The sequence below is a fragment of the Acanthopagrus latus genome, chromosome 17 (assembly GCF_904848185.1).
Source record: "Acanthopagrus latus isolate v.2019 chromosome 17, fAcaLat1.1, whole genome shotgun sequence".
Taxonomy (NCBI): domain Eukaryota; kingdom Metazoa; phylum Chordata; class Actinopteri; order Spariformes; family Sparidae; genus Acanthopagrus; species Acanthopagrus latus.
The window spans coordinates 31,617,781-31,736,545 of NC_051055.1; the positions used below are offsets into that span (position 1 = coordinate 31,617,781).

Genomic DNA, 118,765 nt, shown 5'->3' on the forward strand with positions numbered 1-118,765 from the left:
GCTACTGGTCTGAAGTCACCTGGCTCCTTGGGGTGTTTAATCTTAGGAACCGGGATGAGACATTGGATGAGACTTGCAGTTCTTACACATTGCCAGAGGGACAAAGCATTCTGGGGGCACTGACTATTTACATGAGAAAGGAATTTAGTTTTGACACATGTGTGAACTGTTTTGGGAGAGATATGAGCTTTTGCAGGTGAACTATAGTGTTGTGCTGAACTGTAAAACTGTTTTGCCAAATGATCTTAGAGTTTTGAGAATGTAATTTCTGTTTCAAGAAATGAGCCAAACCAATGGAGGAAAACTGTAATGAACCTGTTCAGCTGCTAATGACTCCAAAAACGAGAACTATAAGGTTAGGGGTCACAATCACAATGACCTCAGTGAGAGAAACATATCAGACGCCTAGAGTTTAATGACAACCAAGAAGTAAATCCTCCTACAAACAATACAAACACATACATGACATCAATTCAAATATACATGATGTAATATGATAGGTAACTAATAACTAATATTTCTTCATCATTAACATTATAATATGTTGATATCAGTGATTAATACATATAAATTGTCCTAAAGAAATGCAGTAACTGAGGTACAAAGTGCTCCTGACAGTAATCTGATTCCTTTACAGTCCAGCAGGTGGCGGGGTTACACCGGAAACTGACCGGGAACCGCAGAAGAAGAAGAAGGGGCGGGCGCGGGCGCCCCCTGGTGGATGTTCGCTGTTGTTGACATGGCAGTAAGAGAGTTTCAATGGAGACAAAGTGGGAATAAAAAATCTCTTCAGAGCCGCTAAACGGTCACCAGGTAAGACCGACTCACCTGAGAACACACACGTCACTGCACCTGAGGAACCGACATGTGACGGTAACGGAGCTAGTGTTAGCTTAGCATCCAGCTTTACAAACAGCCGAGAGGAGCTGGCAACAGTTGGCCTGATGTCTGCCGGCTGATGCTAATGCTAATGCTAACGTTAACGTTCAGCAGTCGGGATGTTCCTGTTAAAACACAGAAACTCGAGCTAATAGCGCGGAGCTAACAGAGGTTTCATTTAGCTTGTAGCCCGTTAGCATCACAGTGTGCAGGTTAATGCGTGAGCTAACAGCTACAAGACGATGCTAATTAATAATTTATTTAGCCGGTTAACGGTAACTGCGTATGAACTCAGTCGCATAAGTTTACATGAATGCTATGCTAAGCTAACAATGTGAACTTTACACCGCCTGAGCTAATGCTAAAGCTACAGCCGCTTCTCCGCAACATGCTCACATTAACGCTAGGCTAACTGCAGTGGTGAGAGTCAGAGGGTTTATTCTCCGTCCGGTCTGACTGAGTTAGCTTCATGCTAACATCAGCTGACTGAAGACCAACATCCGAGTCATCAGCTGAGGGTCCATTTAAAGGACACATCCACAGTTTTATTAAAGAGAGACAGACAGAAGATGGAGGAGACTAAACAACCAGTCAGTTATCAATACGAGTGAAGATACAGGCCCAGCTGTAGTTAAAGTATTAATAGGATTGATAAACTTTAATTTTGTGCCATCATTTGCAGCTTTGAAATATAAAGAGTGTGTGTGTGTGTGTGTGTGTGTGTGTGTGTGTGTGTGTGTGTCAGTCATTATATTCATACTGCTGCTGATCAATAATGTGATCACAGCCATAAAACATGAATTGAATCTGTGTTGATAACTCCAGTCTGATTGGTGTCAGTGAAGTGACTGTGAGACAGTCTGATAGTGAACATCAGTCTGTCTTTTCTCCCTCCTCCCTCTGATTGTAATCTGTAATCTGCTGGAGGGATTACAGCCCGGCTGAGGGCCCGGTTGCTCCGCACCTCCTCCCCCGCTGGCTGGCACTAACATAGCTCTGGGCTCAACCGGGCCTGATCCAGTCGCCACTTTTATTATTTATACTCTTATTTTGTGTCATTACAGCCCCCTTATACACACACACACACACACACACTCACAGCAGCTGTAACACACCCTGGGTCATCATCCTCCCACCAACAGTGTAAAATATTAGTTATATACAATGTATATGAGCGTTGTGTTTTGTACTTTTTCTTCCTTTTTTATTGTATTGTTTATTGTTATTATTATTGTTTATTACAATAGCCTGTCCTTTGGCAGCTGTCGATAAAGAAATTTCCCTGTTTGCGGGACAACTAAAGGAACCTCTGATTCTGATCAACCAGACTAACCTCTGTATCAGACTGAATCTGATTTGATCTCTGACAGACAGCATGTTGTCGCTGCTCAACCAATCACAGAGCCGACAGGTCTGTTGTCTGTGAACAGTTCAGCATGTGTTGCTGCTCCGTCTCTGACCTGTGACTTCTGTTTCAGTGGAGGAGGGCGGAGCTTCATGATGGAGGACACAGAACTAGAGGCTTCCCCCGTCCCCTCTGATCAGAACAGCCCCTGCCCCTCCCCCTCCCTGTCCATCTCATCCTCCCCCTCGCTGTCCCTCCCCTCAACGCCCTCGTCCTCCTGCGGGGCCCCCCCAGCGGTCACTCCCCCGCTGGGCGTCATCAGTGAAGGTCTGGGAGAGCTCAGCCTGGTGATCAACGCTGAGGTGGCCCACCGGGCGTGTCAGGAGGTGCTGCAGAAGGTGAAGCTGAAGCAGGACGACTGTGAAGTCACTGGCATGCAGAATGGCGACGGGGTGGATCCTCAGCTGCCCTCTGTTACTCTGAACTCTGTGGTGAAACCGCTGAAGATCCGAGAGGACGACGACCCCGACGGCCTCGCCCCCGGCTCGGTGAAGAGTGCCCGGCGGCGACAGAGGCACAATCCCTCCAAACAGTCGTGGCTGCTGCGCCTGTTTGAGTCCAAGCTGTTTGACGTTTCCATGGCGATCTCCTACCTGCACAAGTCCAAGGAGCCCGGCGTCCAGGCGTACATCGGGAACCGCCTCTTCAGCTTCCCCCACGAGGATGTGGACTTCTACCTGCCGCAGCTGCTCAACATGTACATCCACATGGACGAGGACGTAGGGGACGCCATCAAGCCATACGTGGTGGGTGTGGTCAGGAGAGGGGGTGGGGCTTAACAGCATGTCATCATACAGTTGTCCAGCTTTTTATCTGCTTGATCGACCGATCGATCATTGAATATCCAGTCAGCAGCGTTAACTCTGTGTGTGGTCTTGTAGGTTCACCGCTGCAGACAGAGTATCTCCTTCAGCCTGACGTGTGCCTGGCTGCTGGGAGCGTACTCCTCAGACATGCACATCTCCACCCAGCGCCACTCCAGAGGAACCAAACTGAGGAAGCTCATCCTGTCTGATGAACTCAAACCTGCAGGGCCTCGAGCTCGCAGGGACCCTCTGACCCTGACGCCTTTCTGTCCTGTGGCGGCTCCGAACGCCGGCCCCGGGCCCCTTGGAGGAGAGCACAGCCTGTCGCCCTCCAAGCGCACACATCAGCGCTCCAAATCAGACGCCACAGTCAGCATCAGTCTGAGCAGCAACCTGAAGAGGACGGCGAGTAACCCGAAGGTGGAGAGCAGCCAGGACGAGGTAACACCAGCTACACCACAAACACCAGCTACACCAACTACACCAGCAACACCAGCAACACCATAAACACCACAAACACCAGCAACACCAGCTACACCACAAACACCAGCAACACCACAAACACCAGCAACACCAGCAACACCAGCAACACCACAAACACCAGCAACACCAGCAACACCAGCAACACCAGCAACACCAGCAACACCACAAACACCAGCAACACCAGCAACACCAGCAACACCACAAACACCAGCAACACCAGCAACACCAGCAACACCACAAACACCAGCAACACCAGCAACACCAGCAACACCACAAACACCAGCAACACCACAAACACCACAAACACCAGCAACACCAGCAACACCACAAACACCAGCAACACCACAAACACCACAAACACCAGCAACACCACAAACACCAGCAACACCACAAACACCAGCAGCACCGGCTAAACAATAATAAAAGTTCTGTTTGTGTGAAGCGGACTCTAACTACGGCTCCATGAGAGGGACACACTTTGCGTCTATCAAATAAAACATTAAGACTGGAACATAAATGTTTGGGTCTCATAAAGCATGTTTCTGTTGTGAATCATTTAAACTACAGTTCCTGAATGTAACATGGTTGACCTCTGACCTCCTCAGGACAGCAGCTCCAGCTCTGACAGTCTGGAGTTTGAGACTGGTCCCGTAAGTTCCTGTCCTCCCCGCAGGGTGCATTGTGGGAAATGAAGTGTGTTGGAGGCTATGGGTTGTGGTTCTGGTTCTGGTTCAGTCTCTGATGGTCCAGCTCAAACTGAGAAGCTGCTCGTCTGTAGACTCAACTGTCACTTGCTCGTTCTGTTTCTGTTGGAGCCAATCAGCTGCTGATGTTGTGGGAGAACCAATTAAGACTCAAAGTGATCTGTCGTCATGTTTCCTCTCTGACGGTCGTCCTGAAGAGACATCAGCCACAAGCATTGAGTCTTCTAATAACATCCTGTCTCTCTGTCTGTGTGTCTGTCAGCCGGTGCGTCTGGCCCCTCAGAGGGAGTTCATCAAGTCTCTGATGGGCATCGGGAAGCGTTTGGCAACTCTGCCGACTAAAGAGCAGAAGACTCAGCGGCTGATCTCAGAGCTGTCGCTACTCAACCACAAACTGCCGGCTCGAGTCTGGCTGCCGACGGCCGCCTTCGACCACCACGTGGTCCGAGTGCCGCACACACAGGCCGTGGTGTTAAACTCCAAAGACAAGGTGACAGCACACACACACACACACACACACTAACCCTTTAGTTTAGTTGATCTCGTGACATCACACTGTGAGACAATGACCTCAGCTGGTCATGTGACCTGTTTTGACCTCTGACCGCTCAGGCTCCGTACCTCATCTACGTGGAAGTTCTGGAATGTGAGAACTTTGAGACCTCGAGCGTTCCAATCCGAATTCCAGAGAACCGTATTAGGAGCACGCGTTCTGTGGAGAACCTGCCAGACTGTGGCATGACTGCAGAGCAGCGAGCCGGCAGCTTCTCCACCGTCCCCAACTACGACAACGACGACGAGGCCTGGTCAGTGGACGACATCGGAGAGCTGCAGGTGGAGGTGAGATGATGCTCACAGGATGTGATGTCGGCATTATTATCACAGGATGTACATTAAATCTACTTGAACAATGTACTTTGTCTCCTTCTGTCCTCGTCTCCTTCTGTCCTTGTCTCCTTCCCTCCCTGCAGCTGCCAGAGATCCACACCAACAGCTGTGACAACATCAGTCAGTTCTCAGTGGACAGCATCACCAGTCTGGAGAGTAAAGAGCCGGTGTTCATCGCAGCCGGAGACATCAGGTCTGTAACACACAGTACATGTACACACAGTACATGTACACACTGTACACACTGTACACACAGTACATGTACACACTGTACACACTGTACACACTGTACACACAGTACATGTACACACTGTACATGTACACACAGTACATGTACACACAGTACGTGTACACACAGTACACACAGTACGTGTACACACAGTACACACAGTACATGTACACACAGTAGGTACAGTGTGTGTGTCTGTGTGATGTTTCAGGCGCCGTCTGTCGGAGCAGCTGGCTCAGGCGCCCACCACCTTCAAGCGGGACCCAGAGGACCCGTCAGCTGTGGCCCTGAAGGAGCCCTGGGAGGAGAAGGTTCGGTAGGTGGAGTCACTGTAGTTTATGGTTCTGACCGTAGTTAATGGTTCTGACCGGGTTCACATTCCCGCCTGTTCCGTGTCCTGCAGGAGGATCAGAGAAGGATCTCCGTACGGTCACCTTCCTCACTGGCGGCTGCTGTCGGTCATCGTTAAATGTGGAGACGACCTGAGGCAGGAGCTGCTCGCTTTCCAGGTGCTGCAGCAGCTCAAGGTACCGCTCTGACATCAGCACCATCACATGATCAGAACCCACTGAGATGGTCTGTATTGATGGGGGCCAGTCTAACGTATGAACCCTGTGCTGTCAGTCCATCTGGGAGCAGGAGCGTGTCCCCCTCTGGATCAAGCCCTATAAGATCCTGGTGCTGTCGTCGGACTCTGGGATGATCGAGCCGGTGGTGAACGCCGTCTCCCTCCACCAGGTGAAGAAACAGAGTCAGCTGTCTCTGCTCGACTACTTCCTGCAGGAACACGGCGCTCCGACCACCGAGGCCTTCCTGTCGGCTCAGAGAAACTTCGTCCAGAGCTGTGCCGGGTACAGCCTCATCTGTTACCTGCTGCAGGTCAAAGACAGGTGAGACCGGCAGGTCCTAGTCAGACCATCGCTGCTGTCCTTCAGAAAGTTCTAAACCTATGTTCTGACCCCCCAGACACAACGGGAACATCCTCCTGGACTCCGAAGGTCACATCATCCACATAGACTTCGGTTTCATCCTGTCCAGTTCTCCCAAGAACCTCGGCTTCGAGACGTCGGCCTTCAAACTCACCACAGAGTTTGTGGATGTGAGTTCATCTCGTTATCTGCCGCAGGTTCTATCAGTCAGACGATCAATTCTGGAAGTTCTTTAACAGGTTCTGTTCGTCAACAATGGGCTTCCAAAGGCCCACACAGTGAAGGAATATGTTGTTCTAGTGGTCACTAACAGGGTTCTAGTGGGTCGATGAGGGAGTTCTTGTGGTCGTGTAGATGAATGAAGAGTGACATTTATTGATTTATTATATTGTAATCTGTGTGTGTGTGTGTGTGTGTGTGTGTGTGTGTGTGTGTGTGTGTGTCAGGTGATGGGCGGTCCAGACGGCGACATGTTCAACTACTATAAGATGTTGATGCTTCAGGGTCTGATCGCAGCCAGAAAACACATGGACAGAGTTCTGCAGATAGTGGAGATCATGCAGCAGGGTGAGCATGCACACGCACGCGCACATGCACCCTCTCTCTCTCTCTCACACACACACACACTGTACTGATGGTCCCGCCCCCTGCAGGCTCCCAGCTGCCATGTTTCCATGGATCCAGCACCATGCGAGGGCTGAAGGAGCGTTTCCACATGAGCCTGACGGAGGAGCAGCTGCAGCTGCTGGTCGACCAGCTGGTGGACGGATCCATGAGGTCACTGACCACCAAACTGTACGACGGCTTCCAGTACCTCACCAACGGCATCATGTGACCTGTGTGTGTGTGTGTGTGGGTGTGTGGGTGTGTGGGTGTGTGTGTGTGTGTGTGTGCATGCGTGAGAGCAGCAATGAACAAAGACTGTCTACAGACTGAGGAGGACGATGATCCTCCTGCTTTTATAAGTCAACAGCAGAGACGATGAGCCTTTCTCTGTCTGTCCTCCTCTTCCTCTTTTTATTCTATGATTCCACTGTCCTCATTTTCTTCTTCATCTTCTTCTTTGTCTTCTTCTTCTCTTGGTTTGTTGAATGTTTTTGTTTTCTCATCTTTTCATTGGAAAAATTCTGTATTCTGTTCACCTTGTTTGGTTCCAGCGTGCTCCCTCTTCTCCCTCTTCTCCCTCTTCTTCCTCCTCTTTTTTCTTTTTCCATATTTGGGCACATTTCCGTGATTGGCTCCTCAGCTGGACTCTAAGCCAATCAGAGTGTGGCCCAGTTTTAGTTTGAAATGTGAACACTCAGCAGGTGGGCAGTGTTTTGCAGGTAGGAAGCAGGAAACAGAGACTGTTGCCATAGAAACTGAAGCTGCTGATGCTTTAAAGGACCATCCCAGTGTTTTTTTCATGTTTTAACTGACTGTTAACCAGTTTGTCCACTTTGACCCATTAAAACAAACCAGTGTCGACCTGCAGCGCTTCGTCACAGCTTCATGTCTGCCATCAAACTAACAGTTAAGTTTCATTTGTTCTGGAGGTTCAGATCACAGTCTGCTGATGAGACTGTGACACTGTTCAGCAGGTAAACATCAGGAACAGATCGAAATATTCTCAACTTCTGTTTCGTCACATGCGTCCTGAGCTGAACTCATGTCAGTAATAACAGCTTTACCAATTGAATTATGAATATTAGTAACACTAAAATGATGATGATGATGATGATGAAGATGGTAGAAGTGGAGCAGGACTGCAGCAGCTGAGAGACCTGGAAGACGCCAGTCAGTAACAATTAATGAGTTAATGAGACATCATGGGAAATCTCCTGGCATTCTAATGTTACGGCAGCACAGCTCAGAGCCGGTGCAGACGCCAACTAGGTTAATCAACAAGGAAACCTTTGAATTATTGGTGCAGCCTCATTAAAGGAATTATAATAATCCAGCCGGGTTCACTGCAGCTCTTCAAGACAGGATGTTCCTGATGTTTGGAAATGTCCGAAGCTGGATGAAGGCATTCTTTGATGTGGGTCTTGCATTTCTATAGCACTTTTCCAGTCTACCCCTCAATGCGCTTTACAATACTTACAACATCCACACGCTGATGGCGGAGGCTGCCAAGGTGCTACTGGGGTTCAGCAGGACACTTCAGGGACTCGGGATTCGAACCAGTGACCTTTTGATTACTAGACAATCTGCTCTACCTACTGAGCTACCGACGCCCCGCCTGACTTCACATCATCATCATCATCATCATCATCATCATCATCATCATCATCATCATCATCATCATCATCATCATCATCATCATCATCATTCCGTTCGTCGTTCCTGCTGCTGAAGTCCTTCAGAGAGCAGCTGCAGGATCAAAGTAATCTTCTGTTGATGGGATTTAAAGTCTTTCAGCACTTCAGTGAAAATCATCTCAGAAGATTGAAAAGTAAAAAACAAAAAGTGATCAGAACGAGTCTCCCATAAACGGGTCACATCAGAAACAGTCAGAATAAAACCATGAAGACAAAGTTCAGAAACTGGCATAACGAGCTGTGAGATTTATCTTCACTGAGATGACTGAAGAAGATCCGTTTGTGTCATTTATGGAAATATCTTCATTTCACAGCTTATATAATGTCTACACAAAGAAACCTGCCGGCTGAGGATGGAACCTCCAGACTTTACAGACGGATGAGACGGCATCGCTGGGAGGATGTGGAAGGAAACGACTGGGTCCTGGTGTCAGACATGAAGGGAGGTACAGGTCCAGTTGATTACTTATTGGATCAGTCATTGGACTGACTGGACCCTGTGAGGTGGTGAGAAGGAAACTATGGGACGCTGGAGATGTGAGACGAGCAGAGGAAGGCTGTGTGAGACCGAGGAAAGAGTAATAACTGTCCTCAAAGTGTTCGAGACAGAACGCAGCACTTTGTGTCTGAAGACTCACAGCAGAACAAGAAACCACCAAACTAGAAGAAACTGCGCACGTGTGTGTGTGTGTGCGTGTGTGTGTGTGTGTGTGTGTGTGTGGTGTTTGATTCCCTGTTGGTCATCAAATTAAAGCTCTATTTAATGAAATATTCTGTAAAATAAAAGCATGATGAAAAATAACTGGAGGAACTTTTTGATGAAACTTCGACAACAGTCATTTTAATTTCCTGTCTGCGGAGGAAACTGATCAAAATTCATCGATATTTCACTGACAAAGATCAAATCACGGTTTTCATTTCTGTCTCACTTCACATTTATTATTAACTTTAATTTGATAATCAACCAAAAACCTTCGACAGACGACAGAGTGGCTCTGACCGTTAGACCTGAAGTGTCAAACTCAAACTCCCATCATGCACTCTGAGCTCAGCAGGAGGCGTTCAGGAACAACACGATCAACATGTTGTGACGTCATTATGTTCTGATTATTGATCTTTTCTGGGCTGATCTGAAAGAATTCAACATGTTCTTAAACTGAATCAGATTAAAGAAACAAATCTTGAGTTTCAGCTCCAAATATCCTATCTATGTCTTTGTTTATTGTTTAATCTTTTACAAAAATAAAAAATGATAGCCATCAATAATCAATCAATAAATCAGTTTAAACATTTATGATGTCAGTATATCATACATATTAACAGTTCAACATGTTTATACACAAAAAGAATTTAAATGAAAACTGAAAAAATATAAAACAAGAAGAGGAAACATTTAATATTTGATGGTTTCTCACGTTATTGTCATTTTAACTTTAAGTCAGTAAACAAATGAATGAGTTTGAAAAAATTAAACTAAATAACTTCCAAAAAATGTTAAAATGTTCCAACATCAACAGAATAAATCTGTTTATTTCTATTTTCCATCCAACAGAAAATGTTTCAGGTTTCAATCTTTGATATAATCCACCTCACTGTGACCTGGCTGGTCTGTGCTGGTTGTCAGGACTACATTACCCAGAGTTCCAACAGCTGAAGGAGGAGGGGGAGGGGGAGGGGCGGGGCTTTACCTGCCCACACCTGCAGACAGTTCAGAGACTGAAGACTGAAGGAAGGAACAGACAGAAAAACACAGTGAGAAGAAAATGTCGAAAACGACTGAAACCGCCTGATTCTCTGACCTGAACCACCTGATCCGGACCCACCCGATCCAGGTTCAGTCTGAGCGCACCTGGATCCTGGATCCACCCAAGACTGACTCAAGATTTCTCAACTTTTACCTGAAGCAGGAAGTGAGAGCAGGAGGAGCCACAGCAGACAGCAGCCATGGTGAGTTTACTCTGATTACTTTAAACTGCAGAAACTCTGGTCCTGGTTCTGATCAGAGTCCTGGTCCTGGTCCTGGTCCTGATCAGAGTCCTGGTCCTGGTCCTGGTTCTGATCAGAGTCCTGGTCCTGGTCCTGATCAGAGTCCTGGTCCTGGTTCTGGTTCTGATCAGAGTCCTGGTCCTGGTCCTGATCCTGCATTTAAACAAACATAAATTCTGAAGACATTTCATCAAACAAGTCGAATACAGAGAATATGAAATGTTAATTTTATTATTATTATTATTATTATTATTATTATTATTATTATTATTATTATTATTATTATTATTATTATTGTTGTTGTTGTTGTTGTTGTTGTTGTTGTTGTTGTTGTTACAGAAAACATCCATCCATCCATTATCTGTACATTATATGTACGCCGCTTAATCCTCTGCAGGGTCGCGGGGTACAGAAAACATAATAACTGTAATTAAAATAAGGAAAACGTCATGAATAGAAATGACAGTTATTAGAATTACATGAAAATAATACAATAAATATGAATGAATGAATGAACGTAACTGTTATATAATTACAAAAATAAAATATTAATTAAAGATATGCACCCCTGTTGTTGCCATGGTAACACTGTAGTTTCTGCAGGATGTAAATGAGCTTTAGACAAACAAATAAACAAACAAACAAACAGGAAGTATGGACACTCACCTGACCCATCAGAACCCGCACAGAGGAGTGAGCCCCTCAGCCGGATCATTAAACTCCTCTGGACTTTTTTCTTCCAGCACAATGCATGATGGGATATCATGTTTACTTAGTGATGTCAGTTGTAAGCTCCTTTTCACAATGCATTGTGGGATACTTTGAGTCAACCAATAGGGTTTGATAATGAGCCCATACATCCAGACAGAGTAACTCACACTGACTCAGGCTGAGAACAGAAAGTCAGCAGGGACAAAAACCTTCTCGTGTTTTTAATTTTGGATTTTGACGTCACAATTATTTTAGTTTCTGGTCACATAAATTCTGAAGTCAGTACTGCAGTAGTTTCATTATCAATACATGTATTGATTGTTTCCTTGATGAATTATTTGAGTAATAAAATATCAGAAAATATCTTCTGATGTTTTTATCTGGAAGTTTAAACATCATGACATGACATCAGTTTTATATTGATTGATTTATTGATGACTTGTTACACAGAGTTTTTCTTTCACTGTAAACTGTCTTCACTCACACACACACACACACACACACGCACACACACACACACACACACACACACACACACACACTGCAGCACTGTGTTTCGACATGTCGAGGCGTCGCCTCTCCAACATGATCCCACATGAAGGAAGGAATTCTGGGAATTCAGGAGATCAGAGAGGACGACCTGTGGAGACACAATCAGACATCTCATCTCACTGTGTGTGTGTGTGTGTGTGTGTGTGTGTGTGTGTGTGTGTGTGTGTGTGTGTGTGTGTGTGTGTGTGTGTGTGTGTGTGTGGTATTAATACCACCCTCATCATGCAGAATAATGAATATTATTGTTTTAATGTTTATCTGTAATGTTACGTCATCACAGATTATTGATTACATTTTCATCATAATCAGAGTCTCTAAAGTAGATTAGTATAAAGAGCTGGTCATGTGATTGGCTGATATGTTGCTATGGTTACAGAAAATATGTTATTGTGATCAACATGTTAATGAGCTGTTGACCAATCCTGACTCTGTGTGTATGTCCCGCCCCCTCAGGGTAGCAAGGAACGTTACCATTGGCAGGCTCAGAATGTGAAGGTGAGCGGCGTGGACGACATGGTGCTGCTGTCCAAGATCAACGAGGACGCCATCACAGACAACCTGAAGAAGAGATACATGGACGACTACATCTTTGTATCCTTACACAGTACAAATACTCCATTACAAGTACATCACCACACAGTACAAGTACTCTGTAGTTCAGGTTGTGTTTCTGGTCCTTAACCTGGTTCTTCCTGTCAGACATACATCGGTTCAGTTCTGATCTCTGTGAATCCATTTAAACAGCTTCCATACTTTACTGACAGAGAGGTGGAGCTCTACCAAGGAGCGGTGAGACACACACACACACACACACACACACACACACACACACACACACACACACACACACACACACACACACACACACACACACACACACACACATCGATTTGAATTGATAACTTTATTGATCTGTCCTCCTCCAGGCTCAGTACGAGAACCCTCCTCACATCTATGCTCTGGCTGACAACATGTACAGAAACATGATGATCGACAGTGAGAACCAGTGTGTCATCATCAGGTGGGCAGGACTTCGATGCTCCCACATTAAATATTCATGAGCAACAAGTGAAAAGACTCAGCAGACAGTGACGGTCTCATAATGTTCCCCATTTCCTGTCTGTCAGCGGTGAGAGCGGAGCAGGAAAAACTGTTGCCGCCAAATATATCATGAGCTACGTTTCCAAAGTGTCCGGAGGAGGAGACAAAGTCCAGGTCAGTACACACAGAACATAAGTTCTGTATCGTAGTCAAGTTTGTTCAATTTATTGAAGACGGTTCACCTCTCATCCCAGAGCCTTCTTCACTTCTAACTAACTGCAGGTGCTGCAGGCTTTTAATCTCTGTGTGGGAGTATCCTTACAGAGTGTGGGAGTATCCTTACAGAGTGTGGGAGTATCCTTACAGAGTGTGAGAGTGTCCCCACAGAGTGTGAGAGTATCCTTACAGAGTGTGGGAGTGTCCTCACATAGTGTGGGAGTATCCCCACAGGGTGTGGGAGTGTCCTCACATAGTCAATAAGGGCACATGGTAAGAAGTCTATTACTGGAGATGCACATCTCCATAGTTCTGCCTGTAGGACTGAAATTCTGTTTTAATGTGTGTGTGTGTGTGTGTGTGTGTGTGTGTGTGTGTGTGTGTGTGTGTGTGTGTGTGTGTGTGTGTGTGTGTGTGTGTGTGTGTGCAGCATGTTAAAGACATCATCTTGCAGTCCAACCCGCTGCTGGAGGCCTTCGGTAACGCCAAGACCGTCCGCAACAACAACTCCAGTCGATTTGTGAGTTCTACAAAGAATGACACCACATATGAAATGTAAACAACACATATACAAATATACACAACACATATATAAATATATTCTGACAGGCGTACAAACACTTTTCTCCTCTCGTCAGGGTAAATACTTTGAGATCCAGTTCAGTCATGGAGGAGCTCCTGATGGAGGGAAGATCTCGAACTTCCTGCTGGAGAAAACTCGAGTTGTCTCACAAAATCCTGGAGAGAGAAACTTCCACATCTACTACCAGGTACTGCAATATGTACCACCAAGTACTGTGATATGTACTGCAATATTTAGTACCTTTGACTCTGTCCTCAGCTGTTGGAGGGCGCCAGTGGGGAGCAGAGGGAGAATCTCGGGGTCACGACCCCCGACTACTACCACTACCTCAACCAGTCAGGAACCTACACAGTGGAGGACGTCAACGACAAGAAGGAGTTCTCCGATACCATGGTCTGTACCTGTCAGTCTGTCAGGGGCGATGTCAGTGGTCTGTCTGTCTGTTAAACTGGCTGTCTGTCTCTCTATCTGTCTGTTAGGCTGCAATGTCAGTGGTCGGTCTGTCTGTGGAGGATCAGGATTCGGTTCTTCAACTGGTTGCAGGAATTCTTCACCTGGGAAACATCAGCTTCAGAGAGGAGAACAACTACGCTGTGGTGGAGAGTCAAGACTGTAAGAGAGTACACACAGTACACACAGTACTACACAGTACACACAGTTCGTGTAATGGGGTTCAGATGAAGGTCAGGTGCAGCAGGTGTTCTTCTCTGAGAGAGGTTCTTCGTGTTCAGTGTTGGTCTGTTAGCTTCGGAGGGTTGGCACTCTGTCAGATGATGATCATCTCTGTCTGTCTGTGTCTTCCTCTCAGTCCTGGCGTTCCCGTCCTTCCTGTTGGGGATCTCTCAGGACGGTCTGTGCAGTAAACTGACCAGCAGGATCATGGACAGTAAGTGGGGCGGCAAGACCGAGTCCATCTCCGTCACCCTGAACACCGAGCAGGCCTGTTTCTCCAGAGACGCCCTGTCCAAAGCACTCTACACCCGCCTGTTCGACTTCCTCGTCGACGTCAGTACACAGACACAGACACAGACACACACACACACACACACACACACACACACTCACACTCTAACTGTGTGTGTGTGTGTGTGTGTGTGTGTGTGTGTGTGTGTGTGTGTGTGTGTGTATGTGTGACAGTGTATTAATAAAGCCATGCAGAAGGACCAGGAGGAACTCAACATCGGTGTCCTCGACATCTACGGCTTTGAGATCTTCCAGGTAATTTTATCTCATTCAAAGTAATTGAGCTATTCAATATTTTATCAGTTTTAATAATGTATGTATGTATTGATTGATTGACTACATTAATTTTGGTCTCATTTCCAGAGAAACGGTTTTGAGCAGTTCTGCATCAACTTTGTCAACGAGAAGCTGCAGCAGATTTTCATTGAGCTCACACTGAAGGCAGAACAGGTGACACATCACGACATCATCATGACATCATCGTTACATCACCATGACAGTGTCAGAGTTACGAGTTGTCTCTGGCTATTGATGTATTAATTTTGTAAACTGTAGGATTGTTTCCACTTCCTGTCTGTTTCTGTTCTGATTGTTCATGAAGCTGAACTTGTCGTCGTTCTCTGCAGGACGAATATGTTCTGGAGGGGATCCACTGGACGCCCATTGAGTACTTCAACAACAAGGTGGTCTGTGACCTCATCGAGTCCAAACTGGTGAGTCAGCTAATCTGTGAAAAAGACAGACAGTAAAGTCGTAGATCTATGGAACTAAAATCTGTATCATAAGAACTCTCCCACTTAAATAAACAAACAACATGTGAACGTATCATAATGGAACAAACTGAATCTGTTAATTTTGAACGAGACCAAACTAACGTGTGAAGCAGAAGCTGCAGGCGGTGATCCGGTTGTTTTTACTGGTTTCTGACCCCAAAGAAACGTCACATGCACTTCAAGTCATCAAGAACAGCAACAACAACAAAACAAACAGAAATACAGCTGTGTGTGTCTCTTAACATCCTGTCTGTCCTATCCTGTGGTCCTTTCCCAGAATCCTCCAGGGCTCATGAGCATCCTGGACGACGTGTGCGCAACGATGCACGCTAAAGGTGAAGGAGCCGATCAGACACTGCTGCAGAAGCTTCAGGGACAGATCGGATCACACGAACACTTCAGCAGCTGGAACAAAGGATTCATCATCCACCACTATGCTGGGAAGGTACACATCTGTTCACACCTGTTCACACCTGTGAATTCCAGTTGACACCTGACCACCTGTCCGTCTGTGTGTCCAGGTATCATATGATGTCAGCGGGTTCTGTGAGAGGAACAGAGACGTGTTGTTTAATGACATCATCGAGCTGATGCAGAGCAGCGAGTTGTAAGAACTGTGTGTGTGTGTGTGCATGTGTGTGCGTGCGTGGGTGTGTGATGACTTCACAGTGACCTTTGTTTGTGGTGTGTTTGTGGTCAGTCCGTTCATCAGAGCACTGTTCCCTGAGAACCTTGAGGTTGAGAAGAGAGGGCGTCCGAGCACCGCTAGCAGTAAGATCAAGGTGAGAAAAACAGTTGGAGACCGACCACATCATCTTTCCTGCCCTTCTCCTCTCCTCCCTAAACAGTAGCAAGAAAGCTAGCAGAGTGAGCTACTTTTGCTGGCTAATGCTAGCAGTGTTTCCAGCTAGATAGCATGTTAGCAGTTAGCTTACTAAACAGTCGACAAACAGTCTCTCAGCTACATCACCAGCACCACCTGTTCATGATCAATGCCACAACATTCAGAACCTGAGACCAGTTAACACATCTGATCTCTGACTGTGTTTTGGTATAAACAGACTTTATTTCAGCCTCAACAAATAAAATAATTGTAATGATTTATAGAGTTCTCAGCCCAAACACGGTGGTCCAGTTTAACAGGTAACACCAGGTGACACTGCTCCCTCCCTCCCTTCAGAAACAAGCCAACAGCCTTGTCCAGACTCTTATGAAGTGCACCCCCCACTACATCCGCTGCATCAAACCCAACGAGACCAAGCGGCCCCGGGACTGGGAGGACAACCGGGTCAGACACCAGGTGGAGTACTTGGGTCTCCGAGAGAACATTAGAGTCCGCCGGGCTGGATACGCCTTCAGACGGGTCTTCAACAAGTTCCTGCAGAGGTCAGGGGTCAAACACAGCAAAATTATGTTATCTATGTTGCTGCTTCAAACGTGCTGACAGAGAATTGTTTCCTGCAGGTACGCCATCCTGACAAAAGAAACCTGGCCTCGATGGAGGGGCGAGGAGCGCCAGGGAGTCCTACACCTCCTCAACTCCGTCCACATGGACCAGGACCAGTTCCAGCTTGGCAAGACCAAAATCTTCATCAAAGCTCCAGAGTCGGTACAGGACCCTCACACACAGGAAGGACTGCTCAGGAAGTGGTTTATCTGTAAACTTTCAAATTAAAATTCCCTGTTGACAGTAACTTTTTTCAGTTACTGAGGCTCCTCAGGAGAACCGCTGGATCATGTGACATGACTGTAGGGTTCTATTCTAGTCCTCAGGTAGATCTGGTCCGGGCTTTATCTCTCAGGTTTGGTGGAATGAATCTAAATTCTGCAGTACCCATGGGCCTGGAAACGACTGGTTCTAGAACTGTGATTTCACCTACATTATTTAGACTACAAGTACTATACTGATCCAAAATCTAGAGAGGAATTCATTCAAAGTTGTGTTTCTGTCACAGTGACAGTCTTTTGTTTGTTGTTCCCTCTCTGCAGCTCTTCCTGTTGGAGGAGATGAGGGAGAGGAAGTATAATGGTTATGCTCGGGTCATCCAGAAGGCGTGGCGTAAACACATCGCTGTCCGCAAGTACGTCAAGATGAGGGAGGAAGGTAAGGTCATCAGTAAGTGGGTTAATGAAGCATCACTTTCAGCTCAAGTTTATCTTCTTGAGTTGAGTGATTTTCTGTTTGCAGCCTCGGACGTCCTGCTGAACAAGAAGGAGCGCCGCAGAAACAGCATCAACCGGAACTTCATGGGCGATTACATCGGGACGGACAACCACCCAGAGATTAGACAGTTTGTCGGACGCAGAGAGAGGATCGACTTTGCCGATGTCGTGGTGAAATTTGACCGAAGATTCAAGGTAAAAACTAAAAACAGTACCACAGCCCATCAGTTTGGAGCAAGTCGGGCAAATTTAAATACCAGATGTACCAACATGGCTTCATCTGGTTCTTGTGGCACCAAAGACAACTGCTGCATTGATTGAGAGTAAAATCGGGACATGCCAACTCTGGTGCCTTGGTCTCCTTTGAAGCTTTAGTAGTTTAGGAGCATAATGCTTCCCCCTATGGTGTCTCCAGAGAGTATCTCCATGAAGTTTTCATGCAGAATCTGGGTTACAACAACTCAAAAGAATTGTCTATAGTCCAACAAGTCTTGGTTTAGACAATGGGCTCTGATCGGATGGTAGTAAACAGTCAGGTAGCATTCAGCAGTTTTACCACTGCTCAGTAAGACAACTTCCTGGGAGCTGAATCACAAGTCTTCCCTGGCCTCCCGCCTCTCACTGGTGGGTACTCATTTCCTTTGTTGATTGGGTTGGTTAGAGTTAGGCATGATCAGAGATGATTGTTCAGGTCAGGAAAGAATTTCAGGATAAGCCAGCTAGAGGCCGAACTGGGCTCCCTTGGTAGGAATTGTTACCCATTTCGGCAGGGACAAATCAGGAGGCGGCGTGGGGAAACTTCAATGAGGCTTCAACCACCAGAATGGTTTGTAGGCTGTGTGGGACAGTGGAGGATTTCATGGTTTGACATCTAGCAGGATGAATCCAGGCAATCAGGTCAAAGATTCAGATTGTGCTCCTGCGTCTGAGCCACCTCAACACCATGAGCAAGGCACTGTGGTCTCTGTTCTGCTGTCAGTTTCCCATCATCATCTGACTGGAGGACTGCTTCTGAACACATACTGAGGGGAAGGGTTTAGGAGAAAGACTGATGACTTCTTGATATGTCACTTCCTGTCTGAGTTGTTTCTGTTGTCCCACAGACCGTGAAGCGTGACCTCATCCTGACCTCAAAGTTCCTGTACCTGATTGGTCGAGAGAAGGTGAAACAGGGTCCTGATAAAGGCCAGATCCAGGAGGTTCTCAAGAGGAAGATTGAGCTCAACAAGATCCAGTCTGTTTCCCTGAGGTGCATCAAACACAAGATCCAGAGCAACAACAGAAACAGAATTAGATTTGGATTTAGCACCAGGACCAGTCTGACTTCCTGTCTGTCTGTCTCTCTGTCAGCACTCTGCAGGATGATATCTTCATCATTCATGAGGAAGAGTACGACAGCGTTCTTCAGAGCATCTTTAAAACCGAGTTCCTCAGTCTGCTGGTTAAACGCTATCAGGAGAAAACTCAGAAGAAGCTGCCGCTCAAATTCAACAACCTGTCAGTAATCTGTCTATATGCTTTAGTCAAATATAAAACATGCATCCAGGTCATCGTTTCCACCGATGTTTGTAAATTAATTTAACTGTTGTAGATGAAGTCAGTCGAAGTTCATGTACATCAGTGGTGTCTCTCTCTGTCCCCCAGTCTGGAGTTTAAGGTGAAGAAGGGCGGCTGGGGTCCGTTCAGCTCCTCAGGGTCCAGACAGATCCAGTTTCAAGGGGGTCAGGGAGATGAGGCCATCCTGAAGCCCAGCGGGAAGGTCCTGCAGGTCTCAATCGGACCGGGTCTACCCAAGAACTCAAGTAAGTTCTGAATGGACACAATACAGATGAACTCTCCTCGCTTCATGTGAACTCCCCGTCACTTCCTGTGTGTTTTGATCTGTAGGGCCGACGAGGAGGGACAACCGCAAGAGTCGTTATATGAGCAACCAGGCTCCGCCCACCAGCCAGTATAATTCAGGTGCCAGAACCAAATAAACTTCTTGGTGTGACAGTGTTAACGTCAGAGACTGCTGGTTTTTCATCTGTCTTTTATCTCCAGCTCCTCGCTCCAGAGGGGGCGGAGCTCCCAGAGGAGGCCCCTCCTCCAGAGGCTCTCTGCTGAGGCAGCAGTCCAGCATGGAGCAACCCAGTCTGCCCCGCCTCCAGAGCCAGCATCGGCATGACAACCGGGCCCACGAGCACTACGACATGGGCTTCATGGATGTCCCGGAGCAGGGCGCCGCAGGGTGAGACTACCAACAACCCAGTATATCAAACCAGAATACCAGTAACAGCAATCGCATGACCAGCAGGCATTCAGATAAGGGACGCCATTGCCCTTTTAAGCTGTCATCCATCTCCTGGGTCATGGCTGCCTGGGTCTGGTTCTGGTCCTGGTTCTCTACATTGTTCTCTGGTTCACTAAAGGGTTCTGTATTCCTGTGTGTTGCCTGCAGGCTGCAGCGGCGGCGATCAAAGGAGGTGAAACCGGTTCCTGGAGCGGGTCGTCCAAAACCAGCCCCCAGACCGAAGCCCCGGTCTCCACAGTGCAGAGCGCTGTACGCCTACGACGCCCAGGACACAGATGAGCTCAGCTTCAACGCTGATGATGTCATCGAGATACTCACTGAAGGTACTGCTAGTTCAAGTACAACTATTAATACTACTGCTAATGAGTTCTGTAATAAATCGACTGAACAGATCATTTACTGACTGTTGTGTCTCTGTGTTTCAGATCCGTCTGGTTGGTGGTTCGGTCGGCTGCGGGGCAGAGAGGGGATGTTCCCCGGAAACTACGTTGAGAAGATCTAGACCTCTTGACCCCAGAGTTCACCGACGGGCTGCTGCAGCTGGGTCAGAGGCCATGGAGCACATCAGCTGAGGAAACAGGAAGCTGATTTACACCATAAACATCCCGTGTTTAAGTCAGAGTGATGACAGAGGTCAGAGGTCAAGGTGAGGAGCTCCAACCTGCTGACGTCATCCTAACGCTGTTTACAGTCAACGACCCCATGTGACTCCACTCTGATCATCTCTGAAGGGCTGAAAGCAGTTTGACATCAGTGTTAACATTGTAATGTCACGCCCCCTACAGGTGACAGAACAAACATGACGCTTCTCTTCATCACTGGAACTTTAGAATATAAAGTAAAATCTTTTTATCTTCTCAACATGTAAAATGTGACTGAACGTCACTCCAGATTTTAGCTCTCTGATTGAAAGAATAAAAATCAAATAGAAACATAAAATGAACTTTCTTTGTGATTAAACAGTTAAACAGTGGAATCATGTTCTGTATTCTTTGAGAACAGATGATCTCTCACATCAGACGGTTTGTGTGTTGAACGTCTGTTTGGGTTTTGAAGTTGCTTGTGAACGAACACGTGTCTGAGCAACAAGTGACGGTTTTCATCAGCCGCAAATTACTGACGAAACAAGTGATCATTACATCATTGTTCAGACAGAAATGACAAAACAAGATGTTAAAGGATTTTTCATTATTTCAGGACATTTAATGAACCAAAAATTCATCACCCAAAATATAATCCGATATATTGAAGATAATCATCACTTCGTGGCCCAGTCTCTGATGCAGTAAAGTAACTGATCCATATACTGACATGCCTGCATTAACTGTGAGTCGATTGATGATGTCATGTCATGTCACGTCATTGTCCGAACCACTTATCCCTTTCCATGGGGTCACGGGGTGTTGCTGCTGGAGCCAATCCCAGCCTTGTCTCAGGGCGAGGGCAGGGTGCTCCCTGTATAAGTCGCCAGCTCATCGCAGGGCCCTCACTAGTGAGCAATGTGGGGTTCAGTATCTCGCTCAAGGACACTTCGACATGCGGTGCAGCACTGCCCAAAGTTGGGATTTGAACCGGCGACCTTCCGATCACTAGTCGACCTGCTCTACCCGCTGAGCTACAGCCGCCCCTGTACTGAGTTCAATAACTACGTATACAATAACTGCATATACATACACTCCTCTTTGAACTGGCACCTGAACCTGCAATGAAAGAAACAAACTGAATGTGATCTGAAAATGGAGGTATGGCACAGATGACAGGCAACTACATTACCCAGAGTTCCATTCCCCTAGAGGGCCGTGCTGCCTTCAGATGCTGTGGTATTTTTAATGCAGTGTGTGATCCAATGAGCAGCATAATATATTATTTTACTGTCACTGTACACAATGACACTGTGAACAGCTTTCTTCTCAGCTGAGTCGAAACAAATAGTGCAAAGTAAGAAAGGGAAAATATACCAAATCTATAGTTCAATCTATCGTAAGAATTATACATATATACAGTGCTCAGCGTAAATGAGTACACCCATTAAGATCAGCAAAGCTTTACTTATCAGTCAGAATACTGTTGCAATGATGGTACAAAAACTTAAAAAAAGATGGAACTGCAACCATCTCAGAGAGACGTCCAGATTGGCCACGGAAGTTAACACCTCGACAGGAGCGTCTTCTGATCAGAAGGGTCGAAGAAAATCAGCATGCAGGTTCACTGTAGTTATCCAAGGAAGTAGAAATCCAAACTGGGGTGACTATTTCCCGTGACACGGCGTACACTGCAGAGGAATGGCATGCATGGGTGTCGTCCCTGACAGAAGCCTCTCCTAAAGCCCAGGCACAAAAAAAGCCCGCCTAGAGTTTGCCAGGGCCCATGCTGACAAAGATGAAGACTACTGGGACTGTATACTTTGGAGTGATGAGACCAAGATAAATGTTTTTGGAGCTGATGGCTTCAAAACTGTATGGCATCACAACGGTGAGGAATACAAAGAAAAATGCAGAGAGCTGCGTTTCATTGATGGCATCATGAATCCACAGATGTATTGCTTTATACTGAAAGAAAAGATGCCACCATCACTCCGTGCCCTTGGTCGTCGTGCACTTTTCCAACATGACACTGATCCTAAACACACATCTAAGGCCACTGTTGGATCTCTGAAGAAGAACAGGGTGAAAGTGACTCAGTGGCCGAGTATGTCTCCTGATCTGAACACCTATGGGGATTTCTGAAGAGACAAGTTGAGCATCACTCTCCATCCAGCATCCAGTCTCTAAAAGAGATCATTCTTAAAGAATGGAAAAAGATTGAGAGAGCAAAATGTTTCCAACTTGTTCATTCCATGCCTAGAAGACTTGGTGCTGTCATTAAAAATCATGGAGGCCATACAAAGTACTAGATTTAGTAGTTTTTGTTGTGGGGTGTACTCATTTTTGCATCGCCCTTATTTGAGTAAAACTGAAAAATGTGTAATCTAAGTTATGTTATTGAACTTACTTTCATGTTATAAGTTTAAGAGATGTTATATAAATAAGTTATTTATTCAACATTTTGGAAATTGTTTTTGTGTTCATTGAGATATTGTTTAAAATGGTACTTTTCAAAGTAGGTGTTTTCATTTACGCTGAGCATTGTATACATACAGGCAACAAATAAGACACAGTGTAAACATGTCAGACGTAGCAGCTTTAACTGTGTCAATGTGCAGAACAGATGGTGGATGTTCATCATGGGGCTGATGGAGGTCACAGCTCTGAGGTAGAAGCTGGTTCTCCGTCTGCTGGTGGATTTAATGTCCTGATCCATCTGCCTGAAGCAGCGGGTCCAGTAGGGAGTGACCAGCTGTGTTCAGTCCTTACAGACGCTGCTGTTGGTTTTCTGCAGCCTGGCAACATAAACAGTGTCCAGTGCTGGAAGCTCCGCCCCCATGATGCGCCAGGCTGCTTTAACCACACGGTGCAGGTCGTTACATTTGGCAGCTGTGCAACCACACCGCTGCTCAGCTGGTCAGGATGCTCTCCATGGTTCTCCTGTAAAGGTTGACCAGCAGGTTCTGAGGGAGCCAGGCCTGTTTCAGCTTCCTGAGGAAAAACAGTCTCTGTTGGGCCTTTTCGACACGCTGAGAAGTGTCAGAGCTCCATGGCAGCTGCCGCCACTCGCTGACTCCAAGGAACTTGAGGTTGTTGACACATACACATTATCGTGTATGTGGAGGGAGAAGTGGTCTTAAGTTCTCCTGAGGTCAATGATCAGCTCCTTTGTCCTGGAAGTGTTGGGTTAGGGTTACTAACCAACTCGCAAGATGGTTCACCTCGAGCCTGTATGCTGTCTCCTCAGTGTCTGCAGTCAGGCCCACCACAGTTGTCATCAGCAAATGTTTGGATGGAGTTGGCGGTGTAGATGGGTGCAGTCATGTGTGGAGGCTCTGGACTGCACACAGCCTGGTGGGGTGCCTGTGTTCAGGAGGAGGCTGGAGGAGGAGCTGTGGTCAATGTGAGAGAGTCCATGACCCATGAACACAGCCCAGGGTCTGGAGTTTACTGCCCAGCTTCTTGTGAAGGAAACACAGCTGACGGGTTGACATTGAAGCCGGCAGACTGGCCAATATAATTCAATAATCAGTGCAGAACTCCCAAAGGACTGTTTGACTCTGTTATAGTGAATGTTACAACTTTTACAGCTAAATGATCATCAAATGTTACCTAATATCAGCCTTTCTCTATCCTGCACGCTGTTTTGTTTTGTTTTTTATTTAAGGAATATGTTTATTTCTGTCGCTGACCCGTTTCAATCTCTGTGGTTCAGACTGAGGTCACGAGTAGTGAAAGCGCTTATTTACGAGCTTTTTCGTGCACAATGAATGCGTCTTGACCTTTCACCCAGCACATTACCGACACACAGTCATGCGGTTGTTGCCGGTGTGTGTGTGAGTGAGTGAGTGTGTGTGTGGCTGGCTGACTGACTGACAGCCCGCTGCTCGGTGAACTGCCCGGTTACCGGAGACGTTAACGGGTCTGAGGAGTAGTTAGCGGGTTAGCTAGAGGTCAGAGTGGAGGAGTTAGCGGCTAACGGCTAACAAACGATGGAGGAGTTTCTGTCGAGCTGCCGCCGAGCCGTGCAGGTAACACACACACACACACACACACACACACACACACACACACACACACACACACACACACACACACACACAGCTGGATGTGTGTATACGCTCCAGATGTTAGCCTGTTAGCTCAGACAGTTATTTCAGTTATTGCTAGCAGATGGACGATGTGACGTTAACTGTATGACTTCCGGTCCGTCACAACTTTCAAAGTAAACTTCCGGTCAACAGAACAAGTAACAATATTGTCACTTATATTTTAATGTTTCTGAATATTGTCTACACTTAAGTTCTACATTTCCGGAGCCCTGGAGGTGACATGCAGTGTTGGGGAAACTTAAACTACATGTAGTTGAACTACATAGTTTAACTACAATTTGCTGTAATTTGCTGGTAGTTAAACTACATTCATATTTTGTGCTGTGTCAAGTATTTCAACTACTTTTTGGGTCATTTTTTGAAGTATAACTACTTAATTTATAAACTACAATTCTGGCTACTAACACATTTTTTATTTAAAAAAAATTAAATGTATACATTTTATTTTTCTTGAATGACAAAGTGGATGAGGTGGAAACCTTTGTGAAGTCACCTGATGAGTCCCCACAAAATGCTTTCAAATCTCTACCAAAAAAGTGTTTGTGAAGTTCGACACTGGTGTCCCAGCCAGTGCAGCATGTGAGCAGCTTTTTAGTGTTGCATAGATTTTGTTAAGTGCCAAACAGAACCGGCTGTCTGATAAGAACTTTGAGAGACTGCTCATGTGTCGTGTCAACAAACGATTCTGCCACGGCATCTAGTTCTAGTGCCTCAGTGTTGGTGCCTCTGAAGTTCCTGTGCTGTTGACCAAAAATATCAGCTCTTGTTCTTTAAAAATAGAACTTGAGTTGAGAGGCATATTTCTGCTGGCATGTGAATTTTTTGTAGACTATTATATTTGGTTTCATATACACTATATGTTGATTTAATTAACGCTGAGTTAAATGAGTATAATGAGTATAAGTAGTTGCTAAAGCTAATTTTTTTTAGGCTGAACTACATGTAATTTTATGAGCTACACTTGCAAAGTAGCTTCCCCAACTCTGCTGACATGGACCCTAACCCATCCATGTCACCTCCAGGGCTCCACATACATTTGTTCAATATGTTATCGTTTCAGTTTCTACAGAGAGAGTTGTCGTAAATAACTGTCTTATATTAATATATCGTACAGTTTGTATAGTATATTATTCTCTGAGCTTGTCATGCTGGTGGAGGTGGTGGAGGACAGGATGCTGGTGAATCTGCTGGCGATCATGAACAAAGACTCTCAGACTTCACAACCTCACATCACATCATATCACCAGCTTTATGTCATCATCACTGTAAACACTGCACCTTATGTTCACCTAGCTTTTCTCTTCGACTTCATTATTTTATTTCATTTACGTCAATATTATATTTTATTTTATAGCCACTTAAGCATTTTATTGTATAAAGTACTTTACTGTTTCTATTTCTGCCCTTATATTTGATATACAATTTCATTTAACTTACCTGTATAAAATATGTTTATTAAATACTTCATTCATATTTCTGATGACACAGCAAATTTATAGAACATCAGTGTCAGAGTTCAGATTACATTATGATATCAGTATTATGATATGAAGTGTGATGCAGAGGGACGCAGTGAGTGTGTGTGTTCAGGATGACACTGGAGAATCGGATGTTTGTCGTTGTGACTTCAGTTTTTAGTATCTGTAGTTTTTAGTTTGGTGGCGATGATGTATGATGATGGTTGTTGGACAAACAGTTTGAACTGGATCAGAGTGAAACGATTGTAGATTTGCTGAGTTGTGATGTTTGATTATTATGTCAAGTGAAGAACTGGAGGTTCAGGTGACGTGTTGTCGTCCTGAGCTTCTCAGGTAAATGTTTCGTATTGAACAGAATAATTGTGACTTTTGTTTAAATGTTTTTTGTTTTTTTTTGTTTTTTTTTACAGTGAACTCACATGTTTTATTGTCTTTGGACTAAAGTCTTTTTCCTTCTTTTAGCTCAGATGAAGATGATGTCTTTGGTGGCAGTTGTCATATTTTCTTCTGTGATATTTTATCATATGATGTTCTAAAAGAACACCTGTCCTCCAGGCGAACTCAGGTGAGGCTGGTTCAGGGTTCCACGTTGTTCTGGGGAATGAAGCCTGTGACGTGGACTCGATGGTCTGTGCTCTGACCTACGCCTACTTCCTGTCCAAGGTGAGACTCTGACCAGTCAATGCTGGTGTGTGTCTACGGCGCTGGCTTCTGATTGGCTGTCTCTCTGTCAGACTGTACAGAGTGAGATGCTCACCGTCCCTCTGCTCAACATTCGTCAGTCTGACCTGGTGCTGCGCTCAGACAACGTCTTCCTGCTGCGACAGATCGGTTTGTCTCCAGACCTGCTGCTGTTCAGAGACCAGCTCGACTTGCGAGCACTGCAGCGTGCCAGACGCCTGCAGCTGACGCTTGTTGACCATAATGTCCTGCCCAGGTAGGAACAAACACCTGACAGGTGTCCCATGTATTTACCTCTAGTGACCAAAAAAAAAGGGCTCCAGAAACACCTTTCTCATCAGATTAGCTCTCAAACCTGTCAGTCTGTTTACATGCACATCTTAGTCAGATTACAGCCATAGTTGACTGTGCTGTTCAGTCAGACAACTGCAATTATCCAAGTATACATGCCGGTGAGAAAATCGAATTACTGGCTGGAGCATGTCATACCCCGGTATGATAGGTGGCGCTGTACCCATTTCAACTAGCGGAAACGGAGAGCCACCTCCGGCTGACTTCTTTACGTCACCAGCTGCCTCGGCATTCGGGAAAGATGGTGTACGAAGAGCGAGACGAAGCTACATCGTTATACACTTCGTATATGGTGTACATGATAATTACACAAACTAGATGCACAATGGCGCTCTTGCTCGTGGTTATTTCAGAGGAAAGACGCCGCTGCCGTCCTTCTACTTCCGGCTCACGGCCCCAGGAAAAAAATCTTGAGTATGTGCAGAATGCTAAATCTGATCAGATCCGCTGGAACATAAACATGCAGGAATAATGAGACCATCAATCGAATAATCTAGGTGTTTTAATACGACTATGAGAAATCAGATCCGGTCCGATTTTAGTCAGACTAATGTGTATACATGCATCTTAAAGATCCGATCATAGTCGGACTAACCCAGTAATTTGGTTTTCTCGAGTGTCATGTAAACGCACTGTGTGTTACCGCCTGTACCTGTCCTGCAGTTCAGACCGTAACCTGGAGGGGGCAGTGGTGGAGGTGATCGACCATCACCTGCAGGAGAGAGAGTCCTCCCATTCCTGTCCTGTTACCGTGGAGATGGTGGGATCCTGTGCTACACTGGTAACAGAACGCATCATCCAAAAAGCCCCAGAAATCCTGAACCAGGATGTCGCCCAGCTGCTCTACGGTAAACACCTGAACTCACCTGAACTCACCTGAATTCATCTTCACAGAGGATTTATTAGATTTTTGTTTGTTTGTTTTATCACCTGTTTCTTGTGTTTACACTTACTGTGTACTGTGTGTACCTTGCGTAGCGGCCGTGGTGCTGGACTGTGTCAACATGGCGCCCTCAGCAGGCAAAGTGACCCCTAAAGACGCTGAGTTTGTGGCGGCGTTGGAGAGTCGTTTCCCTTCTCTGCCACCGAGAGGCGCTCTGTTCCAGAACCTGAACCATGCCAAGTTTGACGTCTCAGGTCAGTCACACAGAACTGTGTTTTTCCGCAGTAGTGGTGTAGTGGTACTGCACTGTGTGGTCCAGAGTCTCTGTCAACACGTGTCATTTCTGCTTCTTCCAGCATTCTGACTGTTTTGTCTCCTCAGGTCTGAACACTGAACAGATGTTGTTGAAGGACATGAAGTCTCTTTCAGGAAGTCTCAACATCGCTGTCTCCGTCCTCTACATCCAGCTGCAGGTCAGTACTACACTCAGTACACACAGTACTACACTCAGTACTACAGTGACAGTAAAGTTACCTGCTCTGAGCTGTTGGAGGCTGTTGACCAATCAGCTGCAGGGGCATCAGTCTGACAGCAGGTGTAGCCAGAGAGCTGCCCAGAACTCTGACTGACAGGTACAACTGTACTAACTGTGTGTGTGTGTGTGTCAGGACTTCCTGCAGAGAGCGGACTTGGAAGCGGAGCTCTCAGCCTTCTGTCTGAAGTTTGGATTCGACCTGCTGCTGCTGATGACCATCTCCTTCACTGAGAGCAAAGAGCCAATCAGAGAGCTCGCTGTGTTCAGCCACAGCACCACCTGCAGGGAGGAGGTACACACTGCAGATACACACAAACCAAGTACTGCGAGCACTCTGTGTACTACTTATACTACATGTTCTGGTTATTGGTCACAGTTTTAGTTGCCATGACAACTCAGGTGTCCTCCCTTCTCAGGTGAGCCTCTACCTGGAACAGGCACATAACCCCGCCCTCAACCTCTGTCCAATCAGCAACCCCCATCCTCACATCAGTGCCTATCGGCAAGGTAAGCTCCGCCTCCTCTGAAGCTCACCAGGTGATACTGACCTATGTGATGAAATCGTAGGAATCATCAGGTTAGAGTTCTCAACAGGCCTGAAAATTACAACCAAACCCAACCCGGCCCGCGGGTTTTTAAACCCGAACCCGACGCAGCCCGACACATCAGCGTGAATTGTCTGCCCGAACCCGACCCGAACCCGACCCCCCGCGTCCCTGCATTGTTTTCCTCATACGCTTGTTATCATGATCAGACAGACAGCAGACCTCCTCACTCTTCACCACACATGAACAGCGATGATTCACAACAAACAATATATAATTTACAACCTGCAAGAAATGTGTTTTATAAAAAAGGAAGCCCGAGGCCCAACCTGACCGGCTCATTTGCGTACTGACCCGTTGAGAACTCTACATCAGGTAAACATCAGGGTCATTGAACACATAACAAATCACTTCAGTCAGACAATGAGATCATGATGACGTCCTTACAGGAAGATGAAAAGAGTTAACAGAGTTTATGACATCAGCGCCATTGACCAATAGGAGCACAGCGAGATTGTTTATGGATAAAAATAAACAAAGAAACAAACAGGATGTGCAGCAGCAGAGTTGGAATAAAGTTTTATTTTGAAGTAATGAAGCTTCAGAGTCATCAGCTGAAACATTTCACCTTCGTCTCTTTCAGGAAACTCTCTGGCGTCCCGTAAGAAGCTCCTCCCCATCATTAAGGACTGCCTGAAGGAGCGCGACGCAGGCGGTTGCCTGGGAGACAGTCGCCTTGGAGACGCTGAGGAGGAAGAGGAGGAGTCTCAGGTCCCTCCGACCCCAATGAACAGTCTGGTGGACGGCTGTCCTCTGGACGGCGGCCTGCCGCACATTAGTGCTCAGGACCTGGAGGACAAGTTCAACAAGATGGCCGACAGAGGAGGAGACTGACCTCTGACCTCTGAGCTGTCCGTCATCAGGACGCTGTCCCTCCGTCTGTCAGACGTGTGAGGACGAGGAAGGTACCACAGACATGGAGAGGACTGTTTCAACTGGCTGCAGCCCAGCCCACCAAAATAAAATACTGTTTCCTCTCTGACACACCAAAACCTGTGATGTCACTACAGGCTGCTGTGATGTCACTACAGACTGCTTTGATGATATCACAACAGTCAGTGACGTCACCTGAGTTAGACAATCAAAACTGTGATCACTGATTAAATAAAGTTGATGTCAGAGCAGTTTTGTACTTCACAGATTAATGTTTGATTTAAAAGTTGTTTTTATTGTTAAAAGTTTATCAGTGATGTCATCATCGCTCAGTGAGCGTGTCGAAACATCTGATGGCGAGAGACAGAGACAGAGAGAGACAGAGAGAGAGAGCGAGAGAGAGAGAGACAGAGAGAGAGACAGAGAGAGAGAGAGAGAGACAGAGAGACAGAGAGAGAGACAGAGAGAGAGACAGAGAGAGAGACAGAGAGAGAGACAGAGAGAGAGAGAGACAGAGAGAGAGACAGAGAGAGAGACAGAGAGAGAGAGAGAGAGACAGAGAGAGACAGAGAGACAGAGAGAGAGACAGAGAGAGAGACAGAGAGAGAGAGAGAGAGACAGAGAGACAGAGAGACAGAGAGACAGAGAGAGAGAAGGTCACCTGACATGTCATCAACATCAACACTTCCTATTTGTTTTTGAACCAACTGAAGGGATTTAATTGTGAAACAGACAGGAAGTGATGTGTTTGCAGCAACAGGAAGTCACCAGAGGAACAGACGTTTTTCTTTGAGATCTTCAGGTATTTTTTAAAACAAACGATCAGACTTAATCTGACACACCCACACTTACACACTTAACAAAAATTGAAGTCCAACTTAAAATCCTGAGACATTTAAATATGTTTATGTCTGAATTAAGAAAGTGATGATAGTGACGTGAAGTGTTTGACTCAAAGACTTTATGAGATCATAAAAGATCAGTTTTGGGATTTGGGTTAGGGTTAGAGCAGAATTCAGAGAAATCAAGTGAAATTCTTTTGATTTTCAGTTTGGAGTCAATAAGCAAATGTTTTATTTTGTAGAATCTTGAGAAGGAAGTGACATGCTGAGATAGTTTTTAACTCAGAATAAAAACTTTAATAAAAGTTTAATCCAAAGTAAATTCGAGAATGAAACAAGTTTGTTTTGTTTTTGTTTATATTTAATCTGTTGTGAACTTGTTAATAAAACAACATGAATTCCTGGCGGGCAGCAGGACCCTGAGGACACCGAGACATCTGCCTACCTCAAACAGCCTCAGCAGCTGATTGGTTCATTGCAATGAAGTCGGAAGGATGCTGACCTGCTGCCTCACCTGTTGGCACAAAGGAGGTGAGCATCGACCAATCAGACGGCCGCTCTGCTGTGAAATGCAGCCAAACCTGTCAGAGAGAGAGAGAGACAGAGAGACAGAGAGAGTCACATTGAGTCAAAGTAGGAACTTCCTCAGAGAGAGAGAGGACGGTCCTCACACTCGTCCAGGCGCTTACACATGCTGGTCAGAACACACTGTGACATCACTGTGACATCATGAGCTCCCCTGCCAGGAACACAGATGAGGACAGGTATGTTTAATACTTAAACACACACACATGCAAACAGCGAAGCGTGTGTGTGTGTGTGTGTGTGTGTGTGTGTGTGTGTGTGTGTGTTTCCTGTTCCAGTAGAAGGAGGAAGTTGACTTGACATCGTTGGTGTTTGTGGTTTTTGGTGTTCATTCTTCCAGATGGTCAGTGAAGGGGTTGTCTCAGTGTTTGTGGTCAGCAGGAAGTGATGTCACCTGACTTCCTGTGTCCTGTTACTACCCAGGTGTCTCCACTGGAAACTTGTCCGTCTGTCTCCAGGTGTAGAGACGCTCGGCTGTCACTGTCTCCTCGGTAACTTTTTGATCTTGACTTCCCGTCCATCTCTTCGTCTCTTAAGGTGTTTCATCAGTTCAGCTGCTCAGACAGGAAGCTGCTGTCCGTTACCATGACAACTACACAACCCAGAGTAGGCGGTGTGTTCATGCTCTGTGGGATTTTATTCATGATATTCTTTCTGTCTGCTCAACCACGTGAGCAGTCAGCAGTCCTGAACTCTCCTTTGTCACTGATCACCTTCTTCAAGCACCTGGACGTCCTCCGGTGCTCTCGTGTATCTTCCCGCTTCACTGTTTGGAAAGTGAAATGTTTTGTCCCTTCGTTTGTTGACTTGTTGAGATTTGTCTTGTTTTTCTTGGCTCGTGTTTGTTGTTGCTGTACGATCAGGCATCTCTGCAGCCCGACTGGCTTTCATTAAAAACTGAAGTGTGTGCTCTCCTCATGAACTTCCACTGGAACGAGTCTGACGGACTAGGCTGTGACTTGAGACCGGTCGGTCCACAGTTAGAACATCACGCTGCCTGTCTATGGTTGATGGAATGATCCAGAACCATCCGCCTGGTAAACCCTGGAACTGGGTCAGACTCTCCTGGAACCTCTTCAAGTACCCTGTTATCCCATGTGATGAACCCCTGACACCTCCACATTCACTTGAAGAACCTCCTTTAACACATTCTTGATCTCCTAAGCACTCCTGGAACCCCTAATGGACCATTTCTCTCTAGAAACACAGGTACACAGGTGTGGTTACCGGGTGGGTGTGTCAGATAAAGCGTCTCAACATTCTGCTTCAGTAACAACAAACAGAGGAACAGTAGAGCCCCGCCCCTCACCTTCTCAGGTGTGTCTGTGTGAACAGGCAGAATCAGAGCAGTCAGGCAGGTCCGTTCACTCTGATCAGATCCAGATTGTATTAGAACGACGAGCTGCTGGTGGATCGACTGCACGCTGAACTGAAACGGATACCTGCTGACAGGTGGGAGTCACATGACCACATCTCTTTGTTTAACAGGAAAAGCAGGAAGAAGCTTAAGATTACAGAAAAATGAATGGAGTCTGGCTTCAGAGTGTGTATGTGTGCTTGTGTGTATGTGTGTGTGTGTCTACACCGATCAGGCATCACTTCATGACCTCTGACAGGTGAAGTGAATCACACTGATTGTCTCTTCATCACCTGTTAGTCGGATTTATCAGGCAGCAAGTGAACATGTCGTCCTCAAAGTTGATGTGTTAGCAGCAGTAAAAATGTGCGAGCGTGAGGGTTTGAGCTTTGACAAACTCAGATAGTAGATGACTGAGTCAGAACATCTCCAGAACTGCGGTTCTTGTGGGGTGTTCCAGGTCTGCAGTGGTCAGTATCTATCTATCTATCAGTGGTCCAAGGAAGGAACAAGGGTGAACCGGCAACAGGGTCATGGGCGGCCAAGACTCACTGATGCACAAGAGGAGTGAGCGCTGGCCCATGTGGTCCGATCCAAAAGACGAGCTACTGTTGCTCAAATTGCTGTAGAAGTTAATGCTGGTTCTGATAGAAAGGTGTCCAAACACACAGTGCATTGCAGTTTGTTGGGTGCAAAGCCACAGACCAGTCAGGGTGCCCATGATGTAGCGCTGTACTGGCAGCAAAAGGGACCAACACAATATTAGACAGGTGGTCATAATATGTGTGTGCGTGTGTGTTAGACATGTCGAAGCTCAGGTGAGTCTCTCAGGTGTTGTACTTTCTGTGTGCTGAGTCAGCAGCTGTGTGTGTCTACTCATGTTGTCCAGCTGGCTGCTGAAGATGAAAACGGAACCCATTCAGTACTATTTAGTCCTCTTCCTCTTCCTCATCCTCCTCGTCTTCTTCTTCATCCTCGTCATCCTCTTCATCCTCCTGTCAGCTTGTTGTCAGCCTGCCTCTGTTGATCAGCTGCTGATGATCTTCATCTGTTTGTCCCTGCAGGGCTCCTGTAACAGACTCAGGCCACCCAAACATCCAGGACATGGAGCTGAGGGAGGAGTGGCAGGATGACGGCTTCCCCAGGTGTCACCTCTGACCTCTGACCTCATACACGTCTGATATGTTTCTGTGTTATTTTACAAGTTCTAACATAGATGGGTGGATAGATGGGTGGATAGATGGGTGGATAGATGGGTGGGTGGATGGATGGATAGATAGCTCGCTTTATAATCCCCAAAGAGAAACTAGGTCATCACAGCAGCAGGTACATGCAGTACAATACAATCAAAATATGAGGGCAGATATAGAAACAGTCAAAGCTGAAGGTGAACAGGCCCTCGCAGTCCACGCACGTCGGGCTGCAGCTCCGCTGGATTTTTGCACTTGTTACTGCATGTGATGTTGTAGAGGATGATGTGGAGAAAATGGGCAGTGAATGTCAAATCAGATGATGTTTTCTGACTTGCTGTATGAAATGAGTAGTGTTACGGATATGACTCAGTATTGATGCATAGATGTATTCAGGGTGATAACCTCTACATATGTGAGCATTTTGGTGTAGATGGGAAATTGTATGTTGAAGTTGTAAGGTCTTCATGCTTATGGTGAAGCATTGAAATGGACCACACCACCACGGTCATCAGGTTCGATGGACGCAAAAGACAACTTTACATGTTCAAGGTCTGAGGATGAAACTGAGCAAATTTGTAGACTGTGGTGTTAAAACTGTAGGAGGAGTTTGTTAAAGTTCGAGGCATGGAAATGAGTGAAAATGGCAAGGAAAATCAAAATGGCCGACTTCCTGTTGGCGTGACAGTTTGGTATGATGGATGTTTTACAAAAGTGAGTTTTCCATAATATTGTTATTAACATATCATAACATAACAAAACAAGTAGTACATGAATGCAGAAAAGAATACAACCTGGTTTTTAAAATAAAATTTCAGGTTTATTAATATAAATCTTAATTATTCACTGCTGAGAGTAAACAATACTCAAATAAGTCCTCAACAAACAAATACTCATAAATGACGTTGATGTAAATACTAAAGTGACGTTGGCCAGTTGTTTAATTTTACCAGCTGTGCTAATGCTAGCACTGGTGCTGCTAAGTGCACCAAACACACGGCATTGCTGGAGTATGATGCCGTGCTGTGTGGACTTATTAGTTGGGTTACCGCCTTTGGCGCACAGATCCCTCTTACAGGTATTACAGGTGACGATCCCGATGTGTTATGTGATCCCGAGGCCCCTGAACTCGGGAGGCCCCTGAACTCGGGAGGCCCCTGAACTCGGGAGGCCCTTGAACTCGGGAGGCCCCTGAACTCGGGAGGCCCCTGGGCTTCAGCCCAGATAAGCCCGTGCATTAAAGCGGCCAGAGGGCCTCAGGGCCACTGAGTCTGTTGATGCTGTTGACTCTCCTTTTTAATTTAGCTTTTAACTGAGTCCCCTTTTACTCATTTAGTATTACTCATTTATGCTGTCCTGTCATTTTTCTTTGTCCTTTTTTCTTAAAGGTATTATTATTTATTTACTTATTTATTTACTCATTTATTTTTAATGCTGCTTTCACGGGTTTAGTGCTTAAAAGTTATGTTTTGCTCTTAGTAATTTATATTAACATTCATTTAAGTTGTTTTAGGAGGTTTTTCATTGTTTTTAGTACTTATGTTATTTATTGTCTCTTAGTTTCCAGCTCCAGTGTTCTCCTGATGGGGGCCCTCCACTCCGGGAGCTCTGTCTGGCCTGCCTGCGGGGGTGCCACCCTGGGGGGTGCCCAGGCCTCGATAGTTGGGGAGTCCTGCCCCAGGGCTTTACGGCCGTGGTATGGGCCCCTATCTGTCTGGGTCGGGGTGGTCTCTGTGGTGGCGTCCCCTGTAGTCGTGGGCTTGGACAGCTCTCAGTGGGGATGGCTCCCGTAAGATGGTGTTTCTTCACTTGGTCTATCAGTGCTCAGCCATACTCCATTTTATCTTGTGGGGGGATGGGTGGGGTGTACGTATTGGTGTAGTATGCAGTGTGCTCAAGGGTGTGTGTGTGTGTGTGTGTGTGTGTGTGTGTGTGTGTGTGTGTGTGTGTGTGTGTTACATGAACGAGGGTGCGGGGACTGTTGCGGTTTAGGGGATTGTTTAATTTTCTTTTCTTTTAATGTAAAGCAGTTTGGGCTGCATTTTTATATGTATGAAAGGTGCTATATAAATAAAGTTGAGTTGATTTAATTTGATTTAACTCTGTTATCTTGTGTTGTTGTTGGGGGGGTTCAGGCCTCTCCCAGAGGATTGTGGGAGTCCAGAGGAGGCAGAAAGCCCATCAGGTGGCAAACAGCATTCAGGTGACCCAGAGAACTTTCTTATTTCCTCTAAATGTATTTGTTGGACACAAAGTCTGAGAAAACAACGAGGAACAAAATTAAAAACATAAACAATTGACTTAATATTGTTTGCTGTGTTGCAGATTTGTTTGTCTATGAAGAAATGTATAAAATGAATGATTGTGAATGATTTCTGTGCTGTGAGTTGACGGTCAGGTGTGTGCAGGTGTGGTAACTACAGGAAGTGAGTCTCTGCAGCAGTCAGCAAGTGGAGCTGCAGTAGAGACCTTTGACCTCTGTCCTCTGCTTATCTGGCCCCACCCTCCTCTCCCCTCAGCCCCACCCACCAGTCTCGCCCTATCAGGAACAGTTGGGGGCGGAGCTAAGAAGCGCCTGGTCGCCCCATCTCTCAGTCTCACTCTCAGCGGGAGAGACTCGCACGACCTGAGCAGCGACGGCTTCACCGCCGCCGCACTGTCAGCGACACCGGACGAGGCTCTGTCACTCGACATCAATCTGGAGGCTCTGGAGACGCCGTCAGACAGCGAGACAGGAACTCTGCCAGACAGCCTGCACGACCTGGAGTGGGAGGGTGAGACAGGCCTGCTGTCACCATGGTGACCACACTGTTTCCCAGTCAGCCAGGACTGAAGTTTGAAGAAACGTAACGTAATGAGGTCTGGTGGAGGTCAGGTGGAGGTCAGGTGGAACTCAGGTGGAGGTCAGGTGGAACTCAGGTGGAACTCAGGTGGAGGTCAGGTGGAACTCAGGTGGAGGTCAGGTGGAGGTCAGGTGGAACTCAGGTGGAGGTCAGGTGGAACTCAGGTGGAGGTCAGGTGGAACTCAGGTGGAGCTCAGGTGGAGAGCAGTAAGTCATCTGTGTAGCATCAGACACACAGGTGTAACAGATCAGAACCACAGCTTGTGCACGCAGAAAGAACAGGATGAACACTGGGCCACAGGAAACAGATCACAATATCCGTGCTGACCTCTGACCTCTCTCTGACAGATGATCTCCCCAGGATGGCGAGGGGCGGGGCCGGGGGCGGGGCCATGGCCAGTAGCCCGAGGGAGCAGTCAGATAGTCTGATGGACCTGGACCAGGTGGACAGCAGGGGGCGGCGCTGGAGAAGGTTCTGCATCTCCGGACATGAATATAATGTGAACATGAGCGTGCTGGAGCCGTACCTACAGGTCCTGTCACATGGAGGTCAGAGGTCACTGCTCAGTCTGTCATGTTTCAGTATGATTGTTTAACATGATGTAATGATATGATGTGCTCAAATCTGAAACAACACAAATGAAACAGTCACACATCTCACACAGAGACGTTTGACAATTCCCCGCCGCTGTTTGTTCACACAGAACCGAGCAGCTCTGGCGTGAAGCTGCACCTGTGTGAGCGTGTGAACACTGTGGGCAGTGTGATTAGGGCTAGTGACTCATGTCTGATTGGTTCTCAGGTTACTATGGAGATGAGATGAATGCCATCATCCTCTTCACCTCCTGCTACCTGCCAGAGAACACAGTGGAGGACTACGAGTACGTCATGGACAATCTGTTCAGGTGAGCTCGTGTTCTGTTTTTCATAACATTTCAGTAAAAATGTAAAATATAATAATAATATAAACATTGTGTCAGTCTGTTATTGTTTACTGCACATGTGTCAAACTGATCCAGTAAAGGGCCACTGTGGCTGCAGGTTTTCATTCCAACCAAGCAAGAACACACCTGATTTGGATCAGGTGTGTTCTTGCTTGGTTGGAATTTGGATCAGGTGTGTTCTTGCTTGGTTGGAATGAAAACCTGCAGCCACAGCGGCCCTTTACTGGATCAGTTTGACACCACTGGTTTACTGAATGAAAAACTAGATTATTAGATTAAAGAAGTTGAGGGGCGCTGGAGGCCTGATGGTCCACAGAGGAGCCGAGGCTCAGTGATGGGTTTCATCAGAACTTATTCTGTGTGTGTGTGTGTGTGTTGTGTGTGTGTGTGTGTGTGTGTACAGGTACATTGTGGGGACGTTGGACCTCATGGTGTCAGAGAACTACCTGTTGGTGTACCTGTGTGCGATGGCTCCCAGAAACAAGCTGCCGGCCATAAAGTGGCTCCATCAGTGCTACACCTCCATCGACAGGAGGTACGATGAATTCACTCATCAGGACAGTCCAGTGGGGCGGAGCTGTCACCCCATCTGATGGCTGAATAAACTGTGAACATCTCCAGAGAGAAAACATTGATGAGAAGTGATCTGACTGTTGTCATGTCTGTTTTCAGGCTGAAGAAGGACCTGAAGGGGCTGCTGGTCGTCCATCCTGCCTGGTACATCAAAGCACTGATCACCGTTGTCAAACCCTTCATCAGGTCTGCACACATGCACGCACACGCGCACGTGCACACACGCACACACATGTGCGCACACACAGACAGATACACACACACACACACACTCTGAGGTTTTTTGTCGTCTGGTGTCTCCAGTGAGAAGTTCAGCAGGAAGATCCGGTTCGTCCAGAGTCTGCAGGAGCTGTCACAGTTCATCCCCACAGAGAGGCTGCAGATACCTGACGCCATACGCCGGTAAGAACTGCATGCTACTGATTCTGCTCTGATTCTGCTGGAGTTCTACTGATCCAGAACTTCTCCTTCACCTCCCTGTTCTGCTGCACTCTGTTGAACTCGTCTCTTGTGTTTCTGCAGCTTTGATGAGAATTTGAACCGGTGACGATCTCAGACTGTCAGAGGTCAGCAGATGGTCCTGATGGGGGAAGGAAGCTGTCGGCCCGATGACCTCTGACCTCCATCCTGTACAGAAAAAGGTTGATTTATTCTGTCTGGTTCCTGTTGGGCTTCATGTTGACCACACCAAACCTGATCAGCTCCACACCACCTCACGCTGTCGGATGTTTGGAAGTGTTGCTGCCAATGTTGCAGCTCTGCCTCCAACACCTGTGCCACACAGGTGACCCTCCCCAGGTGTTCAGGACATACTCAAACATGGTTTGAGGTGTGAAGCTGCTGCAGGAACATGATGTAATGAACATGTTAGAGTGGCTGTAAGCCAAAGAAGGTTTCCTGATTCAAACTGTTGGTCTGTTAAAATCCATCATGTAAATACTGTTGGGTCCATTTGAGTCATTCTCCTTTAAAATCCTGAAGTGTGTGTTATAGTGCTCCGGTTCTGTACAGAGAATCAGAACCTACTGAAGGACTCGTCGGTCCTCAGTGACTCCTGCAAGATCTTTGGGTGACGTTAATTATCTGCTTGAGCTTTTACAACATTTCTACACAGATCTCTTTTATGTTCCATATTCGTATTTAAAAACTCAATATTTTCGTGGTTGAGGAACAAAACGTGCTCCTGAATCTTATTTGATCTGTGGAAACGAGTAAAGTAACAGCAGCAAGAGCTTCACCTGTTTCACCTGTGTGTTTATAAAAGCATCAGTCTAACCTTCTTCACATGATGTTTGTGGTTCACATCTTTGGTTTTACATTTTAATATCCACCTTTAAATTGATCATCTCCATGTCGAGCTTCACTTTGTTAGTTTCTGTTTGTGTCTGCGATCACTTCACCACCGAGTCCTGCAGTCAGACCAGAGTCTAGAAAAAACACGCAGTGAATGAACACAGCTGAACTCCTCGCAGCTCCTCTTCACCAGCGGCTCCTCTTCACCAGCAGAGGGCGACATGTTCAGCTGTGCTCGCTGGCCCTTACAGGCTTCCATAGTTACTCTGTGGTTCTCAGTCACTTGCAGGAGGACGTGGATGACCTGGAGAAAACATGAAGTTTAGGTTAGCTGGATATGATTTACGATCTTATGGTGCTTCCTCTGATCATTAACTGATCGTCTGAGAGGAACTGATCACTCCTTCAGGTTTACAGATTTAGATTCTTGTAGAAAATACCTCCACCTGTCGCTCTTCACATCTTGTTTGTTCACTCTGTTTCATTCCTGCTCATAAGCAATTAAATAAATATACAAAAAGTATAATACAAATTTTTATATTTAAATATGCATTTATGAATTCTAGTCATCATATTCCATTGAAATTTGAAACAGCTTTAAGTTAAACTTTAATTATCAACAGTATTAACATTTCTCTCTCAACCAAGATCTACTTTAGCAGCATTTTACACAATTTCTTCAGTTTCTGAGGTTAGGGAACAACTTTCAAGCTCAATTAATGAGAAAGAAAAAAAATGCTCATCACTTCCTGTCGACAGCCAGAGATTCACTGACACTACGCTAACCCTGCTAACCACTGAGCCACTGCAGAACGACCATGTGAGTGATGTCACTGTTCTTCATATGATCATTAAAACACAAAAATATATAAACGTTTGACATATAAGACATTAACATTATAAACATAAACATTAATATAGAAAACAAACATATATAACATATAAACATAAAATATAAACATTATGAACATATATACCTTAATAAACATAAATATAATGAACATTACAAACATATAAACATAATGAACATTACAAACATATAAACATAATGAACATTATTAACATATAAACATAATAAACATTAACATATAAACATAATAAACATTATTAACATATAAACATAATGAACATTATTAACATATAAACATAATAAACATTAACATATAAACATAATAAACACTGTTAACATATAAACATAATGAACATTATTAACATATAAACATAATGAACATTATTAACATATAAACATAATGAACATTATTAACATATAAACAGTTGTGTGTTCAGAGGTCAGTTGTTCTGTTTCTATTCTCACTCTGATGACTCTGCTGCTGCAGTCATAGGCCCCGCCCCCTCCGAGACATTAGCTGTCCATGCGTCCTTTCGGCATTCTCATTGGCTGCATTCGGCCCAGCTGTCCGATGTGACCAATCACGGAGCTCCGTCCCGCCGCTGCTCCGTGTGTCCACACACTGAGCACGTGCAGCTCAATGAGCGGTAACGGGACACCGGAGAGCCGGAGCGGCGGTATAAAAGACCCCAGGACCGTTTACTGACACACAAACAGAGCCGAGCGACCGCAGCAGCGATATATGTGTTCCAAGCGTGATTTACTGCATCAGTCTAGATTTGTTCATCAAATTTAACTCAATACTTGTTGTCTCTTTTATTTTATTTACATCGTGTTGAAATAGTTTTATTTTGTAGCTGACTTCCTGTCAGTCCGTCATGGTTCTGGCTCCGGTCAACAAGCTCCGGCTCTTCCAGCTTCTCTTCTCGGACCCCGGCCGGCTCTTCTACAGCAGCGGGGAGAAGCTGTCCGGCTCCGTGCGGCTGGAGGCGGCTCAGCCCTGCAGGGTGACCGGCCTCAGGGTCACCGCCGCCGGCTGCGCCCGCGTGGAGCACCGCGGCGGAAAGAACCGCAAGACCCGCAGCCAGGAGGTGGAGTACATGAAGTATGAGGAGGAGCTGAGGCTGGAGGAGGTGCTCAGCAAAGGTGAGGAGGACACAAAGTTTGATCATAATAACACAAATATGTTCAGAGCAACTCTAAGCTTTAATACAGAATAGAATAGACAATAATATAATATAAACACATGGTAGATGATAAATGATAGATATGAAATATTCGGACTTAATATCAATAAAAGTATCAGCGAAGCAGATAAATCAGGTTCATGGCAGTTTGTAGAATCGACCTGTTTTTATTGATGTCAGTGAAATAATTCTTCTGACTCTCACTTTATTTCCACAATATGTTATAATATGATGTGTTATGATATAATATGTTATATAGTGTGTATTGAAGCAGGTGTATGACATCATGTATCTGTCACGTTTCCTGTCAAACACTCAAAGTTCAAACTGTTTTATTAAAGTCTGGAGTTTTAAACATGTTTGTGTATTAAAGGTGCACTATGTAAGAATTTTAGTTGGAAACATTAAGAATTAAAGTTGTGAACAGAACAAAGTTCTGATCTGATGACATCTATGTTCCAACTCTCCTGAAGTTAGCATGCTAACCAGTTAGCACTGACCTGATGTCATGACTGACAGGCCCGGATATCTGAGCTCCTAGTCTGGACTGCTAGATGCACAGCTAACTGAGCTAAACAGCGAACAGCAGCAGTTAGCGGTTACCTTGTTGATGTGCTGCCCCGTCAGGCGCTCATTTCTTACATATTGCACCTTTAATGAGTGTGTTGTCAGTGCTGATGCCTTGCTCATGAGCCTCTCTGCCCGCAGATGCTGACGGCTGCTTCCTGCTGCAGGCTGATAAAACGTACAGCTTCCATTTTGGCTTTGAGCTGCCGGCAGCCGGGTGAGACTCTGCCTGACCACAGTGGATCTGATTGCTGACCACAGCCATTGATTATTGATCTGACACTCTGTGCTCTGGTTTCAGCCGTCTGGTGTCGTCCTACAAAGGAAAGTTCGGTTACGTGCGTTACTATGTGAGGGCGGTGCTGGACAGGCCATCCCAGCATGCTTTGCAGTGTGAGAGGGAGTTCGAGGTGGAGGAGCCGCTGGACGTGAACCGACCCGACCTGCTGGTACGAACACGTCCACATGTTAAAGGAGCATTACGTAGTTCTGCTCCTTTAACTGTCTGAAACTGTCAGCAGGTGAACTGAGTCAGCCACTGGTCGAGCAGCTGATTGTTAATCAATCGTCACTTTCATGTTTCCACCTTAAGTCATTTTTGTCACTTTTCCATGACTTTAAACTTCCTGTTGACTTAGTGTTTCAGTTCACAGTCACACAACCTAATAAATTCAATACGAAGGTTCCACACCTGAGTCCTGTCAGTCAGAACTGAGGGCTGACAACCTGTTGGTCTGTGTCAGGAGATGTAGATGGAGCTGAAGGTATGAATTCTAACAGACTGTGTTGTCCAATCAGGCTCCGGCTGCAGCCTCCGCTCAGAAGAAGGTCACCTGTATGTTCATACCTGACGGCCAGGTGTCCATCAGCGCTCAGATCGACAGGAAGGGTTTCTGCGAGGGAGAAGAGATCCACATCAATGCCAAGTTTGAGAACACCTGCTCACGGATCGTCGTGCCGAAGGCCGCCATCATCGCCAAAACCTCATACGTCGCAGACGGACGCATCAAGGTGAAGCACAGACACAAGTGTCACTTCCTGTCCATTGATGGTCCAGACCGGTTCTAACAGGCTCTTTATGTTGTTCAGGAGCTGCATCAGAAGCTGCTGGCGGTCCGAGGAAACCACATCATCTCCGGGATGTGCGACATGTGGCAGGGGAAGACCATCAGAGTCCCCAAACTCAAGCCCTCGCTGCTCGGCTGTGACATCATCAAGGTGGACTACACCCTCAGGGTGAGTTTGATGACATCAGCATAGTTCAGTAAGAAACAATACAGGCAGACTTGGTCCCGCCCTGGCCCTAGTCTGACTCAGATCCTGGTTCTGGTCCCTTAGAAGTCGATGAGAGTGTTTTAGACATTTTCTGATGAGATGATGTAACCTGAATCAGGTGAGACACTAAGCTCCACCCCCTCCTCCCTCAGATCTCACTGCACATCCCGGGCAGTAAGAAGCTGGAGCTGGAGCTGCCTCTGGTCATTGGGACGATCCCGTTCAGCGGCGTCGGCAGCCGGACCAGCAGCATGAGCAGCCAGGCCGAGTCCCTGATGAGCCAGACCGGGTCCCTGAGCAGCTGGTCCTCCTTCCCTTCGGCCCCGCCCAGCTACAGCAACATCCACAGAGACCTGAGGGTGGATGGCCCCCGCACCCCCCTCCTCCACGACTACGACGGTGGCGAGGAAGACGAGGAGGAGGGGCTCTACATGAGAGCGCCTGAACTGTACCACTCCCCTCCCCCTGCCTACAGTGAGGTGAGACCATCAGAGACTCGGACCAGGTTCAGAGCTCCAGATTTGTCCTCCTCATCAGAGGACAGATCTCCGTAACCTCTTCTTCTGTGGTCTTCAGGTGGATCAGGATGCAGTGAACCCTCCTAAGACTGTTCAGGTCTTCTGAGGAGGATGACCTCATGGTTCCCCCGCCCCCGTCGGGTCCGATCCCTCGGACCTACAGCTCCAGGACCAGGACTGTACCAGCTCCATGACGATGACTCAGCAGTTTTGTCAGGTTGTTAAAAGTGTTTTTTATATTTGTCGTTAAATGTTGTTGTAAATATTCTGTAAATAAGAACAGAAGTTTATTTTTATATTCAAACAATAAATCAGTTTCAGTCTTTTAATCTTGTCGTCAGTTTATTTCATGACATCATCACCAATCTCACCTGGCTGCAAGGACCAATCAGAGTCCTGAGTGTGTACCTTGTGTGTGTACATTCTGTGTGTGTGTGTACTGAAGAAATCATGTTTGAATCTGGGTCAAGTGTGTGTGTGTGTGTCAGCAGTGTAATCTGACTCTGTTGTTTACTTCGACTGCAGCTGTTCACATCAGAGACGTCCGTCTGACCTCTGACCTCATTACAGCAACACACTGGAGCTGCACAAGTACTCAACAGTATATACAGTATATACCTAGAGTACACACAATACATACAGTATATACCTACAGTACACACAGTATATACTGATGTCATTGTTGTTATTGTTATTGTGGATGTCATTTATTGTTGGTAGGTATGTAGTGACCATTGTTGTTTGAGACGTGTAATGTATTGTCAGTGAAGACAAATCTCCCTACGGGACAAATCAAATCAATATACCTACAGTACACACAGTATATACTGCCTGTACCTACAGTACACACAGTATGTACAGTATCTACAGTGTGTACTGTATATGCTCTATCTACTGTGCATATATTTCCAGATAAATGTATATTTAATGATTATTGTATAAATCAGTGTGACCCTGAAGACAGAAACTCGTCATGTTACTGTTCTACAAACCTCACACACACACACACACACACACACACACACACACACACACACACACACACACACTTATGTTGTCCTGTCTTCTCTCTCATTGGTCAGCAGTGGAGACGTGGCTGCCTGTTATTGGTGGAGGCCGGGCAGTCACTCAGATCTGAGTCAGCGCCAATGCTCACATTTCTTCTTCTGCTTCCACATTTAGAACCAGAGAGCTAATGCTAATGCTAGCTCACAGTCAACCTAACTAATTTTAACTGAGGCTTCATAATTAATCCAAATAATATAAATGACAGAAACGACCCACCAGCACCATGATGATGGCCCACAAATGTTCTGATGGAGCAAAACACCAACAAATGTGAGATTTTATCAGTGAAAATGAAAATGATGATGCAGAATGATAACATCACTATGATAATATCTGTCAATAACTTGGACCCAGACACCGGCTGATCCCAGCAGCTCAGTGAGTCCACGGATCAAACTTGCAGCATGACAGATCCCAGAACAGGAAATGTGTTTCCAAAATAAAGTGTAAAGATAGAGGTGTGATGGAGCTGTCATCAGAGAGCTGACCTCAGATCAGCTCAGAGTGGCTTTCCAGGAAGAAGCTGAGACGAACCGAGACAGATGGACGGACAGACGATCTGAGTTTATTTCTGGACGTCCAACAGTTCCTGTAAATAAACACGCTACGACATGAAGATGTGGGGTTTCTGTGAAGCAGATTCTTCTGACTGATTAAACTTTAAACATGACAGAGCTTGTGACCCTCAGAGACAGAGTGAAGCATCAGCAGCGCCCCCTGCAGGCAGAACGCTACTGAACACTGGCACTGCTGCCGTCTAGCATCAATCTTGTGTCCAACACATCTGCTGTTTTGTCAGTCCTCATTTACTAGCCTGATGGTTAGCAGCTAGTCAGTCACTATATTAACAAACAGCTCATGGACAGACTGTCTAATCAAAATGTTGTTGTGTTGGATCTCAGATGAGACTCCCACTGTTTAACTTTCCCCAGGAAACACACAGACCTCTGCTGTCAGAGCGTCTCTGGGTGTGAGAGAGCGACACGCTGCTGACTCAGCGAGCAGCGCAGTTAAACAGAGTTTCCACATCTCACTACTTTCATGTGTTTTGTTTTTATTATCTTAGTTGTGGAGGTTCTGATCAGTGACAAATGTTCTGAATCGTTTTCTTCACTCTGCTAATTAATTTTCTCACTCAAGATAATATTTTCACACTGTTGAATGAATGAGTCTGAATCTGTAATATAATTATTGACGGCCTGCAGCTGATCATTATCAATCTTTCAATCAAGCTTTGATTTATTATTATCATGTCATGTCACGTCATTATCCGTAACCGCTTATCCCTTTCCAAGGGGTCGTGGGGTGTTGCTGCTGGAGCCAATCCCAGCCTCGTCTCAGGGCGAGGGCAGGGTGCTCCCTGGACAAGTCGCCAGCTCATCGCAGGGCCTCACTGATGAGCAATGTGGGGTTCAGTATCTTGCTCAAGGACACATGCAGCTCAGCCCTGCCTGGAGCCGGGATTTGAACCAGCAACCTTCCGATCACTAGTCTACCTGCTCTACCTGCTGAGCTACTGTAGCTGCACTTTATTATCCAGCAGAACAAACATTGAAGTCACTTCTCTCTACAACAATGATAAAACTTGATACAAAATCTTATAAAACATTTCAGAGTGGCAGTCTGACGTCACATCTCTCTGTCGTCATGTGTCTGATGACGTCGCGCGTCTCAGACGTCATGTCTCTCTGACGTCAACAGAAACATTGAGTGTTTCTATAAAACAGTTAAAAAGTCAAAAAGCTGCTGGACGGTTTCTCTGCACACCGACACATGAGAAGTGATGAAGGTTGATATCAAAATGGACACGTGCGTGTTGAGTGCTGGTGTTTCAGTAAATAGCCTCGTCCATGTTGTCATCACTGTCGCCTCCAAACTCCTCCCCGTTATCAAAGTAAGACATGACGTAATCTGTCTCCTGCAGAGAGACAGGAAACAGAACAAAATGAAAGCTCTGCTGTTTCTTCTCACTCTGATTGCGATGTTCTGGACGGACTGCACCTTTAATCGTAAGTATTGTTGCTGATTAAAGAGTGAACACAAACCAAAACTCATTCATAAAAGTCTTAATTTAATAACACTGTCTCACCTCCTCAAACTCTTCCTCGTCGTATTCCTCCTCTCCCTCAGCCTCCTCCTCCTCCTGTTTCTTCTTCTTCTTCTCTTCTCCCTCTTCCTCCTCCTCCTCCTCCTCCCCGGAGCTCCCCTGCTCCTCCTTCTTCTCCAGAGTCTGACACACACATTAAGGTGGAAAGCTTGAGTTAAAGTGGAAAGACTCAACATGGTGGAGACGGGTGGGGGGGAAGAAAATAAGAAAAATTATGTATGTTGAATATTTATGATCAAAGCTCATTTTCTCAAATAAAAACATGTTAAAAGAAAAAAAGTGGAAAGACTCTCTTATAAGCAAACAGGAGACAGATGAAGGTAGACCTGAACCCAGACCAGCAGAGGGGACTCACCTCAAGTTTGAGAAGCACCTCCTGTTTGTCTTTGACTTTGTTCTTCTTCTGAGATGACTGAACTCTGTCAGAGTAACTGACTGCTGCTGAGACGCCTGACAGACACAGAGCAGGACATCAGTACACTACCATTCAATCATTCAATCAATCTCCTGAAGCAACTCAGAGGCAGAGATCCATCCATCTATGGAGTTTTGTTTCTAATTCTCTGATAGGATCCATGTAGATGGTTTAGTGAAATCCCGCTGCAGATTATAACCAACTGAACACCCCTCATTCTCCTGCACTCACCCATCCTGGCAGCCTTCTTTACGTGGACTCTGAGTTCTTTGGGGAATTTTTTCCAATCTGAAAGAACAACAACTTATTAATAATGATGGTGATGATGATGGCGGTGATGAGGACAATGATGATGTCACTGTTACCTGGTGTCCACTCCGTCAGTGCGTCCGTCTGCTCGCTGCTGTGATATTTATCAGAGTATCTCTCCACATCTGGACCGGAAACACACACAGACCTTCACAATAAAACTGACAGCAGCGGAATATTGATTATTGATGAGATCTAGATGCTGATCTGGACTCTGTGTGTGTTTGTGTGTGTGTGTGTGTGTGTGTGTGTGTGTGTGTGTGTGTGAGACCTCTGAGTGCAGCAGCTGGTTGGATGAAGCAGGGCAGACTCTTCATAGCTCCTCTGAACTCCTGTTTTAGAGCTAACAGATACTCCGCCTCCTCACCTCCTGTCAGGGGGAGGGGCTTCTGCTCCATCACCTGGACCACACACACACAAACACACACAGTCAAACACATAACTAGTGTTTATAGTCTGCTAGCAGCTCCTGTTTGTTGTGTACTGTGTGTGTGTGTGTGTGTGTGTGTGTGTGTGTGTGTGTGTGTGTGTGTGTGTGTGTGTGTGCCTCACAGGAAACAGAGGAGTGGGCTGTTGGATGGATGGAGGTAAACTGTCTCCTCTGTTGATGCCGACCGCCTCCACACTGAACGTCATCATCCTCCGGCCCCGCCCACGACCCCGACCCGCCATTATAACCTGGACCACACCAGAACCAGGAAGATTGTATCAGGTGGGGCTGCAGCTTGTTGGGGGTAAACGTGGATCCTGACGGAACCACATGAACAACATGAACAAACGGAATAATTATAGGAAAGATCAATAATGATCGATCCTCATACTGTGTAACGTATCATCGTTAACGGTCTGTTCTGATGCTGCAGGTTAGCTAAGTGGTTTTAACATGGTGAGCTGTGCTAGCCGTGTTAGCCGTGTTAGCCTTGTTTACCTTCAGCTCTACTCCGGTTGTTTCCCTCCGAACACTTTCATCTTCACATGAGGCGGATCATCCTGTCCGCAACAAAACATCTTTGTTTACATCCACCAGCGCGCCAAAACTTCTTCTTCTTCTTCTTCTTCTTCTTCTTCTTCTTCTTCTTCTTCTTCTTCTTCTTCTTCTTCTTCTTCTTCTTCTTCTTCTTCTTCGTCTAATGGGCTCTATGCACGCATCACTTCCGCATTGGCGTAAGGATGTTTGAACATTTCCGGTTACCGGAAGACAACATTAGTCAGTGACAGTAGACCATCATGATGGCAGAGTTGCCGTACACAAGGTGTTTGCTGGAGTTGCCAAAAGTATCTGTCACTCATATACGGAGGATCGTCAGCGCATCCAGTACGACACCACGTAGCAAACTGGATAAAGGCTTCAAATTCTACGTGTCGTCATATCTTTGCAACTTTGGTAATTTGCCAACGCTAACGTTAGCTAGCCTGAGCTAGAAGCCTTGCTTTGGTGTTTAAAGTCATGATTCCGTCCTGCTTTAGGTAAATCATGCTTTAATCATGTTTATATACCTCTCACTGTGTTTGTACTTTTGTTAAAGTATTAGGTAAAAACAGGGAGACACATGAGATCTCTGTGAGAGCCCAATGATGAAAACAAAGCCACCACACCAGCTGAGAGTAGGACTAGGTTAAATGACACTTTCAGAGTTCTGTTGAACTTGTTCAAGGTTCCGTTCAACACAAGTTTTACTCTTTCAGTGTTTCCACATTTCAGCTTTGATTACCATTGCAAAGGGAACATCTTTGTCTGTGGTTTTCACAATAGCTGAGCAGTGATAGCCTAATGCAGCTACAGGTTAGCTGAGTGGGAATTACCATGCTAATTGGAGTTTGGTTTAAAACGTAAACAATAATGATAAATGATAATAATAATGAAATTACTCCTTTTGCCTGACTTGGTGAGTGCGAAGACAGTACAATATTCCACTTGGCTATTCTTCTGCTGCTGACTGCTGATGTTCTGCTTCAAACTATCCTGTCATCTTTACTTCATTCTTTATAAACTTATGGCCCAACTTCCTTGCATTTGTAAGTGATATTTCTCCTCTTCAAGAGGAATTATGAGCAAAACTTTCACTTTACTGTTGTTAATGGCACTAGGCTACAATGTCACACCACTCACCTACTCCTCTGCCAGTACTGCATGGAAGTAGGTAAGTGGTGTGAAACAGCAGGAAAGTCACACAGAAAAGTACAAAAGTGACACGAGCCAGAAAATAAGTTCCTTACACTAGTAAAAAGAGGAAATAACAGATTTTGCTTCTACTGCTGCTGTTGTAGACCCACTTATTTTCAAACCCGTTAAATTATGCTTCTGTGTATTTCAGATGATGTTACGTGATTCACAGCCAGTTGTGCTTGTTAAAAGCTACTGTTCCTGTGTGGCTGGGTGTGGGATATGCAATCATTTGGTTGCATTGCTTTATCAGACTGCCCATTACTCTGAATGTGGCATGCCTGTCATCCCTCCTGTACTCTCGTGCAGTGAAACAGAGCAGAAGTTTCATAAATCACGAACAGTGGTTTGTATCATCTCATTACCAAACAGTTGTATCACATTTTACTAGCATCTGTCCTAATACCATCTCATAAATAAATAGGGAGTGAAGCCAGGACCTGTGGATGCCATGGTTGTAGTGAGGCCCAAACCAGATGCTACTTCAGCAAGTGGAATTAGATATGCAGAGTCCAATTAAATAAGCAGACTACAATGTGTTGTGAAATAAATGTTATTGATTGCCTGATATTGTTATTTCAGATCTACACTTTACAAGGGCAACAGCGGTGAGCTACCAGACCCATCAACCCTCAACCCACTACCTGCCTATGCTGACATGGAACCAGACTCTCTTCCCCTTATGTGCAGAATGAACATCACATCCGACACACCACTCGTTGACTCCATTTTTGGCAAGGTACAAACTGGCAGTATCCTGTCATATCAACACCCACCACCTCCACCTGACAGTGTTGTCATCCATGAGGATGCACCACCATTCCCAAAAGTGCCACTGGGCAGTTACCATTTACAGCCAACAGACTGTAAGTACGAGCCAACGGATCAAGAAAAGCTGCACCTCAGTTCACTGCCTGTGACTTTGTCACAGTCACACCTTATTGAGATGCCAAAGTGCAACACCCGAGTGGCATTCACTGAGGAAGGAGACAGTGACTGCTTCACGTTTCCGGGAAGCAAGCCATGTTAGTGGTACAAGCTCTGCAGAAAAACTGGCTGAAAGAATCATCAGAGGGACAAAACACACTACACTAATGAAAAGGTGGCTGGAGATGGAAGCAGGTGCATTGAAGGACTATGCAGTTCTAAAAAATCTAAATTGGACTAAGTGTGGGCTTGTCATTCATCCGGATGCACCTTGGCTGGGTGCAATGCCTGATGGGCTTGTATATGACCCACTTGAGCGACCATCATTTGGTCTGGTTGAAATTAAATGCCCAAATGTAGCAAGCTATGTAGACTGCAAGTTCCTGAGAGCTGACCATGGCCTACATAAATTGAAGGAAAGCCATTGTTATTATTGGCAAATCCAGGGACAGTTACTCATCACAGGCATGGCATGGTGTGATTTTTTAATCTGTGCCCACGATGACATTTTTGTGCAGCGCATTTCCCGAGACAGCACTGTGTTAAGCTCCCTGAAAGACAGATGTGAATGGTTTTTCTTTAACACATACATGTCAATATACCTTTCTGAAAAGTAACTGAACAGACTCATGAATTCTTGCATGTGTCCTCTTTCTGAAAAGAAACTGAACCACATGAATTCTTGCATTATTGTACATTCATTTATTTTGTCAACTTTCTTATTTACAATATTGTAATATTAATTGTCACATATAAAAATGGAAACATATCAAATTATAACATTGAAAAATACATGAATTTCATAACATACTTCATCACATGTGTTCATTTTGTGTGAGTGTTTGTGTTAAAGGGATGTTTAGGTGTAAGTTTAAACCATGTGACACTGAGTAAGAGTGTTCACTTTAAAATAGCCATCCAGCTTGATCTCTTGGGGGGGGGGGGGGGGTCTTAATCGGTGTTACGGTGTGTTAGACCATGGATTAAATTTACACTGGAATATCACTGTAAGTTTTCATGAGTGTTCATTTTAGGGTTGGGAGGAAAACTTTTCCACAAATGACATCTGTCCATTTCTGCAGCAGCACCAAGATCCTCCCAGTGGCATTGGCAGGTAGTGGCACCAACCTGTGGCATCTCTCTTTGTTTACACATTTTAATGGACAAAGTTTGGCACAATTTCCCTTTCTTCTGCACTTCTTAATATTGATAACAAATTAATTGATAATGTGTGCCATTATATTAAATTACTTAGTAAACATTACATTTCACATTACATTGCTAAGTTAACGTTAGCCTACATTTACACTACCTGAAGCAGCTGGATAGATGGGAGTTTGTCAGCCGCTCATCTGCTAACCAGTAGCCCCTAAACAAACCCAGTCAAGTAAACAAACTAATGTAAAGTGTAACTTCATGCACACGTGAAGCACAGAGCACTCTGACTGTGACGGTCTCTGAAAATACTGACTATAGCACTTTATATGATTTTATGTTGTTGATATTCTGTTTGTCCTTTTTTAAATGATGCTGCCCCTCATGCCTTTTAAATTGCCCCTTGGGAACAAATAAAGTTTTTTGAATTGAATTGAATTGAATTACCGGTAGGCTACAGCTACAGCCGGCTACAGAAGCCGTTCCTGGCAGCTCTTGTAAGTTGAAATCAAGACGAACACGGTATTAATACATTTGTTATTACGAGAAAAGAATCTTTGTTATATGGCTATAACGAAATAATTTGTTATCATGAGAAAACAACCTTTTTATATCGAGATAACAAGATAATAAGTCATTATCACAAGATAACAGTGCATAAAAAAAAAAGAAAAATCAATGGCCGTTCTCGGCTTCTGTAGGTTTAGTTCCAAGAAGTTCAGAAGTAGTACGCTTACAAGTGCACACTGTGTGAAAGTGAAGGATGAAGAGCTGCTCTCTGTTGTTCAGCTGAATATGTCTTTAGAAACCCTCCTGGACACAGAGCTGACAGCAGAGAACAGGAAGATCTATAGACCATGATGCATTGCTGCAGATTAAACATAACATAACATATTGATGCACTGACTAAGGGAACAGCTTTCTGCACCATCTCTCATCTTCCTCCATCTTTTTCCTCCATCAGCTCCCTCTTGACCTCAGCTGTGACCCCCCTCCCCCACCTGACCTCAGGGTTAATGTCACTGGCCCCGCCCAGTCCACAGAAGCCCCGCCCCCCGTGGTCTGTGACTGTGAGGTCAGTTTGAATGAGGTGTTGAGGAGGTGCAGCAGCTCTCTGATCAGCTCCTCGTCACCTCGCTGCGTTTATTTTTACTCACACAGACGAAACAAAGAAGAACAAAAGTTTTGTGGGTTTTTATATGTTTTAATGTTTTATGGAGCTGCTGGATAATTCTGATGATTTGGATTTAAACTGAAGAACCTGAACATGATGAAGATGCTGAAGGTGATGAAGATGCTGCTGCTGTTTGGACTCTGCTGCTCAGGTCTGACTCTTCATTACATTTACACACACACATTTATATATCTGTATATATGTCAAAGTTTGGATGTCCTTCTGTTTCTGATGTCTGCAGGTTTAATCAAACATCAGCTGGTAGAATATTAATAATCTTATAATGATACTGTGATTATTGTTTGACATCAAAAAGAAAGAAAAAATTCACAAACATGATAATAAAAACAGAATATGTGAGAAAGATTATTCTATTATCATTATTATTATATTATCATAATAATAATAACAACAGCATTACTACTACTACTACTACTACTACTAATAATAATAATAATAATCATTATTATTATTATTATTTGATCAGGTTCTGTTCAGACCTGCAACACAGAAGAACAAACAGCATCAAAATAAATCAAACAAATTATTATTGATCAATAAAATATCATTGATGATAAACAACAATATAACAGAACATTAAATAACATAATATATTATAACATAATAAAACATAATAAAACATAATAAAACATAATATAATATAATATATCATATCATATCATATCATATCATATCATATCATGTTTTGACTCAGAATGATTGTGTTCTGGTGTTCTGGGTTCATCACAGAACCGTCAGAACTTTAACACCAGATGAAGAAATTGATCTTCTGTTTGTGAAGTTCAGAGACAGAAACCATCTGCAGACACATTCAATTATTAAATAAACAAACACATAAATAAACAAATCAATTAAACAAATAGAAACAAACTGTTCATAAATCTGTGATTCAGACATAAAATGTGTTCGTGTTTATTAATAATGTGAGAAAGCTGCAGACAGACGGCGAGTTGAATATTCATCAGCCTCATTTTCATACAGCTCTGTGTGTGTGTGTGTGTGTGTGTGTGTGTGTGTGTGTGTTCTGCTCTTGAACTTGAGTTGAAATCAGGTTACAAAGAAGAGCCTCTTCAATGTGTTTGTGTGTGTTCTTATATGTGTCAGTCAGTCCTCCACACACACACTTTCACACACACTTTAATTCAATAGCACATACACACACAGACACAGTTCAAATAGAAAAAGAACAAACAAAGTTAACAATCTGTGTTACACTTTAACTGAGTGTTCAAGTGTTGGTCTGCTTCTCTCGGACCGGTCCGAGGGCTCAGGATCACAAGACTTGTGACGATGGTTTTGTTTGTGCTACACAGATAAAATGGATTTAATCTGAGACCAGTTGTTCTTGGTTCTGAGTTCTGAACATGAGAACAGAATCAGCTGGTGCTGTTGTGATGAAGCAGTTAATCAGCTGGACAGGAAGTGACTCAGCAGCTTCTTAATTAGCTCAAATTAAGTAAAAGCGTTCTGTGTGTGTGTTTGTGTGTGTGTTTGTGTGTGTGTGTGTGTGTGTGTGTGTGTGTGTGTGTGTGTGTGTGTGTGTGTGTGCGTGTGTTTGTGTTTGTTTGTGTGTGTGTGTGTGTGTGTGTTTGTGTGTGTGTGTGTGTGTGTGTGTGTGTGTGTTTGTGTGTGTGTGTGTGTGTGTGTGTGTGTGTGTGTGTGTGTTTGTGTTTGTTTGTGTGTGTGTGTGTGTGTGTGTGTTTGTGTGTGTGTGTGTGTGTGTGTGTGTGTGTGTGTGTGTGTGTGTGTGTGTGTGTGTGTGTGTGTGTGTGTGTGTGTGTGTGTGTGTGTGGTCGGGGGCCAGTGTTCTGAGTCATCGTCAGTCCGACCACGTCTGCTCCTGATGAAGGATTTACTGACGCTGTCTGTGGGGGTGAAGTTCACGGTCAGAATCGGGCGTGCGACAGTGATCCACAGAGGAAGAGAGAGGGGGCGGGGCTTCAAGCTGCTGAACCTGAACTGAGACTCTCATGACCTCCAGGGTCCAAGGTCCCGCCTGCAGAGGCTGAGGGGGATTTAGGGATTTAGAGGGCGCGTTTGGGGGTGGGGCTGTCTGCACACACACACACACACACACACACACACACACACACACACACACACACACACACAGTGATGTTATAATGAGGACCCAGATGGGAGGCGGCTGGATTTAATCCTGAACGTGCAGCCGGAGACACGTCAGAGTTCAGTTCACACCATCAGCTGATCAGAGGGAGACATGACGTCTGTCCTCCCGTCTGAACATGAACGTGTTCAGACAGTACTTCTGACAGTCTGATGGATGAAAGGTGGTCCAGCTCTGGCCACATGTGATGGTCAGTGTGGACCAATCAGATCCGTACTTACTGTCACATCAGCTGAAGTTAGCAGCAGTTTCGACACCAGAGTTCCTCTGGAGCTTCGTTCACTGACTCCATCAGTCGAGAATGAGTTGAGACACTATGAGACAATTTTCATCTGAAGAAACAAACGAAGGGACGTTTCATCCTTCATTTGAAAACCGAAGGGCTGGAAAACATCTAGAGCTGAACCTGAACCTGAACGTCCTTATGACGACAGAAGGACTCAGAGTTTAAAGTGATTCTGAAGTGGAGCAGCTGCAGACGACCCCGGTTCCTGTTTGTTGTGTTCTGGAGGATTGGGGCGGGGGGCTGTTGTGTCTGGTTCACACTTTTGTTGTCATTCATACTTTTGGGGGGGGGGGGGGGGGTCCAACGTCACATTAAAACCACCCACAACACAAAGACCAGCTGGGACCAGAACAAGATGGAGGACGGGGGGGTCAGTGGTGACATCGTCATCTGTTGGGGGGGGCCTGGGAAAGTCACCTCGGCCAAGTTCAAGTTGGAGAGAGGAGGGAGACAGACGACACGATGCGTTCAATGACCTGCCTTATTTAATCATTTTAGCTTTAATGTCAGCGTCACCTGCACTGACTGAACACATCATCATCCTCCTCACCATCTTCATCACCATCATCATCATCATCACCATCATCACCATCACCACCATCATCATCACCATCTCTGTTTGCCTGTTTGCCCTCCTCCTCCTCAGTGAGGAGTAGAACAGTTTGAGGAGTTCCTCAGTCGGTTTGTCCGGCTCTTTGGAAGGAGCAGCCTGTCAGCCGGCTCCTCTGGCTGCTGATGACGGTGTGCAGAGGGTGGTTGGTGTTGTCCAGGATGCCTCTCTGCCACTTTCAGCAGGGGGTCCAGCTTCATGCCGACCACAGTGCCGGCCCGCCTGACCAGCTTCTCCAATCATCCCACCATTTTAAAAGTAACATAGTATCAATCCTTCTATATTGGTCACAATTCACAGGCATTACTACTGGTGCCAAACTATGGACACCGAACTAAGAATGTGAAAATGAAATAGAAAATAAATAATTAACATAAAATGTAATAAATAGATAAACAATACAACAAAGAACATCAACTGGGAGGAAAGGTTATACTCAAGCCACATCACGCAAATGTCTCATGTAAAATCTTCTCTTTGGAGTCTAATAATTCGATCCACCTCCACCGTATTTTGATCCTGTCCTGCCCTGAGGGAATATGTCCATTTTTCCATGTTGTATATTTGATGAACTGTGTGTCTCTTCAGTCCTCGTCTGAGCGAGACTCATCAGGGTCCTGTCCTTCCAGTTTATCGCTTGTGGAATATTACACGATCATCAATTCTTTCTGGAGAACAAAATCTGATTCATCTGATTCATCTGATTCATCTGATTCATCTGATTCATCGTCCTCTCAGGTGTGGTCAAAGCGTCAGAGCTGGCCTTTCTCAAAGAGCCCAGTGATGTCATCGCAGTGAGGGACCGCCCCCTGATGCTGGACTGTCAGGTGGAGGGGGAGGGGCCAATCTCCATCACCTGGAGACGGAATGGCGTTCCCGTGGAGACTGGCGTCCGGGCGGTGGTGCTTGGTAACGGGACGCTGCTCATCAGGAACTTCTCCAAGAGACGAGAGGGTAACGAGACGGGTGCCGGCGAGTACGACTGCGCCGCACAGAACCACTACGGGATGTTGATCAGCCGCAAGGCTCGAGTCCAGCTGGCCTGTGAGTCACATGACCTTCACCAGGACACTCCGACACAGACGTACAGCAGCATGTCCTCATCTGTCTCTCCCTCTTCAAACAGCACTCCCCAAGTTCCTGTCTCACCCTGAGTCTGTGGCGGTGGGGGAAGGGGGTGTGGCCAGACTCACCTGTCAGGTAAATGGAATCCCAGAAGCCAACATCACGTGGCAGAAAGACCAACGCCCCCTGAGCACCGCGGACCCCAGGTACGCTTGTAAACATGTATTTGACACTACAGACATCAGAAGGGAACATGGAGAGAGTGACACAGTTTGTGTCCTGCAGGTACACGCTGCTGCCCAACGGCGTCCTGCAGATCACCGCCGTCCGGCAGACAGACAGCGGCTTGTTTCGCTGCGTCGCCTCAAACATCGCCAACACACGATACAGCCACGAGGCCCAGCTGTCTGTCACCGGTAAGACCAGGTTGAGGTCACTGAAGAACATGTTCCGGTTCCGGTGGTCTGATATTTTGTGGTTCTGGTGGTCTAACGTTTTGTGGTTCTGATCCAGTTTCAGGATCCAGGACCTACAGAGAGCCCGTCATCCTGTCTGGTCCTCAGAACCTCACCATCAACGTCCACCAGACGGCCATCTTGGAGTGCATTGCTACAGGAAACCCGCGTCCTATTGTGTCCTGGAGTCGCCTCGGTAACCAGACAGCATTTACTCTCCAGTTGTTGATCAGTCAGTGCAGTTACTATGGTAACACAATGTGTGTGCGTGTGTGTGTCAGATGGGCGGTCAATTGGCGTGGAGGGGATCCAGGTGTTGGGAACAGGTAACCTGATGATCTCTGATGCCACGCTGCAGCACTCAGGAGTCTACGTCTGCTCAGCAAACAGACCAGGAAGCAGATCGAGGAGGACGGCGCTCGGACGCCTCGTCGTACAAGGTACACACACACACACACACACAATGACACACACACACACACACAATGACACACGCACACTGTTACAACCCCGGCTCTTGGGAAGCGACACAGGATTCAAACAATCAGTGCAGCCAAAGTAACATTTATTGCACAAAAAAGACAAACCATAGATAACACCAGGAAGGAAACCAAAGGTGGAGGCTGGTGGAGCTGCAGCAGGCCCAGGCTGCAGTGAGAGAGTGGGTGGAGCTACCTGGAGCTCTTAAAGGCCTCCCTCAGGTCCGATAACCTAAAAATTGAGATATAAACCTTGGACATAACAACACACACACACACACACACACACACACACACACACACACACACACACACACACACACACACAGTATCGTCAACATGACTTCTTTGGGCCATGATACTGAGCTGGTTCTGATCTGGTAACATAACAGAATTGTTTATGAACATACAAACACAGAATAACATTCAGAACACGTAGAGCAGAACCACTGCAGATGGATCAGACCAGACTGACAGCGACACCTCTGACCTCTGACCTCTGACCTCATCTGCAGCAGGAAGTGATGCGTTCAGTTCACATCAGAACTGTGTCTGTGTGTGTGTGGGTGTGTGTGCCTGTGCGTGACAGATGTGTGAATAAAGTCTTCATTGTGAAGTGGAGCTCTTCACATGCTAATCTCTTTTCTAATGAACACACACACACACACACACACACACGCACACACACACACACACACACGTCAGACATGTTAATAACACATATTACTGAACAGAACTTTCAGAACATTAAGAACCTGATAGACAAACAGCTGATGTTCTGTAAACAAAGTTTTCATGTTGACGATGAAATCAACACATTCATTCATTAACAAGCGTTGTTGTAACAGATTGACAGGAACATGCAACTGATCCGATCAGCTGATATTGATCACAGATTGATCAGAACAACATGTTGAGAGTCGTTTGTCATCATTTAACTCTGTGAAGTTGTTTCACCGCTCAACATCTGAGTTCTGTTTGCTAACTTTTGAACCTCAACAACTGCACAAAGTGTGTGTGTGTGTGTGTGTGCGTGTTTGTGTGTGTGTGTGTGTGTGTGTGCGTGTTTGTGTGTGTGTGTGTGTGTGTGTGTGTGTGTGTGTGTGTGTGTGTGTGTGTGTGTGTTTTGCTCTTGAACTTGAACAGTCTCGGAGTGTGTGAAAGGCCATTGTCTTCACAAATCAACTTTACTTCTCTCTTAATGACCCCCCCCCCCCCACCCCGTGTTGATAAATGGATCCTATTCACCCCCCGACCCCGTGTGTGTGTGTGTGTGTGTGTGTGTGTGTGTGTGTGTTGGGGGATGACAGCGACTGTTGTCTGTGGTCTTTGTTACTGAGGAGACAGACCGGCCGGAGGCGAGACAGCACCTGTCTGTCTGCTCTGTGTGTGTGTGTGGGGGGGGGGGGGGGGTCAGAGGTCAAAGTGTGTCACAAAGAAAGGTTCAAGTTCAGACTGCAGCGTGGGTTTTCTCATGATCAGCTGATGATGTTTTATTCATCAGCTGAAAACTTGAATTATAAAAACAACTGAAAACAAAAATGATGAATCAGAATCGACAGAACTAAATGTTGATAAATTCTGTGTGCCAATATTTATTATCAATGAGTAAATATAGTATAAATATATAAACATATATAGTATTAATATATAAAATTAATATTGTCTAAATATGTAAATATATATATAGTATTAATATACAAAATGAATAATGTTTAATATAGAAAACATATATTATCAATATCTAAAATAGATATATTATTAATATGTTAAAACATATATAGTATAATCATATAAAATACATGTGGTATACATTAAACACAGGTTGTTGCTGCCCTCTGCTGGACAATCAGCTGACACTGCTTCAGTTACTGTCACTGATAATTTATAGTTGTGTAAGTTTTATTTTATTTAAGGTAGCAGTTGAAGTATTTAAATTGATCATCACAAGAGAATGTATCAGAATGATCAGATATTACAAATACATAACAAGACAGTTCTTTCACTGCTAATTCCTCTGGTAATTTCCTACATACTTTGATGATGATGATGATGATGATGATGATGATGATGATGATGTACGGACCTACTCTTCTCCTCCTCTCCTCCTCCTCCTCCTCTTCTGTGCATTCAGCTCCTCCGGAGTTCGTCCAGTGGCCTCAGTCCGTCTCGAGACCAGCAGGGGGCAGCGCCGTCTTCAGCTGCACGGCGTCTGGCGCCCCTGAGCCACATCTCATCTGGCTGAAGAATGGAAAACTGCTGACGCCGAGCGGCAACGTCAAGCTGACCAACGGGAACACGTGAGACACTCTTAGATCTGATGAATGACAAAATCAGTCAATTACATGTGCTACTGTGGCTCTGGTGCATGTAATCTGTAACTAAAGTAATCAAATATGTGTGGTGTAGTGGAAATATTAAGATGCAGAAAATGGAAATACAAGTAAAGTAATAGTACCTCAGAATTATACTTGAGTGCAGTAAACGTACTCTGTCTGCGGCAGGACTCTGGCCATCACCCGGATCACCCCCGAGGATGAGGCCATATATCAGTGCATCGCAGAGAACAGTGCCGGCACCAACCAGGCCAGCGCCCGCCTCGCCATCAGCCAGGGACCCGAGCTGCCCGAGGCCCCTGCCGGCCTCCAGGCCACGCCCCTCGGCCCCAGCAGCCTGCAGCTGACCTGGGAACAGCCGACCGACGCCAACCAGCAGATCATCGGATACGTCCTGCACATCAGGCGACTCGGAGGTAAGACTCCGACCAGAGCGCGGTCAGAGTGAGGTAAAATCTAAAGAAACAAGCTTCACACCTGTGAACTCTGAACTCTGAACTCTGACCTCCTCAGAGCCGGACAGCGCGGAGCTGCAGGAGGCCGTCAGCAAGACGACCTTCAGACACGAGGTCGACAACCTGGATGCAGCCACCACCTACTCCATCTACCTGAAGGCTTACTCTGCTCTGGGAGGAAGTCAGCAGTCCAACACCATCACTGCCACCACCAAGGGAGGAGGTGAGTCCACCTTAAACTCTGTCCGCCTTAAACACTTTCAGGTGTTCTTCATGTGACCTCAATGTCTCTCTGTCTGTCCCACAGTTCCCAGCTCTCCCAGTTTCTTCACTACAGTTCTGAACCAGACGGCCATGCAGGTGTACTGGGAGCTGCCCAGTAAGGCAGGGCAGCTGGAGGGCTTCAGACTGGAGTACCGCAGGGTTTCCAACCCAGACATCCAGGGACAGGAGACCTTCCCAGCACACATCAACACACACACCATCTCACACCTGGGTCAGTACAGGAACTGTTAGCCTAGCTTAGCACGACACGGTGGAGCCTGTAGCTGGTTTAATTCTGGACCTTCACGTTATAATGACACGTTTTGTTTCTGAGGCTGGTGTGTATTTTAGTTTGTGAAGTGCGTGAATCAGATTATAATGTTGGAAGTTTGCAAAAACTGCAGAAGGAGAAACAATTTAGACACATAATACATAATATATGAATACATGTGAATGTTGTGGATGTTATTGGGTGAAATGAGACTTCAGAGTATCTGAAGCGCTTTTCAGTGTTTCAGAAGTGAGCGGCTAGTTAAAAATGCTAACTGCTTTGTGTCAGACTGACTCTGATGAAGATATACCTGCTGTCTCAAAACACAAAGCTAATGTTTAGTAAGCTTATCAGTAGTAACTGTGGGGCTAAAAGTGTTTATGCTTAGCTATGCTAAGCTAACAGTCAGCATGTCCTGACCTGTGCAGAGCCGGCAGAAGTTTATGAGATCCAGCTGGTGGCGTTTAATGGGAATGGAGACGGACCGTCCAACCGGCGCCTGGTGTCTCTAATTGAGGGAACAAAGACTGCTGCAGGTAGGACACGTAATGACCTCTGACCTCTGAGCCTCCTGTGATGCCAGTAAGAACCAGTTAAATGTGTTGTGTCTGTCTCCAGGTGGTCCAAGCTGCAACTGTGATCAGAGCAACGGCTCCGTGTCCACCCTGCTGGTCGGAGTCCACAGTGGGCTCGCCTGCATCCTCTGCTGCCTGCTCTTCATCCTGCTGGGCTACAGACGCAGGTGACACCTTCATCTTCATCATCATCACCATCATCATCATCATCTTCATCATCATCACCTTCCTCACTCTGGTTTGTGTTCAGTCTCTTTTGCAGGAAGGAGGTCAGCTGGGTGACTCCGCCCACCCTGAATGGTGTCGGAGGTCCTAAAGGTCACACACCTGAGAGCATCGAGCTGAACCAGGTAACACACGAAGTGAAGCGTCCTCAACAAACTGAAACACGTCCAGTTGGCTACAATACAGAACTTAGTAACAGGGCTTTTATTTTTGAAGTCATGTGACATCATCATCATCTAACAGTGCCCCTGTCTGCTCCACCCACAGAGGTCTGACCCCACCCCTCCTCCAGTGATGGTCATGGTTGAACCGACCCAGCCCAGCACAAGCACCGGATAACACGAGACACACCTCCTCCTCCTCCTCCTCCTCCTCCTCCTCCTCCTCCTCCTCCTCCTCCTCCTCCTCCTCCTCCTCCTCCTCCTCTTCCTCCTCCTCCTCCTCCAGCCTGTGGCCTCCTCTCCTCCTGACAGCCTTACAGCCGCTCCAGCCTTTATGAATGAGTGATGAGAGTTTATTGATATATAATTGATTTAGATGTTGAGTCTGTGTGAGGAACTTCCTGCGAGCGTCTGATTCAGCATGGGAACAAAAACCTTCCAATGCCTCGAGCACGTCAGAGTCTTGACTGCAATTCACGATGACTTCAGACAGAAACCAAAGCTGAATTCTCCTGATCTGATCTTTAAAGTTATCATTTGTCTGAACACGACTGCGGTAACACGACTGCGGTGACAAGATTGGTTCCCCTGTTGTATCAGATGCCGACGCCACAGCTTCCTGGATGCTTCCTGTTGTAACCAAAACCTTTTTCCTTAAGTTTGGGGTTATTTTGAGTTTGTCACCATCGGTGCCGAGATTCTTGAGACGATGAAGCCTTCCACTGGTCTGACCAGAGACGGGGTCCTCAGATAGACCTACCTGAGCAGGTGTGGGTCCTCTGAGGATCAGAGCCAAAGGGATGATGCTCTGGTCAGCAGGTGACTGTGGAGGACGTTAGCTTCTCTGCTCTGCTTTAGCTTCAGGGTTTGTTTGTCTCACCGAGTTTGCCTCCAGTCAGGATGCAGAGGAAGTCAACAGCTGGCTGTTCTCCTCCTCCTCTCTCCTCCTCTCTCCTCCTCTCTCCACCCCTTCCTCCTCCTCCTCCTCCTCTGACTCTCTACCAAACTCTGTACCTCCAAAGCGAGCTACCTCGAACTTCACGCCAAACGCCTTCATGTGACTGTCAGCAACCTGCTGCTGGTCAAGCTAACCTACCTCAAACCAAAAGGCTCCTCCGGGGCCACGTTGCTGATGTCTTGTGCCTGATCGTGATCCAGAACCCGTTCAGACTCTGAATGTTACTGGTCTGAACCTCCAGTGATGGATCAGTCCTTCATCCTTAAAGACAAGCAGAAACCACAGAGGACCTCAGATATCTTTTGCTTGTACTCTTGTTTGACTTCCTGTCTGACTTCAACAGAGTCCTCCAGTGCTGCTTACAGGACCCAAGTCCTGATCCAGATCTTTGTTCCAACAGACTCGGAGACCTGCAGGGTCTGGGGAGGGCAGTCCGGAGCTACAACAGAAACCTGATCCAGGTTTTCAGGTCCCAAAGTCACCTGTCGGCTGCACCTCTCATGTTTTGGGCGGTGTTAATGAGCCCAGTAATGAAACCTGATCCAGGTCTGAGTGTTCAGGTCTAAAGTTATTTTGAGTCCTGACCTTTAAATCCAAAACACTCCCCAGAGCTTTTCTTCTGCAAGAGAACAGAGATCAGCCTCTAGAGTCCAAGAACTGACATCAGTCCAAAAACCATGTCCAGGTCCTCCAAAGAGTCACTGATCTGTTGGAACGTTTGGGTCCTGAAGCTCACCTGAGATGTTGGAGGACGACTGTGTCCTGGTCGTCATGGAGACGTCGCCTCCTCCTGAGCAGAACTGATGAGTCAGTCGACACCTGAGGACGACCAGATGGACCAGTAAAGTTTGGATACTGTGGACGTCTCAGTGTGAGATGTCTAGTCCTCGTCTGCCTCAAGTGTTTCATGTTTTATTTTTGCAGAGGCGGCCACTTCCTGTCACCTGGCTGCAGGTGTGTGCAGCCTCGTCAGTTTAAACTGAGCTGATGTTTCTAAAGTCTTCGTGTCGACGAACAGCAGCTTGTAGCTCTGTAGTTTCAGCCAAACTTCCAAATATTCTTTAAAACAAGCTGAAGGACGTCCAAAGAGAAAAAAGTTTCACCGTTTTCAAAATGTTTGTTTTCATTTCCTGTTTCCAGAGAAGAAGAACAAACTGGACCAAAATAAATCCGCAGATCAGTACTGAACACGATAAATGTATATTTTCATACATTTGAGTATGAAGAGTTCAATGAGCCAAAAAAAAAAAAAATGATGATAGAAACACTTTGACCAAAAGCTGAAGAGCAAACCTCAGTCTGTGTTCTGTGAAGCCGACACCGGTCCTCCAGAACAAAGACCCGAGGACCGGTACAGTACTGTAGAAATACTACGTGTGCTGCAGAACTCACTGACACTTCAGTGAGCTCTTCAGCCATCGAGTCCCTTCAGCTAGACTCACGTTGCGTCAGACGGACCGGGCCTGTTCAGGGTCGAAGGTCAGAGGTGACGTCAGATCGAGCTGCTCTCAAACCAGTCGAGTGTCTTTGAACAGACTAAAAGTTTTAATGTCGGCTGATCTTCTTTCTTCTTTCAGTTCTCGTTTTTCTGTTGCTGCCATTCAGCTCTGAAAATGAAATTCTGCCAAAATGAAAATGTTTTTGTATTATTGATAATAATATTATAATTATTACAAACTGACCTTTGTTGGACTTTTTTCTGATGATGTTTGTTGGCAGCTGAATGATGTAAAGATGCTTTTGAATTGTAGAAACGTGTTTTCGGCTGAAGGTAGACATATTAAACTGGACGTTAGCCATATTTAATAATAATAAGCCATCCATGTGATTTCTGAGCCATATTACACAATGTTTTATATAAAGAGCTGATTTAGATAGAATTCATTCTGCCTCTGCCTGTCGACACGCTGTAGGATCGTAGAGACTAGAACCAATGAGAGAAGTGATGCTTTAATATTTCTGATTTCTTTTCTCTTTAAACATTTTATTTTCATTAATGTGTGAACAAAAAAAGAAAAGCGTCCCGAAGCTTTAAACAGAACAGATGGGACTGTTCTCACACTGAAGAGTTCATGTAGACGGGTTAGTGAAGACGAGTCGTTCTTTGTATCTGAATTGTTTCCTCTCTGATGTTTAGACGAATGAAAACCAAATAAACCTGAAGTAGAAAACAGAAACAGTCTGCTGCTTCATTAACCAACTTCATATTCAATAAACTGACTATTCATCGTCAGTTTCATCTTAATCTTGAGTTTCACTCTCATGAGGACAAATAAAGTTCATCCTGATCTCGATGAGCTTGAAGCAAATGTTCAGTTTGTTTCAGTCATGTTAGAAAAGATCATTTTCATTGCAGCTTATCAGTTGATTGATTGATTACTGATCATATCAGCTGACATGTTTGGAACTCAGACAGCAGATTTACACAAGTTTAGTTCCTCTTTAACATTAATAATCTTTAACATTAATCAATCATCTATCTCACTTTAATTTGATCACATGTTTCAGTCAACGGTAACTCTGGGGGATCAATGCTGGAAAAAGATCAAGGACCAATCAGCTTCTTCCTGGTGGAGCTGCTGCAGTCACTCGCTCTTTTTGTCCTGTTGAATCTGCAGGAGGTGTTTTTGTCCACCAGGGGGCACACACAGTCCAGAACTGCCGTACTGATCCACCTTCAGTTGATCCAGTCCAGTTTCTCAACCTGACAGTGTTCAGGTACAGAATATAAGACTACTGTCCTCTGATTGGTCAGTTTTAGTCTCCTGCAGCCTGGTTGTTAGTGGCGGGGTCCGTCTCATGCTCGCTACTGTGTGGACCCTGCCGGACTGACGGTCGGTCTGGAGACCGCAGTGACGCGTCACTCTCCGTCCTGTGGCAGCAGGCGGCGAGGTCGGCCCTGAAGGACGGCGTGTAGAAGCCATAGATGACGGGGTCGCAGCAGGTGTTCAGGTTCCCAAACACGAAGAGGGCGTGGTGGATGTACTCAGGAGTGATGCGCAGCATGTCGGGCTGGAACCAGTACCAGATCCCCAGCAGGTAGTATGGCGTCCAGCACACCACGAAGGACAGCACGATGACCACCGTCATCTTCAGAGTCTTCATCCGGGCCTTCGGGATGATGTCAGTGCCGCTGCGACGCAGATAAGACTCACCTGCTGTGAGAGGGAGGGGCTCTGTTAGTGATGTCACTCTGTCAGTGTTGTCACACAGGTGGGTCAGGTGTGTCTTACCTCTGTCCCTCAGGTGCTGCAGGTGTATGTGCAGCAGGATGCGGCTGTAGCAGCAGCTCATCACCAGCAGGGGGATGACGTACAGCGTGGTGAAGTGGAACATGTTGTACAGCGTTTCCTGCCAGCGGCGGCTGAAGCTGCCATGAGTCGCACACTGAGTGAAGTCCACGGCCTCCACCCGGATTGCCCGGAAGATAAACAGCTGCAGGGAGACACATGTCAGATTCTTATTGCTACCTGAGTCCAGGTTATGGTCCAGGACCAGATTTATCATTTAAGAGATCAGAAATGATCAGAGTGAAGAACTGTTGGTGCTTCTGTCAGGACTTCACCTGGAGCTCACCTGGAGTTTACCTGGAGTTCACCTGCTCAACAGTGAAACAGATTATCTTACCGTCTCTTTCAGTGTTGAATGTATTTATTTTAAATGATTCTGGTTTAAGTTCTGATTAATAAACTCTTTCTGCTATTCAGTGAAACTGAACTGTTTGTGAGGCCTCTAGGCGTTGTTAGCATTCCTTAAGAAACCAATGGGAGCTGTTAGCCCGAGCTAACAGCAGGAGGTTTAATCTCACCAACATTCCTGCAGGGATTTAACAGCACAGGAGAATTTCTTCAGTTTGACCCTCAGATCCTTCATCTCATTCATATTAATATTAACAGTAAAGCTATGAGAAATGTTCTGCTGGAGGGTTTTATGAAAATAGATCCTCTACAGATAATATGAGAAAACTGTTAATGTGGCTGAGTCAGTCAAAAGATGCACCAATGGCTGCAATTTCCTTAGATGCTGAAAATGCTGAAAAGGTTGGGCTCGGTCCATGCTTCTCCAGGTGGGTTAAGATATTGTATCAGGAGCTAAAAGCTGCATTGATAACTAATGTGATAATAGAGGGGGACCAGAGGAACCGGTCAGGGCTGTTCTGAGTCCGATACTGTTCATAATGTTCTTGGACTCGTTAGCAGTTATCAGGATGAATCAGAACATTAGAAGAGCTGAGCTGGACGGCAGGAATACAAACTGCTGCTTTATGCCGACAATATCTGACCCACTCAGATCACAACACATCTGATGGACACCAGTCAAATGTACTCAGGCTACACAGTTAATTGGAATAAGTCTGAAGCTATGCTTCTATCAGCATCATGCTATTCACACATGGTGGAAATATTCAATTTAAGTGGGTCCTTAAAGATCTGAAGTATTTCAGAATTAGACTCAGCCAAGATCCGAAAGATGAAAGCTAATGTAGAGAAGTAGGAAATGATCAGGTTTACTGTGTGGGGAAAGGTGAGGTTATAAAAATGATATGAAATAAAAAAAAATGCCATTTGGTTCTGATGCTGCTGATCACTATTCCACCTGACATTTTTAAGAGGCTCAACAAATAATCAAACATTTTCTTTTAACTGAGTTAGTGATGAGCCCTAAGGAGAAAGGACATCCCTCCTCCCTAACCCTAACCCACCAGATCCAAGATCGAACAATTTAGCATTTAGCAATGTCCAAATTAGCCAAATACTGGGAGGAGACAGGGGATACACCTGACTGGATGATACTCAGAAACAACTGTGCTCATTTAATCCAACTGAGAGATGGTCTCAGCTGGTCAACACAACAAATCCACTCTTGTTCACTCTGGGGAAGAATGGACCAAAATACATCAAGCAAATCAAAGATCACATTATGTACAACAGTTTGCATCCTGCTGGAACAATCCTGCCATCTGTAGAGGCTACAGGGACAGCAGGACTACGCACCCTTACTCTGACCCTCACCCTGATCCTGATCCTGACCCTGACCCCAGCACCACCTCAAAGCATTCTCTCCCCTGTGTGACAACATTCTCAGTCCAGGTCAGCAGTTCTCCACTGCTGAACGCAGCTCAGCCCTGCTTTCCCTTCCTGAGTCATCGAATGGTTTGCTGGAACTGCCTCCGGCCAACAGAAAGTCCTTCTTGCTTCCCTGACTTCCTCCCACATCAGGTTCAGCAGCGGCTGAAGCTGCAGCCCTTCTAGCCTCCTCGTACCTGCTGCAGGCTGAAGTTACTGTCCGCGTTTCAGATCCAGGCATTTGTTCCACCCAATCACCTCCCTCAAAGATTCTGCAGTTGCCCATGTGAGCATTGAAGCTCTCCAGGAAAACTAGTACCCAGATGAAACCCTTTCCAGGATGTCACTCAGGTACTCTGAGCTGCTGTTCGGTGCAGACGGACTAAACAACAGTTAGAGATTTCCTCAGTCCAGAGCTGACCCGATCATCCACGAGTTTCACCATCAGAGAGCTCAGGACCTGGCTTTGCTTGCCAAACAGCAAATATTTGCACTTAACTCCAAAGTCTGTCCCTGCAGGTGGGGCTCCATGTTGTTTTTCTGGGCTGTACCCAAACAAGCCCGATGGAAGAAACCCTCCCCAGGGAGCTGCCCTCCCAGGACTGGCTCCAGGTCGGAGTCTGGTTTCCCTAGTCCAGGTACTCCAGCACTCATGTGGCTGATTCATACGAGGACCAGTTTAACTCTTGAGACCCTACCAAGAGCACCCGTCAGTCCCACCTCCTCTCTCTGATTGGCCGGACATTGGAGAGCCTTGAGAATCATTGGTTAAAGTTCAGTCAGACTGATGGTGGCAGGTCAGTTCATGACAGGAAGTGATTGTGTCTGGCCCCTCAAAATCAAATCCACTGTCAACCTCTAAATACCTGCGGTGATGTCATTGTTACCTGCGGTGATGTCATTGTTACCTGCGGTGATGTCATTGTTACCTGCGGTGATGTCAGTGTTACCTGTGGTGATGTCATTGTTGCCTGTGGTGATGTCAGAGTTATCTGTGGTGATGTCATTGTTACCTGTGGTGATGTCAGTGTTACCTGTGGTGATGTCATTGTTGCCTGTGGTGATGTCAGAGTTACCTGTGGTGATGCGAGCAACAGGCTGAGACTCCAAGCCAGCAGAAGCATGCGCCGGTTCCTGCTGTGCGCACTCAGAGCATCCAGTGGGTGCAGGATGGCATGCTGGCGGTCGAGGCTGATGACGACAAGGATGAAGGCGGAGGCATGCATGGCGAATAGTTTCAGGAAGCAGAGCAGCTTACAGAGCACGTTTCCTCCGTACCACTGCACCGTTATGTTCCATACTGCGTCCAGAGGCATCACCACAAAGGTCATCATCAGGTCGGCCGACGCCAGGCTCAACATCAGTGGCCGCAGGTGAGATGCCAGCCGGCGGCCGCGCCCACACCATACACTGACCAATAGGGCGAGGTTACTGCAGGCGGCAAACAGGAAGAGGATGAAGATGGCACCGACACGGAACTGAGCGGCCCGGGTAAAACTGGGAGCCTCCCAGTCTGCGAGAGGGAACTGGGAGTTATTGGGAGGGGGTGTGGCTACTGAATGGGTGGGTGATGACAGACTTACAACAGACCAGTTATCTGACATCCTGTAGAGAAGAAGAGAAAACAGGACATCACATCACATCTGAGGACACTTTCGTCAAAGTGAGGGTGTAGGTCACAACTCCTAAAGGGACAGTCCAACATTTTGGTAAATCAAAAGTCACATGTTTCTGACAGGACGTGGTTAGCCTAGCTTAGCACATAGACTGGAAGCAAGAGGAAACTGTTAGCTTAGCCCCATTGAAAGAGAAAAACATCAACAACAGTCTGATCACATGTTGTTTGTTGTTTATGTCACGTTTTGTTTGCATCATGTGTTGTTTATATTTACATCATGTGTTGTTTGTTGTTCAGATTTAATCAGCTCATTAAAGGACAAGTTCTCTGTAAACATGTTTTCTTCCTCTTCACACCAATACAGTAACTACAGTAACTAAAGTAAATACAGTAACTAAAGTAAATACAGTAACTATACTACTGCTGTAACTGCCCCACCACCCCTCTTCAAAATAAAAGCAGGGAAATACATTTCTGTATAAATGAAGTTGAGACCCCTAACAGACAGAAAACAACAAAATATCTTCTTTAAATATATAATATCATCATTTGATATTGATTGAACTGTTTGATCACACACACACACACACAAACACACACACACACACACACACACACACACACACACACACACACACACACACACACACACACACAGGTCAGTTTACAGCTCTGAGCTGTCTAAAGTCTATTTTCAGATCTGTGGTCTGTGTGTAAGTGTGTTTCTGTGTGTGTGTGTGTGTTTGTGATGTCACCTTGGTAACCTCCACCTCTTTGTCATTGCAGACCTACAGAGTGCCAGGCCCCTCCCCCCTTACCTAATTGGCTGAAATGTCCTTCTGGATCAAAGTAAAGTCATTAAAGCCATCATGCTGACACACACACACACACACACACACACACACACACACACACATATTCAATCTGACCCGATGCTGAACAACAAACTGTAATCTCATTACAGTCATCAGAAACACCTGATCATGTCTGATCAGAACCAGTAAAACAGATAAAAACTGTAAATTCCATCAAAGTTCACAAAAACTGTGAAAAGTGAAGAGACGATTCAACATGAAGCAAAAAAGACTTTAATCTGACTGATAATCAGATCAATGATTATTAACTGATAGTCTCAGACTGAATATTGATCCTTCTGACAGAAAATGTCTCAAATTAAAGCCCCCGCTGTGTCTGTTGTGGTGCTCTTATTCTGAAAGAATGGTGTTTTTACCTGATCAGCAGCTCTGGATGTTTTGCTCCTCTGGTCTCCTCCTCATGTTGTCTGATCAGAAACCCACAGAGAACCTGAGGAACCTTTACTGATAAACAGAACTCAGTCTGATCTGGATCAGCTCAGCTTCCTGTTGACTGCAGCAGCTCCTGAAAACTGAAGAGAACCTGCAGACTGCAGCGCAGGGAGGAGGAGCTCCACCAGAGGGGCTGTGTGTGTGTGCGCGCGCATGTGTGTGTGTGTGTGTGTGTGTGTGTGTGTGTGTGTGTGTGTTTCTGCTGCGTCAGACGACAGGAAGTTCAACAAACAGCTGAGGTGACTTCATCCTTCACACATAAATATATATGTAATATTTAATACACATATATTTAATGTACATACATTTTCTGAACATGTCATATTTACATAATACACTGTATTAATGTATTGATGACGGGAAATCTGCAGATTCAGTTTGACTGAATTAAGCTCAAACACTAGAGAGGAATGACATTTGATGATTGGATGATTGCACCTGTGGTTACCACGGCAGCAGCAGCTGGTGCATGTGCTTCCAGATCGGTGGATAAAAAAAATAAACAAAACGAATAAAGAAATGTGTGATGTATGTTTACTGATGATCAGTGTACTATCAATACATGATCAATAACAAGATCAGCAGGTGAATCTACATCAGTGAACAGAACCGAGACCTCCAACTGGCTGCAGGTGGAGTCTCTCTGATGTCATCTGGTGTGGTGGGTGGAGCCTCTGCCTCCTGGACCAATGCGGTTTCACTGAAACAACAACTCATCAGGACAGAGCTCACAGCTGCTGAGTCACTGTTTTTGTTCACCTGTATTTATAAATAAATTTATTGTGATTTGATTGACAGGCATCAGTTACCTGTCAGTGTGAGGGTTCACTCTGTCCGACCACCTGTCACCTGAGAACACACACAGGTACAGCATCACCTCACACTGTGTTGATACAGGAGAACTCAGGTGTGTCAGGTGACTCACGGTGCTGCTGCCGCTCTGACAGGTGTGACTGGTGAGACAGGTGTGAACTAGGACCACAGAGACGTTAATGTAAACAAACCTCAGAGAGTCTGCAGGTATGAAATCAATACTACTGATTTATCAAAACCTGTTACTGTGTGTGTTACCTGTGCTGTCCAGGTGCCATGCTCATGTAGTCATGCGTCTCATCGGCTCCGCCCCCTCCTGACATGGCATGCTCTGCTGCCTCCTGTTTACCTGCTGCCACCTGCTCTGATTCTGTTAACACACCAACTGTTAGTGTCATCACGTGTTCCAGCAGCTCTCTTTTCTTGTTTCTAGTTTTCCTTTTGAACTGTTTTTAATTATTGAAAACTGTTTAATATTTTTTTTGCTCCGGTCTTCTTGTTTTTTGCTGTTGTTGACAGTAGGAATCAGCTGTTGGCCCTCAGTACTGGCAGGCTGATGTTCTGCATGAGCTGAAGAGACTGAAGGAGACTCGGGTTCTGTACCGGAGCTGCTCGCCGTAGCAGAAGGAGACGCTAGAGACCCGTCCTCCCGAGCTAACGGTGCTGACCCAGCAGCAGAGTGGAGCATTATGGGACAAACAAAGGAATTCTGATTCTGATTCACAGGAGTGCAGCTCTTTGTCCGTGTCTTTTACTGTCACTCAGAGTGATTCTACAGTCTGACTCCACCTGTTTCTCCCTGGAACACCAGGACTCACCTTGCTCCTCCCCCCTCTGATTGTCTGGTTGCTGGTTGGATGCTCTGCCTGGACCCTGTGTGATGTCACTCATCCTGTAAAAAACAGCAGTATGGATAAATTGCTTTGATGATGTTCCACTCTTACGTTCTGGTTTAGTTGTGGCCCAGTGACAGTGACAGCTGATTGGCTGTTACCTGGTTGCAGGTTGGCTGTGTGGGTGTGGTCTTGGAGGACATGGTCTGAAGAGGCGTGGCCTCTGAGTGTGGAAAAAGGACAGCCAATAAATGAGGTGATATACAAGAGCGATATAGTGTCTTGGTAGATGTGATGTGGTGTCTTGGTAGGTGCGGTGTGGTGTCTTGGTAGGTGTGGTGTGGTGTCTTGGTAGGTGTGGTGTGGTGTCTTGGTAGGTGTGGTGTGGTGTCTTGGTAGGTGTGGTGTGGTGTCTTGGTAGATGTGATGTGGTGTCTTGGTAGGTGCGGTGTGGTGTCTTGGTAGGTGTGGTGTGGTGTCTTGGTAGATGTGATGTGGTGTCTTGGTAGGTGTGGTGTGGTGTCTTGGTAGGTGTGATGTGGTGTCTTGGTAGGTGTGATGTAGTTTCTTGGTAGGTGTGATGTGGTGTCTTGGTAGGTGTGATGTGGTGTCTTGGTAGGTGTGATGTAGTTTCTTGGTAGGTGTGATGTGGTGTCTTGGTAGGTGTGATGTGGTTTCTTGGTAGGTGCGGTGTGGTGTCTTGGTAGGTGTGGTGTGGTGTCTTGGTAGGTGTGATGTGGTGTCTTGGTAGGTGTGATGTGGTTTCTTGGTAGGTGCGGTGTGGTGTCTTGGTAGGTGTGATGTGGTTTCTTGGTAGGTGCGGTGTGGTGTCTTGGTAGGTGTGATGTGGTTTCTTGGTAGGTGCGGTGTGGTGTCTTGGTAGGTGCGGTGTGGTGTCTTGGTAGGTGTGGTGTGGTGTCTTGGTAGGTGTGATGTGGTGTCTTGGTAGGTGTGGTGTGGTGTCTTGGTAGGTGTGGTGTGGTGTCTTGGTAGGTGTGGTGTGGTGTCTTGGTAGGTGTGGTGTGGTGTCTTGGTAGGTGTGGTGTGGTGTCTAGGTAAATGTGACAGCAGACTGACACTCTGCTGGAGAGCCACAGTCAGACACTCCACCAGACGATCTCCAACTGAACCAGAACTGTCCTGAAGTGAAAGAACATGAGCTGTTATTGGTCAGAATTATGTGAATTCTGATTGGCTGAACTTCGCTGTTTTGCGACCTCTGACCCCTCCACAGGTGCTGTTACCTGGCAGTGAGACAGAGCAGTCAGAGCCTGTTTGTAGAGCTCAATGGCTTTATGCTGCTTCCTCTGCTTCAGGTAACACTCAGCTAACAACTCACACACCTGAACCTGAGCCAGGTAGTCCTCTGCAGACAGACAGGTACAGACAGACAGGTATGACAGATAATAATGATTATTATTGATTTGTGACCAAAGTGTAACTCCTGCCAATGTAATAATGTCTGTGTAATAAAAATCTGTTACATTTAATGTAATAAACCTACAAATGTAATAAATGTTCCACAAACGTAATAAACGCTGTCCACTACAAACGTAACACACGATTTCCCACAAATGTAATAACTGTTACATTTGTGGGGACATGAAAAATGGTTATGTAATACTTCCCACAAATGTAATAATACAATGAATAATGGTTGTTGTAGTTGGTGTTTATTTGTTTGCCTATACACCTATTAATACTACTGACTGTGGTGCAAAATTTTCACTCACACAATTACAGTGTCCAGGCCTGACACACACAACCCATCATACATTCAAAACAGAAGATCAACCATTCCAACCATACTTATTAAAGTAAACATTCACACACAGTCACACCTCATCACGATCCATTTCTGAGGTATCACAGGCACTATTGAGCTTCTTTGCGAATTTACTTGTAAGTTAATTATTAGAGTTGTATTATAAGCCTGCAAGTGGAGCTGTTCAACACAAAGGTGCTGAAGTGATGTGACTATGACTGTGTAATAACTGTGTGCAATAATTATGGTTTACTATGTGTGATGATATGAATATTGATAAATGTATAATTAAACCTGTTAAAAAGTACATTTGGAGCTAATTTCCATCCCTGACACACACACACACACACACACACACACACACACACACACACGTTACGTTTGCGGACATTATTACAGTGGCAGGCGTTACAGACCAGGCTCCTGATGTTACCGGTGTCTCTGAATCCCTGCAAAGCGATGATGAAGCTTTCTGCTGCCTCCTCTTCATCACCCAGCTGACTGAAGGCAAACGCAAGGTTACTGAAACACCGAGCCTGGTCACCACGGCAACCCAGAGAGCCTGCACACACACACACACACACACACACGTCTCCATTAGAAATGTCTGCTGTCCTCTCACCTGCTTTTAATAATCTCTACAGGTGGAGAAAGTGATTGATCTCTGTAATGTCACGCAGGTAAACACTTTAAACAAACTGATCAATAAATCTGTCTTGACAGGTGCTCAGTGTGATTGATTGACAGGTGCTCATTGTGTCTGACCGTAGAGTCGAGCAGCCAGCCTGTGGTAGCCTACAGCGGATTTGAACCGGCCCACAGAGTTCAGAGCAGCTCCCAGGTTTTGCAGCACTTGAGCCAGCAGGGGGGGCTGCTGAGCCAACGGCTCCAGAGCCTGCTGGAAACATGGCACCGCCTCCTGGAAACATCTCAGCTGGCAGTAAGACACGCCCACCGACAGGTACAACTCACCTGGAATGGAGCGGCAGATCGATTGATCAACAATCAATTAATAAGTCAGTCAGTCAGTCAATCAATCAGCATTACCCAGAATTCTCGGGTCTGTGATCCTGTCCGTCAAACTCAGACACTCTGTCAGTACAGCCATGGTGTCATCATGGCTGAACTGATCTGACTGGATCATGTGACTTCCTGCCTCTTTGAGCGCACCGGCTGCAGAATCCAACATGGTCGCCACTTTGTAACTCTCAGCAGCCCGCAGGAAACCCTGAACTGCCAGAGACCAGTCCTGCAACACACACAATCTGTTTGAGCTCTGGCTTTTACTCAGGTTCTGATCTGGGTCCTGGCCCTAGCTCAGATTCTGGTCCTGGTTCTGACCTGTTCTCTGCTGTAGCAGCGACTCATCTCTATGCAGGCGTCGCCCTCGCTGCCTCCGTCTCCCTGCGATCTGTACAGCTGAGCAGCCTGCAGGAAGGATGCGGCGGCCTCTCGGCTCTGCCCCAGTGCATTGTGGGCCAGGGCTAGGTTGAACTGGAGGTCCGGTAGCCGGTTGGCCTTCGGTCCAGGCTGGGCCCGACGCAGGAAGTCCAGACCTTTCTGAGGACGGCCCGTCTCCACGAAGGCTGCACCGAGGTTAAAGGAACAGGCCCGGAGGACCCGAGAGTCCTGCAGCTGAGAAGCAGAGCATCATGGGTGTTGCGTATTTTGGGTTACTATGAGATCCGTAGTGAGGACAACTCCAGTGCATTATGGGTGGCCTTTGACCCCGAGTTGTTGTATTCAGCCATGTGCTGTCGTGTTGCTGTGCTAATTAGCAGTTAACATTATACCTTAGTCTGGGTTACCATTGTTATATTAAGTAAAATGAAACAGTGAAAGATAACAATGGTAGATCAACTCCAGCTACTATTACTCAGTTACTTTTACTACAAGTGAAATACAAAGACACTAAACAGTAACAATATAGACTATAGGCTACTTCTTTGTCCCCGTGGAGAAAGTCCCCAGACTCCCTTAACAAATGTGTCAATTTACTGAGTTGTTGAGTTGGAGACACTTTATAAACTCTGTGAAACTCTCTCTCTGACTCATTCTGCATTATTTGGACCTTCTTGTAAATTCAGCAAATGTTCTACATGAACTTCTTTCTGTCTTCGAGTAGAAACATGGAGTCTGTTTCATATAGGGCAGGAAGTGACATCACAGGTGGCCACTCAGATGCAGGTTAATGTAGCCGTGAGATGACTGACTCACTGCCTATCACCGATGGTGACAGCAGGACTGGTTTCCCTACTTGACCTCATCAATCTCACCTGCTGGTGACCTTACCTGTCGTGCAGCTTTCAGTGCACCGCTGAAGCAGCTCAGAGCGCACCCAGTCTGTCCCTCCTGTAGAGCTCTGTGACCAGTAGACGTTAACTCCTCTATGTCCACAGCCTGAACCTCCCTCCTCCTCCTCCTCCTCACCTTCACCTCGTCATCACCTGGAGGAGATGCATCAGACGCCATGTTGGAGCTGCTGGAGAACTCACCTGGACTGAAGAGAAAACATCATTCAGCTCCATCATCAGCCAGTCATTGCTGTTTATATTATTGATTAATCATCTGATTGTCCTTATTAATTATTAATCATTTGGACATAATTAATATAATTATACATTTTTCAGATCCTATGTGATGACTTCGAAGAGTATATAATCATGGAGTCAGTTTTTTTTCTCAACCTCTAAATTTGCTGAAAATGTGTTTTTCAGGTCCTTAAAATGTAAAATCATCATCATCATGAAAAAAAACAAAAAAAAACAAAAACAAAAACCCAACAGATCAACATATGTTTGAAGTTTTTATCTGTTGAGCTTAAATTAGAACAGATACAAAGTCAGTTCACCTGAAGCTGAAGGTCAGGTGATGACTGCTCTGCTGCTGCAAGCTCTCGAGTGCAGATTCCTGAGGAGGAGAGCTAAAGCTAAGCTAACAGCGCCCTCTGCTGGAGGAGTCAGCACACGAACACAAAACTGAAGAGACACTGGAGGATGAATAAATCCTCCACCTGCACCAGAACAAGAGCAGAACAAATACAACTGTTAATAGCTGATCAGAACATGGGGACCAACATGAGGACCTGTGAAGGTTCACCCTTTGTCTCTCTGTCCCTGTCTCTGTCTGTCTGTCAGAATAAAACCGAGTTCAAAATCCTATTAAAACAACTCTTATTTCTTTCTTCATCCAATATCAATAAAGCTGAAAGACGTAACATTAAATCTAAAAGTTTCTCCTTCGTGAATCCTTCACACGTGACAGCTGTATTATTATTATCATTGTCGTGTAATTTTTATTATTGCAGTTATTGTTGTTGATAGCAAAGTGCGCCGCCTGTGGTCGCCTGGAGCACCGTCCGTCTCATCGGTTAGCTTTGTTCGGACCGGTAACGTTAGCTTCTGCTCGCTGTTAGCCTCATTAGCTAACAGTGAAACAACACTCACAGTTTCCAGTTGAAGCTCCTTCACTCTGAGCCGACCACTAGCAATCAATAACTGTTGATCGATATAATATCCATATGTGTTATGACTTGTTTGATGAAGCAGCTAGCATCACATGCCGTGATCAGTCGCTGACTGTAGTGGACCCGGTTGCTATGGCAACATGGACACAACCAAAATACGAACAAGAAATAATAAATAAAATAAATGTTGACATGAATCAGACTTCTGATGTGAGAGCGTATTTTAAAAAACACAAAGTGTGTTTTCATCTTTATTTTACCGACAGGAAAATACATAGACCACAATCCACTGCGGCAGCGCTCCAGCCATTGGAAGAAGAGGCTGGTAGTTTGGCCAATCAGAGGGCGGCGGGAGCTTTCAAACTATAGACAGGAAACAGTTCCGAGCAGCGACGGTTTGGACCCGAAGAGTTTCACACGATTTCACCGTCTGTAGTTTCATCTGAGGTTTAATCTGTGGAATTTAGAAAAACATATTGAATTCACTGAGAGGACAGACGACAAGAAAACTGACCCGCCGGAGGACGGAGGACGGAGACACGGAGAGGACACAACATGGCGGACTGTGACGGACGCTGTGAGTTTCTACATGTTTTACTTTCTGATAGCGTCTCCGTGTTCGGCTGCTGGTTCGGCTGCTGGTCTGTCCCTGCTGGACTTACTAACATATACAGTGTTTCCTCACAGATCAGCAGACGTCTTAATGTCGTCTCTCAGCAGGACACAGTTCAGAAATGGCTTCCAGAGTTGAGAATGTTTATGTGTGTGTGTGTTTTCAGATGAGCGTCTGACAGCAGAGCAGATGGATGAGCAGAGGATCCAGAATGTGGCCTATCAGTACCTGTGCAGGCTGGAGGAGGCCAAGAGGTCAGTGATGTCACACTCAGCTGATGGCTGTCAACAAACAACAGCAGCTCTTCTCTGCTGTCAGTGGTTCTTTTTTTTTTTCATCTCAGTAGCTTCATTCACACGTCCGTTTGCATGCTGGGATTTTGCGCCAATTCTCCGCCTCCATCTCAGTGTGAATCTCTCGGAGGCGGCAAGGGGTGAAATTTCGCTCCGGCGTTGATCCGTCTCTGGAGGGAGTATCAGGGGCGTATTACTGGAGAACCGAACCTGTGTGAACGGATAAGCCGGCTGCTGTCAAGGACGTATTGATCATACAGTCTGATAATTGCACAGATCCTTCACTCAACTAAATACAGAGAAATGTCCCACAAAGCAACGTTACAGGACCAACTTACACTATATTGCCAAAAGTATTGGCTCACCTGCCTTGACTCGCAAATGAACTTAAGAGACATCCCATTCTTAATCAATAGGGTTTAATATGACGTCGGTCCCTTTGCAGATATAACAGGTTCACCTCTTCTGCGAAGGCTTTCCACAAGGTTTAGGAGTGTTTATGGGAATTTTTGACAATTCTTCCAGAGGCACATTTGTGAGGTCACTGATGTTGGACAGGAAGGCCTGGCTCTCAGTCTCTGCTCCAATTCATCCCAAAGGTGTTCTATCAGGTTGAGGTCAGGATTCTGTGCAGGCCAGTCAAGTTCATCCACACCAAACTCTCTCCTCATGTCTTTATGGACCTGCTTTGTGCACTGGTGCAGTCATGTTGAAACAGGAGGGGACCATCCCCAAACTGTCCAACATCTCTTGGTATGCTGACACATTCAGAGTTCCTTTCACTGGAACTAAGAGACCAGGCGCAGCTCCTGAAGAACAACCCCACACCATAATCCCCCTCCACCAAACTTTACACTTGGCACAATGCAGTCAGACAAGTACCGTTCTCCTGGCAAACACCAGAGCCGGACTCGTCCATCAGATTGCCAGATGGAGAAGAGCGATTCGTCACTCCAGAGAACGTCTCTACAGCTCTCAAGTCCAGTGGCGGCGTACTTTACATCACTGCATCCAACGCTTTGCATTGCACTTGCTGATGTACGGCTTGGATGCAGCTGCTTGGCCATGGAAACCCATTCCGTGAAGCTCTCTACTCACTGTTCTGGAGCTAATCTCAAGGCAACATGAAGTTTGGAGGTCTGTAATGATTGACTCTGCAGAAAGTTGGCGACCTCTGTGCCTCAGCATCCGCTGACCCACTCCGTCATTTTACCTGGCCTACCACTTCATGGCTGAGTTGCTGTTGTTCCCAATCGCTCCCACTTTGTTATAATATCACTGACAGTTGACTTTGGTATATTTTAGGATTGAGGAAATTTCACGACTGGACTTGTTGCACAGGTAGCACTATATCACAGTACCATACTGGAATTCACTGAGCTCCTGAAAGCGATCCATTCTTTCACAAATGTTTGTAGAAACAGTCTGCATGCCTAGGTGCTTGTTATTATACACTTGTGGCCATGGAAATGATTGGAACACCTGATTTCAATTATTTGGATGGGTGAGTGAATACTTTTGGCAATATGAGGAAAAAAAATACCACAATATACATGGAGAAGCATCTGTCCTCCTGTCTGTCCTCCTGTCTGACCTACCAAATTTTCGTCACATTTCTGCTCGAAAAAACGGCGTGTGTCACCGGCAAAAGACTTTTAACTTGTCAGGTGTTTGTGTTGTCGTTGTTACTGTTGTTACGACAGAGTCAGACAGTGTCCTGTTCACTGATGGTGTTTATATAATTATGTGATTTAGAGTGAAAAACGTAACCTTGTTACTTTCCAGGATGTTTGGTGGGTCAGGATCTCAATCACAACACATTAAAACAGCATCCATATTGTTATATACTGTTTGTGGGTTTAGATTGACAGGAGGACACCTGGGAAACACCTTGAAAACACACACGCCATCATCATGACATGTACTGTCATGCCTCTTTAGGAGCCGCAGATCACACAGCGGTGCATCTTTATGGAGATGCTTCGCTCTGTCTGTTGTGGCGTTAATGGTTTTCTTGTGGCTACTGTTGCCTGCTGCTGTTGTCAGCGTGTGACATCACAAATGACATCATCACTCTGTGTCGTTTCTCCTCAGGTGGATGGAGGCGTGTCTGGGGGAGCAGCTTCCTGCTCCCACTGAGCTGGAGGAGTCGTTGAGGAACGGAGTCATTCTTGCAAAACTGGGTCATCGATTCGCTCCAAATGCAGTCGCTCTGAAGAAAATCTACGACCCTGAGCAGCGCCGATACCAAGTAACTCAATTTTTTTCTCCTACAAATGACAAAAAAATTATTTAAAGTAGTGATGTCCTGATCCCAAAAAATTTGAATGTGGACCCAAGCCCGATTTAATTATTTTTAAAATTATTTTTATTTATTTTTTTTAAAAAATTATGTCGGAGCACAATTTGTGGCAGAACATGATGTTACTCTGGCAAACCTGATCAAATGTCTGCAGTATTGATTTAACTTAAAGTAGAAAGCGAAAGCAGTCCAGCAGCAACATGTAACATCTGCAGTATGACCGTTTCATGAGGGGAAACAAAAGAGCTGTAGTTCATACTACACATTTGATACGAGAAAATATTACAGAGAGGGTAACTGAATGAATTGCTCTGGATAACCAGCTCATGTCCATGGTAGAGGATCAGGGTTTTCTTCGTCTCCAGGAGTTGGTGACTCCCCAGTATGTCCTACCATCTCTGCATTACATCACACTGACTCCACTCAGTTACAGCGTACCGTATATGCACCAGTTTGGTGGCTCTCATACAGCAGAGCATGTAAAACAGACAGTTGAGGAGATGTTGAACACTGTGAAATAGACAAGCAACGCGTCCACGTCATTTTACATGACAACATGAGGAATATGTAAAAGCAGTGGATGATATGGAGGCACCAAGCGTGGCTGCATCTCACACACTGCAGCTGCTGTACAAGAGGGTCTGCTGTCACACTGCAGCGTCACACACTCACCTGCTAACACAAGGAAGGTGGAGGCCAGTGTTGCATATGAAAGTATTTACTTTGTTTCAATGCAATTAAAACCTATTACGGAACAGCTTGGACGTAGGTACTTTGTTTCTTAATGCAACTGTATTATCTGGGACAATATTAGTTAAGGCTGAGTATCAGATCGGGACTCGGTATCTGAAGATACTAAAGATGAAAGGACTTGGATTGGATCGGGGTAAAACAAACCTGATCAGAACATCCCTAGTTAAAAGCAATGCTTTTATTTTAATACTTTTATTGTAAACAGGAGGTTTCAAACTCACTTGAAATAAAATGTGTCCCTTTTTGATAAAATGCTTGACAGTGGGGGGACCAGTGAACTATTAGAATCAATCATGTCATCAATACGGTGGAGTGCAGTATGTTAGTGATGGGTTAGTGTTGATACAGTTTGTCTTTGCTATATTGATAATCAATCCCCTCTATTGATCTGATCAGGCGGTGGGTCTTCAGTTCCGTCACACTGACAACATCAACCACTGGAGGGATGCCATGACCTCCCTGGGACTGCCCACGGTCAGTGACACACTTATCACAGTATTGATCAGCTCATCACAGTATTGATCAGCTGATCAGTAATTACTTGTAGTTGTTTTCAGATCTTCCAGCCAGAAACGACTGACGTGTACGACAAAAAGAACATGCCGAGAGCTGTGTACTGTATCCACGCACTCAGGTGGGTTCACCTGTCTGTCTGCTCAGCTGTCTGTGTGTCTCTCTTTGACCTGTCTCTCACTCCGTTACATTTACATGCTATATAGTCATGCTATACATGGTCGAGGTGGAGTCTGAACAAATGAGTCTTTTGCGGAAGATGGCGAGTGACTCAGGAGTTCTTTCTCTGTCTCTCTCTCTCTACCTGTCTGTCTCTCTCTACCTGTCTATCTCTCTCTACCTGTCTATCTGCAGCCTGTACCTGTACAGACGGGGTCTGGCTCCTCAGATCTATGACCTGTATGGAAAAGTCAAGTTCACAGGTGAGTTTTGACCAGATTGACAGATTGATCAATAATCAACTGATATCAGCTCACGTTATCAAGATTGGTTTGACTGTAAGATGTTCTGATCAACAGTTCTATTGATCTTTGAAACTTCAGCTGATCAATCAGCTGTGATTAGAGGAGAGCAGCGGCCATCCTGGAATAATTGTGTGTGTGTGTGTGTGTGTGTGTGTGTGTGTGTGTGTGTGTGTGTGTGTAGAGGAGGAGATCAATAACATGAAGATGGAGCTGGATAAACTCGGGATCCAGATGCCGGCATTTAACAAGATAGGAGGAATTCTGGCCAATGAGCTGTCAGTGGACGAGGCTGCAGGTAAAGACGGATGAGCTGATTGGCTGAGAGCTCAGAGGACAGAGCGCAGCAGACAGTGACATGCTGAGTTTTTTTCCCATCAGTTCATGCGGCGGTGATCGCCATTAATGAGGCGGTGGACAAGGGTCAGGTGGAGGTGACGGCAGCTGCTCTGAGGAATCCTAACGCCCTGCTCAGTGACTTGCAGGAGGAGCTGATGAGCGTCTACCAGGAGCTGCTGCAGCAGGCCAAGAGGAGGAAGGAGGAGCAGGCAGCACGCAGGGTGAGGCTGCTCTCTGATTTGTCAGAGACATGCTGACTACAAAGACAAATAAAATGATATCATGTTATCAGTCACTCCTGATTATTGATTATAGTGTGTGTGTGTGTGTGTGTGTCTCAGTGTGGAGGTCCAGAGGACAAAGACATCTATGAAGAATTTCTGACTCAGAGAGAAATCCAGGACAACGTCCACATTGTCAACTGTGAGTTAGAAACAGGAAATATTTGATTCAGAAATCAATAAAATGTGATGATACTGATTGTGTGTGTGTGTGTGTGTGTCAGTGCGGTCAGCGGTGGAGCAGGTGGATGAAGCCCTGGACTCTGCAGATGAACTCTCTCTGCTTGCAGCTCTGCAGCAGCCATGTTTGGCTCTCAGGGGCCTCCGTGCTGACCATGGACCCTGGTACCTGGAGGAGCTGTTAGCAGAACGGCAGCAGAAGGCCCTGGTACACACACACACACACACACACACACACACACACTTTGTTATTTATGCATCATCATGTGCTGTTTTTATAAAATCTCTTTTACCTGATGAGACCTGAGTCATCTGTGACCTCTGACCTCTGTGACATCAGCATCAGGGTTGTGTTGATCCTCTGGAGCCCAACGAGCTGCAGGAAGCTGTGACCATCGCCAACCAGGACGCTCAGAGAGACAGAGCTGGTAAGTCTGTGTGTTCACTTTGTTTTATTATAAACTAAATCGCTTTTGAATTTTGGACAAAAGGAGACGTGAAGAGGTCAACAGAGACTCTGAGACAGTTTCACTCTTTCCTGATGTTTTAATAAATTATGTGATAATTACACATTAATGAGCAGATTAATCATAATCATACAAAAGGTTCATCAGTTAATATTGGAGAGCTGAAAGTAATTAATTCAATCTTCAATCAATAACTCTGTGTGTTCAGTACACATGGCGTTGCAGGCTGTGAATGCATCGCTGCGTCTCAGTGACCCCCGACACACCGTCAGCTGTCTGATGACCTCTGACCTCCAGCTGCCACAGGTGTTTCCTTTCGCTGCGACTCTTTATCACCGAGAGCTCCAGCTGCTGCAGAGACAGACTGCTCAGGTACACCTGCACACACCTGACAGACGGCACTCAGGAGCCCCTCTCACACAGAGATGCTGCATTATCACCGCAGCGGCGATTTGATGTCGGCTTATCCATTATAATACTGCACCTCTGATTCTACCTGCAGAGGCGGATCAGCATTGGAGTGAAATTTCAGCCCTCGCTGCCTCTGAAACTTTGATACAGAGGAGGAGGAGGAGAATTGACGCAGGATCCCTGCATCCAAACAGCAGCGTGTGAATGGGGCTACTGGGTTACACACGGTGACACACGACCGCACACTTCTTGTCATGTGACTTTAATGTTTCCTGTCTGTCTCCACCAGGTGGAGCTGCAGCTGGAGGAGCTGTTTGTTGCCGTGGAGATGCTGTCAGCTGTCGCTCTCATCAATCAGTCATTAGAGGTGGGACATCTGCAGCGATTCAGCTCCCTGTTGGTCAGCCCATCTGCAGGGCTGTCTGATGTGGATGACACGCTGATGGACAGGTACGACTTGTACACCTGTCTGTCAACTCACCTGTCTGTCTGCTGTGTTGTCTTTGTTTGTTTGGTTTGTTTATATATTTTAAACCATGTTTGTTTATTCTGTGTCACAAATAAACAACTTACTGAAACAAATGATGTCATCATGTCCTCAGGTACCTCAGGTGTCTGTCTGGTCTGAAGCAGCAGGCAGGAGGAGATCTCCTGACCTGGAATCAGCTGCAGCAAGAAATCAACTCCATCAACAACTCAGCACAGGATGAACACCAAAGTATGCACAGTCCAACTGTTTCCACTCTTTGTGAGAAGCTAGGCTAACAGTCTATTCAGGTGTATTAACAAGCACAGAGGCTTGAGGACGCCTCCCTGAGGGCCTCCACGTGTTGGTAGCATAAATGTTGGACTGCTCCTTTAACTGGGATTGAGTCGTTGTTGTCTCATCGTGTTCAGAGCTGCAGTGATCAACTGATCCACTGTCACATATTTATCAGATGATGAATGTTTGATGTGCTGTAGAGTTTGGCGGTATCCAAATTTTGATACATCAAACCTCCCTATTTTACCAAGGTATACGGTATTACTGTGACTAATTAAAAATTATGACATAAGGCTCAGACAGTGTCACCAAACGAATAAATTAATTAATTAATTAACAAATAAATTATTAAATAAGCCCATTAATGTATAGTATTCAGATATATTCTTAGTTGCATCATCTAACCTTAACAGATTCAGATATTCAGATACAAATTTATGCTTACCGTTATGAGACTATGTTCTGGGAGTCCCAACTCCACTTGCTCCTTGTGGAATTCACTCTTACATTGCCAGCTGTATGAAAAGGCCCCGACAATATAACGGCACAGTCAGAGGGTGTGGTCGTTTTTTTGCCTCTGGTCATGCAGTGCATTTGTGACAGCCAAATTTAGATTGTGACCGAAGCAGTTAAGCCACGGCCAATTCAGGGACCTGATTGTGGCAGAATCAGCAGCATCAAGATTGTCCGCCGTATGACCCTCAGGTAAGTATGTTGTTTGGAGGCATTTGGATTCAAGTTTCCACTCAGGTGTGGACAGTCAGGGACAAATATGGTGTCATGTTAAATGACAACTATGTCAGTTGTTAAAGAAGAACTGTCTGCCTCTGACAGCAGCACTTGAACCTCATCTTGAACTTTATCATAGAAATGTGGGGCGGCTGATTGAGAGAAATGTTTGCATCCAGGTTGTTCGTCCTGGGCATCTAGGACCTTTACCATGTCCTTAAACAACTTTTTTTCCACCATGTGCAAAGAGACCATTTCCTTCACCAAGTATTTTGTCACTGCATCAGCACAGGTTTTCCAACAGACACTGTCCGTTTTGTACTTTGTTGCTTTCCTGAAGGCCCCCGGTACTGTTGGCTGCGTGTAACTGGCGGTGGACCGAGTTGTTGTTGGTCCTGCATTGGTATCAGCGCGAGGCGTTGAAACTGTTGCACTGAGTGAACTTGAGGCCAAATGCATCCTCGCAGCAGTGAGTGGGTGGTTGATCCGGAGATGTGTCCTTAGGTTAGAGGTGTATCCATCTCTCGTGGTCACCTTTTTATCGCACAATTTACAAATTGCCTCATCAATATTTACCGCCTCTCCTTTCTCGTTTGGTTGGAACCCGAAATACTGCCAAACTGCAGAAGTCGTGTTCTTCTTTGAGACCAGGTCACTTGGTGCGTGACTCACCATGTTTTTGCCTTTCTCTCTGTCTCTCTCGCCTCCGCACTGTCACGTGATGATAACCACACATAAGTGCTCCTGGACATAGACTCATTTTTAGGCATTAAATAAATTATATTTAATATTTAATCCATATTTCCTATATAAGTGCATTGCATTTTTTTTAAATGACGGCACTGAAACTGATATCGTTGCTATTTTTATGAGCCTGCAGTATAACCTATTACTGCCCAAGCCTAATGTGCTGCCTGTCTGTCTTTACATCACAGCACAGTGACTATAATCAACTCACCTGGTGACGCCATCATTCTGCATCAGACATTTAATACAACCAATCACGAATCAATCAAGTGATCAGATAATCAGTAAATTCACTGATCATAAAATCATCTGCCCTTCAGAGCTGCTGGCTGTTGGTCAGGTTAACGAGGCTGTGATCAGAGGAGACTCTCAGCAGCTGCTGTCCACTTTGCTGCTGCCTTCCTGTGGTGTGGAGGAGGTGTTACCTGCCAACACCTGCAGATACCTGAGCCTGCTGACCAGAGCCAGGCAGCACAAAGCTCAGGTAAATCCACACAGTGACCCCTCATGGGTTGACTCCTCAATTTACACCAAGAACTCACACTGGAACCTGGAGCAGAGCTCTGATGTCTTTATCTTCATCTTCATCTTGAAGTCACATGGCTGCCCTCTGTCCAATCAGGTGAGCAGAGACCTGGGAGCTGAGCTGTGGTTGGCTGATATCCAAGAAGCAGTGAGGAGAGCCAATCAGGAGAGTCAGAGAGCTCTGAAGTGTGAGTTCTCTGTCAAGTTAAAGGATCTAAAACTTATTTTTAATTGACAAACACACAAATTGGAAAATAAATATTTGAATTAATGTATTTAAATTTGCTGTATGCAATGTTTCAAAACGTTTATGATCTGTGTGTGTGTGTGGTCAGTGTGTCTGTCAGTTGCAGCAGTGAATCAGGCTGTGAAGGAGAACAGAGTGAATCAGACTCTTCGTGTTCTGAGTTTACCTGAAGTTCAGCTGCAGGGACTCAAATCTGTCTGTGCTGCAGATTATCAGAGGGAACTCTACAATCTGATCACAGACCGGATACAGACAGGTACTGACCAATCACAGACTGGATACATACAGGTACTGACCAGTCACAGACTGGATACAGACAGGTACTGACCAGTCACAGACCGGATACAGACAGGTACTGACCAGTCACAGGCCGGATACAGACAGGTACTGACCAGTCACAGACCGGATACAGACAGGTACTGACCAGTCACAGGCCGGATACAGACAGGTACTGACCAGTCACAGGCCGGATACAGACAGGTACTGACCAGTCACAGACCGGATACAGACAGGTACTGACCAGTCACAGGCCGGATACAGACAGGTACTGACCAGTCACAGGCCGGATACAGACAGGTACTGACCAGTCACAGGCCGGATACAGACAGGTACTGACCAGTCACAGGCCGGATACAGACAGGTACTGACCAGTCACAGGCCGGATACAGACAGGTACTGACCAGTCACAGACTGGATACAGACAGGTACTGACCAGTCACAGACTGGATACAGACAGGTACTGACATGGTCAGTCTGTAATCCCTCACACAGGCTCCATCAGTTTGACATGTGACCTATAACTTTAACCCTTTATCGGGCACTCATTGAAATAAAAACATTTTCTAAAAGGTGTGTATGTCTAAAAAAACATTTAAAAAACACAGATAGACTTAAAGGAACATTTATTTTTATCAGTTTTTTATGGAACATTAATAACACACACATATCTACATACCAATCCAAATAAATGAGGACAAACATTAACTAGTAGGACCATCATGCCTGTAGTATAACAACATGACAGCTTTGCGATTCGTCAGTCTGAGGGTTAGGGACCGCACCAACCTGCAGCGTTTTGCTGAAGCACCAAGGTTTTTGTGTGTGTGTGAGCGCAGGAGACAACAGGAGTCCGTGGGTTCGAGTCCGGCTCGATGACGGCTTATTCTACTTCTTCCACCTGAACCGACTGGAGGGCAGCTGGGACAAACCGAGCGGCTTCATACAGAACAGTGTGTTCCTGGACCGACACGACATACAGGTGAGACACACCTGGTGTCAGGGGTCTCAGGACTGTCTTTATATTTCGCCGATTCAGTTTCAAGGACAGATTTTGTCTCCTTGCCTGTGATTGGTCAGCAGCAGTAATGTCGTGTGTATGATGTCGCTGCAGGAGGTGGTCAGTCGTGTTTCAGGCTCGTACAGCCGCAGCATCCTCTGGCGGAGCAGTGAAGCCCTCATCATTGGTCTGCAGGCTGTCAGTCGAGGGTTCCTGATCAGACAGAGGCTGGAGGCTCGCCGAGGTTACCTGATGAGTCACACACCTGCTGTCATTGTCATCCAGGTGAGAACACTACTGACATTATGCTGAATAAATATCTGACATCACAAGAGTTTAGTGACAGTCACTAAAGTTAATAAAAATCAGCTGAAGTTCAACAAAATTGCACACTACCTGTCTGCTCCTGCTCCGAGATGGCACCACGGTGTGTTGGTGCACGTTGTTTTGTCTTGTGTTTTTTGTTAATTTAACTTTTTGCCTGGATACCCGGTGCTCTTTCAGTAGAGAAGAACTGGTTTCCATAACGGCAACCACTCCGGTGGACCTATTTTCCACTTTTCTCCTCCCATCCATTGAATTATTGTCACATACTGGTCAAAGGTGCACTCACCTTTGCTCACGTGATTTAACGCCGGAGGAGAGGGAAACGATCTGGTGCGCTCGTGCGTCTCCATCAACGCAGACATCGCAAACTGCTACCAGGCATATTTCTCTCCAACGTGCGCTCACGGTGCAACAAACTGGACGAGTTTCGGCTGCTGGTGGGGAAAAACGGAGACATCTTCTGTTTCGTGTTTTACGGAGATGTGGCAACACAGAACTCTCCGGCAAAACTAAAGGTGGAGGTAACAGTGTCTTGTCTGTCTGAGCCCCTTCCACACAGATTACAAACAAATCTAAACCCCCCCACTCCATCAATGACCTGCGACTTGCAAATGAGCTGAACAAGTTCTACTACCTCCATTCACACTGCTGTTTGGATGCGGCTTTAGTTCGCCAATTTCCCGCCTCCGTCTCAGTGTGAATCTCTCGGAGGCAGGAGGAGTGAAATTTTGCTCCGCTGATCCGCCTCTGGAGGTACTAACAGGGCCACATTATTGGTGAGCTGAACCAGTGTGAACGGTAAACCGGCTCCGCCTATGGAGGGTGTGTCGATTGTACTGTCTGATAACTGCACAGGTCCTTCACTCAACTTGATAAAGAGAAATTTTCCACAAAGTAGGGTTACTGTAACTGTCTTTGGGCACTACTATGAGGAAAAAATATACCACAGCTACGTGAAGAAGCTTCACCCCCCTCTATCCTCCCGACTCTTCTCGTCACATTTCTGCCTGAAAAACAGCGTCTGTCACTGGCAAAAAAACTGTAACTCACCAAATGTTAATGATGAAAATAAATCTCCGCGATCGTCAGTCCTCCAGACTGAGACTTCAGTGAACTGAAGAACGTAACTTTGTCACTTTCCAGGATGTTTGGTGGGTCAGGATCTCAATCACTACACATTATAACAGCATCCATATGATTATAAACTCCACCGGTTTAGATTGACAGGAGGACACCTGGGAACCACCTTGAAAACACGCCGACATCATCATCACGATGTCTCTGTCACAACTCTTTAGGAGCCGCAGCGCCAGCTTTCTGTGTGAATTACACAGTTGTTAATCTTTAAGGCAGAGATGGGATTGTTTCAAGAATGTTTGCGTCCAAACGGACAGACAGTAGAAGGGGAAACCGAACAAAATGAGAAGAAGACGAAAATGGCTAGTCTGTTATCTATAATCCTTTTTCGCTCAACCTAGTGGCAGAGCAGCATAATATTTTGTCTTAGTAACCCTGATAGGCTCAGTATCTTCTGCAGCACGAACACAAGCATGTAGTCCGCCATTGTTATGTGACGTCGAGGGGTTAACAGGTCGAAGGCTAGAGGTTGAGGGGTGGGGCGATGGCGTCATCGATACACAAAGTATTCAGATTCGTTTTAGAATTTTGAGACCACCCTGAGACCAGGTTTAAAAAAAAAGCGCGTATACAGGATCCATGTGGACGATCAGCCAAAACCATGCAAAACATGCGTTTACCCACAAAAGCGTTTCCAGGTGGATGGCCTGCCTCTCCATCCACCCTGAAGCACTTCGCTGACCAGCTGTCTACAGTGTTCACAGCCATCTTCAACACCTCACTGGAGACATGTCATGTGCCAGCCTGCTTCAGAGTCTCCACCATCATCCCCGTCCCCATCCCTAAAAAGCCAGTGACCACAGGACTGCAGACCAGTCGCCCTGACCTGTGGTCATGAAGTCTTTTGAAAGCCTTGTGCTCTCCCATGTCAAATCCTTAACCTGAAGCTGGGAAACATGTCTCTGAATCCCAGACCATCAGCACCGGATCCCCCCAAGGCTGCATTCTTTCTCCCTGTACACCAACAGTTGCACCAGTTCGTTAAGCTCCTGAATTTCACGGATGACTCCATGCTCATTGGGCCCATCTCTGGCGGGAACGAGTCCGCCTACAGGTGGGAGATTGACCACCCGGTGACATGGTGCAACTAGAACAACTTGGAGCTTAATGCTCTAAAGATAGTGGAGATAGTCACGGACTTCAGGAAGAACCCAGCCCAACCCCCCTCCGTCATCCTGTGTGAATCCCCAGTCGACTCTGTGGAGTCCTGCTGCTTTCCTGGGCACCATCATCACACAGGACCTAAAACAGGAGCTGAACATCAGATGCCTCACCAAAAAAGCACAACAGAGAATGTTCTTCCTGTGGCAGCTGAAGAAGTTAAACCTGTCAAAGATGATGATGGTGCACTTCTACACTGCCATCACAGAGTCCATCTTCACCTACGCTGCTGCCACTGCTAAGGACAAGAGCAGACTGCAGCGTATCATACGCTCTGCTGAGAAGGTGATTGTCTGCAACCTTCCATCCCATCGTGACCTGCACAGCTCCAGGGTTCTGAGGCATGCAGGCAGGATTGTGGCTGACCCCTCCCATCCCGGTCACAGACTTTTTGTCACTCTCCCCTCTTGCAGGAGGCTGCGTCCATCAGGACCAAAACCTCCCGCCTCATAAACAGTTTCTTTCCTTCTGCAGTTGGGATCCTTAACAAGTCCTGGGACTCCCACTGACACTGACTGTTGCAGTCTGGCACCCCCCTCCACCAGCCCTTGAACTTGCAGAATTTGTACAATTTATATAACTTTTGTCTTTTATCTCTTCAAATTTTATTTATCAGTCATCCCTCACTTTACGTCTTTGTTTGTTTACATTGTATATATTAAAGTCATTGTTTGTTTATTGTCTATTGTCTTCAATATATGCACCTTCTTCATCAGGACAAATTCCTTGTTGGTGTACAATCCTTCTTGGTAATAAATCTGTTTCTGATTCTGACTGTGTGCTGAACACTCACATGTCTGTCTCCCTGTGATCAGTCTCACTGGAGGAGGTTCGTCCAGCAGGGGGCGTACAGGCGTCGGCTGCAGTTTCTCTACATGAACTGGAGAGCTGTCGTCAAGGTAACGACTGACCGTCTGAAACCGTCACACATCAAACAACGTTCTGTTTTTATGAGTTAACCTCTGTGTGTGTGTGTGTGTGTGTGTGTGTGTGTGTGTGTGTGTGTCAACAGATTCAGTCGGTGGTGAAGATGTGGTTGGTGAGGAGAAAATATCGAGCACGCCTGAGTTTCTTCAGACGTAATGTGAGTTTTCCTGATGTTCCTGATCAGATTATAGATTATTCTTCAACAGATCAAGATGTTAGCACTTCCTGTTCCCTCGTCTCAAAATCTGAATGTGTTTTCAGTTAAATGTGTGAAATACGATGTGTGGTCACCACAGGCTGAACATATTTACAGGTTTTGTTCATCATTAAATGACCCACGGTTTAATTATCTCATCTATTCCAACAGCGGTGGATTCTTGCAAATCAAATTACTGCCACTGGGTGGAGCCACACACAGCTGACCTGTGCCTGATTCTACTGTCAGATCATGATGACAAGTTTAGCAAATATAACAAAAATAGTTAGAGACTACAACTTTAATGAGACAACACACTTGCCTAAAAACACACATGAACTGTTGGCTTCTGTTAACTGTTTGACCTGACACAACTGAAGCTTTAGTTTTTTCTCCTCAGATCTGTTCAGATCTTTATTCGTAAAGACGATAAATCAAACCTGTTCCACATCAGATCTGCAGCTGTCATTGGCTCGAAACAAGCCAGGAGAGAGGGAAGACTCCTAAAAACCAATGCTTGGTCTATGGGAACGTTTCCATGTTAATGCTATTGATCTTTTGGCATGTAAAAGACACAAGTCTATAAATATCTGTTCTCTACATTTTATTTTATGTCCCTTTGGATAAATGCCAAGAATGAAGAATCTAGGATCTGCTACTAAACGGATTGAAAGTATCTCCTGAATAATACGACTCACATCTGACCAAAACTCCTTGGGCACTTCCAAATGCAATGGAAGAGTGTTCCTTTCTCTTTACCACATTTGATACATAAACGTCCCACAGTGAATCCATTTTGATCTTCATGTATGATCCCTGGAGGAAAGTTTCTAATCTTTTGGCTAAAATTTTACACAAGGTTTTTAAGTGTGATTTTAAGAGACTAATTGGTCTCAAATGTTCACATTTATCATTTGCCTTTCCTGGTTTAGGACGTAAAATAATGAATGCACCTCTTAACGAGGGTGGTAAAATTCCTTTTTGGAAAGATTCCCTAAACATTTCTAAAAGAGGGGTTAGTAATTTACATTCAGATTTTTTATAAAAGTCTGAAGGTAAACTGTCAGGGCCTGCGGCTTTGCCAGATTTCAAGCATTTTATTGTGCTTGAGATGTCCTCCAGCAGTAATCTATCCTCTGTTGAGATTTTTGGGAAATTAATATTTTCTAGAAATATCTTTTGGTCTGGGAGTTCTGGATCTCTTCCAGAGGTATACAGATTTTCATAATACCTTCTAAATGCATCGGTAATTATGATGGGATCTATGATACTCTCCCCATCTTGGTTTATCAGACTAGTGATGGCCCTTTCAGTCTGAAGCTGTTTTATGCGCCACGCCAAAAAAGATTATCCATAGCTTTTAAGGAGGAAATTTCGTTGTATTCCACCCTTAAAAACACTATTTCCTGATGTAATTTGGAACAAGGATTCTGATAATAATTTGTTTCTAAGAGGTTAATTTTTGATTCCAGCAAGGTAAATTTTTGTTTAGCATTTTTTGACTTACAACTTGTAAAATTTATGATTTGGCCCCTAATTAAAGCTTTAAATGCCTCCCACCTAATACTTGCTGATGTTTCTGTTCATGAACATCTTACTAATGGACGCCTGCCAGCCAATCAGAAAACGGTATCATCTGTGTCCACAGGTGGGCGCTGTCATAAAGATCCAGGCCTTCTTCAGAGCCAACAGGGCGCGAGATGAGTACAGGATGCTGGGTAAGCTGATCTCAGCTCTGATTGGTCTGTTGAGATGTGTGACATCAGCAAATATTTTCCATCCATTTTCGTCCGCTTATCCGGGGCTTATCATTTAAAAACTTGAGTCATTAATAAGCCCCTCCCCTCACCTGTCTCAGTGCACTCGGGTACACCCCCCCTGTCTGTGGTCAGGAAGTTCGTTCACCTGCTTGACCTGGGCGACGGTGACATCAGAGAGGAGGCGGAGCTTCTGCGTCTGAGGGAAGAGGTGGCAAGGACGATCCGCTTCAACCGGCTGCTGGAGGTGGATCTCAACCTGATGGACCTGAAAATTGGCCTACTGGTCCGCAACAGAGCCACGCTGCAGGTAAGAGGATGGATGACAGGGGAACCTGCTCCTTAACCTGTCTGTCCTCGTCAGTGTTGAACGAGCCTGTCTGTGTGAACAGGAAGTGGTTAGTCACTGTAAAAAGCTAACGAAGAAGAACAAGGAGCAGCTGTCAGACATGATGGACGTCGGGAGGAGTAAAGGACTGAAGGCTCTGAGCAGAGAGCGCAGAGACAGACTGGAGGCCTACCAGCACCTGTTCTACCTGCTGCAGGTGAGACCAGCAGCGTTAATGATTCAGAGTTTATGATCAGTGATGTCAGCTACACTGTAACCAGTAACATGTAAACCCAACAAACTCACGTCCACCTGTGTGTGTGTGTGTGTGTGTGTGTGTGTGTGTGTGTGTGTCTGTGTGTCTGTGTGTGTCTGTGTGTGTGTGTCTGTGTGTGTGTGTCTGTGTGTGTGTGTGTGTGTGTGTGTGTGTCAGACTCAGCCTCTCTACCTGGCTCAGCTGATCTTCCTGATGCCTCAGAGTCGCTCCACCTCCTTCATGGAGATGTTGGTGTTCAGTCTGTTTAACTATGGCTCCGACCGCCGGGAGGCGTTCCTGCTGCTGCAGCTGTTCACTGAGGCGCTGCGATACGAGATCAGGTCACTGACACACGTACACAGTGTATATACACACACGCACACAGTGTATATACACACACATACACAGACAGACAGACTCAGTTTAATGTAATTAATCGGCAACATGTCTCTGTGATGATGTCAGGCTGAAGGTGGAGCAGCCTCAGGACGTGGTCACAGGTAACCCCACCGTCATCAAGATGTTGGTGAACTTTTACCGCCACGCTCGTGGTCAAAACACCCTGCGGGAGTCTCTGGGTCCAGCTCTGCAGGACGTCCTGCTGGACCGGACTCTGAGCATTAGGACTGACCCAGTGGAGGTCTACAAGACCTGGATCAACCAGACCGAGACCCAGACTGGACACAAGAGGTGTGAACAGACATTATTGTTCTGACAGGGCCACAGTTCTCTTGTCTGTGTTCCTGACATCCTCACATCTTTACTTCATTAACACCTGGTCACATTGTTCTGACCCGTAACCTCCAGCCTGGAGCTGATGAAGTGAAGGAGGCATGAGTCATGTCAGGAACACTCTAACTGTCTGGCTCTGAGAGCAGGTGAATTCTGACCCTGTTGACTCTCCATACCTGACTCACCTGTTGCCTGCAGCTCTCTGCCGTATGAGGTCTCACCTGGTGACGCCTTGAGTCACCCTGAAGTCCAGAGACGCATTGACATCGCCATCATCAACCTGAAGAACCTGACGGACAGAGTGCTCAAAGCCATCACCTCCAACCTCCACAAACTACCGTATGTCTCCCATGCATGAAAATCACTCACTTTTCGGCGAAATTCGCCGTTTTGAAACCAAAATAGGTGACCTACGTGAATTGTGTAGATCGGATGAGAAAATATTTTGGACAGGTATGGACAGGACATGTCGGTATACCAGAGGATGAACTGCGAACATGTGCGCGCCTGAGGGGAGCCTTGAATTTGATAAAAACAACTTTTCTAAAATCTCTACATCTCATTTTCAATTTCCATCTAGCAGATGTGTTCAGGAAGATCAGTAAGCATGTTGCATTCTCTTTCAGAAAGACAACGAATTTGTCTTCAAAATAAGAGCTTTACATTGCACCCCATTGGAGTTTCGAACTGGATTCTTAGCAGGGGACTTTTAATTTGAAAGTAGCAACCGTTCGTAGTGTTCAGAGCCAACTGAGTCGCACAGTGCAGGTCACCAGCACCTCCACCCATCTCACGCAGAGGTCGGCACATTGACAGCTTGGATTTAGATAACGTTAGCAATGGAGGTGGAAAAAAGCGTACCCTCTGAGGCGGCTAACTGGTGACCCAAAACAGACCCCAAATACCCCGCCCTCTGTCTAAATCCACGGACCTAGCTGCAAAAAGGACGGCCAAATTGGCGGCTTGCTGTCCACTTTAAAAACTGCTAATAACTATGCAAACAAGCGCAGCCATGCACTGCAGGCACACTGTCAAACAGAAGTGCACAGGAAGAAGGTGCAGGTCATAGCATCGACACACTGTAGCCAGCACCTTTCTTCCAAGAAGAGAGACAGAAACTTCTTCAAAACCCATATTCATCTTGTCACAACACACTCTTTAAGGGTTTGCTTTTCTCATTCTGGGGCAGATTGCGCTGTTACAGTTGTGCTGTTGTGCATTTCATGAGACAAGTTGTCAGTCTCATTTATTGTATAGCATAATGTGACCATGTTTATTATACATTCATACTGTCTTGTAATTTTGCTTGATTTTTCTCTCAAAATGCATCAGATTGATGCTTTTGAATATGAAATATTCAAAATTGTGTGTGTGTTGTAGGTATGGATTACGTTACACAGCAAAGGTTCTCAGAGACGCTCTGAAGACAAAATTTCCTGCAGCCAGCGACGACGAGCTCTATAAGGTAAAAGATTCTCGGCCAGTCGGCTGCTGATTGATCAGTCAGGATGATGTCATCTGATGCTATCTGATCAGCCAATGTATATCTCAAATGTTTGAGCTCATTCAGGATTATAGTTTGTGCCGACCAGAAGACTTTTACAGTGTAAAACATGCTGCTCAGTATGTGAAACAAACAGAACAAAGCCAGTTCAGACAATACCGGGCTGAACCAACCCTGAACTGAAGCTGTGAAGGAATAAGAGTCATTAAAAAAAAACAAAAAAACTTTTGTTTTAAACCATATTAGGGCTGTGATGTCACTTCCTGTCTGTGTGACTGCCCTCAGATTGTCGGTAACCTGGTCTACTATCGCTACATGAACCCGGCTGTCGTGGCTCCAGACGGTTTCGATGTGGTGGAGCGGTCCGCCGGCTCCACCCTGCAGCCGGAGCAGCGTCACATCCTGGGCTCCATCGCCCGCATGCTGCAGCACGCCGCCGCCAACAAACACTTTCACGGAGATGGATACCATGTCAGAGCTCTGAACCAGTACATCAGTCAGACCCACAAAAAGTTCAGGTCAGAGGCCTCGTGAGCTTTGAGCTCTGAGATCATCACTAATCTTGTAACCACAACCAGGTCCAAACATCAAACTCCCTCAGTTACGTGTGATGTTAAAGTACGACTTATATTTGAGTTTGTGTTTAAAGTGAACAGAGAGAAACATTTGTGTGAGAAGGCCTGGACTGTATTTGACCAACCCAAGCTGCACTGGACTGGACTGGACTGGACTAAGGAGGTTCTGGTTGTTTGTATCCAACAGGAAGTTCCTGAAGTGTGTTTGTGATGTTCCTGAACCAGAGGACAGATTCAACATGGATGAGTACTCTGAGCTGCTCATCGTCAACAAACCTGTCATCTACATCTCCGTTAGCGAGCTGCTCAACACGCACAAGGTCTGTACAGAGAGTCAGGACCAGGACCAAGATCTGGACCAGGTCCTGGATAAAAAGGACACATCATGTCTGCAGCTGCTTTCTCAATGTGTGTGTGTGTGTGTGTGTGTGTGTGTGTGTGTGTGTGTGTGTGTGTGTGTGTGTGTGTGTGTGTGTGTGTGTGTGTGTGTGTGTGTGTGTGTGTGTGTGTGTGTGTGTGTAGTTGTTGTTGGAGCAGCAGGAGGTTTTGTGTCCAGACCCGTCTGACCCTCTGAGGCTGCTGCTGAAGGACCTGGGCTCAGTGCCGACCCTGCAGGAGCTCATCGGTACGACAGCTACCACAGCTACAGACCTATCAGACCTTCTACAGACTAATTGAGGTGAATTGTGATGCAACATCTGTGCTTTCTACCCTTCAGGAGAATCTTCTTCAGCAGATCCAGGATCAGAGTTCAGTAAGATGGAAGTGTCTCTGACTCTTACCAACAAGTTTGATATCTTCGATGAGTCGGACGACAAACCAGACACCAGAGGACTGCTGCTCAGGTAGCTTAGCCTGTCAGTGTATTGGCTGCTCCTGCACAGGAATGTTTAGACCAGAGCTGGATGTTCTGTTCTGTGTGGGCTCAGATGGAACAGGTCAGATGACAGATTCTATTGTGTTTTCAGCACAAAGCAGCTGATCATTGATATTATCAGGACTCAGTCAGGTGACTCTCTGAGTGACATCCTGCGAGCGTCTGCATCACATGACCAGGTACACACACACACACACACACACACACACACACACACTAAACCTCAGGTAACCTTCCATTGTCTCTTCTTGTCAACAGGAAGTGTGTCATGATTGGCTGGTACAGCGGCGTGCTCGGCAGGACGCTCGTACACCTGAGAAGATGAAGAGGAACCAGTCTCTGGTCGCCAACGGCAACCTGAGCTTAGACGAGAAGAAGAGGAAGATCCTGAGGAGTCTTCGTCGTCTGGAGGGACTGGGAGTCCTGAGACCGCCTCAGGCTGAAAACCAGATCCTGCAGATGATCGCCAAGGTGACCAATCGCACACAGACACACCTGAAACAAGAAGTGATGTCACAGTTGTGCGTATTTTCCCAGCGGTTTTTACAATTTGAAATATTTTTAAGTCTTCATTGCGGTGTTGGACTTGGGTCTGTGGTCACAGCCTGGACTGAGTTATAAATGAATTATTAATGAATGATTTAACGGTCTAAACTGCCTCCAGGACATCCGCCAGCAGCGTCTGCACCGCCAGCGCCGTGGGGCGGAGCTTCAGAAGTTGCGTCAGACTCTCAGCAGCCTGCAGGCAAAGAGCAGCTTTCATAGTGAACAGGTGGACTACTACAGACATTACATCACTTCCTGTCTGGACAACCTGACCAGGTACACACACACACACACACACACACACACACACACACTGTGATAACTGAGGTTTTCTGTACTGAACATGTAAATAATATCTCATTAATAACTACACTCTCTAAACTCTGGTCGGATCACACACTGTCAGTCAGCCTGAGATGTGTCTGCTGTCTAGAGCAGTGGCCCCCAACCACCGGGCCACGGACCAGTACTAATGGTACTGGGCCACAGAGAAATAATCAATAAGTTATTTTATTTCCGTTATATTGACAATTACACTCTGAAAGTTGTTTTCATTTTGTAAAACAGATTCTCTTCTAATAGCCTCCATCTGTTCCTCTCGAGGCGCTTCACACCTGTTTCAGTCACGTTAGACCCAAAACAATAAACCCTCACACTGAGATTAGTGGACAAAAACGTCTTCGGAGAGCTTTGGCCCAATGATGAGATGGAAGAAGAGCCTATGACTGCCATGAAAAGGGAAGCTGCATGTCAGGAGATTAACTGTCTTCAAGTTGGCTGATAAAGTGGCTGAACTGCAGCTGTGGGAACTGCTACAGACTCAGACCTGCCAACGTGTACTGATTTTGCGTTCTCGGTACGCATTTTGACCCTTAAGTAATCTTGTACGTATTGCTGCTCTCCTGGGACGCATTTTGTTGCATTTCGCAGTTCGCCCGTTTCAGTTTCTATGCAAGTTCAGATCTATGAAGTTGCGCCTGCCGCTGAGCCAAAACAATCTGCGTGTAAGTGGAGTGAAAAGGTTTTTGCCAATTGGAGTGCTGCATTTTAACACCTTCGCCCACCTGCCCGTCCTACCAAATGCTCCGTGCGTTTAATCTAATTCAGTGCATCAAGCAAGCCAGGCTGACCGGATAACTGATCCCTCTTCGGCCGTTTGCTGTCACTGCTGATGCAAACCGCATTGAACAGGTAAAATTAAGATGTTGAGTTTACCCGACGGTGTTGTTAACCACTCGTCAAAGTTACCGTTCATCGATGTTGTGAGTGTGTGTTGGAAACAGCAGGCAAACCTTCAGTGTCCCCGGATCCATTACTGCTGCACACAAAACTGTGGGCTTGCGTGCCATGGTGGCGGAACTGCCTCCAAAAAAGGTTCAGAAACCTCAAAGATTTCTTGACAGCTATTGGGGAGATGGCGTTGCCTGCACATGTCCAGGCTGCCCCATCACTCGTTCTGCAAGACCGACACTAACATTAGTCACCAAGAGGCAACAGGTAACGAGCACAGTCCCACACAGTAATGCTCCCCGGCCCCCAAAACATATTGAAATTAAAAATAGAAGGATGATATGAAAAAACGTTCATAGCGCCAATAAGCTACCCTTTCACACCCGCTATACTTCCCATCAGTGGGGGGGGCAGTTAGAAAAGTGGTCAGATGTCTAGAGATCTAGAGGGTTTTAGACAGACTAGGTGCTGATTAACATAAGATAAATAAATAGAGTAATTACAAAACAGGATTTAGGTTACAGTTGGGCTATTTTTTATTTTTGATCCTTAATGAATTTATAAACACTAAAAATGACCGTGACATCATAACAGGGTGTCCAGCTGTGACAAGCTATTGTAGCTCTTGTTAATGATGCATAGCTTAGGTCTAATGTAGAGGCCAGTGTAATGGCAACTGACACAAATGGCATTTATTGAAATACCATTTTAAAAGCCTATCTGAAATGATCTGACCCATGTTATTTATTAACCTGTAATTCAATAATAATAATTACTCATAAAATTTCCTCAAGGTTGGCAGGTCTGCAGACTGTAGAGGACAGTGGCCTTAAAGTATGTGACCTTGGTAAGTTACGGAGTAGACTGGACATAAGGAAAAAAAATCAGTGGCAATTACTAGTCATATAATTGTATTGTATTTCTGCGTAATCCAGCCCCCCCATAAAATAATGTCTTGCATGAAACTGGTCCGTAGCCTCGAGATCAAACCTTGACAGTAACCGCAGCTCACACATCAGACCGGCTGGACCATCCATCCATCCATCCATCCATCCATCCATCCATCCATCCATTCTCATCCGCTTATCCGACCGGGTCGTCGGGGCAGCTGCCTGAGCAGGGACGCCCAGACTTCCCTCTCCCCGGACACTTCCTCCAGCTCTTCCGGGAGGATCCCAAGGCGTTCCCAGGCCAGCTGGGTGACATAGTCACTCCAGCGTGTCCTGGGTCTTCCTCTGGGTCTCCTCCCGGCGGGACATGCCAGGGACACCTCCCGAAGGAGGTGTCCAGGGGGCATCCGATACAGATGCCCGAGCCACCTGGTCCGGCTGGACCGCCATTTTTGAATGTTACAGGCAACAGAAATAAACAAGTCTGATGATGTCACATATCTTGGTGATTGGACGAACTAAACTCTCCTTACTTCAGGTCGGTGTGAACGTTTCTGCCATTTGTGTTGCAGTAAATCGACCAATAAGAAGGCAGCTGAGAGCAAAGGGAAGAAGAAGCTTCCTGCTCTGAGCTACAGCGCCGCCCGGCTGCAGGAGAAAGGAGTTCTGTTAGAGATCCAAGACCTGCCGGCTACCCAGTGAGAACGCACTCCTAACATGATGACATCACAATGTAACAACACACTCCTGGTGTTCTACTGTAACATGATGACATCACAATGTGACAGCACCTCAATACCAAATGAGAATACGAGAACGTGACTTTAATGTTTTATTTGATGACTCGTTACACGATCAATCAGTTTTATTTTAAACAGAAAGTGAACTGAACCGTTCTGTTCCAGGTTCAAGAACGTCGTCTTTGACATCATCGCCGGACCTGAGAGAGGAAGTTTCAATGTCAAAGCTCGATTTCTCGGAGTCGAGATGGAAGAGTTCCTGCTCAAATACCAGGTAAAACCCAGACTACATACTGAGCCAAACCCAGAACTGAGTCCAAACAATACAAATATTTGGTGTGTGTGTCTGTGTGTAACAGGACCTACTGCAGCTGCAGTACGAGGGCGTGGCCGTGATGAAGATGTTCGACAAGGCAAAGGTCAATGTCAACCTACTCATATTCCTCCTTAACAAAAAGTTTTTCAAGAAATGAGCAGAGTGATGCTCTGACTGTTCAATCCTATCTCCGTTTTTGTAGCTCACTTTTTTTTATCTGTTTTGATTTTAAAACAACTCTACACAGAACAGAGTGAAGCATCCTCTCTGTGCTTTGATGTCACTACAGCAACAAGTCGTCTTTCTTCATGCTGATTGGTTGATAAACGTGTTAATCAGTAATATATGCTTCATCATCATGAATGTGATGTCATGTTATTGCATTACTACATTGAAATAACAGAGCAGAAAGAAAGCAAATACTTTAAACAGAGTGAATCATCTTCTTTGTTTTCCTATGTTTTTAATATCTCACAACATTATGTCCAGTTTTATCGTACCGAGTGAAACCTCGTCTTTACACACTTATCTGTTTTTATGTCTCACTTGTCTGTTAGTGATCAGCTGTTCTGATGCCTGATTGATAACAGATGATCAATACCTGTAAATATTTTCTGTCGATGAAGAGAAACTTTATAACTTTCTGTCACACTTTAACCCAATAAAAATCTGATTGCATCAAATCAATATGAGGCATTGTTAATATCACAGCTCCAATTAATTGGTTGGTTTATTGATTAACTGAAGTTCCTCCTGAGCTGTAGGTTGTAGGAAACATGGTGGATCAGTGTGAGACGGGCTCATGAGGAGCACAGTCTCTATCTATCTATCTATCTATCTATCTATCTATCTATCTATCTATCTATCTATCTAGGCTTTAACTGTCGTGTACCACCCTTTACTTCTCTTAGAGGGCCCTCTCCTCACAGTGGGAGAGGAAGTCTAACCCTCAGAGCCGTCAGGACACCACGGCTCCAACAGGGTCTCTGTTTAGGGAGTCATTTAGCCACTGTGTTCCATGTTCCAGTGTTTTCATTTCGTTTTTGTCTGTGCAGCAACAGGAGAAGGTTACCTTTGAGACAGGATGAGAGATAACATTAAAGAAGTACAATGACAAGAGGCTTGGTTAAGGTAATATCACCTAATGTGATGTCAATCCCATTAAGAGGAGTAAAATCTTGAGCAAAAGGGAAAGGTGGGAATTGTTTTCTTTCGAGAAACACACCTTTCTGAGCTAGACCATGCTAAACTTAAGAAAAGGGGTTTCAAATCAAATCTTCTCAGCTTCATATAAATCTGGGCTAAGAAGAGTGTTGTCAGTTTTAATAGCTGAGGGGTTTCATTTTGAAGAGCAGTTTGAAATCAAAGGCAAGGAGGGAAGGTATATTATGGTGGGGGAAGATTTGAGGGGGTTGAAGGCACCTTTCTGAACGTCTACGCACTACCTGGCGCAAACTAGTCATTTTTTAGGATCATTTTTGATTTGATGTTAACTAAAGCCCAGGGCCTAACATTTTTTGCTTATTTTTCCTCACTCCATTCCACCTCCTCTCGAATTGATTACTTTTTAATGTTCCACAAGGACGTGCATGTGGTCAAATTATGTGGTATAGGACTTATGGACATCTCAGCTCACTGCCCAGTTCAAATGGAAATTGAATTCAATTTTAAAGGGAGAATTTTGTTATGGAGGCTAAATGCCTCTATATTGAATGGGAAGATGAAGGATGAGATTAAGGAGGAAATAGGAAAATATTTGAATGGAAACGATAATGGTGAGGTCTCCCCTCCTTTACTATGGGACGCTTGCAAAGCAGTGCTACAAGGGAAAATTACTGCCGAAACAGCTGAAAAAAGAAACTAATTAATTTAGAAGTAAAATTTAAAAGTTTACAAGGGAACACAAGACAAATCTGGATCCAAATCTCGCCAAAGAAATGCAACAGGTTGAAACTCAAACAATATCCAATCAGAAGACATACTTAAAAACTTAATGTTCGTGAAACAGAGAAATTATGAGGTGGGTAGTAAATCATCAAAATGGTTGGCCTACAGCAGTAAGCTGAGAGATGACCATTTATAAGATAAGAGATCCCCAGGAAAATTGAATAAAATATTATTTGGATGACATCAGCAGTTTCGAGATGTTTTACAAAAATGTATACACTCAGCCAAAATTAAATAATGCTGAACAAGCGATATCTATGCTTGGGGGGCTGGACCTCCCAACAGTGTCTGATACCCAGAATGATGCCCTAAGGCAGCCATTACTAGGGAACAACTGAATAGGACAATTTCTGGGCTCAAGGACTGTTCCAATTACAGACCTGTGAGTCTCTTACACCAGGATTATAAGATTTTTGCCTCAATACTAGCTAAAAGACTAGAGGAGATTCTGCCTGAGATCATACACCAAGATCAAACCGGCTTCATAAAGCAACGGCAAACCCAAGACAATATCAGACGTATTCTACATGTAATTCTTCAGATATATCGGGAGCAAATTGAAGCAAGCCCCATCAGTCCCTTCCTGTTTGTGCTCTTCATAGAGCCTCTAGGTCAGCTGATCAGGCAAAATGATCAAATACATGGAGTCCCACTGGCAGGTGACCACAAGGTACCGCTATTAGTGGGTGACTTCCTGGTCTACTTGACGCACCGGACCCATTCTCTCCCTGCTTCAATGCAAACACTGACAGAGTTTGGATCAGTATCAGGGTACAAATTGATCTCTCAGCTCTTATCATTTAAATATACAACTAGTCAGCAATTCAGAGACAATTATGCCATTAGGGAGGCGGACAGTATGAAATATCTGGGTGTGTGGCTACCAATGGACCTAACAAGACTAGCCTCATAAACGATGACCCAGTGCTTTCCAACATTAGACAAGACCTAGACAGGTGGATCTGTTACCCTTCCTGGTATTGATCCAATGTGTTGAAATAGTTAAAATGAACATTCTCCCAATCACTGCCAGTGAAGATATCAAATAAGAAATTTGCAGAATGTGACAAGAGGATTTCAAGATTCCTGTGTCACGGAAAGAAACGCCAGACACAAAACCCTCCAGGTGCTGAGGGACAAAAGGGGGTTTGACCCTCCCTTGTCTAAAAACGTATTACCAAGCATCTCAGATCAAGCCCCTGATAAATATATGCAACCCAGATTACTCAGCAATATTGAAGTAGATTGAATGCAAATATCCGACTGCGGTTACCCTGCAGGCTATTATTGGAGATACCAACCTGAAACATCACCTGGGGGACCAACCCAACCCATGGCGGGATCCATCACTCACAAGAGGCCCCACTCGCTGATCCGCTGGGTGGCCTGTGACACAGGTTTTACTCCAAATAGGCTAGATGCAAACTTTAAGTCATGGCAGGAGAGGGGTCTCAACATTTATTTGGATTTCTTTGTGAAATCCTGGCTTAAAACCTTCCAAGTCCAGAGGGAACAACCTGACCTGGTTAGACAGGATTTCTTTAGATTCTTACAGCTACGACATCACATTGATAAAATATTTAGTAAAGATGAACTAAGAAAATTAGGATCTGGTACAGGTATACTAAGAGTTTTTATTTCAGCATACAGAGCTGAGGGAGACAGTATGGTAGTAGTTCCATGGTATGGAAAAGGCTTTGAAAATCAAGAATGACTTGCTTCCAGGTCTTGTACTTTGGTATGATGCCACAACAGATTCTTGGCTTCTCCAAGACGCACATGTTCAGAATAATGTTAGTCTCTAGTAAAGAGCCATCACCAAAAAATGTCTAAGTTTCACCCATATTAGCTGACTGGTTTAATGTGATGCATGACAATTTTGTAATGGAAAAACTAACATTTTCTTTGAGACTCAAGACAGACATATTTGATAAATGCTGGAAAGGATGGATTGACTTTACCAACCCATATAGAGCAGATTTCAGGTAAAAGCGTCAGTATTACTGTAACTCCCCCTGGCTCACCACTACACAGACTCACTGTTTTTCTTGGATTTGTTTTGTCTTTTATGCTGTGTTTTGTTTAGTTTTTTGGCATGTCTTGTTGATTTTTTTTTCTTCAACATAAAGTGAATATTTTTAAAAAGAAAAATAAATGATGATCAACTAAACACAAATCAGATGGGATGGCATGTGGCTGCAGGATGCTGTGGTAGTCATGCTGGTTCAGTGAGCCTTCAGTTTTGAATACATCCTCAACAGTGTCACCAGCAAAGCAGCCCCACACCATCACACCACCTCCTCCAGGCTTCACAGTGGGAAGCATGTAGAAACCATCCGTTGTTGGAACCAAACATCTCAAATTTGGACTCATCAGACCAAAGCACAGATGTCCACTGGTCTAATGTCCACTCTTTGAGTATCTTGGCCCAAACAAATCTTCTGCTTGTTGCTTTTCCTTAAAGTGTTTTTTTAGCAGCTGTTTGACCATAAAGGCCTGATTCACACAGTCTCCTCTGAACAGCTGATGTAGAGATGTGTCTGCTACTAGATCTCTGTGTGGGATTCATCTGGGCTCTGATCTGGGGGGCTGTTAACTTGTGATTTCTGAGGCTGGTGACTCAGATGAACTTCAGCAGCAGAGGCGACTCCTGGTCTTCCTCTCCTGGGGCGGTCCTCATGTCAGCCAGTTTCGTCATAACGCTTGATGGTTCTTGCGACTGCACTTGGGGACACGTTCTAAGTTTTTGCAATTTTCCGGACTGACTAACATCCAGTTCCAGTAATGATGGACTGTTGTTTCTCTTTACTTAGCTGGGTCCCAAACCCATTACAGTTTTTACCCATTGCTTGAACACTATAGACACATGCTTAAACCAGAGTAACTTAACTTGAAGCTGTAGTTACTATACCTTAAACAAAGTGTAACCATACCTTAAACAAAAGCACTGCTTTGCACTTAAGTTCAATTCTGCAACACACTTGCTCCTGCACACTACACACTATTTCATACATAAGATACTTGGTTCAAAAAATGAACAACAAAGGAAAGGGTGGCTACTGCGAGGAATCTAAAATATGAAACATATTAAGAGTTATTTCACACTTTTTTGTTGACTACATAGTTCCATATGTGTTCATTCATAGTTTCAATGTCTTCAGTGAGAATCTACAATGTAAACAGTCATGAAAATAAAGAAAAAACATTAAATGGGAAGGTGTGTCTAAACTTTTGACTGGTAGTGTAAATATGTACTCAAATACAAACCTTAAAGGACCACAAAGATTTTTTTCAATGACTCAAAGGTCCATGTCTTGAGGTTGGTCAGGCCACATGCGGTAATACTATAATATTCAAAACAAAATGTCCTTTTCATTCAAAACAACAACAAAAACACGAACTAAAATAAAATGTCATTACTATTTTGACATAAATTAAAATACATACGGTAGTTGAATATTTCCTCTTTTTGTTTGCCTTCAAACATTGTGTCCATCACTTCAGTCATTCTTTTATTATTTCTGCATCTGAGAATGGCTTCTTGTGCTGACCCAGAATCCACACCACTCTAAATGAGCACTCTGTGGCTTTTTGTTGTTGTGTCAGAGATGTGACAAGAATCCTGCTTGCAGCTTGATATGACGATTTCAGTGCATTTAGTTTTGTTGTTCTTACTTCTGAATTTTGAGGAAATGTCTCTTCAAAGTTCCCATGCTTATATAGTGCTGCATTACCTGCAGATGTTGCATTCCCAACATGTTGGGGGTATCGACAGCAAAATTTGCAGTTCATGGAATTCGTCTCTCTGAGAAACTTTAACCATCAAATTCATGCAGCTGTTCTTCACCAAAACAGTATTTTCTGCCCTTTTTCACCACACTGGTGTCTTCAGACTCAGACTCATCCTCTGAGTTAGGATTTGACTCTGACACACTACTGGGCTTATCAGGGAGAAAATAACCCCGAGATTCCACCTGATGCATTTCTGCAGCGTTATGGCTCTGATCTGGTTTTACTTCGCCATACCTCCACTGGTTGTGTTTTGAAAACCGCCACACTGCAGTGCTGTCAACATCACAAGACAGAGGAGCTCCTGTGATAAGCACATGATCAGTGGCAACAGCAGTTATAGGTGTGTGTTATAAACACAACAACAGGAAGTTTTCCCGAGTGAAGGATTAGCAGAAGAGCTTGTATTAGTCTCTTTTTTGAGATTTGTGTGCCTGTGTCCACAGTGTTTTACTTTGAAAAGTAACTGGATGCTATATTGTTGTTTTGGTGCTTGACTTCCTGTCTGCTTGTTGCTAAATTCAGCTGAATTGTGCTGTGAAATCATGCTCTGGCATCCGCCAGAAACAGGAGTCCTGTGTATCTCTGATTCTTTGATTCTTCCACGTACCAGTTTAAAAAAAAAATAAAACACATATGTTGTCTCAAATCTGGTGTCAGTCTGGAGCCCTGGTGAGGTCCTGTATGTTTACATCACTGGAGAGCAGCTGGACAGGAAGTGATGTCAGTTTATCAAACCATTGTTTTGTCAATTTTTATGGCCAGTTCACGGCTTTATTCAGTGGACAGATTGAACGCTGTGGCGAGGACGAGGCCTCTGCTAGCTGAGCTACTGTGGCGTCTGTTCATCCACATGATTCTACTAACCTCTCCTCTCAGGACCGCCATTCTTCTTCTGTGGTTTTTGTTAACTCACTTAAAGAAGATATAGATATATATCCTACATCAAAATCCTATATAAAATCTTACGACAAAAATCTGTGAATTCATGAAATGAATGTAGGAAGAAGTGAAGAGAGTTTGTGAATGTCTTCATTACATCAGGCTGATCTGAGCCCCCCCCCCCCCCCCCCACACACAGACAGTTCCAGTGCTGGTTGACCATAAGCCGCAGAATCATCTGATATTTGAATGAAGTCTGGTGACACTGACGGGTTTGAGAGTTGAACATGAGACATGTTTTTATTCCACAGTTTGAGTTACAATCAGACTGAAAGAAGAAAAATAGATCACAGAGTTATCAGAGACGTTTCAATCTGCTGACAGGAAGTACAAAAATACTCTTATTTAGTTTAAACTTCAAGTATCTACGTACAACAACAAGGTCCATCACACAAACCACTCAGAACCAAACCAGTCTAAGCCAGTCCAGGAGTTGAGCTCCGGTCTGCTAACCATGTATCAGTCTCACCTGTAGACTCACCTGATGAACTGTCAGCAGTTTGGAGCTAGACTGCTTTTTTCTCTGACCTTCATCAGCCCAGAATCAGAATAACATTCAACATTAAAATTCTGAAAAATCTTGAAACTTAACCTTCGTTCTGACGACAGCATCATCAGAAAATATTTAAATCAAACTGTATCAACAAAATGAATCTCAACAAAACGTTATAAAGACACATTCCTTTAACTTCATCTCTGTGTCCAGGGTTAACCTAGCTTAGCACAAAGACTGGAAGCAGGGGCAAACTGTTAGCCTCACTCCTGCTGGAAAAAACTATCCGTAGTGTTTTTTTTTTCTGGTGAGCAGCACCGACAGCTCAGGTTCAGTTTTAAAGTAGAATTCAGTTATTTTTATGATGTTTTTTTAGAGAAACTGGAAACTTTAATTGATTGTGCTTCATGTAAACCAGTCAGTGTGTTGTGCAGTTAGCACACATGAGGCAGTAGAAGTTCCCTGAATCTCTACAGCGGTCGAGGTATGTGAGTCATCGTCAGAAGGATTTGATGAGAAAAACTCTGAGCAGAAACAAAACGTAGAGCAAATAGTTTGGAATTTTACTATAAACATGACTTCTTCAGTCTGCAGCTAGCTACAGACTGCTTTTACTTTAAGATACATGTTGATAGATCTTAGCACATACCATGTAGCTAGCAGTTAGCTTAGCTCCCCAGAAAGAGAATGAAATGCTGCAGCTTCGATCTGTGCAGTAGAAATGTGACATTTCAGAAGCAGTTCCTTTGAAAAAAAAAAGATCAGCTAATTAAAAAATTCTGATTGATCACGTTAATCAATACATTCAGTGTGCTGACCAAGCTGAGTCCAGAATGGAAGATGCTAACGCAACTTGTTAGCTAACGTTCAGTTTAACTGTTGTTGCATTTGCTTCATTTTCCATCTTTAGGAACTTTATTAAATGAAACGATGATCAAGTGTCAGGAAGAGAAAACAGAGATATTGTGACTGACTGGTGCTAGCATATTAGCACTTAGCTGTTCAGCTAACTAGCCCTGTGAGTCATCACTGTGTCATACTCTATAAACATATTTTAAATTATGGTTACCCTTCATTATGTGTCTATTCTAAGCTAGGCTAGCTGTGTCCTATAACTGGACGCACAGATGAATCCATGTTCACCTGAAGAGGACACAGAAAATATAGGACTGTTCCTTCAACTGCCCTTCAGCGCCGCCTTATGTTGAACCAGACGTTACCGACTCTTTACAATATTTACAGTCTTAGCAGTTTTGGTTCATATTGTCCACATAACTTCTTTGGAATTTCATTAACAAGAAAAGTACATTTGATTTAACTTCTTGTCATACAAATGAGATCAGAACTGAGCTGTGACATTGAGATCAATACAGAAATGCTTCAGAGGATCATTTACACATAAATACCAGCTATTATATTGACTATTGTGTAGATAATTACAGTACATACAGCGCAGTAGGTAGTTTCACACGTCTTCAGTCAGAACAGCAGATTATAAATGATTCAAATGATAAACACGTTGCTTTGTTAATGAGAAGACATCAGTCGTCTGATCTCAGTTCAGCTGCAGCAGAAGCTTCATGTTTTCATCCGTCAACATGAGACACGACCTCAGTGCAAATTGTGCGTCTGTAAACATCAAATGAGTTAAATTATTTCAGTTTAAAGTTTCATGAGTTTGTGATGCAGCGAGAACGATGGATGGTTCAGAGGAAGCATCGGGAACCAGATGTGACCTTCAGAGAGCTGCACACCAAACACACCTCCGACCGAGGGCCAGTGATGAGAAGGTTCATTCAAACATCACAAGGAACAGAAACATAAGTGCTGCATTTAAAACCTCCTGAAGAGAAAATATCTTCATGTGAACGACATCAGTTGGTCACTCTGGAGTTTTACAGTCAGAGTTGATTCAAACTTGACTCAGCTGTGACGGAGACGACTGTGGACCTCCTCAGACCAAAGATTCACCATGAGACGAGTTCTGTTGTTCTGGTCTGCAGCATTCTGAAAACCTGTGTGACGACCCGAGATGGTGTCTCCATAGCAACAGCTCTACTTCTGTTGTTCCTGCCATTTTTGGGGGTTTTTTTTGTAGATGCAAACGGTTGATTATGGACTTGGAACACTGTCAATCCAAAAAATTCAAATTTAAATTTTCATGTGTTTTGGGATCAAAAACTGGAGTTTTTCACAAGCAGTAAGTCTGTTTCCATGGCAACACCTGAGATTTTAACACACACACCTGGAAACAGTTATCACATCCCATCAGGTGTCACTGAACCCGTCGGCTCTGCTATGAGCCAGAGAGCTAAAACAGTAAATATTTAAAGTTTAAAGGGGGTGACCAACTGACTTTGCTAAGAGCTGATTGGCAGGCTGAAGCAGGTGACATATAAAACCTGGTGACTTGATAAGGTGAGTCACTGTAGACGTCGTCAGCCAGCCAGAGAGGAGCTAAGATGGTTGGTTCTCTAAAGGTTTTCATCTTGTTGTGAATGTTCAATGATGATGAAACATCATTAAAGCAGCACTTCTGCTTCTGTTTAGTTTCTTACATTGATGTTGATGAACTGACACAAATCCGAGAACCAGAAGTTACAGTTTAAATCTGAACCTGGTTTTATAAAGTTGACGCATGTTTGAACCTTATCTCACTTTAATAAAGCTTCTGTCAGTGCAGCCCTCTATAAACATCACTGTTCATCAGTTCTTCAGTCCAGTAATTCACCTCCTTAGAAGTCTGCAGCTACCCATCATGCTTTGCTCTGATGTGTCCAGTCATCAATCCCCATTGGACTCGATTACCTTCTCGGCCAGGATCTCCTGGAAGGTGGAGAGCTGCTTCATCTGCTCCGTCTGCATTGAATGCCTCCTCATCAGCTTCTTTTTCATCTTAAAGTCAGGGCCGCGTTTCGGCGAGGCCGGGGCCACCGGGACTAGGATCTTGTGTCCCGAGTGGATGGGGGAGGTGGACTTGCCATTGGCCCGTATGTCGGGGATGGGTCTCTGGGGGTTGATGTTGAGCGGAGGCAGGAAGCCGGGCCTGGTGTGGGAGATGTGGTCAAGCAGAAGGGTGCCCGAGCCCCGGCGCTCAAGTAGACCAGGGGGACGCCTCCGCATGGTAATGGGGGACACCGAGTTGGGGATATTCTCCAGAGACTCCCTGGACGAGCTGGTGACCAGGGACAGGGGTGAGGCATTGTACCTCCTCCTCTCCACAGACACCCGACCAGAGTCTGGAGACCCGGGGATGGACTCGGGAGAGAGGTGGGTGTCTGACTCATAGTGCTCCATGCGAGTTAGTTTGGGATGAGCCAGGGCCCGGGCTGCGAGTGCCCCAGGTCCCCCGATGTTCTCCTGGGACTCCGGGGCTGTGTTCCTGCGATACAGGATCTGGTGTTGCTGGACTTTGTCCGCCCAGGAGGATCCGGAGACAGCTGCACAGTCCTCAGAGCAGGACCGGTCAATGAGTTTCGGGGAACTGGGGTCATGGGTCTCGATGCTATGTCGCCGTGACAACAGAGGCCTAACCGGCTCTGTGATGGACAGGCCGTTAAGCTCAGTGATCGTCCTGTTCAGGTCACAGCTGCCCTCCTCCACCAGACCTCCGTCTACCCGCTCCTGATGGACCCCACTCAGCACCGAGGGCGCCACCAGGCCCCAGGGCTCCGAGTTCAGCCTTTTCAGCAGCTTACGTGGCGGAGGTCTCTTTTCTCCTGGATGTCGAGCTGAGGGTAAAGGTAAAGCCGAGGTGAGCGCGAAGCTGAAGATCCCCTCCTCATCTTTGCTGTGGTCTCCTGCCGGCGAGGAGGTGCCGATCTCCACCTCAGATGGAGACATGCAGGCTGGAGACAGTTTGTCCACGATGCCTGGCGAGGGGGGGGAGTTGAGGTACTGCTTGGTCTTCTTTGTGCCTGACGGAGACGTGTCAGTGGTGATGATGATCACCTCCTTGCCTTTGGCCTTACAGGCATCCAGCAGCACCTGCAGAGTGTCCCGGTCTCCCTTGTTGATGGCGTGGACAAGGGCCGAGGAGCCAGAGTAGTCTTTCAGGCTCGGGTCTGCTCCGTTCTCCAGCAGGAGCGACACCACCTCCTTCCCTGCCAGTTCGGCACAGGCGTGCATCAGCGCTGTCCTCCCGCTCTTGTCGGGGATGTTTGGATCAGCACCTTTCTCCAGCAGGTACCGGACCATCCTCTGCCTGGTCTGTGGGTCATCATAGCTCGCTATGCAGGCAGCAGAGATGGGAGTCTCTCCACGCTCATTGCCCTCGTTGATATAAGCTCCACCCTCCAGCAGCAGGCGGGTCAGCCTCAGTTTTCCCTGGAAGACCGCTTTGAGGAGGGCATTCCCCTCGGTCTGCAGAGGGCCTCCATCTCCCATGATCCCTTACCTGACCTCAGACCTCCTGTCCACCAGAAGCTAGTTTATCACTGACTGCCCATCCTCCACGAGAAGTCAAGTTACCTGCAGGAGAGAGACACAAAAAGTCAGTTCGCCTCAAGTTCTGTTTGATGTCAGCAGACAGAAGATGTGATGGGTCAACATGAGCTTTACCTGAATACAACATGTCAACATGAACAGACGGAGGTACTTTAATAAAACCAACCAGTGTCGGCGCTGACAGCAGACACCATGTTGGACAAAGAGAGAATTGAATCTGTGATGCTGGAAGAAAAAACTGCAGCTTGGGACAAGTCTGTCCGGAGGACGCTGACCCAAGAGCCCGAGGCAAGATGGATGGCCAGTCCTAATATTAAATGACAGTCTTGCTGTGATCGTCTTTGCTGATTACCTGGTTAAAGCTCAAAGTCGCGCTATCAGCACGTCAACCAGAAGTTGCCAGTTGGTCACATGATGCTCACCTGGCAGAGTCACACCTGGAGACTCTGACTGATGACAGCAGAAACACAAAACAGGACCCATTCAGGACCAACTCACCTCAACCTGAACATGAACTTAACGGTCTGAAATGTTGATTGTTCCTGTCCTGCAGATGTACGTAGAGACATCACAATAACATCACTAATGAGTCAGAGAGCAAACCGGGGCTGTATGTCCAGAAAAAACTCACAGATGGGAGCTCGACACATCTATGATCAACACAAACAAGTGTTCATATTCACACCGAACACACACAGTGACATCATCACAAACATCATCATCATCATCATCAACTAATGTGTTGACTGAGACATCAGCAGCAGAAGAAGAAGAAGAAAGTTTCACAGTAATCTGAGTACTGTCTGAAGTACTACTGTACTGTGTGAACTGAGCACACACAAACAGGTGTTATTACCTGCAGAGTGATGGCAGACAGACACAGTGTTTGTTTTCTGTGTGAGAACAAACATATGGGCACACACACGCACACAGCTGGACTCTGGACCGTCAGCTGGTTTTAAAGTTGTCAACAGAAAACTGTCAATAAAAAACAATAAACTGAGTTTGTTCAGGGAGTCTGCTGCTGGTGTGGTACCGGTTAACGGAGGATGGTCCTTCAGTGTGGTCCAGGTCATATGTGGATCAGAACACCACTGTGATCACACCTGTACTGACACCTGCTCGCACTGAACGACATGCTTCACATCAAGAAAATACTCTGAACTTTGAACCTCTGTCGCCACCATCATCAGCCATCCTCAGCATGATGATGATGGTGATGAAGATGATGATGAAGATGATGATGAAGATGATGTTGATGATGATGTTGATGATGATGAAGATGGTGATGATGATGATGATGGTGATGGTGATGATGTGATGATGATGATGATGTGATGATGAAGAAAAAGAAGATGATGAGGATGTTTATGATTGTGATGATAATGATGTTTATGATGGTGATGAAGAAGCTGCCTGGCTGTGGAGGAATGCTATGCCGGAAATTTCCCGGCTCTCTACGTCAGTCCGCCGCTCTGACGCAGTCGCTTCTATATTTACACGCTAGTTAACTACAGCAACAGCAGCAGCGCGCGGGCGCGCGCATACACACGCGCGCTCGCACAGAGGAACAGATACATGGTGTGTTTTTGCTGCATCATCATCTTCATCATCATCATCACGTGCACTGACTTCACAGCGTTTATCTTGTTAAAATTACCGACACACACACACCCACTGCCGTTACAAACCGCTCCGTTAGCAGCTGATGAGGATGATGAAGATGATGAAGGGATGAAGATGGAAGATGAAGGAAACAGGAAGCACGCGGAGCTTTTCTCTTTTCTTACCGCCGAGCTGAAGACGCATCATCATCATCTTCATCACCTCACTTTCCGTTACCGTCCGCTGGTTCCGGCACTGATGATGTCCGACTGTTCACTGACTGACTGAGGAGCCACTGCATCGACACTCCGCCTCCTCTTCCTCCTCTTCCTCCTCAAAGTCTGAGCTGTCAGAGCCGCTCAGAGGAGATTCACGGCCGAAAGAGATCCTGTGCAACAGACCCCCCAACACCTCCTCCTCCTCCTCCTCCACCCTCCAACACCACCAGCAACACCTGCTGGTCAGAGAGAAACTGAGGAGACTCAAGAGGAAGGATATATATATATATATATATATATATATATATATATATATATATATATATATATATATATATATACACACACACACACACACACACACGCACACACACACACATACACGTGTGTATACATATCTATCTATCTATCTATCTATCTCTCCAATGATCATCAATTTCACATGTATGTTGACACACAGTCATTAACTCTGTAGGAGGGTTAGAACTGGGTGGGGTGCAGACCCAGAACCTGGCTGCTTCTGGGTCTGCAGGCTTCATTTACGACATCACACTGACTTCATGTCATCAACAACATTGAACGGACAATGGGTCATCGTGTTGAAATTTTTTTGATGAGAACTGAAGTGGTTTTCATCCTGATCTTGGACAATACCTTCATTCAGCACCTCCTCCTGGATGACTCAGTCTATATACATCAGGTGTGTTGGACCATGAGTCCACCGTCACAGACTGGCAGCACAACCTCCGCCCTAACACTGTGATGTCACTGTCAGTCCTCAGGTGTGAGAGTCCACCTGCCCACACTTCACACAGGAGAGTCAACGAGATGCACCTGCTGCTTTTATCATTATTGTTATTATTGTTGTTATTAGTTCAAGACGATGACAAAAATAAAATACTGCAGGACACACACACACACACACACACACACACACACACACACACACACACACACACACACACACACACACACACACAGACTGTTGCTATTATGGAAACACAGTTTCCATGGCAACTGATGTGCAGGATTCTTGCAGAAGCATTCCCACGGTGACATACATCTCTTTACCTCCCTGTGAGTGTGTGTGTGTGTGTGTGTGTGTGTGTGTGTGTGTACGACTAGACAGGGTCAGAACTTCACTTAAAGGTCAGATGGACATCAGACTGCAGGTATTAGTCACCTGTCAGATCTGAAAACACTCCTACTGAGCATGTGCAGCTTCACCTCAACACCTTCTTATCCAGCTCAATACAGCAACGTGATGCTGTCAGCTCAGCCAATCACAGCTGTTCAACAGTTTCTCTTCTTGCCTGTAAACACCAAATCACTTCACAGTGTCGTGAAATTCAACCATGTGCTCATGTCAGTGTAACAACACGATTGGCTGATATGTTTCCTGGTTTAGCTGTGACAAAGCACATGATTGGCTGTTGGTCGGTCTCCTCGTTAACGTCTGGTTCAAACTGGTGAACATGAACTCACTCCGCCGACCAGTGTCCTGACAGAGCTGAGCTCTGATCTCTGATTGGACCAGGAAGCTAGTTTACCCCCCACTGTTAGAAGTACTTTATTACTTTTAATGAGTACTTAAGTCTGATCTGAACCTCTGCTGGAGTAAAGATGTGTGCAGACCAGGTCAGTGTTTGAGTCACTGCAAACGTCCCCAGGACATGCTTGAGGTCCTGACTCGAAGGAGCCAGGTGGTCAAAGCTCTCCCGGAGGTGGGAGTTAAAGACCTAGCTGACAGAGGGTTCTGCCAGACGTTCCCAGCAGACCATCACAATATGTTTGGGTCTGCCAGGTCTGTCCAGCATCCTCCCCTGCCAGCGGATCCAACTCACCACAAGGTGGTGATCAGTTGACAGTTCAGCCCCTCTCTTCACCCGAGTGTCCAAGACATATGGCCGGAGGTCAGATGACACGACTACAAATTTGATCATTGACCTCCGGCCTAGGGTGTCCTGGTGCCACGTGCACTGATGGATAGCATTATGTTTGAACATGGTGTTTGTTATTGTCAGGTTGGGGTTTAAGGGAAAACTATGGAAGGGAAAGGTGGACCCAAATGCAGTACACACGGGAGGCAAGATAAGGAAAACAAAAGGCGAGCTTTATTTAAAAGCTGTTTACAAAAAAAACAAAAGCAGACAAACGGGGATGAAAAAACAAAGTAGCAACCAAGAACGAGACAAAGTAGCAAAGCAAAAATACAAAGTTCAAATCAATGTCAAAGTACAAATCAAACATGGAAAAATTGCAAAATAAATCCAAAACCTACCAAACAGGAAACGTGAACAGGAGCATGAACACGAGCATGAACACGAGCATGGACAAGAGCATGGACAAGAGCATGGACAAGAGCGGACAGAAGACAGAAAACAATGACCGGACAAGGAGTGAGGGGAACACAGAGACTA

General features: G+C 45.6%; 11 protein-coding genes across 27 annotated transcripts; 7 read left to right on the forward strand and 4 right to left on the reverse strand.

Moving 5' to 3' along the window:
• The first annotated feature begins 655 nt into the window (after positions 1-655).
• On the forward strand, positions 656-7,796 carry pi4kb (phosphatidylinositol 4-kinase, catalytic, beta). Of its 2 annotated transcripts, XM_037074804.1 has the most exons (13): positions 656-813; positions 2,358-3,030; positions 3,166-3,531; positions 4,179-4,223; positions 4,540-4,767; positions 4,890-5,117; positions 5,249-5,358; positions 5,606-5,710; positions 5,798-5,921; positions 6,019-6,284; positions 6,361-6,493; positions 6,770-6,890; positions 6,977-7,796. In XM_037074804.1, exons 2-13 carry the CDS (start codon positions 2,377-2,379, stop codon positions 7,156-7,158), a joined length of 2,562 nt encoding a protein of 853 aa, XP_036930699.1. In that variant the 5' UTR covers positions 656-813; positions 2,358-2,376; the 3' UTR covers positions 7,159-7,796. The 2 variants fall into 2 exon arrangements, with proteins under 2 accessions (XP_036930699.1, XP_036930698.1); XM_037074803.1 differs by lacking the exon at positions 4,179-4,223 and having other exon boundaries at positions 657-813.
• Positions 7,797-10,309: 2,513 nt separating this feature from the next.
• myo1eb (myosin IEb) lies at positions 10,310-20,880 on the forward strand. Its single transcript, XM_037075364.1, has 27 exons — positions 10,310-10,570; positions 12,326-12,463; positions 12,572-12,661; positions 12,799-12,893; positions 13,000-13,087; positions 13,560-13,649; positions 13,768-13,899; positions 13,971-14,105; positions 14,192-14,324; positions 14,521-14,717; positions 14,850-14,930; positions 15,039-15,125; positions 15,302-15,388; positions 15,726-15,893; positions 15,970-16,055; positions 16,149-16,230; positions 16,629-16,834; positions 16,913-17,057; positions 17,438-17,552; positions 17,637-17,806; positions 18,715-18,860; positions 18,962-19,108; positions 19,256-19,413; positions 19,499-19,573; positions 19,655-19,841; positions 20,052-20,227; positions 20,330-20,880. Exons 1-27 carry the CDS (start codon positions 10,568-10,570, stop codon positions 20,404-20,406), a joined length of 3,294 nt encoding a protein of 1,097 aa, XP_036931259.1. The 5' UTR covers positions 10,310-10,567; the 3' UTR covers positions 20,407-20,880.
• A 2,710-nt stretch (positions 20,881-23,590) lies between these two features.
• Positions 23,591-30,274, forward strand: prune (prune exopolyphosphatase). Of its 2 annotated transcripts, none has more exons than XM_037075847.1 (9): positions 23,591-24,519; positions 26,634-26,741; positions 26,861-27,015; positions 27,774-27,958; positions 28,089-28,247; positions 28,375-28,466; positions 28,662-28,820; positions 28,945-29,035; positions 29,717-30,274. In XM_037075847.1, the coding sequence occupies exons 1-9, from the start codon at positions 24,481-24,483 to the stop codon at positions 29,965-29,967; spliced, it is 1,239 nt and encodes a 412-aa protein (XP_036931742.1). In that variant the 5' UTR covers positions 23,591-24,480; the 3' UTR covers positions 29,968-30,274. The 2 variants fall into 2 exon arrangements, with proteins under 2 accessions (XP_036931742.1, XP_036931741.1); XM_037075846.1 differs by having other exon boundaries at positions 23,605-24,519; positions 26,813-27,015.
• A 965-nt stretch (positions 30,275-31,239) lies between these two features.
• Positions 31,240-40,174, forward strand: bnipl (BCL2 interacting protein like). Of its 6 annotated transcripts, none has more exons than XM_037075762.1 (10): positions 31,240-31,379; positions 33,855-33,935; positions 36,116-36,183; positions 36,500-36,754; positions 37,172-37,372; positions 37,626-37,728; positions 38,171-38,302; positions 38,440-38,526; positions 38,644-38,742; positions 38,863-40,174. In XM_037075762.1, exons 2-10 carry the CDS (start codon positions 33,895-33,897, stop codon positions 38,885-38,887), a joined length of 1,011 nt encoding a protein of 336 aa, XP_036931657.1. In that variant the 5' UTR covers positions 31,240-31,379; positions 33,855-33,894; the 3' UTR covers positions 38,888-40,174. The 6 variants fall into 6 exon arrangements, with proteins under 6 accessions (XP_036931657.1, XP_036931654.1, XP_036931651.1 ...); XM_037075759.1 differs by lacking the exon at positions 31,240-31,379 and adding an exon at positions 31,393-31,612; XM_037075756.1 differs by lacking the exon at positions 31,240-31,379 and adding an exon at positions 31,695-31,924.
• Positions 40,175-40,930: 756 nt separating this feature from the next.
• Positions 40,931-44,359, forward strand: LOC119006650 (thioredoxin-interacting protein-like). Of its 2 annotated transcripts, none has more exons than XM_037075584.1 (7): positions 40,931-41,629; positions 42,379-42,454; positions 42,539-42,686; positions 43,036-43,248; positions 43,327-43,455; positions 43,872-43,991; positions 44,089-44,359. In XM_037075584.1, the coding sequence occupies exons 1-7, from the start codon at positions 41,362-41,364 to the stop codon at positions 44,134-44,136; spliced, it is 1,002 nt and encodes a 333-aa protein (XP_036931479.1). In that variant the 5' UTR covers positions 40,931-41,361; the 3' UTR covers positions 44,137-44,359. The 2 variants fall into 2 exon arrangements, with proteins under 2 accessions (XP_036931479.1, XP_036931478.1); XM_037075583.1 differs by having other exon boundaries at positions 40,941-41,629; positions 43,327-43,473; positions 43,665-43,991.
• A 2,232-nt stretch (positions 44,360-46,591) lies between these two features.
• polr3glb (RNA polymerase III subunit GL b) lies at positions 46,592-49,019 on the reverse strand. 2 transcript variants are annotated; one of them, XM_037075598.1, is made up of 8 exons: positions 48,858-49,019; positions 48,482-48,607; positions 48,201-48,330; positions 47,986-48,054; positions 47,852-47,908; positions 47,561-47,655; positions 47,188-47,328; positions 46,592-47,016 (listed from the first exon to the last, which is right to left on the reverse strand). In XM_037075598.1, the coding sequence occupies exons 2-8, from the start codon at positions 48,599-48,601 to the stop codon at positions 46,930-46,932; spliced, it is 699 nt and encodes a 232-aa protein (XP_036931493.1). In that variant the 5' UTR covers positions 48,602-48,607; positions 48,858-49,019; the 3' UTR covers positions 46,592-46,929. The 2 variants fall into 2 exon arrangements, with proteins under 2 accessions (XP_036931493.1, XP_036931492.1); XM_037075597.1 differs by lacking the exon at positions 48,858-49,019 and having other exon boundaries at positions 48,482-48,635.
• On the forward strand, positions 48,510-65,804 carry LOC119006652 (immunoglobulin superfamily DCC subclass member 3-like). Of its 5 annotated transcripts, XM_037075591.1 has the most exons (18): positions 49,171-49,313; positions 49,456-49,534; positions 50,676-52,134; positions 53,140-53,250; positions 53,434-53,500; positions 57,133-57,438; positions 57,521-57,665; positions 57,745-57,875; positions 57,973-58,110; positions 58,196-58,354; positions 60,528-60,693; positions 60,898-61,145; positions 61,243-61,407; positions 61,492-61,680; positions 62,148-62,255; positions 62,338-62,461; positions 62,545-62,644; positions 62,787-65,804. In XM_037075591.1, the coding sequence occupies exons 5-18, from the start codon at positions 53,443-53,445 to the stop codon at positions 62,856-62,858; spliced, it is 2,109 nt and encodes a 702-aa protein (XP_036931486.1). In that variant the 5' UTR covers positions 49,171-49,313; positions 49,456-49,534; positions 50,676-52,134; positions 53,140-53,250; positions 53,434-53,442; the 3' UTR covers positions 62,859-65,804. The 5 variants fall into 5 exon arrangements, 4 of the variants coding, with proteins under 4 accessions (XP_036931485.1, XP_036931486.1, XP_036931484.1 ...); XM_037075590.1 differs by lacking the exons at positions 49,171-49,313; positions 49,456-49,534 and adding an exon at positions 48,510-48,641; XM_037075589.1 differs by lacking the exon at positions 49,456-49,534 and having other exon boundaries at positions 49,174-49,313.
• LOC119006654 (gonadotropin-releasing hormone II receptor-like) lies at positions 65,573-72,004 on the reverse strand. The gene is made up of 4 exons (XM_037075596.1): positions 71,554-72,004; positions 69,781-70,309; positions 66,872-67,073; positions 65,573-66,796 (listed from the first exon to the last, which is right to left on the reverse strand). The coding sequence occupies exons 2-4, from the start codon at positions 70,306-70,308 to the stop codon at positions 66,396-66,398; spliced, it is 1,131 nt and encodes a 376-aa protein (XP_036931491.1). The 5' UTR covers position 70,309; positions 71,554-72,004; the 3' UTR covers positions 65,573-66,395.
• Positions 72,005-72,146: 142 nt separating this feature from the next.
• LOC119006653 (tetratricopeptide repeat protein 24) lies at positions 72,147-78,702 on the reverse strand. 3 transcript variants are annotated; one of them, XM_037075593.1, is made up of 15 exons: positions 78,487-78,702; positions 77,892-78,053; positions 77,333-77,535; positions 76,382-76,675; positions 76,088-76,289; positions 75,806-76,012; positions 75,474-75,602; positions 74,520-74,641; positions 74,353-74,415; positions 73,437-73,498; positions 73,261-73,334; positions 72,701-72,812; positions 72,555-72,601; positions 72,439-72,478; positions 72,147-72,329 (listed from the first exon to the last, which is right to left on the reverse strand). In XM_037075593.1, exons 3-15 carry the CDS (start codon positions 77,510-77,512, stop codon positions 72,221-72,223), a joined length of 1,641 nt encoding a protein of 546 aa, XP_036931488.1. In that variant the 5' UTR covers positions 77,513-77,535; positions 77,892-78,053; positions 78,487-78,702; the 3' UTR covers positions 72,147-72,220. The 3 variants fall into 3 exon arrangements, with proteins under 3 accessions (XP_036931488.1, XP_036931487.1, XP_036931489.1); XM_037075592.1 differs by having other exon boundaries at positions 77,333-77,540; positions 78,487-78,700; XM_037075594.1 differs by lacking the exon at positions 72,555-72,601 and having other exon boundaries at positions 72,311-72,329; positions 77,333-77,540; positions 78,487-78,696.
• Positions 78,703-78,786: 84 nt separating this feature from the next.
• Positions 78,787-103,592, forward strand: iqgap3 (IQ motif containing GTPase activating protein 3). Of its 2 annotated transcripts, XM_037075585.1 has the most exons (39): positions 78,787-79,083; positions 79,286-79,373; positions 81,507-81,663; positions 82,864-82,941; positions 83,025-83,101; positions 83,335-83,402; positions 83,626-83,739; positions 83,823-84,001; positions 84,122-84,203; positions 84,286-84,449; positions 84,582-84,669; positions 84,917-85,080; positions 85,409-85,569; positions 85,722-85,837; positions 87,679-87,842; positions 87,981-88,071; positions 88,219-88,386; positions 89,246-89,388; positions 89,521-89,691; positions 92,847-92,930; positions 93,044-93,115; positions 94,803-94,872; positions 95,013-95,221; positions 95,304-95,456; positions 95,673-95,836; positions 95,961-96,185; positions 96,426-96,566; positions 97,608-97,692; positions 98,017-98,249; positions 98,494-98,626; positions 98,829-98,931; positions 99,025-99,151; positions 99,275-99,362; positions 99,442-99,654; positions 99,848-100,005; positions 102,422-102,547; positions 102,755-102,863; positions 102,949-103,008; positions 103,153-103,592. In XM_037075585.1, exons 1-39 carry the CDS (start codon positions 79,062-79,064, stop codon positions 103,303-103,305), a joined length of 5,001 nt encoding a protein of 1,666 aa, XP_036931480.1. In that variant the 5' UTR covers positions 78,787-79,061; the 3' UTR covers positions 103,306-103,592. The 2 variants fall into 2 exon arrangements, with proteins under 2 accessions (XP_036931480.1, XP_036931482.1); XM_037075587.1 differs by lacking the exon at positions 103,153-103,592 and having other exon boundaries at positions 78,791-79,083; positions 102,949-103,142.
• A 6,204-nt stretch (positions 103,593-109,796) lies between these two features.
• On the reverse strand, positions 109,797-116,506 carry LOC119005352 (ankyrin repeat domain-containing protein 34A). Its single transcript, XM_037072899.1, has 2 exons — positions 116,313-116,506; positions 109,797-114,546 (listed from the first exon to the last, which is right to left on the reverse strand). Exon 2 carries the CDS (start codon positions 114,460-114,462, stop codon positions 112,861-112,863), a length of 1,602 nt encoding a protein of 533 aa, XP_036928794.1. The 5' UTR covers positions 114,463-114,546; positions 116,313-116,506; the 3' UTR covers positions 109,797-112,860.
• Positions 116,507-118,765: the final 2,259 nt, after the last annotated feature.

Excerpts from the sequence above, each read along its gene's own strand:
- pi4kb (XM_037074804.1), top strand. The coding sequence starts at position 2,377 with ATGATGGAGGACACAGAACTAGAGGCTTCCCCCGTCCCCTCTGATCAG. Across the intron at positions 3,532-4,178 it reads TGGAGAGCAGCCAGGACGAG|GACAGCAGCTCCAGCTCTGA; the intron begins GTAACACCAGCT and ends TGACCTCCTCAG. Across the intron at positions 6,494-6,769 it reads TCACCACAGAGTTTGTGGAT|GTGATGGGCGGTCCAGACGG; the intron begins GTGAGTTCATCT and ends TGTGTGTGTCAG.
- myo1eb (XM_037075364.1), top strand. Across the intron at positions 15,894-15,969 it reads TCCACCACTATGCTGGGAAG|GTATCATATGATGTCAGCGG; the intron begins GTACACATCTGT and ends CTGTGTGTCCAG. Across the intron at positions 19,414-19,498 it reads GGGTCTACCCAAGAACTCAA|GGCCGACGAGGAGGGACAAC; the intron begins GTAAGTTCTGAA and ends TTTGATCTGTAG.
- prune (XM_037075846.1), top strand. The coding sequence starts at position 24,481 with ATGGAGGAGTTTCTGTCGAGCTGCCGCCGAGCCGTGCAG. Across the intron at positions 27,959-28,088 it reads TGTCGCCCAGCTGCTCTACG|CGGCCGTGGTGCTGGACTGT; the intron begins GTAAACACCTGA and ends TACCTTGCGTAG. Across the intron at positions 28,467-28,661 it reads TCCTCTACATCCAGCTGCAG|GACTTCCTGCAGAGAGCGGA; the intron begins GTCAGTACTACA and ends TGTGTGTGTCAG.
- bnipl (XM_037075756.1), top strand. The coding sequence starts at position 31,821 with ATGTCACCTGACTTCCTGTGTCCTGTTACTACCCAGGTGTCTCCACTG. Across the intron at positions 36,755-37,171 it reads GCACGACCTGGAGTGGGAGG|ATGATCTCCCCAGGATGGCG; the intron begins GTGAGACAGGCC and ends TCTCTCTGACAG. Across the intron at positions 37,729-38,170 it reads GTCATGGACAATCTGTTCAG|GTACATTGTGGGGACGTTGG; the intron begins GTGAGCTCGTGT and ends GTGTGTGTACAG.
- LOC119006650 (XM_037075583.1), top strand. The coding sequence starts at position 41,362 with ATGGTTCTGGCTCCGGTCAACAAGCTCCGGCTCTTCCAGCTTCTCTTC. Across the intron at positions 41,630-42,378 it reads GGAGGAGGTGCTCAGCAAAG|ATGCTGACGGCTGCTTCCTG; the intron begins GTGAGGAGGACA and ends CTCTGCCCGCAG. Across the intron at positions 43,992-44,088 it reads CTCCCCCTGCCTACAGTGAG|GTGGATCAGGATGCAGTGAA; the intron begins GTGAGACCATCA and ends TGTGGTCTTCAG.
- polr3glb (XM_037075598.1), bottom strand. The coding sequence starts at position 48,601 with ATGGCGGGTCGGGGTCGTGGGCGGGGCCGGAGGATGATGACGTTCAGT. Across the intron at positions 47,656-47,851 it reads AAAGAAGGCTGCCAGGATGG|GCGTCTCAGCAGCAGTCAGT; the intron begins GTGAGTGCAGGA and ends TGTGTCTGTCAG. Across the intron at positions 47,017-47,187 it reads ACGAGGAAGAGTTTGAGGAG|GAGACAGATTACGTCATGTC; the intron begins GTGAGACAGTGT and ends GTCTCTCTGCAG.
- LOC119006652 (XM_037075590.1), top strand. The coding sequence starts at position 53,443 with ATGATGAAGATGCTGAAGGTGATGAAGATGCTGCTGCTGTTTGGACTC. Across the intron at positions 58,355-60,527 it reads CGGACGCCTCGTCGTACAAG|CTCCTCCGGAGTTCGTCCAG; the intron begins GTACACACACAC and ends CTGTGCATTCAG. Across the intron at positions 61,408-61,491 it reads TGCCACCACCAAGGGAGGAG|TTCCCAGCTCTCCCAGTTTC; the intron begins GTGAGTCCACCT and ends TCTGTCCCACAG.
- LOC119006654 (XM_037075596.1), bottom strand. The coding sequence starts at position 70,308 with ATGTCAGATAACTGGTCTGTTGTAAGTCTGTCATCACCCACCCATTCA. Across the intron at positions 67,074-69,780 it reads TGTTGCTCGCATCACCACAG|CTGTTTATCTTCCGGGCAAT; the intron begins GTAACTCTGACA and ends GTCTCCCTGCAG. Across the intron at positions 66,797-66,871 it reads GCAGCACCTGAGGGACAGAG|CAGGTGAGTCTTATCTGCGT; the intron begins GTAAGACACACC and ends TCCCTCTCACAG.
- LOC119006653 (XM_037075593.1), bottom strand. The coding sequence starts at position 77,512 with ATGGCGTCTGATGCATCTCCTCCAGGTGATGACGAGGTGAAGGTGAGG. Across the intron at positions 76,013-76,087 it reads CACAGACCCGAGAATTCTGG|GTGAGTTGTACCTGTCGGTG; the intron begins GTAATGCTGATT and ends GCTCCATTCCAG. Across the intron at positions 73,499-74,352 it reads CTGTGGCTCTCCAGCAGAGT|AGGCCACGCCTCTTCAGACC; the intron begins GTCAGTCTGCTG and ends TTCCACACTCAG.
- iqgap3 (XM_037075585.1), top strand. The coding sequence starts at position 79,062 with ATGGCGGACTGTGACGGACGCT. Across the intron at positions 88,072-88,218 it reads GAGTCAGAGAGCTCTGAAGT|TGTGTCTGTCAGTTGCAGCA; the intron begins GTGAGTTCTCTG and ends GTGTGTGGTCAG. Across the intron at positions 95,222-95,303 it reads GCAACAGAGCCACGCTGCAG|GAAGTGGTTAGTCACTGTAA; the intron begins GTAAGAGGATGG and ends CTGTGTGAACAG.
- LOC119005352 (XM_037072899.1), bottom strand. The coding sequence starts at position 114,462 with ATGGGAGATGGAGGCCCTCTGCAGACCGAGGGGAATGCCCTCCTCAAA.